The sequence below is a fragment of the Vulpes vulpes genome, chromosome 7 (assembly GCF_048418805.1).
Source record: "Vulpes vulpes isolate BD-2025 chromosome 7, VulVul3, whole genome shotgun sequence".
Taxonomy (NCBI): Eukaryota; Metazoa; Chordata; class Mammalia; order Carnivora; family Canidae; genus Vulpes; species Vulpes vulpes.
In genome coordinates, this window is record NC_132786.1 from 37254127 (window position 1) to 37398305 (window position 144179).

General features: G+C 37.2%; 1 long non-coding RNA gene across 1 annotated transcript; it reads left to right on the forward strand.

Moving 5' to 3' along the window:
• The first annotated feature begins 24353 nt into the window (after positions 1 to 24353).
• Positions 24354 to 74280, forward strand: LOC140599491 (uncharacterized). The gene is made up of 3 exons (XR_012002378.1): positions 24354 to 24507; positions 29219 to 29262; positions 73550 to 74280. It is a non-coding gene; the product is annotated as an uncharacterized lncRNA (long non-coding RNA).
• The last annotated feature ends 69899 nt before the right edge of the window (positions 74281 to 144179 follow it).

The window sequence follows — 144179 nt, forward strand, 5'->3', positions numbered from 1 at the left end:
TATTCACACAAAAACTTGTACATGTATATACATAGCAGCCAAAAAAAGGGAAACAATCAAGGGTCCCTCAAAGGATGAATGAAAAATAAAATGTGATACACATTGATACAATGGAATATTTTTCATCAATAAGAAGGAATACTGATATATACTACAACATGGGCAAATGTTGAAAGTATTATCCTAAATTAAAGGGACCAGGTACAAAGACCCCATATTTTTATATGGTTCTATTTATATGAAGCATCCCGAACAACCAAATCTATAGAGACAGAAAGAGTAGGGTTGTGTGGGGCTGGGAGCATTGGAGATCAGGGAAATGGGAGTGGCTGCTAATGCGTATCAAGGTTTCTGGGGGTACAAAAATGTTCTAAAATATATTGTGGTGATGGTTATACAACTGTGAATATACTAAAAAACCATTGCATTGTACACTTCAAATGGGTGAATTGTATGTTATGTGAATTATCTCTCAAAAAAGCATTTTTTAGGGATAAAAATAATATACATATGGTCCAAAGAACAACTAGTTTAAGAAGCCAAATATTTCTGGGATGCCTGGGTGGCACAGTTGGTTGAGCAACCGACTCTTAGTTTTGGCTTAGGTCACAATCTTAGGGTCGTGAGATAGAGCCCTCATTGAGCAGGCATCAAGCCTCATATGGAGCTTGGTACCTCGCGTCAGGCTCTGCACTGAGCATGGAGTCTGCTTGAGTTTCTCTCCCCTTCTTCCCGTATGTTTCAACTCCCCTCACTCTGCTCTCTCTCTTCTCCCTCTCAAATAAATAAATCATTTAAAAAAAGAAGCCTAATGTTTCTGCCATTTCTTCTGCTTCTTCCCTAGTCTTTTTCTATTGAAAGGTAGCAATTATTCATATATTCTGGGTATTAATCCTTTGTTAGTTACAAGCATTACAAACGTCTTTTTCTAATTTGACACTGATCTTTTATATATTATTTAAAGTCTCTTTGGATGAACAGAAAGTCTTAAGTCTATTGAGTATAATGTATCCTCCTTTTCAGTTGAGATTATGCCATGTGGTTGCTGCAGAAATTCTCCTCTTTGTCTACAATATTCTTAGATATACACACTCTAAAAATTTTAGTTTTGTTTGTCATATTTAAATTCTAATTATTTCTAGAATTGAATTTTATATATGATATGAGGTGGATATTCAATTATATATATTTTCTATATAAATAATGAATTGTCCCAAGTGACTTAATAGTTATTTTCTCACAAGGAGAAAAATGAGTGGGAAATATCAGAAAGGGAGACAGAACATGAAAGTCTCCTAACTCTGGGAAACAAACTAGGGGTGGTGGAAGGGGAGGTGGGTGGAGGGTGAGGGTGACTGGGTGACGGGCACTGAGGTTGGCACTTGATGGGATGAGCACTGGGTGTTATTCTATATGTTGGCAAGTTGAACACCAATAAAAAATAAATTTATAAAAATAAAAAAATAGTTATTTTCTCACAAATCTGCAATGCCACCTCCCCTAAATGTATCATTTTCCTAAATGAGTCAATTTCTGAACTTTATATTCTGTTCCACTGATCTATATTCCCATCCATTTTTAATTACTGTGGTGTTTTTTTTTTTTTTTTTTTTTTTTTTTTATTTATGATAGTCACAGAGAGAGAGAGAGAGAGGCAGAGACACAGGCGGAGGGAGAAGCAGGCTCCACGCACCGGGAGCCCGATGTGGGATTCGATCCCGGGTCTCCAGGATCACGCCCTGGGCCAAAGGCAGGCGCCAAACCGCTGCGCCACCCAGGGATCCCAATTACTGTGGTGTTATAAGAAGTCCTTTTATTTTGTTTCCTTGGTTGCACCTTGACTGTTACTGTCCCTTTATTCTTCCACATACATTTAGAATCATATGGTCTAATTGTCTGAAAATTAACATTTGAAATTGTTATAGAATTGCATTGAAAAATATATCTATACAAAGAATTAAGACATTTATATTATTGAGTCTTCTTACCAATAAACATGATCTATCTCTTTTATTTAGTCTTCTTTAACATGATCTAATTAAGTTTTCTAGATTTTCTTCATCAAAGTACTGTATATCTTTATTTGATTTGTTACTCAGACTTTAATCATTATTATTGCTCTTGTAAATGGTATCTTTTTTCATATTTTCTAATTATTTGTCCTTGTGTGTAGATATGTCAGGTTTAAATATTGTTCTTATATCCAATATTGCAATATGATTGCTAAACCTTTTTAACTCTAATAATTTGCATGTTATTGCATGTTTGTAATAACTTGTATATTATTAGGGATTTTCCATGTAATTACTTATATCATCTGTAAATAACAGAAAAAATATATATGTCTTATTTTCATATTCCAATATTTTTTTCTGTTTTCTTGTCTTCTTGGGCAATCTCAGACCTCCAATACAATATGGAAATAGAGAGAGAGACTTGGAGATCCAGAAAGACAGAAAGAGAAAAAAAAAAAGAAGGAAAAGGAGAAATAGGAGGGAGGAAGAGGAAAAGGGAAATAAGGAAGAGAAAAAAGAAAAATGCATATGGTAGGCATCCGTGTCTTGTTTTGATTTTAGTTTATTTGGGTTTTTGTTTTGTTTTGCTTTTGTTTTGATTTTAAAAGAAGTGTTAATACTATTTACTCTTTAATCATAATATGTGCTGTATGTTTTCAGTAAAGTCTTTTTCAGGTTAAGGAAGTTTCCTTCTAAGCTTTGAATTTGCTTAGAATTAATGGAGAAGTCCTCCATCTACTAAGATAATTTATTTTTCTTCTTTAATTTTTAAGTGACAGATTTGATGCTTTATCAACTCTAATGTTTTCATGATTTTATACTTTTATGGGAATTCTAGCAGTATATATATATGCCCATGTGCACTAGTAGTTTTTCAATATCTATTGCAATCCCATGAAACTTAGTAGAAAACTCAAAGACCTCAACAAACTATAGAAATAGACTAATTTTTAAGTGAACACCAATTTTTAATAACCCCCAATGATTTCCTTAAGAAATAATCCTAAGGATATTACTCAGCCATTAAAAAGAATGGTATCTTGCCACTTGCAACAATGTGGATGGAACTAGAATGTATTATGCTAAGCATAATAAGTCAGAGAAAAGACAGATACTATATGATTTCACTTATATGTGGAATTTAGGAAACAAAACAGATGAACATAGGGGAAGGGAAGGAAAAATAAAAACAGAGAGAAAGGCAAACCATTAAGTGACTCTTAACTCCAGGAAACAAAGTGAGGGTTGCTGGAGGGTTGGTGGGTGGGGGGATGGGATAACTGGGTGATGGGCATTAAGGAGGTCACTTGTGATGAGCACTGGATATTATATTCAACTAAAGGATCACTAAATTCTACCCCTGAAACTAATAATATATGTAACTAACTTGAATTTAAATTTTAAAAAACAACATCCTATGGAGTTTGGTTGTGTTACAAGAATAATGTGAGTTTAAAAATATAAAATAGTTTGACCAGGAAAATTTGACAACTTTTATTTATTTCTGCATCTGTTCAAGATCCCTCAGAAGTGCCTGCACCTCTCTCTTGTAGCCATGAGAATCACAACTCTGATCACCATATATATCCTACCAACCATAATCTATAAATACATACCTATTTACCCCTCCTTACTAGAACAAAGTCGGTGCTTTTCAAATTTTTATTTACTGTACTCTATATTTCCTGATATTCTCTCTTTGGAAAGCTATTTTATTTTCTTCCTTCAAATTACCAATTCGAATATTTCATGAAGTCTTTCTTCTCTGAATACTCCGCCTGATTCAATTCTTCTAGTCTTTTCACTAAACTATTATGCTTCAGCTACTGACTATTTCCAGTCCTTGGTAATGTATTACATTTTGATAATGATTATGTGAAATATATAAGTAGCATAATGCCTAACACATAAATTGCATTTGATATTTGATATTATCTAGTTAAATTCTTCCATTAAATCCCTTCATTAAATTCAAGCTAGTAACATGCTATTTACAACACCAACACCTCCATATACTAAACAATATATTGTTTTGCATACAATTAATGTTCTATGATATGTCCAAAAGCTATTTCTCTCCCCTCTCCACCACCATGAATATATTATACTCTGCTCTTTTAGGATGCCCTGTTTTACAGACTACTTTTTCTTTTCTATTCATTACTGCAATCTCCATTCCTTCATTAACCTCTTTCTTACACTTGATAAGATCCCAACTGGATGGACTACAAGTCCTTTATAATCAGAGCCAAGCCTTAAGATGAGATAAGGAATAATTATTATTTTTGCCCAATAAATTTACATTTAAAGTTGCCAATGAATAGGGAATTTGGTGCCCGGTTTTTCTGGAGTCATTCTACATTCTATAAATCTTTGACCAAACTGATACATAATAAAGTTAGCATTTGAAATGCTATACAGTAATACATTTCTTTAGACATTAAAATCAAAGTTAATAAAACAAAAAAGAGTATGACCAATTAAAGCACTTATTAAAAAGTCAGAATAAGAATTCTGAAAGAGACAGTTCAAAATTGTGAACATTAGCTGAAATAAAAGTGATCTCAAAACCGAATTGTCAAATTCAGAGTAAAACTACAGGGCAAATGAATCCTTTGGTCATTTCCTGTGCAGTGTGTACTAATAAAAATAGTTTAGAAAAAAAGAGTAGCATGTGAGCTCATCAGGGAAAAAACATATTTTTTAAAGAAAAAGTTAAAAGAGTACTCATAAATTTTCACCTAAAGTTTGGCTTTCCTACCTTCCTTTTGATCTCCTATTTTTCCTCTCATGAGCCTCAGCCTATGTGGTATGCTTTGGGTGAATTTCTATTAAATATACTCCCACTGATTAGAGTCAGCTTTCTCTACTTAAATTTTATTAAATTACTATTATTCTTGTCTTACTTACCACAAACTCAAATTATATTTTGATAAAGACCATTAGCAGGAGTAAGTAAAGTGGGAAGCACAAAAGCACCAAAATTAAGTATATCTATAAAAATCAGCCAAAAGAGTCACAAAATGGAAGGATATAACATATGAAACTATATACCTAAAATGTGGGGGGAGAGAAGCAAAAATTTAATGCTTTTAGAATGGTTCATACATAAGCGACCATCAACTTAATATAGGCTGCTATTCACTAAGATATTACTTATACACCTAATGATAGCCACAAATCAAAAACTGGTAATATATATACAGGAAACAAAGAGAAAGGAATACAAATATATCTATCACTAAAGGAAGCCAACAAACCATGAGCATAGAGGAAAAAGGAAGAAAGAATCAGAAGAACTACAAATACAACCACAAAACAAATAACAAAATGGCAATAAATACATATCTATCAATAATTACTAAATGGATCAAATACTCTCAAAAGACATATGGTGATTGAACAGATGAAAAGAACATGACTCATCCATATGCTGCCCACAGGACACTGACCAAAAGACACCTGCAGATTGACAGTGAGGGGATGGAGAAACATTTATCATGCAAATGGATGTGAAAATAAAGTCAGGGTAGCAATACTTATATCAGACAAAACAGACTTTAAAACAAAGACTGTAACAAGACACAAAGCAGGACACTACATAATCAAAAGGGCACAATCTAACAATTGTAAATACTTATGCACCCAACATAGGAGCACCCAAATGAAGAGTTAATAACAAGCATAAAGGAACTAATCAAGAATAATATAAAAATAGCAGGGGACTTTAACACCCCACCTACATCAATGGACAGATAATCCAAACAGAAAACCAACAAAGAAACAGTGGTTCTGAATGACACACTGGACAAGACAGATTTAAAATATATTCAGAACATTTGATCCTAAAACAGCAGAATATACATTCATTTCAAGTGCACACAGAATATTCTCCAGAATATATAACATATTAGCTCACAAAATCAGCCTCAATAAATTCAAAAAGACTAAAGTCATACCATGCATCTTCTTCAACCACAACACTATGAACCTAAAAGTCAATCACAAGAAAGAATCTGGAAAATACATGAAGATTAAATAATATGCTACTAAACAATGAATAAGTCACCAAGAAATCAAAGAGGAAATAAAAAAATACATGGAGACAAATGAAAATGAAAACACAATGGCCCAAAAGCTTTGGGATACAGCAAAAGCAGTTCTAAGAGGGAAATTTATAGCATAACAGGCCTACTTCAGGAAGAAAGACAAATCTCAAATAATCTTATACCAAAAGGAGCTAGAAAAAGAAAAAAATAAAGCCTATAGCCAGCAGAAGGCAAACTAGAGCAGAAATAAATGATATATAAACAAACAAACAGTGGATCGTCTTTCCTCCTTTGGTGAATATTAGTTGACCATAAAGTTGAGGGTCCACTTCTGGATTCTCTATTCTGTTCCATTGATCTATGTGTCTGTTTTTGTGCCAGTACCACACTGTCGTGATGACCACAGCTTTGTGGCACAACCTGAAATCCGGCATTGTGCTGCCCCCAGCTATGGTTTTCTTTTTTAATATTCCCCTGGCTATTCGGGGTCTTTTCTGATTCCACACAAATCTTAAAATAATTTGTTCCAACTCTCTGAAGAAAGTCCATGGTATTTTGATAGGGATTGCATTAAATGTGTAAATTTCCCTGGGTAATATTGACATTTTCACAAAAGTAATTCTCCCAATCCATGAGCATGAAATATTTTTTCCATCTCTCTCTTTGTGTCTTCCTCAATTTCTGTCAGAAGTGTTCTGTAGTTTTTAGGGTATAGATCCTTTACCTCTTTCTTTGGGTTTATTCCTAGGTATCTTGTGCTTTTGGGTGCAATTGTAAATGGGATTGACTCCTTAATTTCTCTTTCTTCAGTCTCATTGTTAGTGTATAGAAATGCCACTGACTTCTGGGCATTGATTTTGTATCCTGCCACGCTACCAAATTGCTGTATGAGTTCTAGCAATCTTGGGGTGGAGGCTTTTGGGTTTTCTATGTAGAGTATCATGTCATCTGCGGAGAGAGAGAGTTTGACTTCTTTGCCAATTTGAATGCCTTTTATTTCTTTTTGTTGTCTGATTGCTGAGGATAGGACTTCTAGTACTATGTTGAATGGCAGTGGTGAGAGTGGACATCCCTGTCTTATTCCTGATCTTAGGGGAAAGGCTCCCAGTGTTTCCCCATTGAGAATGGTATCTGCTGTGGGCTTTTCGTAGATGGCTTTTAAGACGTTGAGGAATGTTCCCTTTATCCCTACACACTGAAGAGTTTTGATCAGGAATGGATGCTGTATTTTGTCAAATGCTTTCTCTGCATCTATTGAGAGGATCATATGTTTCTTGTTTTTTCTCTTGCTGATATGATGAATCACATTGATTGTTGTGGAATCAGAGAAGACCCCAAATAGCCAGGGGAATATTAAAAAAGAAACTTGATCAATGGAACAGAATAGAGAATCCAGAAGTGGACCCTGAACTTTATGGTCAACTAATATTTGATAAAGGAGGAAAGACTATCCACTAGAAAAAAGACAGTCTCTTCAATAAATGGTGCTGGGAAAATTGGACAGCCACATGCAGAAGAATGAAACTAGACCACTCTCTTGCACCATTCACAAAGATAAACTCAAAATGGATGAAAGATCTAAATGTGAGACAAGATTCCATCAAAATCCTAGAGGAGAACATAGGCAACACCCTTTTTGAACTTGGCCACAGCAACTTCTTGCAAGATACATCCATGAAGGCAAGAGAAACAAAAGCAAAAATGAACTATTGGGACTTCATCAAGACAAGAAGCTTTTGCACAGCAAAAGATACAGTCAGTAAAACTAAAAGACAACCTACAGAATGGGAGAAGATATTTGCAAATGACGTGCAGATAAAGGGCTAATATCCAAGATCTATAAAGAACTTATTAAACTCAACAGCAAAGAAACAAACAATCCAATCATGAAATGGGCAAAAGACATGAACAAAAATCTCACAGAGGAAGACATAGACATGGCCAACAAGCACATGAGAAAATGCTTTGCATCACTTGCCATCAGGGAGATACAAATCAAAACTATAATGAGATACCACCTCACACCAGTGAGAATGGGGAAAATTAACAAGACAGGAAACCACAAGTGTTGGAGAGGATGTGGAGAAAGGGAAACCCTCCTGCACTGTTGGTGGGAATGTGAACTGGTGCAGCCACTCTGGAAAACTGTGTGGTGGTTCCTCAAAGAGTTAAAAATAGATCTTCCCTATGACCCAGCAGTTGCACTCCTAGGGATTTACCCCAAAGATACAGATGCAATGAAATGCCGGGACACCTACACCCCAATGTTTATAGCAGCAATGTCCACAATAGCAAAACTGTAGAAGGAGCCCTGGTGTCCATTGAAAGATGAATGGGTAAAAAAGATATGGTTTATGTATACAATGGAATATTACTCAGCCATTAGAAATGACAAACACACACCATTTGCTTCGACGTGGATAGAACTGGAGGGTATTATGCTGAGTGAAATAAGTCAGTTGGAGAAGGACAAACATTATATGGCCTCATTCATTTGGGGAATATAAAAAATAGTGACAGAGAATAAAGGGGAAAGGAGAAAAAATGAGTGGGAAATATCATAAAGGGAGACAGAACATGGGAGACTCCTAACTCTGGGAAATGAACTAGGGGTGAGGGAAGGGGAGGTGGGCGGGGGGTGAGGGTGACTGGGTGACGGGCACTGAGGGGGGCACTTGATGGGATGAGCACTGGGTTTTATTCTATATGTTGGCAAATTGAACACCAATAAAAAATAAATTTACAAAAAAAATGTAAAAAGAAACAAACAAACAAAAAACCCCAGTAGAAAAGATCAATGAAACCAGGAGCTATTTCTTTGAAAAGATAAACAAAACTGATAAAGCTTTAGCCAGAATCACAAGAAAGAGAAGAAGAAGAAGAAGAAGAAGAAGAAGAAGAAGAAGAAGAAGAAGAAGAAGAAAGAAAGAACTCAAAATAAACAAAATAAAAAATGAAAAATAACCAACACAACAGAAATACAAAGGATTATAAGAGAACATTATGAAAAATTATATGCCAACAAATTGGACAACTTAGAAGAAATGGATAAATTCCTAGAAACAGAATTTCTCAAAACAAAACCAGGAAGAAAAAGGAAAAAAATGAAAAGACTGACTACCAGTAATAAAATTGAATCATTAATAAAAAAGCTCCCCACAAACAAAAGTCCAGGAGAATTAATATCTCTTCTTCTCAAACTATTCCAAAAAATTGAACAGGAAGGAAAACTTCCAAATTCATTCTATGAGGCCAGCATTACCTAGATACTAAAACCAGATACACTCCAGAAAAAAAAAAAAAAGAGAAAGAAAGAAACTACAGGCCAATATCTCTTTTTAAAAATATATTACCAGAAATTTTAGTTGTTGAAAATGTGCCACAATGAGAAAGGCTGAGTACCCTTTGCTTCACACCTTTCTGTAGACAATTATATACATTTTTATGGGTTAACAACCACCTATAAATGCTGATGACTGAACCTATTTCCTAAGCTACATTAACACAGATATACTAATTGGGCACCTACAACTTAAGATGCCCAAAGTTCAATTCACCATCTTCTGCCCTCTACTCTTTTATCTCAGTTAATGACAAAGCTATAAACATATTTACCAAATTATGGTAACTTGTTATTCCTCTGGAATGCTCCTTTCTCATTCTCCATATACTACCAACTTCTGTCATTTAATTCCTAAATACTTCTCAATGCTAGCTACTCCTCTTCATTCCCACTACAACATTTAAGCTCTCATTCCCTCAACAATGAATTAGCACATTATTTTCTCTGCTTGCAGTCTGGTCTTCCACTTCACCTTTTCACCAATACTAAGTACACCTTGTGTCAGATGTCATGTGTCAGAGATAAACTATACATAAGAAAGACAAAATCCCTGACCTTACTACATTTGCAATCTTTAGGGAAGAAGATAAAAACATAAGGATAAATGAGTAAACATACAAATGAATAATGGAATTTCAGTAGATCATTAGTACAATGAAGAAAAATGAAGCAGGGCTGGATGGCATTTAATGAAGAGGAGGGGCTCTACTTGAGATGGGACTATTGGAGAAGGCCACTTTGGGAGGTAATACACCAGTCATAGCCAAAGGTGATAGCTGGTGTAAAAGTTGAGCCAGGAACTACTTTAACAAAACAGAGAACAGCAAAAAGGACTGGAGTGAGCCAATGAGACAGTATAGGAGATGAGGTCAGAGGCTGTCAAAGTCAGATCGTGTAGGCCTTTGCAATAAGTGTTTGAATTTTAGTTTAGTTTATAAGAAAAACCACTCATTCATTTGTTCATGCATTCATTCAACTCAACAAATATTTATTGCATACCTATTTTTACTGAGCAGTGTAGTATGCACTGGAGATACAAAAATGAGCAAAAAATGAAAAAAATCCCTTTCCTCACTGAGCTTCCATTCTATGGAAGAGAAGAAGAAAACAAATGATAAAGTAAATTACATAATATGTTGAAAGGTGATTAAGTCTCAAGGAAATAAATAGGGGTAAAGTACTGGAAAAAAGTTTGAGTGAGGAATATCTGTGATCTTAAATAGGGTGGTCAGGGTAGGCCTTACCAAGAAGGTGATATTTGACATAACTAGGAGGAGTTGAGGGAATCAGCCATGATGGTATCTGGATAAAGAGTCTTCCAGACCAAGAGAAAAGTACATATAAGGCCACATAAGGATGTGTGGCATGTCTAAGGAACAGCAAAAAGACCCATATAGCTATGGAGGACTTCTCCATCGCTACTATGAAAAAGAACAAAGGCTTGGAGCAGGCTTGAGGGGGAGGAGGGACGAGTGAGAGTTCAGATGAGTCTGTTAGACATCCAAATGGAGAGTTTTGGTATGCAGATGGATAGAGAAATCTAGACTTTGAGAGAGTCTTGGACAAGAGAAATAGAGTTTTGAGGTGATGTAGTCTAGCTTTTATTTCATCATTATAACCCAAACTCTGAAGTCTAACTAGATTCTGAGAAGGGAAAGGAAATATGGAATCCAAAGAATTGTATCAAATGAAAAGTACAATAAACAATATCAAGAAGCTCTACTCAGCTGCTAAATGGAATAGTTTTGTGAGTTAACACTGAAAACAAAATCAAATTGATCAGACTTGCCCACCTTCAGCAATGGTAATCTTTCTGGTTTTGCCTTCCCTAGACCAAACCTGATATCTTGCCGAAGACCATGTCCTTGCTTTTCAACCAATCATCTTAAAAACACAAATGAAAAGGCTGGGTGCTCAAAGCTATAGCATGGACAAGACACCAAGGCCTAGTCTCTAAAATAAGGCCACATTAGCAAATTTCTCCCTGGAGATGGCCTTGCCACAATGGCTATTATGGTATTTGAAGACACCATTCCATTCTGGGACATAATTCCTTCTAATTAAATAAATTATGTTAAAAACATTGTCACTTTTCTACAAATTGTTCTTTGATAAGATTCTATATAAGCCCAAGTTCTAACCACTCCTTTGAGTTTCTCATCAGTGGGTTCACCCACATGGATGCACAATGCACATGTTGATAGATTTCAGCTCAAGTGTAATTAGTTCTGGTAAGCATTCCTGGAGGCCCCAACTATGCCCCAATGACTTTGTGCTCTTCTAGCTCCCTAAGAAAGTGTCCAATGTCACTTTTCACAACTCATTGACACGATCCCTTTCCAGGTCCTTCCCACTCACAGCCTGGTGCTCCTTAGCAAAGCCCGTGGTGTTTCAGCCCCAGCACAGTGCTGGTACATAGGAGACTCTCAATGGGATGAAATTGAAGAAAGAAGGCAGATATAAAAAAAGCAAATAATAAAAGAAAAGGTGTCACCATTTCCTGGGGATCTCATTTGGATAGAAACCACATGGCATTTCTATCTTGAAGAAGCAGAAATGATGAAAATTAAATGTATAAAAACTAAACAGAGAAGAAAATACAGGAACACCTGGGGAAAAAAAAATGTCCTACTTTGGTACCAGGCAGCCTTCAAATTCAATTTCAGAACATCAGCCTTCAAAGAAACATACACTTTAAAATATCTCACCAAAATATTACTCAAACATAAGTGTGGTTTTCAGCAAACGATTTTGGATCATTTTTCAATATCATGTTTATTTTGAGAGATTCAAAAACACTGCTATCTTGTCATCTGTTCTCCAGATTTTTTTCCCTAGACATTTCTTTGCCTTTCCTATCACCTTAATTTAAAAGCAATCAAATGTGCTGTCACAGACACTAGATTATAACTTTAGGTACAAAACAAATAATGAGCAACTCTTTTAAGAAAGGGAGGGCATAACCACTGACTGCAAACAATATAACTAAGGAGACAAGGCAGGCTAGAATTTTCTCTGATAACCTCCCTTCATATGAAATTGGTGCTTCAATCTTCAAGAAATTCCAGGCTCTGTACTTAATAAACAATCCTAGGTATATACTGCTTCTCCTAAGAGGGATGAAGAACTCTGAGCCCAGAGAACTTGCTTCCTTCAGATCCCTCCCAAGGCAGACAGCAGGCCTCAAACTTGGCACAAAGAGTATGGAATTGTGCATCTAACTCTGGTGCTCCTTGGAAGGCCCTGAATAATTAATTTTCCACTTCCCCTACTGTCTCCCCCCAACATCCCCATCTGATTCTTATCTAAGAGCCCGGCACTAAATACTACTCCTTACCATTTCCGAAGTCAGGATTCTTCTATTCCAGTGTCTCCCAGATATGCCTTATCATGTGAGGTACCTAGTGTGCTTTGACATACAGATTGTCCCTAGACTTTCCTTTGGAGACAGATTCAGTAGGTCCCAGATGGAGCCCAGGCTGCTCTATTGCAATGCAAATGTCTCAAAGGAGAGATAACAGACTAAGCTTTTGTTTTATTCGTTTGATTTGTTTATAAGTGACCTATTTCAGGGAAACATTTAAGATGCCTAGCCACATGCTGGACTAAAAGAGACTTCAGTGATTTGCAGTGTGAGGAGAAGCTTCCGGAGCTGTCACTGCTCTGCTGGGTAATGAACGGATCTGTTGCGCACCCAGTACGCACCTGCTTGGCATTAACAGATAACTATAAAGGACTCTTCACAAAAGAAACTGAGGGTTGCTGGAGTGGAGGTGGATTGGGGGGATGAGGTAACTTGGGTGATGGGCATGAGAGAGGGCACGTGATGTGATGAGTGCTGGGTGTTGTATCCAACTGATGAACTATTGAACCCTACATCTGGAACTAATTATGTTCTATATGTTGGCTAATTGAATTTAAATTTTTAAAAAAGACGATAGGCTAGGAGTCAAGCAATGGTGGACTCCACTCAGGCTTTTACCACAAGTTGTGTTAATTCTGCAACTTATTTAAGACTCTGAGCTAACACATTTCTCAACTAGGAAGTGTTGGGTTTCACGATCTGAGAAGGTAGCTGCCTATCTTGCAGGTAAAACAGGCCATCCATCCTGACCTCTCAGGCTCTAGGGCAAATTGCTAAATATGATGGATAACTATCCCACAGCCCTCAGGGGTCCTTCTCTGAGCAAATACAAAACTGAAACATTCCTGTTTGCTATTTGTTACAGGTTGAATTATATCTCCACCCCCCAAAAAATATGTTGAAGTCCTAACTCCTACTATCTTAGAATGTGACTTTATTTGGAAACAGGATGCTAGCAGATGTGATCAAGCGAAGATGGGCATCCTGGATTCAGATGTGTCCCAAACCAATGCCCAGTGTCCTTATATAAAGAGGGAAATTTGGACATACAGACACAGATGAAAGCTATGTGAGAATGGAGGCAAGACTGAGTGATGCCTCTATAAACCAAGAACACCAAAGATTGCCGGCAGCCACTGGAAGCTAGAAAGAAGCAAAAAAGGATTCTCCCCTAGAGCCTTCAGAAAGAGTATGGCCCTGTCTTCTGAGTACAGACTTCTGGCCTCCAAACCTGTGAGAGGATAAATTTCTATTGTTTTAAGCTACCCAACTAGTGATACCTCATTACATCAACCCTTGGAAACTAATTCACCATTTACCTGATAAAACACAACCATAGAATCACGGTTATTAGAATTATATTAATAATCATACACTAATCATCATTTTTTAAAAGATTTTATTTATTTATTTGGTAGAAAGAAAGAGCACAAGAAGGGAGAGTGCCAGAGGGAGAAGGAGAAGCAGGCTCTTTGCTGAGCTGGGGCTTGATCCCATGATCCTGGGATAATGACCCGAGCCAAAGGCAGATGCTCAACCAACTGAGCCACCCAGGCACCCCTTTTATTTATTTTTTTTTAAAGAGAGAGAAGGGTAGCATGCAAGTGGTGGGGAGGAGCAGAGGGAGAGGGAAAGGGAGAAAGAAACTTAAGCAGGCTCCACACTCAGCGCAGACCTGATGCGGGGCTCCATCTCATGAGCCAGAACTGAGCCAAAATCAAGAGTCAGACACTTAACCAACTGAGCAACTCAGGTGCCCCACTTATCCATCTCTTTAAAAAGAATTTTAAAAAGGAAAAGGTGGAATTTAAAAGAGTGTACAGAAAGCAATCTCTCCCCCACCCCTGCCTCCTACCATCCCTACTTCCCCTCCATGGGACACTGAAATCCAATGTTGTTAACACACCTCCCCAGCAGTTTACAAATAGTGGAAAAGGAAGGAAACGGAGTATGTAGGAAGGGAAACATTTGGCATGCTAATCAACTGCAAAAATAGCTTTATCAGACTGGAATGAGATTGGGGTTTTGCCGATGTGCCTGCCAGACAAAAATATTTAATGTTCTAGGACACAGAGAGAAATGCTCTGGAGTTTTGCTATAATGTTACCCATTATAATTCAGAATTCGATGTAAGGGTTCATCCTGGATGCTATCCAAATTGGGCTTATTATGGAAGATCCTCAGGGAGTCTTCTTTTAACAACTCACACACCTAAAACCTGAAACAAAGAATGCCTCCAAGCAGTCAAGCTCCTATGGAACCAGCCTCATTTTGGTCACTGTGGAAGCACTAAAATATTATAAATAGACCAGGAAAATGGGGGAAATGCAGTCTTCCAAACTGAACTTTACTATACATCATTTGTTTCCTCTCTACAAGGATTGGCTGCTGGCCATCGAATTTTCCAAAGGCAAAGAGATGTGAACTATTGCCTCTGCTTCCTGTACTATTGGACAACTCACTCAACTCACTGAGGAATAAATGCTCCTGGATGTCCAGTCTCCCAAATAAAATCTATAAGACTTTCCTCTAGGAAACATACAAATAAAAATAAAGGCAGGTGGGATAAAAGAGGTCTGGCAGAGGGCAGCATGATAATGAGGAGCTTGCCGGAATATTTTTGGGACACTCGGTGACTCTGTTAATTTTGTGCATAATTCCTAAAAAAGATCTCATCCCTGTTTTGTTTGTTTATCTTCGTAAAGTGGTACAGGGAATAATTTCAATCTGCAAGAAGTTTCTTCTAATTGGCCCTTATGAAAAATTTGAAGAATAATATTTCCATGAAATGGTTCTGGTAAATTTACCCAGGTCACCAAAAAATAAGCCACGGACTTGACTGGAATTGACTCTAATTTCTGTCTCCAGATTTGGCAAAATAATCCTATAGCTGGAATTCAGATCTAGCAAAAATCACTGCATGAGTACAAGTCATAATTAGGCAATTATGGGTTCTAATGATGTGATTGTTCATATTTATACTGATAACGTAATTAGTCCTAATCGGATTACAGGCTCAAATAGACTAAAGATTTCTTTTTTTTTTTTTTTTTTAAGTGTTCCTCATACCAAAATCATTCTAAGGGAATTACGTTGTTATTACCTACAAGATAAAATATGCTGGCAGTCTTCTCCATATTTCTTAAAACATAGAATAGGGTAAAATAAAATATTCCACAAACATAAAGCTTTCTTCTTGAGTTCCCAACACTGTTTAACAGATACACACACACACACACACATACACACTCCAGGGGTATTAATGGCTTTTCCATTTGACTCCCCCTTCAGTGTACACATGTGTTATTTTTATCACAGAGCACTGGAACCTTGAAGTACACAAGAAATAAACATTAGGTATGTATTTTTTTGCATTCATCCATGTAGTAGCCAATAGTCATAATCTCTCTAGATTGACTAGTTCTTTCTAGAGCATATTATGGGATCTTTCTCTTCCTTGATAGTTCAACACCTTCCTATATCCCAACCTTGAGCTGAATTCTCAATCTTATTCCTTAGGCTTCAGAAGCGTAAAACATCTCATACGTAGGAAACACAGGCCCACCGGGCAAATTAAAGGTCAAACTTTTGCCTCAAAGACTTTAGAATCTTAACTCCAGAATTTCCTTGTCTTGAATATTGTGTCCATTTTACACTTCCACTCCAGACATATTACAAATCTGATTACCATGTTATGCTCAAAACTCTCAAACATTTTTGTGAACCTATTCTTACTCCCATTCTCTCTTCAAGAACTACACAATCACTATAAAATAATTCTTCATGTAACTTAGACTTACATCATGTGATATAACATTTCTAATAATAGAGAAGCAAAATCAGACAGTAGATGTGACAAGCGCTCTGTATCAGACTGCTCTGAATTCAATATCAACTCTGTCAAGTACTATCTGTGTGACCTAGGGTGCTTTACTTAACTAATCTGTTTCTCAGTTTCATCATCTGTAAGACAAGAATAATTTATATATGTTTTTCGTAGGCTCATTATGAGGATTTACTGAGGGATAAGATTTTTTATAATAAACAATTAGAAAGATTCAAGAAACTGGGGCACCTGGGTGGCTCAGTCAGTTAAGCATCAGCCTTTGGCTCAGGGCATCATCCCAGAGTTCTGGGATTGAGCCTCATGTAGGGCTTCCTGCTCTGGGAGAAGTCTGCTTCTCCCTTTCCCTCTGCCCCCGCCCCCTCCCCCCACACTCATGCACTTTCTCACACACGTGCACACTCTCTCTCGAATAAATAAAATCTTTTTTTTTTAAGAGAAATATTCAAGAAAACTAAACATGAAATAGAAATAATTAAATCCACATGGAGGGCAGTGAAGAAAGAAGAGATGGAGAAATTCAAATTAAAGCTGTGAAAGGAGTGCCTGGGTGGCTCAGTCAGTAAAGCATTCAACTCTTGATTTTGGCTTAAGTCATGATCTCAGGGTCATGAGATGGAGCCCCCCTTTGGGTGTGGAGCCTGCTTCAGATTCTCCCTCTCCCCCTAGCCTCCCCACTGGCACACGTGGGTGTGCACTTGCACTCTCTCTCAAAATAAAATACAAATGTGAAAGCCAAACTCAAAAATACATGTCAGCATGAAAAAAAAAAACCTATAAACAGATTAAAATAATTGTAGAGAATATGGAAAATTAAGAGAAAAGAAACATCATATAGTATTTCGAATGAGTAGTTGTTTCTGGAGAAGAACCCAGAAGAAATGTACTCGTAAACAAGCCAGTTGAAGAAAACCCTTCTAAACATAAGGAAATTTAATGTATACAAATCAAAAGGGGCTACTATTTTCCAAGAAACATCAAAGAAATGTTACACCTAACAACCTTGTGATAGCATTCTCAAATGCCAATAACAGATGCGGACAAAATTCTTCACTTAGCCACTTCTTATCTCTACCCACCTCCCAAATAGTTACTACAGAAAAATAAAAACCAGCCTGACCTCTAACTTCTCTTCTGCAATATTAAATGTCAGAACCAACCTGAGCAAAGTTCAAGCTATCATTGAAGTTCAAAGTATAAAGCAGTTCGGCCACGCAAAGGCTCAGAAAACACATTTCTCTTTAAAGAAATTCCTTGAAGCACTTCAACTGACCAAAAGAACAGAGCTAAGAGGGTCCTTGAAGGCCAGTTAAAAATAGATATTAAGTCTAAGAATAAATTTTATGTCTGGTTATAAAGTTGAATACGAAGCAAAATATGTTTTCTAAAGAGAAGATACAGGATATAAAAATAATAATGTGAGTACAATCACTAGGGTGTGAAACACAGGAAGATCAGTGTAAAAGACTCAGAACTAGGAGAGGGTAGTGGATTCTGTGCTACTGGAGAAAGTAAAGGTGTCCTAGATTTCATCTGTCAAAGAAGAGGACCCAAAAGAAAGCCCTTCAAGTATCAGCTACTAAACACGGTTTGAGAAAACTTTTGAATTTCACGGAATGGAAACAAGATATACATTTCCCAAAATATTTGACGATATAACAGTAAGGAAGATAAACAGAAAATGAAAGAAACACTAGGGTGGCATTTCTATTAAAGTATCAAACCACAAACAGAATTAATAGCAACTATAGCAAATCTGTCAGCTATGACCTTGATATTACATAAATGGACATTGTATGAGTTGCCCGATAAAAAGACAAATAGTCTCCTCTTTGGTTACAAAACTAGAGGGATCGGATTCTTAAATATAAAATAGAAGGAACTAAAACATACTGATATAAGATGATTTTTTTAATGAAGAATGGACAGAGGATTTTGTCCAAAAAATAGTTATGGTCAAATATTAAAAGCAGATAAAAAGTAATTCTAAGTAAATATAACATGAGATAAAATCAAATACAGAATAATTATAGCAGGTAAAATAATACAACTACCAAATACTACTATTAAGTATAATAACTACTAGTAAAAATACAACTCCTGTAAGTGTTAAGCACCAAAATAACATTGTGCCATTTTACATAAGGTAAAAACTATTATAAGTTTAAGGAAGGTATTAAAAAATAATATTATCAAGAGCCTTTAGCATATCTCTGAAGGCTCTAGGAGGGTATTCTGCTTCTCCTTTTCCTGGCTTCTGGGGGTTGCCAGCATTTGTGGCATTCCTTGGCATTGCCTAGCCATTAGTTACATCATTCCATTCTCTGCCTCTGTCTTCACCTGGCCTTCTTATGTATGTGTCTCTGTGGGTTTGCCAGTCTGCTTAAAAGAGACCAGTCACTGGATTTTGGGCCTACCTTAATCTGAGTTCATCTTAATTAGTCACATCTGCCAGACCCTCGTTTCAAATAAGGTAACATTTGATGTCCCTAATGGACATGAATTTTGAGAGGACACTACTCATATTAGTTTATTATGCTACAGAGAAAATCCTAAGAAATCTCCAACTTTGGAAATATTACAGATCACTTTCTCTGACTATGACAAATTAAAGCAGAAAAAAAATTGCCTTGACATTTTAGAATTTTCTCCTAAAGTACTCTCAATACTGAGGAAGAAATGAGATCAATACACAATTTAAAAATAACGATGAAAACTACACTTACAGAAATGTAAAGAATACTGTTAAAATGCACTCAGAGGAAAATTTATATTTTAAAAGTATTTCTTATTAAAAATGAAATGATTAAATAAGCTAAGCATTCAACTCAAGATTCGAGGGAAAGAATAAAATGAAGTAGGAAGAAGACATAACAAAGACAAAAGAAGATACTAAAGATACAGCATCTAGTAAAATTGACAAATAAATCTAAATGACAGTTTTTCAAAAATACTGATAAACAAATCTCTTAGCAGAATAAGCAGGAGATGGGGAGGGAGGGAGAAAAAGAGAGAGAATGGATGAAAAGACAACAAAACATTGAATGGTTAATGGGATACAATGACAGTAAACATGACAGGAAACAGGGTGGTTCTTAAACAGTAGAAATAATGCAGCAGTTCTAACTATCAATCAGTGTAGAATCCAAGAAGAGATCCCCTTTGGGAGTGGAGCACCCATCTCACCTGCTGCCAGGAACGTGAATGCATATGGACGCCCTCTCCAGGAATGGGAATTGTGCAAGGCCCACGGGAGCCCTCTCACTCAAAGTCACACTTCTCTCCTTGGGGGCAGTGCACACATAATGAGTGGCCAACTGGTCAAATGGGAAAACTCTACAGAGCCATCCCAACCCCAGAACTCCCTACATTATCAGCTGCCCAATATTGCTACCCTCAACATTCAACATTCACAGTGTATTATGTACACAAATATCAAACGTTCCAAGTCCATCTCCCAGGGACCAGAACTGCAATGGGACCTCTATTTCTGCATCATCTCTGTCTTCCTTTGTTCTTTCCACTGTTCTGATCACAAATAGTGTCTGATACAAAATAGGTAATTAATATTGCTAAAAGAACCAATGAATAAAGTGGGGGTAAAGGAAAATATAAATTAAAAAACCAACTCCAAAAGATACTAAAGTCTGAAAATACTATCTGCAGAAGAAACTGAAGGATGTGAAAAAAAAAGTATAAAATTGTCGCCTAACCTATCCTTCCAAAGATATCTGACCTAAGTCAAAGAAGAAAAATTACATAAGCATCTCCAAATATACTAGAAAGGCATGGAGCAAAGTTATCTCTATTCCCAACAAAATTCTCGAAAACTAAGAATAGATTAGTACCTCAGTGATATGAAGAAGAATATCCATCCAAAACATCAAGCCATCAAAATTCTTCTCAAAAGTCAATAATTTTAGATGAATGGTTGCCAAACACTGGGATGGAGGAGGGTTTTGTAAGTACTACTACATATGTATTTCAGTTTTTGTTTGCCTTTAGGTAATTATAAAAACTACTTTAAAAATCTGAGACAATCCAAGTTATAACAAACTGAGGAAATATGTATTACAGACAACTATATTTATCTCTGATAAATAAAGGATTGTTACAAAATTAATAAGAACAAGTTGAACACTCAATAGAAAAATGGGTCAGAAATACAAATAGGCAATTCACAAAAGCAGAAATAAAAACAGCCAATAAATATTTGAAAACAAAAAATATATTCAATTTTAGAACTATGAAGTTGTAAATTAACACACCAGTGAAGAATCATGATGTTATATAGATCTCAAATATAGATGTTGGGAGTGTAAATTGTTCCTACCTTTCTCAAGAGCAGTTTGGTAACAAGTATCAAAAGCCTTAATATTTTGGACTCCTGTGTCGCTCAGCAGTTGAGCATCTGCCTTTGGCCCAGGGCATGATCCCGGGATCCAGGACGGAGTCTCACATTGGGCTTCCTGCATGGAGCCTGCTTCTCCTTCTGCCTGTGTCTCTGCCTCTCTCTCTCTCTCTCTCTCTCTCTCTCTCTCTTTCTGTCTGTCTGTCTCTCATGAATAAATTAACAAGATCTTTAAAAAAAAACACCTTAATATTTATAGATTCTGAATCAAGTAAGTCTGCATGTAGGAGTCTTCATAATGTCACAAAATGTATGCATAAAAACGCTTAGTTTTTTTAAGATTTTATTTCTTCATTTGAGAGAGAGAGCATAGGAGGCAGAGGGAGAGGGAGAAATAGACTCCCCACTGAGTAGGGAGCCCAATGCAGGGCTCCATCCCAAGGACCTGGAGATCTTGACCTGAGCTGAAGGCAGACCCTTAAACATCTAAGCCATCCATGAGACTCAGCAATTTTTTTATAATATAAAAATAAAAGCAATCTAAATATCCAGAATTAGAAAATAGTTACATAAATTAAGATCTAGCCATATAGTGGAATTATTTACTACCTCTAAAAATAAAATTTTCTAAAAATTTTTAATAACAGGAAAAATAATGATACATGATACAAAGTTACAAAAGCAAGATACGAAATAGTTTGTAGTGTATGATTCCTTACACAAGACAAAATGATTTAAAGCTTAAAAATAGCTAAAATTTGTAATTCTTCAATTATTTATCATCCCCAAACTATTTGGCACAGTTTTGCTGATATAGAGGTGAACAAGCAAATTCCCTGCCCTATGGAATTTATCATTTACTGCTTAGTAAGCCAATCAGTGGAAAAGCACACCCTCCCAGTCTTCTTTGGGGAGCTTACACATTAAAGGTGCCCAATATGGGGCTCCTGGGTGGTTGAATCAGGTAAGCATCTGCCTTCCTCTCAGGTCATGATCCCATGCTCAGCAGAGAGACTGCTTCTCCCTCTCCCTCTGCTGTTCCCCCTGCTTGTCCACTCTGGTGCTCAGGCATTCTCTCTCTCTCTCTCTCTCTCTCTCTGTTAAATAAGTAAAATCTTAAAAAAAAAAAAAAAAAAAGACTCATTGGTCTATTAACCATACAGTCTCCTTGGCATCTAAGTGAGGCATCACTAGTGACAAAAGGTTGGTTTCTGAACCTTGTGGAATAGTATGTGGACAGAAAAAAAAAAAAAAAAACCTTGAGAGTACAGACTGTTAATTTCTAGGGCTCCCAAAAATCCACGCATGTCAGCATTTAATTTGTGCAAATTAATCCCTTTAAGGCAAGAGCCTTCCATAGCCTACTTTGCCATTTTCCGCTTAGAATACTGGGACCAGACAGAATTAGGTTAAACAGAACTTTGTAGATAATTCTGAAAGGAAAAAAATGGAAGGAAGAGGAGAAGAAGGAGAAGCATTGGGTGGCAAGGGAGGGAGGGAAGAGGGAAAGTCAAAAAAGGCCTGGGAGGAAGTCAGCCCTGCAGTGTTTTCATTCCTGCTACTTACATATACAAGACTTCAGTCTGAAGAGACAATAACTTGCTCTGTGCCCTACAAGACCCAAATGTGCCCACTGTCAACCTCATTCTACAGAAGAGGAATCTTTCAAATGAATCAACACAATAGCTCATCTAACCTTTACTTGGTCAATAATCAAGGTGGGGAGAGAAGCCAAGATTCTGATCTCTTGTCTTATATCAATTTTAAAGTAGTGTCTCATTGTTATTAAAGGCTTCTATTGTGCTAAAGTGCAGGAAACTAATTGGACTCATTCTGGCTTTCGTGACTCATAAACTTAATGCTCTTTTAGCATCATTTTGGCTGAGCAGATTTCCTAACCACAGTTTAATAGCAAAAGACATTTAAAATAACAATCTCAAAAGTCTTTCCAACCTCTCCAATTAGAGTAAAATAAATTGGCTCTTAGAATTAGAGGCTGTGCCTTCACAGTCTATGGAATATCTCACTGGTTTCATGTATCTTAACTATGAAGGAAAATGACAATTACTGATACTTCATTTTCATCTTGTTCCTAGCTACCAAATATTTCTACCAGCACTGAAGCCACCTGCTTTGTCATGCACTTTTAACTTGAATCATCTTCTCATGGTTTGGCATGGCTTTCATTCATTTTCTTTATTGGTTATTTTAGCTTTCATTGGGTCTCTGGGTAAGGCTATGAGGTTTGGTATGTGGAGCAATCAAAAGGATTTTCATGTTATCGTTATCAGTTAATATTTATTGAGTTCCAGGCTTTGTTATACCAAACCACAGACAAGTCTCCTCGACATCTTTGTATTTAAAGAACAACAGATAATCACTTTTGCTGCATCATGTCTCTGTGATCTTTTTGTCCTTATCATTTACTAGGTGGAAATAGTTCCTGATCCTAAACCAATTCTCAGTGAAGATATCTGATTGGCAGCCCACCAGCTTTAAGGATTGATCCTGGGGACCTTATCTTAATATGTCAGTCTGTTTATTCCAAGTTTACCCAAGTCAACCTTTACTTCTGGTTTGAAAGTACATGAATAGAGTTTATTTCTGAGACTTTAGAGACAAAATAACTAGTTAAGAAAAACCAAAATAAAAGTGATCTAATGTTTTACTTGGACATAACGATTTTATACACACACACATTCATATAATATAATGTATACATATTCAGGATATGAATCGCTAATATCTTACCCACAACATTCCTCTGGAGCCCTTTGCTGCCTTAGGATCTCCAGGTGTAGAACCTCAGTGTGTGGATGGACTAGGAATTAAAAGTCATTTGGAGGGGCACCTGGGTGGCACAGTCAGTTGAGTGTTTACTTAGCTTCTACTCTGCCTCCTATTCTGTGGAGTTGGCCACAGCCTGCTTTTCATTCTTGGCTTGGCTCAAGCGCTCAAGCTCCCACTATTTGGATGCAGACTTTTATTTCTGGCCTAGCCACATCCAGGCACTCCCCTCCTGCACTTCTGAATGCGTGGATGCTCTAACAGAAGGCTAGGGACAACCTCAACCATGCTCCCCATCCCCAGTATTTTTCTTTGTATCAGCATTTCCTGATCCTTTTCCATCTTTTAGGTTCCTCACAGGTAGATTGCACTATACAATTTCACACTATACAATTTCCAGATATAACATGAGCTACATATACACATTTATAAGGTTATACATATATGCATTTGCTTGTGTGTACATAAGGCTTTGGCTCTTCTCCAAAGTCAGTAAGTTCTTCTTTCTGCTTCCTTTTTCTCAGTCTCTTCCTTTTCTTTCACTTTACAGGTATAATTTTCAGAATATCAAAATCTGTCTGACAATTAAGCAGGATATTTTCACTGAGAAGAACCAGTTACCTTTTCTTTGAACTGAGGTTTGTCTGTGATACTGTAGACTATAACTTTAGCCTCTTCACTACACTCCTGCCACGTCCTAGGAATAAAAGTAGAATTCACTCTGAGGACACACAACAAATGTCGCTTTATAAGGGTAAGTGTATTAGCAGAGCCTAACATTCTATATAACCTCCCTCATTTAGAAGGAAGCAACTCACAGAGAACTCAGACTGCACACAAGTGCCTTCCTCAAATTTGGAGGAGCTAAAGGGTTCTACTTGCATATTTTATTAATATATGCATAGGCTCACAAAGACAAGAGTCATGAAACACCACCACCATGGTTCTAAGGCAGGCCCTCCATGCCTGGATATATTACCAGCACTGGAGCAAATGCCAATGGGCAGGCAGTATAGTCTGCACACAGTATCTGTGTTATATGTGGATTAATTCACACAAGCTTTACTTTTATTATACCCTAGCTGCTAATCCAAGACCAACCAGGAGAAGGCAGTACAGGCTAAACAACAGAAACTACATTTTCTTTAAAGTCTCCACTTTAAAGAGAATAATCTGATGGGGATTATCTCTCTGTCCATGTTGGGGAACAAAAGAACCTCTTCTGATGCTACCATCATCTGCACAGCCTGGCTCCCCCTCACCTTTTCAGCACTCTTCATGTTCCCCTACCAACACCTCCATTCCTCCTTAAATATTAAAATACAATGTAGACACTAGAAAAAATCTCAATTATAAAGTTGCCCAATCCATCTTTAAATTCCCAAGCATCTTTCTCTAGCATTACCATTTAAGACCAAGTTTAGTTTTTAGATAGCATTTTTTAAGAGCTCATGATGCTTTTATTTGACAAGATATACTGATCATGAGCCCTCAAGACCACTCTGCTTCACACCCACAAAAATACAAGACCACTTGTTTCAAATACAAAAACATTTCATACATGTAAAAGAGGGCAATTTCTTGCTGAATATGGAACATTATTCCCCGATGGCACTGGGAAGTGAATGAAGACTGCTCACCAAAAGCCTTCTAGAAAGAGGATTCTAATTAGAACTTCAGCCTTTGACACTGGGAATCCATTCACCCCACTAGCTGCCTGGAGGTACAGAGTAGGATCCCCTCTCTGTTCTGCAGGACCCTGGAGATAAAAGATCAAGCTGCCATCAGGACATTTAGGCAAGTCCAATTCTTCTACTGATCAAAGGAGCATGGGCTTCATTAACCATTAAGCCTCACTCCCAATTATTTTTGTTTGAGTGGTTGGATTTTCTAGGATAGGTTTTTTTTTTTTTTTTTTCTAGGATAGTTTTTACCAGATTACCCCAAGCAAAAGTATGAAGTTGCTTCAAGTCTTTCTCTTCAGCAATTCTTTCATTAATGCCACCTTTATTTTCCTTCCCAAGTGCACAGGGCATCTACACTGACCCCCACACTGGCCAGGGATCTCCTCAGAAGCCACCCCACTGAGACATTCCTTGTCTTTCCCTTGTCTGTACTAATCTTTCATTCTCTCCCCAACAGATACTTATTCTTAGTTAGACCTCTCCACATGAACAGTATCAGGGTTTCTGAATCTTAACACATGATCTTATTGTACTACTTAAAACCACACTAGATATATGAGGGATCTTTGAGTACTTTTAATTGCTAGCTGGCACTTTGACCTCAATTTTCTTATTTTTCTTTTTTTTTTTTTTTTGGCCCACCCAATGGACCCCTAAATCTTCTCACAGCCATTTCAAGAAAAAGTGAGCAAGGGGCACCTGGGTGGCTCAGTCCATTAAGCATCTGACTCAGGTTTCAGCTCAGGTCATGGATTGTAAGATCCAAGCCTAGGTCTGGCTCCCCACTCAGTGGGGAGTTGGCTTGAGATTCTCTCCCTTTGCCCCTCCCCCCACTCGCATGCATGCTCTCTCTAAATAAATAAATCTTTTTTAAAAAGGAAAAAGTGAGCAAGAACATAGAAAAGAGAGCCTTCTTTTCTCTTAAAAAAAGGATTTGTGAAATACATTAAACATGCAGATAAGAATATAATGAACTCCTATGTACTTAATACCCTGCTTTATCAAATATTAACATTATTCTACATTTGCTTCAGGATTACCACTTTTAGAAAATATTACAGAAAGAATTAAGCCCCGCCCCTTTGATCCCTCCTCATTCTTCTATTTACTTTCCTCCAAAATAAATCTCATCATGAATGGTTCTATATATTTGTTCCATATTTATAACCATAGACATTATTTAATAATGCTTTATGATTAAATCTTCCTACAAGCAGAATCATATTGTATACATCATTCCACAAAGAGTATTCTTACTCAGTGTCATGTATTTTAAATTTATCCATGCTTACAGATGTACCTCTAATTTACTCATCTTAGTTGTGGTATAGCATTCACTCAGATTCACTAAACCATAACTTATTTATTCTTTCTCCACTTGGGAAACATTTAGACTGAAATGTTACAAAGGACATTCTATATGTTTCTGTTTTCGTACACATATAAGATTTTTTCTGCCATATACAGAGAAGCAGACTTGCTGAGTCAGAGAGTGCTCCTCTCTAATTTTCATAGATATATTGCTAAATTAATGTCCACGGTGGTTATATCAGTTCACACTCCCACCAGACTTTCAAGTTATCACTGCTCTGTACCCTTTTCATAGCATATAAGATTATACTATTTTTATTATGCTAATCTTTTCTGATGAGCATAAAATAGTATCTCATAGTATTTTTGAATCATGCTTCTTACGGAAAGTGATTGTGACTATCCCAGCACAACTGTGTGACATATAAAAATTCTGTTTTTTTTAACCACATCTTACATATGTGTGTGTGTGTGTGTATATATATATATATATATATATATATATATATATATATATAAAGTAATATGTACTTTGAGGGAAAAAGAAGTAAATTATTTTAAATGGAGTGTGTACTCAAAATTCAGGATGCAGGGATCCCTGTGTGGTGCAGCGGTTTGGCGCCTGCCTTTGGCCCAGGGCGCGATCCTGGAGACCCAGGATCGAATCCCACATCGGGCTCCCGGTGCATGGAGCCTGCTTCTCCCTCTGCCTGTGTCTCTGCCTCTCTCTCTCTCTGTGTGACTATCATAAATAAATAAAGATTAAAAAAAATGTTTAAAAAAAAATTCAGGATGCATGTTTGCATACACATGTGCCATTCTGTAAAAACTGACCACCTAGAAGGAATAAATAAATTGATGTTCATCGACTCACAGTATGAGTTTATCCAAGCAGATGCTAACATAAAAATAACACCTGAAAAGTCTTTGAGAATTAGCTATCATGATCTGTAGACTCTTAATGGCAACATCAGATTAAGTCAGCTTCTCTGACACCTACATTTTGGGCATTAAGTCTAATTTCGGAGTTGGGACTTGGTTTCCTACTTACTGAAGTAAAAGCATGGCCAGGATAAGAGGCAGGTGCTTTTTTTCTTCTTTTTCTTATCACATCACAGGACCTTAAAAATATTTCACTTATCCTGGGCATCATTGCAAGCACTTCATCTGAATTATTTCTCTTAATCTTGATAACTATAATAGGGTACTATTACTGTCCCCATTCTAGAATTAAAGAAACTGAGAGTTTGAAAGATTAGGTGAAATCACAGAACTTAAAAATGACATGCATCTGGTTCTTCCTAATTGAAAAGTCTTAGATATCTACAACCACACAGAACACAAAGCAATCCAATTCAAAATTCAGATACCTATATAACTATTTTTGAAAAAGTACTTCTTAATGTTAGAAATGCAAGCATTTTCTCTATATCTGTTCTACTTCTAACTACAAAGGCAAAACAACCCTATGCCCATTATAAGACAGCTCTCATATTTCCTGGAACTTTCTCTTCCCCAAGTAAAACACTCTTACATCTTTCCACTGTTTTTTTCTTTCTGTTTCCCACCTCTATATCCTGACTACTCTCCCCTGGGTGAGCTTCAGATATGGTCCCCTCTGAAAGTATGATGCTCAGAACATATTGCAACAGCATATGTCCAAGGAATATTCACTACTATGGATTCATCAGCTGCCTTATTCCATACCTTTTACTCAACTAAATGCTGCCCTAAATCATACTGGCCTTTTTGGCAGCCATATCACACCACTGACTCATTCTAATTTCATGCCAACAATAATTCCCAAGTGATTTTTTAAACATGTATTTCTGTTAAGCCATGTCTTTCTTAGCCTGTATTTTAACAGTTTTCATTTTATCCAAACGTAGGATATTACATTTGTACCCATTAAGCTTTATTTGTTGCAGTTTGCTGAAATTATTTAGGTTCTTGATTCTTTCACTTTACTGGAATTCACTCTGAGTGTACATGATGTGTGTATTATCTTTGTCTTCATCAAATTCATTGATTAAAATCTACCCAGTGGTTTGTGCTGTAGTCACAAAAACATTTCTTCAAACTCCCACTGATCTCTTCAAAAAGTCATCCAGTGTCACAGGGTTTGATCCTTTGACTATGTAAATCTATCTAAATGTATTAGTATCAACTTCACATTTCTTCATCTTGATAACAAAGATACCATTAAAACTTTGTGAAGTGTCTTTCTAAATGTCAGATAAATTGTATCTATTTTTCCTGTAACCTTGACAAAGAAACAAAAAAGAAATGGAGCTATTTAGTTATAATATATTCTCAATGACCCTATATTAGATTTATTTTACAATGTCCCCTTTATAATAACACTTTCACCTGCCTTATAAATAATAAGTTCTAGAATTTTGCTTGGTATCTAAAATAATCTTACTGGCTAATAGATTTGGAACTCACTTCTCTTTTTCTCTTTGACAGAAAATGAACTTCACTTCCAGGAAAGATGCAGTAAGTTGCAGCAGGTCAGTGATTCTCCTTACAACTAAGGGAGAAAAACCAAATAAATTACAAAAAATTGTATGTTTAAAAATATCAGAAAAGTATGGAGCCAATGAGGACTAGAACTAAAATTTCAGAATTCAAAGAGTTTTTCCTAAGACAATTGAAAATCACCAGCCATTTTCTTTCTTTGGGTCAATTAACAATTCCAAAATAGGCATGAGTATCGAGGCTGGCGTGAGGAAAAAAGAAAGAAGTTGTGAATTTAGAGGCTTCACAGATACTGACCTGTATTGGAAACTAGAGAAGCCCTGGATACACAGTTTTTTCCAAGGGTCAGTTCTTGAGTTCTGAAGCAGCATGTATAAATGGAGGGGGTAAGTTGGAAAGGCAGCGTAAAACCTTTCACAATTTCTTGGTTCTTTGTATGAAAAATACCATAAAAACCTAAAGAGTTATGCTCAAAACCTCCAGTGGTCAGAACTGAATCCTCCTAACAGGTTAACATCAAGAAGACAGAGAACCACAAATAACTTAACCAGGGATAAACCAGAAGTTAACTAGATCTCAGGAAAACTCTAATTCCTAACACAGATCATCCATGATTAGACTGAAGAGATGTGCCCTTCAAACTATTTACCTAACACAATAAGGTGAGAACCTTCTTTATTGGGAAACAGCATCATCTACAATCTCCATGGTTCCTTTATTCCCATTGGCATACTATAAATATTTGCTAGGTATATAAGGAGTTAGAAAAATATAACTTCCAGTCAAAAGAAAAAACAGAATATAATTCAGATATTAACCACAATAAACAAAACCTAAAAATAATTCTATGACACAATCAACAAAATGTAAAGGTGACCTACACAGTGGGACAAAGTATTTTCAAACCACATTTCTGATAAGAGATCAATATGCAAAACATATAAAGGGCTCATATAATTTAATAACAAGAAAGCAATCCAATTTAAAAATTGGCAGAGGAACCAAATATATATTTTTTCCAAAGACATATGAATGGCCAACAGGTAAATGGGAAGATGTCTGACATCACTGATCATTAGCAAAATGAAAATCAAAACCACAACGTGACACCACCCCACACTTGTTAGAAATGCTGTCATCAAGAAGACAGAAGATAACAAGTGTTGACAAGGATGAGGAGAAAAAAGAATCCTAGTGCACTGCTGAAGGGAATGCAAATTGACATAGCCACTATGGAACACAGTTTGGAAGGTCCTCAAAAATTTAAAAATAGAACTACCATATGCTCCAGAAATCCCACCTCTGGGTATATATCCAATGGAAATGAAAGCAGAATCTCAAAGAAATATACGCACTCCATGTTTTTTGCAGCATTTTTCACAGTAGTTGAGATATTGAAACAAGGTGACTGTCAATGCATGAATGGTTAAAAAAATGTAAGATACACACACACCTACATACACACACATAGGAATACTATTCAGCAATGAGAAAAAAAGGAAATCTTGCCATTTGTGACAATATGGATGGACAGTGAAGGCATTATACTAAGTGAAACAAGCCAAACAGAGAAAGTTACATAGTGTATGATCTCACTGACACGTGGAATCTAAAAATAACGAACTTACAGAAATAGAATGGTGGTTAACCAGTGGCTAGGGGGACGGGAAAGGATGGAGAGGTGTTTGTCAATCAGTACAAACTTCCAATTAGACAAATAAGTTCTGGGAATGTAATGCATAGCATTACAATTATAGTGAACAATAATGTATAATATACTTGAAAGTTAAGAGAGTAAATCTTAAATGTTTTTATCACAGAAAATAATGGTAATTATATAATGTGATAGAGGTATTAGCTAGTGCTGAGGTGGTAACCATTTTGCAAAATATAAATATATCAAATCAACATGTGTTACATCTTAAACATACAAAATTTTATGTCAATTATATCCCAATAAAGCTGGAAAAAAAATTTAATCTTTTATGGAAATGTGAAAGAATATAAAGAAGAGATAGATAAAACTGAGAAAATATGAAGAATTTGAATCTATAAAAAAAAACTAGACAATTTTTTCTAGAACTAAAAAATACACTAGCTGATATTTAAATCTCATTGTTGGTACTGAATAGCACATGAATTACAAGACAAATCAATAGGAAAAATCCAAACTGAAGAAGAAAGAAGAAAATAGCAGAGAGAAAAGGGGGAAGAGGAACATAAGAGTAAAAGTGGGAATCACTTAAAAAAGAGAGAGAGAGAGAGCATCCCAGAAAGAAAGGAGAGCAAGAATGAAGCAGGAAAAAAAAAAAAAGTTGTAAATATTGAAAACTGATGAAAAATACCACCCACAGATTCAAAAAACAAACAAAACAAAAAAAAAGGCGCTCTCAGTGGGGCTGGTGAAAGGCAGCATTGACGAGGTGGATAAGCGGGTTCACATGACCTGGGTGCAGCCCGGTGTGCTGGATCTGCAGCAGATCAAGGGGATGAAGGACCACCTGGAGTTCTGGTGCACCGACCTGAGGAGCATGGAGATGCTGGTGGAGCACCAGGCCCACGACATCCTCACCTAGTGCCCCTGCCTCACCGTCTGTGGCAGCTGGGAAGACCTGTGTTCCTTAGGGAGTAGAGGGTGGGATTGTGTTTGTGGAGTGGGGACTGTTCTCCCTGCTATGAAATCAGGACGTCACTCATGGGGGGCCCGCCTGCAGAGAGAAGCCTCCTTTGTGGGGGTGTCCTGTAGCTCTCAGTAGGGGAGGGGTCACGGGTCTCCAGTGAGGAGGAGGCAGGCAAGAGTGTGCGCCCCGAGGAACGAGGAGTAGCCCTCAAGTGTGTGGGGACGCCACTCAGGCTCATCTCCACCATCTACCTGTGTGAACATCTCTGCTGTTGTTCAAGAATGTTCCTGTAATAAACGCCTTTGTTTTGTCTTAAAAAAAAAAAAAAACTAAATCCAAACTAAACAAACTAAATCAAACTAAAAACTAAAACAAACTAAATCCAAAGCAGGATAAATGCTTTAAATATCCATAATTAGACACAACTGGATTAAATTGCCAAAAATCAAAGACAAAGAAAAATTGTAAAAGCAGGTAAAGAATTGATCAATAAATTCAATGATATCCCCATTAAAACTGCAGTGGAATTTTTTGTGGAAATTAACAGTCTGGTACTAAATTTTCTATGAAGATAAAAGACATAAAATAAACAGATAAGTTTTTTTAAAGGATAAAGTTTGAGGACTTACACTACCCAATTTTAAAGCTTACAATTAAAGCTATATTAAGACAGTGTGGCACTAGCATAAAGAGAGACATACAGACCAATGGAACAGAACTGAGTATTCAAAAATAAATACATATTTATGGCTAACTGATTTTCAACAATTTAATAGGAAAAGAAAAATATTTTCAACAATGACACTAGGATAATTGGATATTCATATGCAAAAATACTAAAAGGAACTTAGACCTTAGGCATTTACATAGAAAGAAGAAAATATAGGAAGAAATATAATACTAGTGATCTTATGGTAGGCAACAAATTTTTTGATATGACACCAAAACATGAGCCAAAGGGATCCCTTGGTGGCGCAGCGGTTTAGCGCCTGCCTTTGGCCCAGGGCCCGATCCTGGAGACCCGGGATCGAATCCCACGTAGGGCTCCCGGTGCATGGAGCCTGCTTCTCCCTCTGCCTGTGTCTCTGCCTCTCTCTCTCTCTCTCTCTCTGTGACTATCATAAATAAATAAAAATTTAATAAAAAACATGAGCCAAAAAGAAAAAACTGATAAACTTGATTTCATTAAAGTCAAAAAAATTCTGCACTTCAAAGAATACCATCAATAAAATGAAACTATCAACCACAGACTCAGAAGAAATATTTCTAAATTATGTATCTGATAAACAACCAGATTATAGAAAAATATGAAGAACATCTGTAAATAAATAATAAGACATACAATCTAATTTTAAAAGGAGCAAACCTGTGAATTACCATTTAACCAAGAGAGGCATACAAATGACTAGTAGTAATATGATAATGTGTTCAATATCATTAGTTATTAGGAAAATTCAAACTACAACCACTGATCATTTAAAGACAATAGTAATAGTTTTATGCCAATTTTACACACATGCAGAAATAAAATATATGAGAACAATAGCAAAAAGTATAAGAAGAGAATAGAGAAAAACTAATGTTGCATCTTTCATGGTTTGAGATACAAGTTACTATAATAGGCAAGAAAGCATATGGGAATTGCTAAGGTAGCCACTAAAAAATACAAAGAATCTAAAGCTAATAAACTAATAGAGATAAAAAATCAAATGATAAAAATAGTAGTTGATTAATACGAAAGAAGGTAGAATAAAAGGATAAAGAACATATGGCAAAAATAGAAATCAAATATCAAGATGATGGTCCTAAACACACCTTACCAGTAATTACTATAGGAAATGGAATAAATAAACTAAGTTTAAAAAACAAAAAATAGGGGATCTCTGGGTGGCTCAGTGATTTAGCGCCTGCCTTGGGCACAGAGTGTGATCCTGGAGCCCCAGGATCGAGCCCCAGGATCAAGTCCCACATCAGGCTCCCTGCATGGAGCCTGCTTCTCCCTCTGCCTGTGTCTCTGCCTCTCTCTTTGTCTCTCATGAATAAATAAATAAAATTTTTTTTAAAAAGACAAAAAATAAAATAACATTCGAAAACATGTTGTTATCAAGAGACACACTTAAAACATAAGGGTACAATTACGTTGAAAGAATAGAAACAAAATAAACCCAAAAGCACCAATCAGAAGGAAGCTGGTTGGGCTCTTAAAATAGACTTTAAGAAAAAAGTAACACTTTGTTACTTTATATGAAAATTTTTTAAATCTTTTAAGCTTGTTCTTTGTATATAGCAGTTGTCTATGGATTTTTTGAATTAGGGGTCAGATGGTAAATGTTTTTAGCTTTGGGAGCCACATGGACTCTGCTGCAACCCACTTAACTCTGCTGTAAAACAGCCACAGAGACCTAGAGACCATAGGTAAACAATAAAACTTGACTGGCAAAAATTGTGGCAGGCCAGGTTTGGCCAATCTGTAGGCTACAGATTGTTGATCCCTGGTACATAAGAAGGCTATGGGTTTTGGTTCAGTAAAGTTACATTTTTTGTCAGTCAAAAAAGAAGGAAAGAAAGAAGCAATGCTACAGAAAAAGGGTGACCTTCATGATACAAGATAATTTTAAAAGGGAGCATAATCATGAATTCATACATAGGTAATAACACAGCTTAAGTGAAAATTATTTAGCTTCAAAACACATGAAGACAAAAATTTCAGCAAGAACATATAAGATTTAAACAACATAATTACCCTATTTGATCTAAGATAATAGATAACCTAACAATTAAAGAATGAATACTCTCACTTTTCAAGTGATATCATCAAGGTGGTACAGACTCTGGCCTCCAGCCCCCCACAAAGATCACCAATTAAACAATCAATAATTAGCAAAAACAGAGCCTTGTACTTCACTCAAGAAACTTAAGAGAACACAGTTAAATGAAAAATCTGAGAACAATCACACAAAAACAGGAGAACAGATTCATTTTGCCTGCATCATCACTTCTTCCAAGGTAGCATTGCTTAGCACCAAAAAAAATAAATAAATAAAATAAATAAAAATAAATTTTAAAAAAGTTCCTCTAACTGGGAAAGGAAGAATAAAATGAACAAGGAGCTTCCCCAGCCTTTTGAGGCACCAAGCTTCAGTTTCACCCACTCAGACCAGAAAACCAGACATGGTGTATAAAAATGTCTAAGAACAAGGAAGAAAGCAGGGACTACCAGTAGTAGCCATGTAGCAAGAACAATCAAAGTTCACAGTGGCCTGCTCTATAACCAAATATAGCAACTTTTGCCACTGAAAACCAACTGCCAGCACAGCTACTACAGACCCCCTGCAGATCTCACCAGCCAGGTATTCTCTTTTGCTGATGTCAGCCTTCCTTATCCCTTCCCATTCCCTCCCTTCAGCCCCCACTGTAAATTCAGAACTGCTCCAGCAGCCAGCCCAAGTTCCTGTGGCTTCATAAGTACAAGACATCATCCTAGACCCCTGCAGCTAACCCCCATCACTGTGCAAACACTCAGCACCAACTGGCTGTGCATTTGCATGTCACTCTCCTGAACTCCTCACAGTGCTCATGCCCAGGGGGCAAATGACACCCCCCTACCCCGCCCGCATAGCTATCAGTGCATCCATAGTTGGCCCTGTCCCCTGCCTCTACACAAGCACCTTGGCCTACACAGCAAAGTATGTGCTTATCACAGGGTCTGGCCACCACTGCTACCTGTTCTGGTCCCTACCTACTGAACCTGAAGGCACCGCTAAGGCACCTGTAGCCATGGCAGACACCAGAGAGCACTCACAAAGAACTACAGAGCTACTGATGCTGTAGACCCCAGTGGACTGAGCTAAAGAGACATCATGGCTCCCAGGCCCAGTGCCACCCCACACCGCCACACTGAATGCCCTGAACCACTAGACCCAGTATCACTACATGATCCCACATGCTTCCACCCATAAGTGAAAATCTTCTCCTTACCTAAGTGAGTCTTTGAAGTCTGGAAGACATGACTGCTTTTTCAAATGTGTAAAACACCTAAGCAAGGCAGTAGGAATTATTAAGAATCAGAGAAGTATGACTTCACCAAAGGATAAGAGTTAACTTGCAGTAGCTGACCCCAAAGAAATGAAGCTGCAGGAACTGCCTGGCAAAAAATTCAAAATAAATATTCTGTGGATGCTCAAAGAGCTACAAGTAAACAATTTAATGGTATCAGGAAAATAATATAAGAAAAAAATGAGAAGTTCAACAAAGATATAGAAAATATTGAAAAAAAAAAAGCAGAAATCTTGGAGCTAAAGGATACAATGACTGATCAGAAGAATCCTGTAGAGAGCATCAAAATCAGACTTGAACAAGCAGAGGAAAAACAAGTGATCTCAAAGACAGATCAATTAAAATTATCTAATCAGAATAACAAAAACATAAAAGGATGAAAAAGAGTGAAGAAAGCCTATGTGATCTATGGGATACCACCAAAACAAACATGCACATATTATTGGACTTCAAGAAGGAAGAACAGGGAAAAAGGGGGCAGAAAGACTATTTAAAGAAAGGCTATAGTCTTTAAAGGCTATTTAAAGAAATATGACTGAGAACTTCCCAAAACTGGAAAAGGCACTTACTTGACAGTACTAATCATCAGGGAAAAGCAAATCAAAACTGCAGTGAGAAATCACCTCATGCCTGTTGGAATAGCTATCAACAAAAAGACAAGAAATAAGGAGTACCTGGGTGGCTCAGCTGGTTAAGCATCTCACTCTTGATTTCGCCTCAGGTGGTGACCTCAGAGTCCTGGGATCAAGCTCCCCATGGGGCTCCTCACTCAGCAGAGAGTCTGCTCATCTCCCTCTCCTTCAGCATGCGCCCATGCACTATCTCTCTAAATAAATAGATAAATAAAAACTGTTTTTAAAGGACAAGAAATAAAACAAAAAAAGAAAAAGAAAAATAGATAAATAAAAAGACAAGAACTAACAAGTGCCTGAGAGGATGTAGACAAAAGAAAACCACTGTGAACTGTTAATGGGAATGTATAAATTCATATAGCCACTATGGAAAACAGTATAGAGGTTCCTCAAAATTTTAAAAATAGAACTACCATAAGACCCAGCAATCCCATTTCTAAGCATATAGCCAAAGAAAATCAAAACACAGTTTTGGGGGCACCTGGGTGGCTCAGTCAGTTAAATGTCTGCCTTCAGCTCAGGTCATGATCCCCAGGGTCTGGGATGGAGTCCCGCATTGGGCTCCCTCCTCAGTGGGGAGTCTGCTTCTGCCCTTCACCCTGCTTGTGCTCTCTCTCAAATATAAACATATGTATTTATGTATGTATGTACATATGTATACATACATACATAACTAAATCTTTAAAAAAAAAAAGCCCACAGTCTTAAAGAGGTATCAGTATCCCATGTTCACTACAACATTATTCATAATGGCCAAGAAAGATATCAAAACAACTTGTATCTATCAACAGATAAATGGATAAAGAAGATATAGTATATACACAATGGAATATTAGTCAACCACGAGAAAGAATAAATTCTGCCATTTGTGACAAGGATGGCCTTGAGGGCATTATGCCAAGTAAAAGAATTTAGACAAAAAAAGGCAAATATTGCATGATATAACTCATATGTGGAATCTAAAAAAGCCAAACTCATAGAAACAGATAATAGAATGGTGGTTACCAGGAGCTGTGGTGTGGTGGAAATGGGGAGATGAAAGGGCTGTCAGAGGGTTCAAACTTCTAGTTATAAGATGAGTAAATTCTGGGGATCTAATGTATAGCATGGTGATTATAGCTAATAATACTATATTATATACTTGAAAGTTGCTAAGAGACCAGATCTTGAATGTTCTCACTACAAAAAGGAAGTGGTAATTATGTGACGTGATGGCTGCATTAGCTAACACTATGCAGTATACAAGTGTAACAAGTCAGCAAGTTGGACACGTTAATTTACACAATGTTATATGTCAGTTATATGTCTCAACAAAGCTGGGTAAGAAAGGAATGCTTTTCAAATGCACATGAACATTTCCCAAAATAGATCGTGGGTCCTAAAGTAAGTCTTTGACAAATTTTCAAAAAACTGAAATCATATCAAATATATTCTCTCAGTACACTGGAATTAAACGATTAAAATGAAGTAGGGGCAAGTAGCATGTGCCATACATCTAAAGCAATACTTATGGGAAAATTTTTGTCTTTAAATGGACATTTTAGGGAAAAATTTGAGAATAAATGATCTAAGCATCTAACTCAAGAATCTGGCTAAAGGTGGGATGTGTGGGTACCTCAGCGGTTGAGCATCTGCCTTCAGCTCAGGGCATGATCCTGGAGTTCCCAGGATCAAGTTCCATATCGGGCTCCCTGCAGGAATCCTGCTTCTCCCTCTGCCTATGTCTCTACCTTCTCTTTATGTCTCTCCAGAATAAATAAATAAAATCTTAAAAAAAAAAAGAATCTGGCTAAAGAACATCAGTATTAAATCTAAGGAAGCAGAGGGAAGCAAATAGTAAAAACAAAAAACAAAAACAAAACAAAGCAAGAAACAACCAGCAAAAATCAGTAAGTAGAAAGTAGACATACAACAGAGAAATTCAACAAAGCCAGAAGTTGCTTCTTTGTAAAGATTAAAAGTGATAAATACCTAACAAGGTCAGTCTAGGAAAAAGAGAGACTACAAATCACCAGTATAATTAAAGGGACTTCACAACAAATATCAGATATTAAAAGTATAATAAGGAAATACTGGGAGCAACCTTATGCTAATAAATTTGACAACATAGATTAAATGGGAAAATTCTTTGAAAAAACAATATTTACCAAAACTTCTATAAATAATAAGAACTCCATTAGTTTGATATTTATTAACAAAATTAAATTAGTAATCAAAAGTACTCCCACAAAGAAAATCCGGGCCCATATGGCATCACTGATGAATTCCAAAATACATTTAAGAAAGAAATATTACTATTTCTATACATGCTTTCCAAAACCAGGAGGAAAAACTTCCTAATTCATTTCATGAAACCAGCTTAACCTGGACAAGAAAAGGAAATTACAAACTAATATCCCTCAGGACTATCAATGAAATATACTCTATAAATTATTAGCAAAGTGAATCCAGCAACAGACAAAATGGACAATACATCAGGATCAAGGGGGGCCCCCAAATTGTAGCCCTCTCTACATGTTCTAGACTCTGGTTTGCTTCACTCTTTCCTGCCAACCTTAGAGTTTCCAATTTCTATTTCTAGATTATTTCAATATTACATTTTTTTGTTTCTTTAGAATTCTAATGCCTGGGAAGCCAATCATCTATGCTAAGGATACTCTCTTTAAAATACTCATTATTGCCTGTTTCCTAACTAAATCCTGACAGATGTACTTTCTTTTGTCTTTGACACTTGGCATATAATTCTCCCTCTACCTCAAATACCACCCACTCCCTGTGTTCACCAGCCTCCTCATACACAGAGCTCATCAGCTAATACCTACATGTCCCTTTGAACTCAGCTCCAATAGCACGTCCCCAGGAGTCCTTCCTTCCTATATTCCACAGCACCATGCGTGTGCCCCTGTCATAACACTTACCATACTGAATTACTATTACTTATCAACTTGTTAATATAGAGTCTGTCTATCTATAAATAGATACGAGATGGATACATATTTATAGATATGGGCAACTCTATATATAATATCCATTATATACAACATATAAAACTTAATATAATAATGTACATGTACATTACATATATTTACATACATATTATACAGACATTGTACATATATAGAGAGAAAGATCATGTATGTAACATAATTATATACATAATACTATAAGCCAGGATACCTCAAAGTCCTTCAAGTACCCTGGCATTTAGTAAGGCACATGCCATTGAATAAATAAATGTGTAGCAGGAAGAAAGGAAGATTTGTTCCCAATGCTAATCCTCAGCCCAGTGGACACAGGATTCCCAAGCTTTAATACTGAATACCTAGATTAATGAGTTATATGCCTTCTATGGCTAATTCTAACAGCTGACTTCTGGAGACACAGAATTATTAATTCATTAACTACTGTATGTTAGCATTTGAAATGTGCCTGTTCATTTCATGGAATTTTGTAAAATGTTAAAATACCTACAAATACAAATTCTTTTTCTTAATTTAAGTTCAATTAGCCAACATAGAGTACATCATTAGTTTCAGATGTAGTGCAAATATAAATTCTTAAACATAAAGTCCACAGTCACCATGATTTCACAAGCAATAAAGTGAATGAGGTCAAAATTAATTTCTCCTCACCCAGCACACATTGTTAATCAGTCTGGACAAATGGAGAGGTGCTGGCTATTTCCCAGGCTGAGCTAATCCTCTCCTGTAGCACATGCAGTGACTTACCACTGTGAAATGTGATTAAGTGTATTACATTGCCATGCACCTGCCAGGGATCATCAGATGAGTTCTCTGGCAGTGACCAGTAGTCAGGCCACCCTTAACAGCACATTTGCCTTGCCACATGGGAGAGAAAAGAATATACACAACTAGAAGGGTTCTGGACTTGGCGGCTGCTGGTTCAAAACATGAAGCTGGGTACAAAAAAAATTTATTGGCCCAGCCCAAGTCCTTCTCTCCATGAAGTCCTCCTTAGCCACCTCAACTCACTGACCTCACATATCCTTGCCATCTGTACTGTTCCCTTGATGTGCGGATGCCCTCGGATTGTTATTTTCTTGCTGGGTGCCTATTTCCTGCTCCCAAAACCTCCCCATTCATCTCACCTTCCTCAGAGAAGAATCTACTAAGTGACTAAAGACAAAAACTGATGAAAGAGCATGAAAGGGCCCCCATAGAAGTGCTTCACAGAGATGACAACAAAGGCTTAAAGAAACAAGTTGGGGAAAAGCCCCAAACCAGAAGACATTGTCTCTCCAACCCATCCTGCCCACACATTTCAGACTCAGTATTTGTATCTTGGGTGTAGAAAACAATGCCTATGAATCTTATGCCCAATATAAATCAAGTCTTATCCCTATTCTTTTTCACAGAAATCTCATAATACTTACTGGAGCCAATTATTGTGTAATGAGTTCTGTGTCTGCCTCTGCAATAGCTTTCTACTAAACTTGGAGTTTCATGAAGGCAGACTTTGTTGGTACTACACTCCGCAGAGCCTGGCACTTAGCAGGTCTGCTCTATTTCCTGACTATATGAATGGATGCATGTGGGGCGGGGAGGGGGGTGGATTCTAAATGAGAGTACTGTAAAATCTAAAGGGCCTTTGCAGCACAAAGTCTTAGTAGGGCTTTTGATGAGGAGTTCTGAGAGGCTCTTTAGGGCAGAGATGTGTTGGAGGGTCACGCTGAGGGAGACAGTTTTCCTAGCAACAAGAGTGTCCAGGTTAAGAATGAGAGGAGATAAGTCAAACATCTAGCTGCTCAAGGATTTTTCCCAGACTTGAGACACATAAGGACTTAAAGCAGGGATATTTAAATTTCCTTCTAGTTTATACAGCTCAGTTAACAGTATAGGGAAAAAAGATAAGGATTCAGGGCAGAAGCTAAAGTCAGGAATAAAGAAAGTGCATGTGGTTAGAACAGTCCTGTATATTTTAAGATTCTACATTTTGAGCATGGAATATAGGAAACTTTACTATCTGAATACATTTTAAGTTTCTTCATGGCAGGAACTCTGTTTTACACTATATGACCTTCCTTCAATCATTTTGTTTCAATTCACTTCTTATTCCCATAAAGTTACCTATCTATATAACATATGTATTATAATACGTTATATATGTGTATCTGTGTGTATATACATATATACACGTGTGTGTGTATATGTATATATACACACATATATATATATACTAATTTAAACATAGCTTAAATACTTCAACAATCTATATCTCAAAATATCTCTCCAGGCTCAGAAGTCACTTGTGCCTAAATTACCAAAGACTCTAGAGGAAGAAGTTAGCCAGCACTCAGACAGGAGCTCCCCCATTTTATTAGAAGCGCCTGACAATTCAGGGGCTGCCTGCCACTGCTGTTCCCATGGAAACAGACCCTGGATCTCAGAAACTCAGAGTGTGGGAGCCTAAACTAATCATTGTGGCAAAAAAAATTAAAAAATAATGGCCTATTTTATTTTCGCAGTGTGGAAATGGTGATTAGGTTAATAGACCCTGTTCCTTTTTCCTGTGGATATGTTTTTATAGAAATAAAGATAGTAGTCCATCCTATTAAAACTTTTTCTGCACCTGTTCATTCCAAGCTGCATCAATACCATTTCCCCATCACCACTTCAAAATTCAATAGGATCTCAATCCAAGAGTTAAGTAAAATTTAGAATATCAAGCCACACAGTCTGGATATATATTAATTTATATTGTATCACTTCACTAGACGCACTGTTCAAAAGCGAAGTCTGGTATCTAATGAGCCAAGTCTTTAGGCTGTTTGCATTCAGCAAATCAAAACTCTTTTGGAATGTTCATTTTTATAAAGCACATAGAATCTCTCTATATCTCTACATGCTTCAACCAAGTCATTAAGATACAGATAAAACTCTGATCAGACTAAAAATCACAACTACTCTAGATTTAATGCATATTAAGAGTTTGTATTTATTAGTTTTTTACTCTACATAGAATATGCTAGAGTTTGTGGATAAAATATGATTTATAAGCAAGCTTAACCAGCCAACATCTGCACTGCATAAAATGAAAGGCTAGGCATTCGTTTCTGTTAATGCTACTTGTGTAATGAGTAAAATAAGTCATGCTGACCACCTGGCTGACCCTAATTTCACAGGGAGAACAAGGGAGAAATCATAAATGTGTATCTCAATCAAGGGAATAGAACTCTCCAGAATAAAGATACTGCAAATTTAAGGATTATTCTTCAATGAATTGTGGAAAATAGACCAACTTCTGGTGTCTTGAGTGAACAAGAGAAAACTAAACACAAAGTTTCTAAAATTTAGATAAGAAGAAAACTCATATATTTACTGCTTTACTCACCTCATGTCCAGTTCATTCACATGTCACATCCCTTAACCACCAGCAACCAACTTTCACTAGCAGACTTTGAGTGACTATGGATGGTCTCCATCTCTCTTTACCACTCAACCTCATCCAGACAGCCATTCAACTGACAATTATATAGTTTGTAAAAAAATTGCCTTGTTGGTTTCCATTTTATCAAGTATTATTTTCAATCCTATGTATCCTTAACATATTTATTTGATTTACATTATAGTACATGCTCTTTGCAATATAGAAGAAAGAATTTATTTTTATCCAAAACTATATAGCATTGTCTCAAAAAAACATACAAATATACCCACATATGATTTTATCAAGTATTCAATAGGTACTTAGTGCTTTAAATACTTTAAAATGCTGGTCTATTTCTCAATAGTTGTTTGAGAATATTTTAGTAATATTTGAGTAACTGCTTAGGGCTTTTCTACAGGATAAGAATATGTTATTACTTTCCCATTTAAAACAATGAGATGTGTGCCCCTGGCATTCAAAAATTTACTATCTAAACCATTTTTAAGAAAGATAAATATTCCAAGATACTCACAATGATAATATATGTTATCAGATTATAAATAATTTTTGTTCCTTGTGACTTTTCTATTTTACAACTCTTCCAAACTAAATATTCATTTCCTTTAGAATTGGAAAAATAGAATTTTTAAATGTATAGAACAAAAGTTCTTAAATAATTTTCACTTTTCATACTGTTGACAGTACATATGGCATTTTTATTCTGAAAATATTGTGTGTATAAGGGAAAGGAGTTGGAAATGTGAGTTTAACACATTTGTGTAAAAACTCTAGCCCTGAATTTAAATTTGAAGCATGAGTAGAAACGCTAGTCTGTTCATGAAAAGGCCTAGAAACAAAGATAAGCAGGGAGATATGAGTGCCCATAGGGCCAATATTGCAGTCTCCAAATATTCCAATAAATCAATTAGAAAAATACAACCCACAAATACAAATAGTTCCAAGATGTGAACAGGAAACTTGCACAAGCCATATAGACATGAACAGGAAACTTGCACAAACCCAATTGGCTAATAAACACAAAAAGATGCTCAACCTTAATAACAATCAGGAATGTACAAAATTATCATATACAAGTTTTGGGGGGGGGCATATTTTCATTTGTTATGCATATATCCAGAGGTGGAATTGGCTAAGTATCTCTATGTTTAATCACTTGAGGAAGTATCACACTAATTACAAAGAGGCTGCAATGTTTTATATCCTTACCAGCAATATAAGTATTCCAATTTGTCCACATCCTTGTTAACACCTATGATCTGACTTTTTGATTCTAGCCATCCTAATGCATGTAAAGTGGTATCTCATTGTGTTGGTTTGTATTTCCCTGATGACTGTTGATGTTGACCACTTTTTCACATGTTTACTGGCCACTTGTATATTTCCTTTAGAGAAATGTCTGTTCATACCCTTTATCCATTTTCAATTAGGCTATTTTTCTTTTAATTATGAAGTGGTAAAAGCCCTTTCTGTATTCTACATAGAAGTCCCTTACCAGATATATGATTTCCAAATATTTTCTCCCATTCTATGTATTTTCCTTTTGCTCTTGCTATTTTGAAGCACAAGTTTTTGATGAGATCCAATTTATCTAATTTTTCTTTGGATGCTCATGATTTTGGCCATATCTAAAACTCCTTTGCTAAATCCAACATTATGGAGATATACTACTATGCTTTCTTCTAAGAGTTTTATAGTTTTACATTTAGGTCTTTGATCCAATTTGAGTTCATTTTTATATATGATGTGAAATAAGGGTCCAATTTCATTATTTTACATGTTTATGCAGTTGCTCCAACACCATTTGTTGAAAAGACCCTTCCTTCCCAGGGACCCCTGGGTGGCTCAGCGGTTTGGCGCCTGCCTTTGGCCCAGGGCGCGATCCTGGAGTCCTGGAATCGAGTCCCGCCTCAGGCTCCTGGTGTGGAGCCTGCTTCTCCGTCCTCCTGTGTCTCTGCCTCTTTCTTTCTCTCTCTACATCTATCATTAATTAATTAATTAATTAATTAATTAATTTTAAAAAAAGACTCTTCTTTCCCCATTGAATGATCCTGACACCTTTTTCTTAAATCAGATGACCATAGATGTATGGGTTTATTTTTTGCACTCTCAATTGTCTTCCACTGATCTCTTTAACTAGCCTTGTTCCAATACCAATTCTATTACATTGATCTATATTTCTATACTTATGTCAGTACCATACTCTCTTGATTCCTATTGCTTTGTAATAAGTTTTGAAATCAGGAAGTATGAGTCCTTCTACTTTGTTCTTTTTCAGAATTGTTTTGGCTATTCTGATTCCCTTGTAACTTGTATGAATTTTAAAATTAGCTTATCAATTTCTGCCCAAAAAGTCAGCTAAAATTCTGATAGGATTGCAATAAATCTCTAAGATCAGTTTGGAGTATATTACCATCTTACCAATGTTAAGTCCTCTGATCCATGAACATGAGATGTTTTTCCATTTATTTAGATCATCTTTAACTGCCTTCAATAATGCTTTAAAGTTTTCAGAGTATCCATTTTGTACTTCTCTTATTAAATTTATTTCTCATTATTTTATTATTTTTGATGTTACTGTGAATTGGAATTGTTTTCATAATTTTACTTCAGTTTTTTCACTGCATGTGTATAAAAGTATAATTGATATTTTTATGTTGATCTTCTATCCTGCAATATTGCTGACTCATTTATACTGTTAATATTTTTTTAGTGGATCCTTTAGGATTTTCTATATGTGACATCATGTCATCTACATTTTGAGCGAAAAAAGCACTTATGATGCACATACTATATGATGAGAACTCACTTCAGAGATCTCAGCATCTACTAATGATAATATTTAGCCGGCTAAAATTCAGCATATAGACTAATACTTAAGAGTAAGGCTTAATTATAAAAATAAATACTTGGGACTACATTAAAATAAAAAGCTCCTGCACAGCAAAGAAAACACTACGATGAGCACTGCATAATGTACAGAACTATTGAATCACCACTGTATTGTATACCTGAAATTAATATTATAGTAGAATTAAAATAAAAATTCACACACACACATACACACACACACAAAGAGAGTAATGCTTGATCATTTCAACTACTGTTCGGAAGATGAAAACTCAGTGAACAATTGTTAGTTGGAACTCTTCATTGCTGAGGCAATGTAGTAACAAATCATTTAAAATGAAGAGATTTATTTGTGTTTTTTTTTTCTCAGAAAAGATCAGAGTCCCTATCACTGACACACAATTTCTTTTGCTCAGACCTTTTCATAGGTTTACTTCTGACCAGGTTTTCTATTGGTTAAATTAATATTGCCAGGTTCCTATGTAGATATTGAGAGATTAAATCATTATTGCAATTTGTCATTTTAGCTGATTGGCTTTTGAGTCTCTCAGCTGTAGTGATGATGGGTAACTGGATTTCTGCATTCTACATTCATAGAACTTTTCTTTGGGTTGTAGTTGAAATCTCTGAGCTGGCACCAATAAATACCCCCTCTTCTTCCTAAACTAGGCTCTGAACAATTTGGAAAATAAAAATAAAAGACTACAGATGGAAATGAAAATATCAACCTTTATAGGGAAACAGCTGGCTAGGAAAGACATGCTCACTGAATCCTAGCATCAGACACACATTTGACTGCATCCCAGTCAGAAATGGACAACAGGGTAGACATATCCCAGTGGAAAGAAAGAACAGAAGGGAACTTTTGCCCTATCAGTACAGCCTCCCTCCTAAGAGGAAGATGAGCTGGAAAGAGTATACACAAAATAATCTAGTTACTAATTACAATTAATCTAATTTGCTAATCACATGCTATTCTACATACTACCAGGACAGAATGAGGGAAGGGGCAAAGTTAACCTAACTGCACTTTATCAAAAAAACAAACAAACAAAGCAAAACAAAAAACTTCAGAATGAGAGAAGAGGCACTCCCCTCTACGAGCTACTAACAGGAAGAGTGAGAAAAGTCCCGTGCTACAAAAGCTACCTCTCAGAAAATAAACACACACACACTGAGACCTTGATTTTTCTCTGCCTACTTGCAAACATGATTCAATATATCTAATAAGATAAATCAAACATAGAGCAGCAAGCAGAAATATGTTCTGTGTCTTGTTACTTGTCACTTGCTTTAACCCAAAAGTGTGAGAGTGAATCCCACTGTGATCCAGGACCTCCTCCCCACACCTGCACAGACCCTCCACTCCAGGGCTTTCCATTTCTTCTCATGAGTTTTAAATGCTCAGTAATAAAAAGGAGGCATCCTCTTGACTGCATTCAGCAAAAATCTGAAAGCTATGAGTTTTGGCAATCTCTACACAGCCAAATAAAGCGCTGAAGGGATTGCCATACATTTTCAAAAACACTCACAAGGGAATGTCCTATTTGCAGCTGAATTGTGACAAATAAATCCTTTTCTAAATGTCACAAGCCTAGACTTAATGGAGTGAAACACATGCAAAATGGGTAGCGTAAACGACCAATTCTGCAGCCCTCCAAACCAGTACTTTTCCCTCAACAATTGAAACAAACATTTGGAAACTTTGTGGTATAAATAAATGCTTTGGAAAGATGATTTAGAAAGCTCAGATGCACACAGATAAAATGTGGTTTGTCATGCAAAGTGCTCTTTGGCAAACTTGATGCTGGGTAACACAAAACAGCCAGAAGTTGTTGTATGGTTGAACAGTCAGTGATTCATCACAAAAGACAGACCAAAAATTGCCCGCCATGAAATATACTAAATTTAATTCTGAGGGAAGGGTCCAAATTGGCAATGTAGGAAGATCCTCAACTTAACTTCTCCCATGGACACACGAAATTAACAGCTACCTATGGAACAATTCCTTCTAGAAAAGACCCTGAGAGCCACTTGAACAGCTCCTCCACAACAAAGGACCAAAGGGCCACAGTGAGATGGACAGAAAAGTCAAAGTTGCAGTCTGGCCAACATCCCCATCCCCAGTGCAGGGACCCACAGCTGGGAGGGGTCTCACAAAGTGGGAGCTTCTTCCAGAGGAACAATAAACTTATGACACCAACCCGGCACCCCAATCCTTGGGATCTGCACCAGGAAAATGAATCCCCAATACATTTACCTTTGAAAAAACAATGGTGCTCACATCCAGGAAGCCAAAAGTACAAAGTACGGTAGGGAAATGACAGACCTCTCTTAAAGGGCATACATGCAGACTCACTTGCCATGACTTGGGGCTCAGAACAAAGCAGTAGTTTTAAAAGTACCTAGCCTATTTGTGAAAGAGATCCATCTGCTAATCTTAAAGTGCTGCCAGAGGGGCAAGGGCCTATTGGGACTCTCTAGAATGGAGGCATGGTTGACATTATTTCTGCACTCCTTCTGTACCTTATTGGCACAAGCATGTACACAAAATTCATGCACCCCCCCCCATTGATCTGCTAAATCTGGAGGGTGAAAACAGTGCCTGCACTCTCCATCCTCCTCACTAAAGCCTGTAGGTGTGCACAGACCACAAAAGGGACTCTCCTAAAACACCTGGCTCTGGTGGTCAGGGAGGCTTTTATTCCTGCATCCCACAGGACTGTAACAGAGAGATGGTTCTTGGCAGGTTACTACCTTCAGGGCACTATGCAAATAGCAGACTACACACACCCTGTTTTCTGGGAAAAATGCCTACTTACAAGGCCCTTATCCTGAGAAGCAGGCTTCAAGTTTGCCTTGCCTTCAAGAAGCTATGGAGGTTCAGGCCAGGGTACACCATTTTCGTACTTTTCCTTGGCCTCACTACAGCTTGCTGATACCTCCCAGAAAGGAACTTACACACTCCTCTGGAGCCCTGATTTTTATAACTGTCACTTAGGAGACAACTTCAGATAACCTGGTCTGGTGGCCAACAGGGTTTATGGTTACAGTCCTACAGGGATATATATATTGGCATACTTTGAAAGCTGCAACCTATCCAATCAGGCTGAAAATAGGTACTGCCTAAGACCCTCCCTTTGAAACATTGACAGGTCTTGGAACACTTGCAACACCTAGGACTGATCAAAAATAAACCAGGCTGCTTAGACAATTACAAAGGTTCAAGAGACAATCAAAACTGTTGAACAACAAGCTTCACCTCCCATACAAAGCTACTCCCTCCACACTAGGAGAGGTAGGTGTTTCACTTAATACATAGAAACAAACACAGAGAGTCAAGCAAAATGAGGAAACAGAGGAATATGTTCCAAGTGAAAGAGTAAGATTAAAAACTCATGAAACAAAAAAAAAAAACTCAGGAAACAAACTTAATGAAACAGATAATTTACCTGATAAAGAATTCAAAGTAATGGTCATAAAGATGCTCACCAAACTTGGGAGAAAAATGAATACAGTGAGAATCTCAACAAAGAGAAAATATAAGAAAGTATCAAAGAGAAATCATACAAACTGAAAGTGAAATGATGTTCCAGAAATGAAAAAGATGTTGCATGAAAATGCAAACCAAAACTGATGTAGCTACACTTATATAAGACAAAACAGACTTTAAAACAAAGATGGCAATAAAAGACAAGGAAAGGTATTGCATATGTATAAAGGTGTTAACCCAATAAGACGATATAACATTTCTAAATATTTATACATCCAACAGAAGAGCACCTAACTATAAAAACCAAATATGAACAGAGCAAAAGTGAGAAACTGACAACAATACAATTATAGTAGGGGATTATAATACCCACTTACATCAATGAATAGGTCATCTAGACAGAAAATCAACAAGAAAACATTGGCCTTATAGGACACATTAAGCCATATGGACTTAATAGATATATACAGAATATTCCATCCAGAAGCAGAATACACATACTTCTAAAGTGCACATGGAAAACTCTCCAGAATAGATCATATGTTAGGCCACAAAATAAGTCTCAATAAATTTAAGAAGACTGAAATCACATCAAGCACTTTCAACAACAACCACAATGATATAAAACTAGAAATCAATTATGAAAGAAACCACAATTAGATAACACTTTATACCTATAAGAATGGCCGGAAATCAAAATATAAAAAATAACAAGTGTTGATGAGGATATGGAGAAAAATGAACCCTCACACACTGTTGATGGGAATGCATACTGGTACAGCCACTATAGAAAATAGTATAAAGTTTCCTCAAACAACCAGAAACAGAATTACCATATGACCCAGTAATTTCACTATTGGGTATTTACCCAAAGAGTATGAAAACATTAACTCAAAAAGATATATGTACCCCTATGTTTACTGCAGCATTATTTACAATAGCCAAGATATGGAAGCAACCTAAGTGGCCTTCCATAGATGAATGAAGATGTGGTATGTGTGCTGTGTGTGTGTGTATACACACACATATTGGAATATATATATATATATATATATATATATATATATATATATATCACAATGGAATATTAATCAGCCATAAAAAAAGAATATCTTGCCATTCGCAAAACCATGTATGGCCCTAGAGGGTATAATGCTAAGTGAAATAAGTCAGTCACAGAAAGACAGATACCATATGATTTCACTCATATGTGGAATTTAAGAAAAAACATAAGGAAAAAGAAACAAAAAATTTTTTAACGATTATCATTTATTTTATTTGAAAGAGCATGCACACCTATGTGAGTGGGAGGAGGGACAGAGGGAAAGGAGAAAGACCAGCTGACTCCCCTCTAACCACAGAGCCCAATGTGGGGCTCAATATCACAACCCAGGGATCATGACCTGAGCCAAAATCAAGAGTTAGATGTTTAAATGACTTAACCACCCAGGCATCCCCCAAAACAGACTCTTAAATACAAAGAACGAGCCAGTGGTTGCTAGAGGGGAAGTGGAGGGAGGGAGATGCTGGATTAGATAAAGCAGATTAAAAGAAGTACACTTACCATGATGAGCACTGAGAAATGTATAGAACTGTTGAATCATTATTTTGTACACCTGAAACTACTACAGCACACTATATTAATATACTTCAATTAAAAAACTGGAAAAATCACAAATATGTAGAAATTAAACAACCTGCTACTGAAGAACCAATCAATGTAGAAATAAAAAAAATACCATGAGATAAAAGAAAATGGAAATGCAACATACCAAAATCTATAGAATGCAGCAAAAGTATTTCTAAAGGGAAGTTTGTAATAATAAATGCCTACCTCAAGAAACAAGAGTCTCAGTTTAACTTTACACCTCAAGGAACTACAAAAAGAAGAAAAATGAAGCTCACTGTTAGTAGAAGGAAGAAAATAAAGATCAGAGTAGGAAAAAAATAGAAATTGAGATTAAAAAATATAGAAAAAAATGAATAAAATTAAGAACTGGCTTTTTGAATAGATGAACAAAATTAACAAACCTTTAGCTAGACTCACAAAAAAGAAAGAAAAAAGAAAGAAAGAAAGAAAGAAAGAAAGAAAGAAAGAAAGAAGAAAGAAAGAAAGAAAGAAAGAAGAAAGAAAGAAAAGAAAAGAAAGAAGAAAAGAAAAGAAAAGAAAAGAAAAGAAAAGAAAAGAAAAGAAAAGAAAAGAAAAGACAGGACTCAAAGAAAATTGAAATTAAAGACAAGTAACATCTGACAGCATGAAATCTTTAAAAAAAAAAAAAAGACAAGAAATAACAAGTGTTGCAGGGTTGTGGAAAAGAGGAAACCTCATCCACTATTGGTAGGAATGTAAATTGGTGCAGCCAGCCACTACAGAAAACAGTTTAGCAGTTCCTCAAAAAATTAAAAACAGAAATATCATATGACCTACCAATTCCACTCCTAGATATTTATCTGAAGAAAATAAAAACTGTAATTAGAAAAGACATATGAACATCTATGTTCACTGCAGCAGTATTTACAATAGCCAAGATATGGAGGCCCCAAGCTACGGTTGTTTTTGTGACTGTGATACTTCATAGAAGATTCAGCAAAAGTTCTAAGAAAGCAAGACCTGTATCTGTCTTCTACATTTTGTATTTCCACAACTGCGTACCAAATGTGGTACAAAATAGGGGCTCAAAAAATATATTCCTCCAACCATTTCCTTTTCCATTTAAAGCCCTACACCATCTGTCCCCGGCCATTCTCTCCCCAACACCTCCTCCTTTGTCCTCTCTGCTTCTGCCACATTACCAACCTGCTGCTGCTCAAGCACACAAAGCACAATCCCATCTCATGGTCTCTACATTCACTCTGCTTTTAGATAACCGCATGCTTATTCTCTCAATCCATTCAGATCCCATTTTCTCATAGAGGCATCCCTGAACAGCCCATCTGAAAGGTCAGGGCCCTCCCATCCACTAAATACTCTATATCCCTTTATTCTGTGTTATGCTGCGTAGTACTTATCACTCTCTAACATATTATATGGCTTCTTTGTTTATTGTCAATACCCCCCCACTATAGCATGAACTGCATGAGGGCAGGGACTTTGATTTTCTCACTAAAAGTCTTTAGAAACTATCTGGCACAAACATCAGCTCAATAAATTAGTGGATAAACCTTTCTCTATCACTTTACTTCAGGGGTACTCTTTAAACGGCATGTAGTTGGATTGCATTATTTTATCTAACCAAAGAATCTCTTCTTCTTTATAGCAGGTTTAATAATAAACATTGTGTTGTTATTGATATACATGAATTTATTTCTACCATATTATTTTATTTTTTAACTACACAATTTATTTATTTACCCTTTTCTCCTTTTCTAAATTTTTGGATGTACTGAACTTAAAAATTTTCTTTCTTCTACTTAATTTGGATGCTTAAAGTCTCTGGCTTATTTTTTCTTTCTAAATTTTATTCTTTCAAAGTTGGTCTTTGACAACATATGATTATGTAATTAAATAATATAATATAATACCAAGATGAGGAAGTGAGCAGATTTCTAAAATAACTCGCAGACTCCCACCTCTTGGTGTATATGCCCTGTGTGATCCCTTCATCTTGAGTGTGGGCAAGAACTGTGAATATGATGGGACAGTTACTCCTTAGATTACATTTATTGAATGATGAAGGTAATTGGATAGTCACTACAGTAATTATGTGACATTATATTAAAGTCCATCTTAGCAGACTGGAAAATATCAAGCAGGGGGCTCCAAGAAGTAAGTTGCCATTTTGTACAAAGGCCACATGGTTAGGACCTGAGAAAAGCTAAAGAGCTAAGAGTGAGTAAACTACAGCAAATGTCCAACAAGAAAATAGGGACTTCAGTTCTATAATCACAAGTAACTAAATTCTGCCAACCACCTGAATGAGCTTGGGAGAAAACTCCAAGCTCTGGATGAGAATGTAGCTTGATTTTGGCCTTGTGAGACTCTGAGGAAAGAGTCTATATATACCATGCCCAGATGTCTGATCTACAGAATTGTGAACTAATGAAAGGGTCTTGTTTTAATTCAGTAAGACTGTGGTGATTTGTTATGCAGCAATAATAAACATACAGACTTCTATAAGGCTTTTGGCCTGACCAACTGGAAGGATAGAGCTGTGCTGGACCAAGATGGGGAAGACTGCAGGAGATGTCATGGTGTACATCTTCTTATCTAGTAGGAGAGATTAGTGGGCAACCCTAAGAGAGATGACATAAAATCCTCACAGAACTAAAAGATACAATAGAAACAAATGGGTCTCTCCTAGAGAATTCTACCCATAAAAGCTTTCAGAAATACACTTGGCTATCTGTTCCTTCACTGTTCACTCAAAAAGTTGATTCCTAGCTAAATAATGGAGGCGTTTTCTCAAACAAATGGAAATATATTAAGGGCAATGTAAAATTGATATTACTTTTTTCTTAATCCTTAAGCAAATATACTACTCTGTCCACAGAATTAATTTACTCTAATGTGCTCTCAGACAGGTTTCTTTTATTGTCTTATAAATAATGTATGTATGTTGTATGCTTTTGATGCTTAATGGCAACCACCCTCATACTGGCCAAAGGATAAATGCTTCCTGTTGGTTGTCTCAAAACTACCTACAGATCCAAACAGCAGTTGGTTCATCTTAACATACACACAAACCACAGTCCTGTCACCTTCCTGAAATGAAAGATCACTACTCCTACCCAAAAGACATGGGAAGCATCCTTCACTATCCATTAAAGTACTTGAAAAGGTAGCTGTTAAATTTGGTATCATGTAGTAAAAAATTTAACCTTGCCCAATGAGAGGTCTTGCCTTTGCCCTTAACTCCTGGGAAGCAACTTCTAAACCCTTGGCATGTCCTCTCTGATAAGAGTGTCTGTGTTTATCCAGGGCCCTGGGACACTGCCAATAGGCCAGCACTGTGACTTATGGTATGGGCTTTGGGTCATGTGGTATCAGCTCAAACTCCACAGGAGCTGAAGACTGATGTTACCCAAACACATTATATAACCAAGCCCCAATGAAAACCCTAGACACTTAGGCTCAATGTTGTAGATCAATGTGTAACAATATGCACATAGTTGACAATACTATATGTGCATTTTTACACATCATCCCAGGTGGTATTAATGCTGCCCATAAGTCCATTGGGAGAGGACAATGAGCAGCTCCACATTGTGAGCTCTCCTGTACTCTGCCCCATGTGTCTCGTCCCTTTGCTGATGTTTCTTTTTGCTGTGATAAACTCTGAGTATAATAGCTTTCAGTAAGCTCTGTGAATCCTTCTAACAAATTATCAAACCTGTAGATGCTCCTGCATTCCCCTAAACTTACAGTTGATGTCAGAAGTGAGGGTAATTTTGTAGACAATTTTGCCAATTCTGCAGGCATGTACATGTAAACCACAAATTATAAGTAGAGAAAACATTTAGTCTTTATAAGGAACAGGAAATGAAAATACTCCCTTGGCAAAAGTTAAAAACAGAGACCTCTTGGAGTAGAGTGCCTGAGTGGTTCATTTGGTTAAGTGTCTGGCTCTTGGTTTTGACTCAGGATCCTGGGATCAAGCCCTGCCTCAGGCTCCATGCTCAGCAGGAAGTCTGCTTTAGGATTCTCTCCCTCTTCCTTACCCCCTCTAAAATAAACATATAAATCTTTAAAAAAAAGAAAAAAACCACAGACCTCTTGCTTTTTTAATTTAGAACTTAACCTGTAAAGATATCACACTTTGGCTAGTTTTGAATCAGTGTTTATAATGCAAATTCTTATAACAGTTTTTTATTTCTAAAAACATTAAATATATATAATAGAAATAAATAGTAGACATGACTGGGATATAAACAATACCTTCTGAAGCTACATATTTGACTAAACCATCTCAATTTTTAAAGTTCATCAATTTGGGGCACCTGGGTGGCTCAGTGGTTGAGCATCTGCCTTTGGCTCAGGTCGTGATCCTGGGGTCCTGGGATTGAATTTCATACCAGGGTCTCTACAGGAGCCTGCTTCTCCCTCTGCCTATGTCTCTGCCTCTCTCTGTGTGTCTCTCTCTCCCTCTGCCTATGTCTCTGCCTCTCTCTGTGTGTCTCTCATGGATAAATGGATAAAATCTTTTAAAAGAAAGGAAAGAAAGAAAGAGAGAGAGAGAGAGAGAGAGAAAGAAAGAAAGAAAGAAAGAAAGAAAGAAAGAGAAAGAAAGAAAGAAAGAAAGAAAGAAAGAAAGAAAGAAAGAAAGAAAGAAGAAAGAAAGAAAGAAAAGGAAGGAAGAAAGGAAGAAAGAAAGAAAGAAAGAAAGAAAGAAAGTTCAACTATTTGAGACACAGAGCTATTTTTTGACTAGCTTACTTCTTAACCTTAATAAGTAAATAATCTTAGACACAATCTAATAGTGCAAAAGCACAATATGACTAGATCTTTCCACTATTCATTTACATTTTCCCAGTATGATTTACATTCCTACACATTATATACCCAGAAAACTGTGTTCAGAATGTTTTCAAGAAGTGGAATAAAATCCCCCAAGAAAAGACACTTTCTGGGATTTTCTTGATTCCAAAGATGAATCCAAAGTCACTCAATAACCATCGTCTAAGACTCAGGCAGGGATGAAATGTTATGATCAGTACAGACAAAATGAAGGGCATTGCTGAACTAAATTCACATGCTTGCTGTGACGTTCAGTCCTTCAATATTGTCAGCGTACACTTAGATCTGAAACTCACATGATAAAAGGCTTTGATGTTGCCTTTTAAGTTTCAAAACAGTGAGAAGCCTAGAGCAAGAAAGAGTGCCTTGCATAAATAGGGACAAGAGATACGAAAAATGCAAAGAAAACAATCTAAAAAGACAGGTAGGGAAAAAGGCAAAATCAATATTAACTTTGTAGTTACCTTCACTTATGTTGGTTCTACTGCACCCTAAAGCTTCCCTTCTAACAGCTGAAAATAAAGATGAAAATATTGTCTTAGTAATTCATAAACAGTTTGGGAGAAAATTGTTAGTTTAAGTAAGAACCAATATTGTGATCACAGGTATTAGTTTTTAATACTGTTAACTGAGCCACCTTCACCCTTAGTATGAAAGAGAAGTCCTTACATGGCAATGTATCTGTAAAAATGTCATGAAATATCAGTAAAAAATCTCTTAACTCAAACCATGCTATTATTCTTAATAATAATATAAACTATATTGAATTGTTAAGCTACTTCTCTTTATGAACATGGGTTTAAATGTCACTTTGATATCTAGGCTTAAGAAAAATAAGAAGAAAACAGGAAAGTAATTAATGAGATCTAAGTAAGTTGCCAAAGTAAGTGATTCCAGCCCTAAAATATTTTTTTACATTCTAATATCATTTTCAACCATGATATTTAAGTAATTACTTCACTCATTAATGGCCCTGTCAAGTGAAAATCTTAGTAAGGTCTCATGGACTCAGGAACAAAACAAAAATAAAAACAAAACAAAACAAAAACTTAAACACATGGCAATTCACAAAATAATTCTTTAAAACTCAAAATACATGTTAAAAATATTTAATGACTTCTATAGTACGTCAAGGAAGAAAGGACATGTCATTTTGAGAAATAAAGTAAGTAGAGACAGTAAATCCATATGAAAGATTAATTAAAGGAACTCCTACTTTAAATAGCAATGCTTCCCAAACTTCATTGCTAAAATACCAAAGAATCTACACTTCTAGTAAAAATAAAAATTGGTAAATATTTTCTGGAGTACAACTTTGTGATTTTTCCATTTCAACTAAAAATACACTGGCCATTAGTCCAAAGTTTTTGCTTCTAGGAATTTTCTAAAGAAATAATTATAGAAATTTTTCTAAAATAATACTAATGATGTGGTGGCAGGTCATTATTCGAAAGAAAAAATAGAAACAAATTAATGCACAAAATGGGGATGATGATTAAATACAGAATAATATCCAAATGGCTGAATTTGTTGGAGCAATTGGTAATACTGTTGTGACAGGATATTTTAATACACAAGAATATATATGCAATATAGTGAACCAATGAAAGCAAGCATTTCGTAGAATGGTGCTGTGGTTAAAAGTTCAGCCTTTGGAACCAGAGAGCCTATGTTCAAATCCTGACTCCACACTTACTGGCAATGTGACTTTGGGAAAGCTCAGTTTCCTAATCTATAAAATGGGGATAATAGTAGTACTTACTTCATCAGGTTATTTTGACAACTGAGTTATTTAAAGCATGTATAGTGGTCAGAAAAGTACCTGATACATAATAAAGGATAGTAAATTTTAGATGCCATTCTTATCAATCTAGTGAAATATTTTAAAAGGATGGCATAGTTGATTAAGCATCCAACTCTTGGTTATAGCTCAGGTCATGAGCTCAGGATAATGAGTTCGAGCCCAGCATTGGGCTCCATGCTCAGCACAGAATTTGCTTGAGTTTCTCTCTCACTCACCCCCTGTCCCTCTCTGCTGTGCTTCTCTCTCTCCGTAAAATAAGTAAATCTTAAAAAACAAAAACAAAAACCAGTCAGGCGAGAATTTGATTAGAAGAGGAGTGGGGAATTAGCAATGGTATAAACTGTGACATGAGCATGTAACCCAACTAAATATTCTGTATATTATGATACCTTTGTTTGCAAGTGTCCAACAAAACACCATGTGCCAGTTACCAATCCCAGGAGAGGACTCCAAACACTTCTGCACACTGTATCTGGTATCAGACTTCCCAAGGAAGACACAATGCAGCCAAGCATTGGATGGAACAATGCTTACTTACGTAGAGAAGAGACAGAGCAATACTGGGTTTAATTGTAGGTCTCTTACAGTAGCTAATACATACATGCATTCCTCTTGAGCTGCAACATAAGGACCTCACCCTTTCCCTGTGGAGTCTGAAATACTGAAGGAATCTGAGGGCATGACTGAAGGCCACTGACATACATCCTGAAGCAGAACAAAGGAGCAAACACTGAACTGGAAATGGAAAGATATTCCCACACAAGGCTCAAGGCCCGCACAGGCTGTATGGGCTCTTTATCTCTTGGTAGGGAAATGTCTCAAGCTCAAGGCCCATTCTTGTATGGCCAAGTGTTGAAAGACTGCATGCAGAAGACTGCCTTTCCCGATAGCAAAGTAACAGAAAATTTGAAATGTTTTAAACAGTAAAGTAGGAAAATGACTACTGTAACTTCAAAAATCCCAAGAGAGGATGCATTTCAGGGTTAGTTTGAGTCATCAGTGCAATGGTTTGACTGGATGGAATGTAACCTCAATGGTTTTTTTTCTATAAGAGTCTGATGCATATAGTAGGTACAAAACAAAGATTTTTGTATGAATTAAAATAGGATCCCATTTTCTACTATCTCTATCATCATTCTACCTACTATCATCATTCCATATTTGCTGAAGCAATATGAGGTGTAACATCTTCAGACATTAGCCAGAAAGGGAAAGTCTTACTTCATAGCTCTCTAAGAAAAGCAATGAAATTTCCCTCTGTATAAAAAGAGGATGATCCCTGACTGCAGAACATACTGGGCCACAGTGTTTCATACAAGATTTATTCAGAATGCCAAAGTTCTAGATCCGTGGTTTATAACATTTCAGTAGTCAAGCTCAGCAATATTAGCTGTGAAACAAGGAATCACTGAGACCTTCAGTAAGAATTTTGAAGTCCATTTGCTGTGTAACTATATATATGAGAAGTGGTTTCAACCATTCTTCAAAAGAACAAAGAGTAGTACCACGGGAAACCACTTGCCTAGACTCTTAAACACACACACACACACACACACACACACACAGTGGAAATGAATCATTTCTTCTCATTTTAAAAATAATTAAATAAAAATTTTATCTTTAAAATAGTTCCTGAAAATACTACAGTAAGACTTCGCTTCCAGACATGATGAAGTAGTGGTACCAGGCTAGGTTTCCAATAGATGTCTGGACATGTGTGACAACTATTTTCAGACATTGGCTAACAAGCATCAAAGGACTGTGATCTCTGGAGGAAGGGAAATAAACCAGGTATGCCCTGACTCTGTAGTTTTCTATCTGGAGACATTTTTTGGACCTTAGAAATGGGAGAAGAAAACCAGGCAGAGATGAGCTGGCTCTCTGAGTTGAGGAAATGGAGATCAGAGGTGAAGGAGACTGGGACAGCTCATACCCAATGGTGTGGAGCAGTGAAAAGGAAGGAATTATACAGGCTGGGAACTGTAGAACTCCACAGAAAAGCTTCCCTGAATCTTTGACTTCACAATGACCTAACATGTACAAGGAGGATACCAGGAAACTTTTCCAGGAGAAAACAACTACTGGGAAGCAGAGCTGAACAATGGGAACATTCACAGAGACTCCACAAAGTCCATACCCCGGGTAAAGCTAAAAACAGCCCCAGAGGAAAGGTTATTCTGCAACTACACTAAAGAAACTTAGAAACACATTTTAAAAGTAGGAAGATGATCTAGAAAGTAAATTAACCTCCTGACATAGGAAAACTCTAAAATCTTTAAAGAAAGGCCCAGGGGGTGGGGTGTCCAGACACTTGGGGGGTGTCCAGACACTTGGCAATGTCCAACACCCAAATGAAAATTATGCCACATGCAAAACAGCAGAAAAATGTCACCATATCCAAGAGAAAAATCAGTTCACAGAAATGGAAAAAGAAAAGACAGAAATGACTGTATAAGCAGCCAGGGACTTTTAACAGTGATTATAAATACTTGCAAGGACTTAAAAAGTAAACATGAACAAAAGGAGGCTGATATATGAATGCTTGTAGCAATTTTATTCCTAACGGCTGCAAATTGGAAACAACTCAAGCATTCATCAACAGGAGAAATGTCTTAGTCTGCTGAGGCTGCTATAACATAATAGCATAGACCAGGTTGCCTAAACAACAGACATTTATTTCTCAGCATTCTGGAGACTGAGAGGTCCGAATCCAGAACGCTAGCATTGTCCAGTTCTTGGTGAGGACCTTCTTACTCGCTTACAGATAGCAACTTTCTTGCTGTATCCTCACATGATAAAGAGAGGGCTCTGGTCTCTACCTCTTCTTACATCAGAGGAGCCCCACTCTAACAACCTCATCTCAACCTAAATACCTGCCACAGGCCCACCTCCAAATACCACCAAATTGGAGTAAAGGGCTTCAACACATGAATTTGGAGGGGGAACATGAACACTCTATCTGTAGCAAGAATGGATAAACATATTGTATTACACGCATTCAGTGAATAATCAGTGATAAAAAGAAGCAAACTACTGATACGTGTGACAATATGAATGAATTTTTTTAAATGTTAGGCTGGGCTAAAGTAGCTAGGAAGAAAAGCACATAGGAGATTATTCCATTTTTATGAAATTCTTGAATACACAAAGCTAATCTATAGTGACAGAAGTTATATCAGTGATTGCATAAGACAGATGTTGAGGGTACTGACTACAAAAAAAAAATACAGAGAACTTTTTAGGGAAGTATAAGTATTCATTTCTTAATTGTGGTGTTGGATATATAGATGTCTACAACAAAGACATGGAAGGTCATTTAAAATGAATACATTCTAACAAATGTAAATTATATCTTTATAAAGTTTATTTTTAACATACTGCAAAGTAAAGATCACCCAAAAAATACAAGAATAACAAATTTCTAAAAACGATTTGCTAAAAAAAGAGAAAAAAATTTTAATGTCAGTTTGTCACAGTGAGTAAAATGCATGACTTCTATGAAATAGCAGCATTGAAAGCCAAGATAAAGAAAAAAAAAAGCTAAGAATAAAAAGCTAAGTAGAAAAAAAAGAAACACAAAAAGTGGGGTAATATAAAGGAAGATAAAATCATAATATTAGGATTTAAATGCAAATTGATTCAATGAAGCTTAGGATTAAACTTGGAAAAATCAAGTCAAATAGAAATAATAAATTTTTCAAAATACAGAACAAAAAAAATGTTGATGGAGGATAGTAGATAATAATAAAAGAAATAGGGATTGAAGATAAAAGTTGCAGGAATTCTTAGGAAGACACCACAACAACCACAGCAACTAGAAAGAGAAAAAAAAAAACCAAAATTCTAAAGCTTAATTGAAAGACACCCTCTCAACTAGCAAGGGAACTTAGTGTAAAGAGCTTATCACAAACTGTTCAAAAGTTGAAAAGAAAAGTCTGAAAAGAGACTCACATAAAGAGACATCTTAAAAATATATATATTATTTTCACTAAGATAAAAAATCTTTAAAAAGATTTTTGTAATGGGTTTATTCACAAAAGGAATAAAAATTAGATTCTCATCAAACTCTAAATGCCAAAAAGGTAACAAAATGAGATTATATTTATGGTTTCAAAGATATTATGTCCCCAAAATTCTGAAATCAGCTACATTGCAACTCATGCATGAATAAACAGAAAGATATTCTAAAATATGTACTATATAAAGACTCTTTCGCTTCCATTTGTCCAAAGACGTGTGCTCCCATCTAGAGCTAGAAAAGCCAGATGGAACACAAAAACTATATTTTGAAAGCAGAAGAGAGTTTCTGAGGCAACAAGATCTAAATGAACTAATATTTTAGAAAGAAAGAAAGAGAGAGAGAGAGAGAGAGAGAGAGAGAGGTTTACTGGCTTCTGCAGTTGCTTTTACCCTGGGCATACTGATGGATTTAAATATGGGCAAGAAGATGAAGATCTAGGACAGATTCCAGGACAACACCTGGAGGAGGGCTGTTCAGAGGAAGAAGAAATCGGAAGAGTTTTTAGTGGAAACTGGGCAAGTTTAATGGAAACTGGGCAAGTTTCAGGCATTTAACAGGCTTTTCCCCAAAAACAGGTATTAAATAAGCATTATAAGGCAGGAGACAAAAACACAAGTGGAAAGCCTCTGGAGAGCAAAACAGAGCTGTCAGTCTCATCACATAAAGATTAGAATCTGAGACCCACAAAACAGAGTGCCCCCTCATAAAAGTACCAGAATTCTAGATGGAAAATGGAAGATCAGGCTTGAGCTAGAGGTAATCTATCCCTCACAAAGCCACGACTCCTCACAGTTCCTTATTGACCACCACTCTGTCTAAAGAAGTGAAAATGAGCTTCTCTAAGAATCTGAAGCCTCTACACTTTTTTTCTTTCTATAAACAATGGCTGACATTCATTCAAATATCCCTTCACTTGTCAAAGAATAATGAGAAAAAAAGTGACCTATAGAAACACACCTATAAGTGATCCCAATTTTAGAGTCAGGCAACAAGGACTTTAAAATGACTATGATTAATATGTTCAAAGAACCCAGAAGAACACATAGAGGTTTAAAAAATAGATGCAATTCATCAATACATTTAAACTATAAAGCTGGATCAAATAGAAATTCTAGAACTAAAAAACATATATAAAAATTAAAACATGAAAAAAGGATATCTAAAATTAAGAACTTATTAGTGAGTTCAAGAACACACTAGATAATGCAAAATTTAACATCTACCACATGGAAAACACATCAATAGGAAAAAATCTAACTGGAGCAAAAACAGTGGGGAGGGAGGTTGCAGGGAGCGGAAGAATGGAAAACACAGAAAAGAGCATCGACACAGATGAGACTTAAGAAGATCTAATAAATACATAAGTAAAACCCCAGAAGAAAGAGAAATGGGTTAAATATGTAAGTGAAGCCCCAGATGAGAAAATGGGTTTAAACAGACATTAGTAAAAAAAAAAAAAAAAAAAAAAAAAAAAAAAAAAATCTCAAAACCAATGAAACACTTTTGATAATTTATTATTTCCTGATAGATTGAGCCTTTCATCACTGTAAAATCTCGCACTTCACCTCTAGTAACATTTTTTTTTGTTTTAAAGTCTATCTAATATTAGTATAGCTATTCTACCTTTCTTATGGCTGCTATTTGCAATAATATATCTTTTTCTATCCATTTACTTTCAATCTCTTTATATCTTTGAGTCTAAAGTGTGTTTCCTTTATAGTACATAGTTGGGTCTTAGTTTGTATACATTCTTATATTTTTATTGGAGTATTTATTCCATTCACATGTAATGTTATTATATAGTCAGATTTATACCATTGTTTTACTTTTTGTTTTCAATGAGTCTACTGGTTTTTTGTTCCTCTCATTTTCCTTTACTGATTTCTCTTCATTAATCAAGTATTTTCTAATGATGCATTTAGTTTTTTTCACTATATTTTAAAGTTATTTCTGGGGCACCTGGGTGGCACAATAAGTTGAGCATCCATCCAACTCTTGATTTTGACTCAGATCATGACCTCAGGGTCATGAGATCAAGCCCCACTTGGACTCATGCTCAGCGGAGATGTGTACTTGAGATTCTCTCCTGCTCTGTCTGTTTCCCCCACACATGTGGGCAAGCTTGCTCTCTCTCTCTCTCTCTCTCTCTCTCTCTCTCTAAAATAAATAAATAAATCTTTTTTAAAAAATAAAGTTATTTCTTTAGTGATTGCTGTAGAGATTACCATACATATAAGAGAAACAGCTTTAGATTTATACTAATTGAATTTCAGTATAGAAATGCTACTCTTATACAGGTCTTTCCATTTTCCATTTTCCCACCTTTTGTTGTATTATTGTTATATACATTACATCCGTCAATATTATAAACTCAACAATACGATGTTATAATAATTACATGATTTAGGGTTTTTTAAAAGAGCTGAGAGAAGAAACGAAAGCAAACCTATATTTTTAGTCTTATTACATTAACCTTCCTGTTTGTCATTTCTTGTTTTATTCAGTGTATTTTGGTTTCAAGTTATCATCTGGAATCATGTCCCTAGCCTAAAAGGTCTTTGTTCCCACTCACTTCTTTTGTGCTATTACTGATAAATATATCACATTTCTTTATGTTACAGGTCCAACGATACATTATACACATATTATTTCATACAATTGCTTTTTAAAGAGAAGAAATATTCATTTACACCATATAATTACCTATCCACCTGAACTCATGCTCTTTGTTTTTACATGTGAATTCAAATTACAATCTAGAGTCACCTGCTTTAACCCTAAAGAAATTCCTTTAGTGTATCTCGTGAGTTTGTTAGCATCAATTTCTCTCAGGTATTTGTTTATCTAAGAATGTATTTACCTCACAGGCTGTTACCTTTCACTGAATTTACCATTCTCTTGCCAACTGCCTTTCACCACAACCTCCACTGTTTTTGAGAGTTCCCTTAGGCTCTGACTTCTCCATGTTTTACTTCAAATGAAATTAATTCCTTTTGGAAAAGACAAAAAGATACCTGTTTTATGACCTTTTCTCTCTTCAGGCAAAATCTTTGAGACAGGGACCTCAGACTGGGGGTGGGGTGAATGGTGTGCTTCTCCCTGAGCACCTCAACTTTAGGAGCTGAGAATTTGGCAGGTACGCTCTGCAAGACCACACAGTAGGTTGATCTTCTCAGCTTACCCTCTGAGCCAAGGACCCACTGCCTTACACAAAGACCTGGGAAAATCAGGGCCCCAGTGCTTTCAATGGTGCCTCATTTATGATAGAGTCTCTGTTCTAAAAGTGAGGGCGAGCAGAAGAAAGAAGCCTCCATTTCTCTGCCACACTCACTGAGAACTTACTTTCCACAACAGATAGCTAGAGGCATGGTGAGAAATGCTAACATTCTGCTCCTCACAGGAAAAAGGCCCTCTTACCGGATGCTTGGGAAAAAGAAAGCCCTATGTTCTTGGCTGCACCAGTCCAGAGTGGACTTTTCCTTTCACTGAGCTAGGAGGGAGAGGAAGAGAGGAAACTTGGTCCAAATACAGCAGACGTTCACCTTTCTTACTGCGTGTTTATAGATTTTATTGAATGGATATTTCTTCATTTGCTGTATTGTCCTTAGGATCAACATCTAAATGGTTGGTTGTTTGATTTTTTTTTTTTTAATAATCTTCACCAGTTTCACTTGGGAGTAGGTCCATGAAGCTTCTCATGATATTCGTCAAAAGTTGATCTTCCTGATAAAACCCTTTTTAACCCACATCAAAATCTATCAAACCATAAACAGAATAATGTCCAAGAGCACAGAAAATATACTACCCAATGTGATCATTTTATGGTTATGTAGGACAATTTCATTTCTCAGGAGATACATACTTAAGTATTTAGGCATGAAGTATCATCATAACCCAATTTACTTTCAAATGGCTCAGAAAAAATAAATGTGTGTACATGCACATACTCACAAAGAAAGAAATAATGCAAATATGGTAATTTGGTGAATCCAGAAGAAATGTATTTATTCATTGGAGTACGCTTTCAGTATATCTGTGTGATTAAAATTTCCAAAAAATAGGGGTGCCTGGGTGGCTCAGATGGTTAAGCATCTGTCTTAGACTCAGGTCATGATCCCAGGGGTCCTGGTATGGAGCCCCATGTTAGGCTCCCTACTCAGCTGGGGATCTTGCTTCTCTCTCCCTTTCCTGCTTATGCTCTCTCTCACTAACTCTTGTCACTGTCTCTCTCTCTCTCCCTCAAATAAATAAATAAAATATTTTTTAAAAATTTTTCAAAAAATAGAAGTTGGAAAAGTAATGTTTTTAAAAATAATTGCTTGAAGATCTATCTGTATTGACTGAAAGGTTAATTAAATGTACTGCTTGAGAAAAAAAGCTGTATAATGAAATAATCACTGTATGCTTTGAAACCAAACAATCAGAAACTCTGAAAATTGTTTTTAAAATTAATAGAAATATCCAAATATATCCTTAAAGGAAATTAGTATTTTAAAAAAATAACAACTCAATAATAACAGTTTTTATTTTAAACCAGATTTAGGAAATGAGGAGACAAAATAAAGAACAGTAATAACTCATGTCTTTCATGTTTTGCAGGGGAGACCAGAAATATTGTTTTGTTCCTAACTTTCATAAAATAAAAGTAGTTGAATTTTTTAGATTTCCCAACAACTGAGCCATTTCTCCTGTACTTAGGAAATCCATAGGTGGGAAGAAGAGGTCCTACTTCCCACTGTGGAAGATGTGAAGGGGAGCTGTCTGCTCTAACATGTAGCAGCTGCATTTTGCACATGTTGTCCAAACTGAGTCAATCATTTGCTCCTTCTCAGAACATATTATAAAGTAGGCTCCATGCCCAGCATGGAGATCAAGAAGACCTTAGCCAAAATCAAGAGTCACATGCTTAATCAACTGAGCCACCCAAGGTCCCTCCTTCCCAGAACTTTAAATCTGCAGATACTAGTACAAAGAAGAAAGGACAGTTTAAAATGTCTTATGACACCTTCTGCGTTCAAGAAAGAGATTGATAATCTTTAACTTGTTGGATTAAGACCCTTATGACTGTGTTAAAAGAATCTCTTATTTCCTATGGCTGTGATACTGATGTAGTAAAACACAAAATACATTTTGTACCCAAAAGCTGTAATTATAGTTATCAGTTGAATTCTTAGTTTTACTATCTTTTATTTAAAAATTAAATCATTGGCACAAAGTCATGCAGTCTCAAGAACTCTAATGGTGATGTGTAAAATAAATATTTTCAAATAGGTGAACTCTATACTCTGAACCCTCCACTTCAGCAACCCTTCTTTGCCAGTCAAAAAAAACCCCAACTTTCTGGCTTAATCTAGCTCTGCATATATTACTTGAAAAATGGCATAGTTCCCTTGCCTTAGTTTCCCCAAGCCTTTAATAAAAATCATACCTAAGAATGTCCTTGGGATCCAATTACAAAGTCAAAATCAAGCTGAGGAGGAATTTGTTTGCTTACACACACATCCACACATATGCACATGTGCTCACACACACACACACACCCACTGCAGTGTGTATGTACCTATTTAAATTGATTTTTTTTAATTAGGAATATATGTGGGAATGGATTCAGACAGTATTTGGACAAAGAAGGAAAAAGACATTGGATAAGGCTGTATTTATTAATATAGTTATCATTACTGGAATTCTGTATTCTTTGTAATAGCTTGAGCTCTAACTAGTTTTATAATTATTTGTCAAGTGTGTCAACTAAATTCTAGGTTCACATATACCCTCAACAAATGAATTCTAAGGCCTCAAAAATTCCTCGGTATGATATAGAAGAAATCTGAGGACTTCAAAGGTGGGGTGCTAAAATGCCTTTATAATGGGCAACCTGCCTTTTCATTGCTTCATTATATCTACTGAGATCTCTGAGAAGACACCCTCTTTAACTCTGAAAGTTAGAGTCCATCCTTAGGATTTTATGAATGTTGTTTCTTCCAGAGCCAGAATGAAGGTCCAGAATGGGTGGCAGGGGTTGTGATACCGCCAAGAATTATATATAATAATATGTTTGCAAAAACTTTACACATTCTCATCTGTTATCCACAAGTGTTGAAGATTTGTTTGCAAGGAAGAAGATAATCATCCTGTTAAATTGCCTTCAGGCTATTTGTCCTCCCTACACTGAATAAGTAGGTAAAATAAGGTGTTAAAGTATTGCCTGGTAATGGACACTATGATACAAAGCAAATAAGGATGCTCTTTCTCCATAAGGGGAGAAAAGAATACAGTTGTATCCTTTCCCAACATGTTCAATGGTCAGTTCTAAGTGGATGACTACTAAGGCTCTATGTAGACAAGATTAGCCAACTTTCAGGGTTATTCTGAAACTGGGCAAAAAACTGGACTGGGACAGAGCCCAATTAATTCACTTGAGTATAGCTAAAGGGAAAAGAAACATAATTTTATTTACAGATTTGCTGTAATACTGTAGCCCTCGGTCATGTATGGCTTTAATTCTCAAAGTAAACAAATTAGAATTAAATATAATTAAAATATTAGTTTCTCAGCTCTACTAGCCACATTTCAAGTATTCCCAGACTACATATAGCTAATGGCTCCTGTATTCCACAGAACAGATACAGAGCATTTCTGCTGTTACAGAAACTTAAATTGGACAGTGCTGAGCTACAGCCATATGACCAACTAAAGAAATGAAAAATCATAACCTCTATCCATACTTCCTTGCTATGAATATATTTTAACCAAGTCCTTTTTCTTTTTCTCTCTCTTTACCCCTGTATTGCATGTAGTGTTTATCAGTGGTAATTAACTTTTTAGTTTAGTCATCATTTATAAAATGTTGAGATTATGCTAAGACTAGAGAGAACTACCCCAGACATCTGGAACATGGTGACTGGTGGAAACAGGACCTTGCGCCACTACTGAGCAGAAAAAGCCAGAACTTTTCCCTCTCAAACATCTTTCAGCTCTGTGATAGGCCAGAGACTTAAGCTCAGCCCATTGTGTGTTCCCGTTGGGGACATTAATGACAAGCAAACGATGCCCGGAAGCAGAGGCCGCCCAGAAATTACCTGCCAGAAGCAGCTGTAGAGTCCAGTGTCCAGAGGGCAGTAGAACGGGGAACCAAGGAAGTGTGTGGTGGCAGAGTCCAGGAAGCACAGCATACCTTCTGGCAGCAGAGGCCTTCAGAGAGCTGCTGGTCCTGGGGTGTGGCCTGTCCTGTGGGCTGGCTGCCAATGGATTCTCTCTGTGGGCCTGCCCTCTTTCCTATCAGTTCTGTGAACACCTCCTTTTCCTTCTGAAAAAAATTCCTTTTCTGCCTAATTAAACCAGAGTCAGTTTCAATTGTTCACAAATAAGAACTCTGACTGAAACAAAAATTATTAATAATAGGTTAAGTATCATTTTCCAAAAACCAATGGACAAAAATTTTAAGAAGGATGTTGATCTTTCAGAACACTGGAAAAAGGTGAAAGCAAACAAAGCATAATACTCAAAATAGAAGCCATAAATCCAGAAAAAAATGAGAAAGAATAAAATGTAAAATTATAAAACAAGATGACAGAGGCCAGGCCAAATGTACAAGTTATGATAATAAATTTAAATTATTTAAATTCCCCATTAAAAAAGATTTTTAAAAAAGGATTTTTAAAATCTAGTCACATGTTGTTTAAGCTTAAAGAAACACATTAAGGTGACAAGAAATGTTTTTAAAGGATAAACAAAGGCTTATCAGATAAATGAAATAAAAAAAGAGCAAGTATGGCCCTTTTTATTTCAAACAAAATTTAATATAAGGCAAAAAGGTTTCCATGGAAAAGAGGGTCATTTTATATTCATAAAAGGCAAAATCTACATAAAATCTGTAATAGCCATGAACCTTTATGCTTCATATAAAAGCATCAAATTATATAAAACAAAAATAGAATCACTGTGTAAGATTGTAAAAATATCTTTCTTCATTTTATAGATCTATTAAGGGGAAAAGACAAAGGGAGAATGAGACTGGAAGATGGAGTACATCTGATAGAATTATGAGCACAGATCTGTCCATCCAGTCCTCTTCAAATCCACCAAAATAGAAAAATAAGTAATTTTTAAATAATTTACAATGGTCCTGAAAAACACATAATACAGTGTTAAATCAGTGGACCAGAAATTTTGAATAATCTTGAGAAATGGAGCATCACTGATAGCAGAGTACGAGAAAAAGGATAGAGAAACTCCAGCTCAAAACAACTAAGAAAAAATAAAAACTATGGACAGAACGCAATTCTAAATACCTTAAGTTAGGTTAAAGCCAACAGAAACAAAAAAAGAAGGGACTGTGGGACAAAGATGATTAATTAGAGATGTGTCATAAAGTGCTGTGCAGGCAGCCTCCTTTCTATCTGCTTCTCAATGAGCAACAGATAAAAAAGGCTTTTGCCCAGGGCACCTGTGTGGCTCAGTCTGTTGAATGTCTGACTCTTGATCTTGGCTCAGGGCTTGATCTCAGGGTTGTGAGTTCAAGCCCCACACCGGACTCCATGCTGGGCATGGAGCCTACTTTTAAAAAAGATAAAAAGGTTTCTACCCCAAGATAAGCATTAAGAATTTTTCCTACACTTATGTGGAAGATCTGCAGGACACCATTTCCTAACACTGTGGCTACCAATCTTGGCTGTAAATTAGAATCAGTTGGGGAACTTTAAGACCATCCCAACACCCATGCTGCTCCCCAGACCAAATAAATCAAGATCTCTGGGGGTAGGACAAAGTCTTCAGTAGTTTATAAAGCTACACAGGGGATTCCAGTGTGCAACCAAGGTTGAGAATCACAGTCTGAGTAAAAATGTTGGAAATTAAGAACAGAAGACCAAAATAATGCTAAGCTTCCACATAGACAACGATGGGAGAAGAAAATGGAAAGGAAGCAGATGGGTCTGGTTTAAGTAAAAGCAGTGAGCACGGTTCACTGGGAGATTTGGACCTCAGAATTCACAATTGGCTCAGTCGGTAAGTACTACCCCACCCCACCATAACTCTCAATTCCTGAGTGATGACACCCAGAAGATTATGGTCTCACACAACTTACCTGGCCACACACTCCATCTCCCTCCAAAACACCTGAATACAGGTTTCTGTTCTCAAAATCACTAATGGGGGGGGGGGGACACGGAGAAACCCAAACCACCAAGAGAATCTCAAAAATACAAGCAACCAAATAAGAATCCCTGAATATTTGAGGAAAAATAATATCCATGAAAGAAAAAAGCCAAACTCAACAAATAGTCTAAAACACAAAGAAAAAGAAAAACAAATTTTTTAAAGATTTTATTTATTTATTTATGAGAGACACAGAGAAAGAGAGACAGATACATAGGCAGAGGGAGAAGCAGGCTCCACACAGGGAGCCCAATGTGGGACTCGATCCCAGGACTCCAGGATCACACCCTGGGCCGAAGGCAGCCACTAAACTGCTGAGCTACCCAGGCATTCCGAAAAAGAAAATTTTAAAATAAAGACAGTTAATATCCTCAGAGAAATAAGAAAAGGCTTCTATGAAACCATAACAAATGGAAATCCTCAAAATTAAAAAGATTATACTTTAATACTCAATACATAGGCAAAATAGCATAATTAAGATCAAATTGAACCAAATAATTCTTTCCATAAAGCATTAAAAAATAAACACAACCAAAAGAAGTGAAAAATATGAAATAAGGCTTGAGTTGCATGAAAAACAGATCTACAAGTTCTACAACAGCAGGTAGGAAATAAATTTATATAAAATATACAAAATTTTATAGGCATGTGGAAGGAGGTATGTATTATATTTACATACATAGAAAGAAAATGATACATGTATATACTATTATATGTGTTGTGTTATGTATTTACATAAAGAGAATGCTATATATGTGTGTGTGCTATCTTATCTGTGTGTATACACACAGAAAACTTCCAGAACTGAAAAAAGACCCAAGTCTTCAGAATGAAATTCTTACTAAGTACCAAATGGGAAGAAAGAACAAGACTTCTATCTATAAAAAAAATTCTGTGCAATTCAGAACTCTACAGATAAAGAAAAAATCTAAAAGCTACTAGAGGGCAAAAGAAGGTTACCTACAAAGGAATAAAAATCATCTTGACTTGTTCACTAAAAATGAAAAGACAATGAAATAATGCCTTCAAATTTTGAAGAAATAATATTCTAACAGAGGGTGACATGCCATAAATAATACACATAAGTGAGTAAAGTGTATAGTATGTTATAAGGAGAGAAGTAGAGGATCCTTGGGGTGGCTCAGCAGTTTAGCACCTGCCTTTGGCCCAGGGCATGATCCCGGGATCCGGGATGGAGTCTCACATTGGGCTCCTTGCATGGAGCCTACTTCTCCCTCTGCCTGTGTCTTTGCCTCTCTCTCTCTCTCTCTCTCTCTCTCTGTGTGTGTGTGTGTGTGTGTGTGTGTGTCTATCATGAATAAATAAATAAAATCTTTTAAAAAATGTTTAAAAAAGGAGAGAAGTGCTAGGGAAATAAAATAGAGTACAATTAAGGAGATTTAGAAATGCATGGGGATAAAGATGGAGGGCAGGTTACATTACCAGAAAATGAGGTCCTGGAAGGACTCACTGACAAGGAGAGTTTAAGGCAGAAGGAAAGGAAGCATGAGAGGATTACCCAGTGGACATGCAAAGAGGAGAATTGCAAAGAATACACTGTTTAAAAATGAACACTAAAATAAAAATAATGGCAGAGAAATGCGGTGAGTTTGAGGATTTGGGAGCTGATTACAGCAAAAATAGGACCACAAGATGCAGTGCTGCACAACACAACAAGCTTTATTAGTTAGTTCTTGGACCAGATAACAGAAGAGAGAAAGTTTCTCTCAGCAGGAAACCTTCCAAAGTCAGTGGAGTGGGGTCAATTCCCAGAAAGGTAAGAGGGTAACAGAAACGCCAAGAGAGGGGGGAATCCAAGAGGGGCAGATGTGATTAAGTGATGCCACCCAGCAGCAAGGTGGGAGGTCTCTGGGTTAGAAGAGCTCAAAAGGGCATCAGCAGTTTGGGCTCTTTTAAAACTACATGGTTAGTCTTTTCTGTGGCTAGCAGACTCAGTGTAGTTTTACAGGATGTACAAAGTTGGCAGGTTGTAAATGGCTGAAAATATGCTTATTTATTTGGGCTACTTTAAAGCACTTAGATACATAAAAATTTTGAGTTGGCTTTGAATTAATAGTTCAAACCCACTGTGAAGAAGCAAACTATATGGAGGCCAATACACAAGGGCCATCATGGACTCATTTCTAAAGAACAAATATTCCCTCAGAGTCTTGCATTATCAAACCTTAAGTATAATATAGTACTCAATAAACTAAAATTGAAAGAAATGCACCATACTCAAATATGAGAAAAATACATTATCATAGAATAGAAAAGCTTTACCACAAAATAGCTTTTTATATTCCTAATTTGATATACATCAAATTAGTTTTTACCTCTCTGCATTTTAAACCATAGCATTTGTTTATACATCCACATCCCCTACTGGCCTGTAAGCCACTGAAAAGCAGCAACCATTTCTAGCTCATCTCAGTACAGTAAGTATCCAAAACAAATTTCTGGCACATAATGTATACCCTATCAATATTTTTGAATGGTAGACAAAGAAATGTAAAGAAGAGAATTATAACATTCCAAGTCCACAAAAGAACCAAAAGTAAATCTATTATATGCCATATTTCTTTCAAGGCTGTATACTCATTGTTTGGCTTTACTGTCCTAAAACATAAAAACACCAGTATTTTCCTACATGTCAAATATTTTAATCAACTATCAACTCAAACTTAGGAAACTAGTTTGAAATAAACTATCAACTCAAAATTAGAAATTTATAAAGGTCAGGGATTCCAGTTTAGCTAACTTGCCCCTCAACGTGTCTGGGTTTCAATTTGGCTTCTGTATAATTTTTTTTGGTTTTTTCTTTCAGAAGTGCAAGATATCATGTCATGATACAACAGCATCCAATGGCAGAAAAGAAAAGTGGAATTTCTCCATGGATCTCTTTCTTTGTCAGGAAGAAATCTCTCTCCCAGAAGACTCGAGCAGATGCCCCACCTTAGGTCTCCGTGTATAGATCCTGGTGCTGTATCACACTTCAATCATCAGCAAAATGAAACTGACTTCTTGGGTTCTAAAAAAAAAAAAAAGGGCAGGATTAGTGGTTCCAATTCCACTGAGATGGAATAAGAACATTCCACTCTATCTCACAAATTATAGTAAAGATCCTTGGGCAGGATACATAAGCAAGCATCCTGGGACTATGACGACTAAATAATAGCAGGAATATTTAGGAGGGAATCAACTCCTGAAGGTGAATCCAGATGGCAGCAAATTTCCTGGCTTTTTTAAAATTTATTTATTTGAGACAGAGAGAGAGGCAGAGACAGAGGCAGAGGGGAAGCAGGCTCCTCACAGGGCTCCCGAGGCGGACTCCATCTCAGGACAGCATCACGCCCTGAGACAAAGGCAGATGCTCAACCACTGAGCCACCCAGGTGTCTCTTTTTTTTTTCCCCTGGTTTTTTCTAATCCATATCCCCCAGCTCAGACACTAGGGCAACCTGAATCCACTACCTGCACAGCAAGTGTGAAAGAAAAAGCTCCAAGAGAAACCCTCTCTCTCTGACTAGAAGACTGAGAAGAGGACCGCCTCTGGGATAATGTGAGAATACCCAATTTTTTTCCTCTTTTTATTCTCCCTACCCTGAATTAAAGCAAGCCCCACCAGTCTGGAAACCACACTCTCGGTACAGACTGGCCATGGCAGCAACGGTGTCTGAAAGAAAATACTTCCCTTAGACCAGGAGAACAGGGATAAGGGGGTCCTGTGGTCCCACGTTTTCTTCTAAAAGTTTATAGTTTTAAGTTTTACTTTTAGATCTACGATCCACTTGACTTAATTCTGGTGTAAAATTTCCTTTTCTTGCATATGAATGACAAATGGTTCCAACACTATTTGTTCAAAAGACCATCCTTTCTCCACTGAATCACTTTTACACTTTCACCAAAATCAAATGGCCATATTTGTGTAGGTATGTTTCCAGGTCTGTAGTCTGTTTCATTATTTATGTGTCTATCCCTTCACCAATTCCATGTCATTTTTATTATTCGCTTTATAAGAAGTCTTAAAATCTGGTCATGAGATTTCTCTAATTTTTAGCTATTCCACATCCACTGCCTTTGCATAAGAATCAGCTTGTCTACATTTACACACACACACACACACACAAAGTCTTTCTAGGATTGATTGGTATTTCATTAAATCTACAGATCATTTGAGGGAGAGCGGACATCTTTCTATGTTGAGTCTTTCGATGATGGTCACAGTATGCCCATTAAGGTTTTCTTTGATTTCTTCCATCAGTGTTTTACTGGCTTCAACAATAGGTTTTATACATGTTTTCTTAGATTTACACCTAGGTATTTCATATTTTGGAGCTTTAGTAAGAGATACCATTTTTATTTCTTTTTGGTTTTTTCTTCCAAATTTTTATTTAAATCCAGATGGTTAATACACAATGAAATATTAGTTTTGGGTGTGATTAGTGATTCATCGTCTACACATATCTGATGCTCATAACAAGTGTCCTCCTTAATACCCATCACCTGTTTAACCCATTCCCCCCAACACTGCCCACTCCTCTCCAGGAACACTCAGTTTCATTTTCTATACTTGAGTGTTTCTTGGTTTGCCCCCCTCTCTCTCTTTTTTCCCCTTTGCTTATTTGTTTTATTTCTTAAATTCCACATATGAGTGCAATCACGTGGTATTTGTCTTTCTCTGACTGACTTATTTCAGTTAGCGTAATGCTCTCTAGCTCCATCCACATCTTAGCAAATGGCAAGATTTCATTCATTTTATGGCTGAATAGTATTCCATTGTGTGTGTATACACCAAAACTTTTTTATTCATTCATCAATCAACAGACATTTGGGCTCTTTGAATAACTTGGCTATTCTCTGACTGACATTTCACTTAGCGTAATACTCTCTAGCTCTATCCACATCTTAGCAAATGGCAAGATTTCATTCATTTTATGGCTGAATAGTATTCCATTGTGTGTGTATACACCAAAATTTTTTTATTCATTCATCAATCAACAGACATTTGGGCTCTTTGAATAACTTGGCTATTGTTGATAATGCTGCTATAAATATCAGGGTGCATATATTCCTTCAAATTAGTATTTTTATATCCTTTGGGTAAATACCTAGTAGTACAGTTGCTCAATTTTAGGGTAGTTCTATTTTTAACTTTTTGAGGAAACTCCATACTGTTTTCACAACGGCTGTACCAGTTTGCATTCACACCAAGAGAGTTCCCCTTTCTCTGCATCCTTGCCAACACCTTTTGTTTCTTGTATTGTTAATTTGAGCCATTCTGACTTGTGTGAAGTGATATATTATTATAGTTTCGATTTGTAATTTCCCTGATGATGAATGATGTTGAGCATCTTTTCATGTGTTTGTTAGCCATCTGGATGTCTTCTTTGGAAAAATGTCTATTCATATCTTCCACCCATTTTTAATTGGCTTATTTGTTTTTCGGTTGTTAAATTCTTTATAGATTTTGGATACCAACCCTTTATTAGATATGTCACTTGGAAATATCTTCTCCCACTCCGTAGGCTGCCTTTTAGTTTTGTTGATTGTTTCCTTTGCTGTGCAGAAGCTTTTTATTTTGATGTAGTCCCAATAGTTCATTTTTGCTTTTGTTTCCCTTGCCTCGGGAGACATATCTAGTAAGAAGTTGCTAAAGCCAATATCAAACAGATTACTGCCTGTGTTCCCCTCTAGGATTTTAATGGTTTCCTGTCTCACATTTAGGCCTTTAATTCATTTTGAATTTATTTTTGTGTATGATGTAAGAAAGTGGTACAGTTTTATTCTTTTGCATGTTGCTGTCCAGTTTTCCCAACATAATTGTTGAAGAGACTGTCTTTTTTCCATTGGATAATCTTTCCTGCTTTGTCAGAGATTAATTGACCATACAATTGTGGGTTTATTTCTGGGCTTTCTATTCTGTTCCATTGATCTGTGTCTGTTTTTGTGCCAGTACATACTGTCTTGAAGGTGATATCATTTTTAAACTATGGTTCCTAATTAATTGCTGCTAGTGTACAAAAATATAGTTAATTTTTGTATGTTGACTTTGTATCCTGCAATTTTTATAAATTTATTAGTTCTAGGAGCCTTTTTGCAAATTCCTTTAGATTTTATAAATAAGCATGTTATCTGCAAACAGGGACAAGATTTCTTTCTTCCTTCAGTCTATATAACTTTTATTTCTTTAAAAGAATTGCTTTATAATAATACTGGCTATGACATCTAGCACTATGAATTACAGGAGTGGTGAGACTGACATTTTTGCTTTGTTCTTGATTTTACAGATTAAGAACTCAGTCTTTCATCATCAATAATGTTAGCTATAGGCTTTTTATACAAGCATTTTTACCTATTACTAGCTTGCTGAGACTTTTTATCAAGAACAGATGAATTTTGTCAAATATTTTTTCTGCATCTATGGATATAATCATTGTGTTCTTCTTTAAATCACTAATACAGTGATTTAAAGTTGCGTAGATTGATTTTTGTTTTCAGTATTGAACCAGTATTGCATGCCCAGGATAAACCCCAATTGATTATCCAGTATCATTGTTTTAAATATTGCACATTCCATTTGCTAATATTTTGGTGAGGGTAATTACATCTATACTCATGAGGGTTTTAGTATAAAGCTCTTTTCTTGTAATATCTTTGTTTGGATTTGATATTAAGGTAATGAAGGACCCATAAAAATGAGTTTTATGTAATTGTTGAAATGGTTGGATTCAAGTCTACCATCTTGCAAACAATTTTAATCTGTTCCATCTGTTCTTTAGTTTCTCTCTCCTTTTTAGCTTTATCTTTTATTAATTAAGTATATTTTATTATTCCATTTATCCCCATTATTTTTGAGGGATTGTCCTAAGTTTTAGAATAAATATCTTTCTAAGATTTTTTCATTTGAAAGACAGAGAGTATGAGTGGTGAGGAGAATCAGCAGGAAGAGAGAGACTCTCAAGCAGACTCCTCACAGAGCACAGAGTTCAACACGGGGCTCGATCTCACAACCCTGATCATGACCTAAGCCAAAACCAAGATTCAGATGCTCAACCAACCAAGCCACCCAGGTGCCCCTAAAATATACATCTTTAATTAATAAGACTCTACCTTGAAATAATACTATTTCCTGCATAGCATAAGAACATTATAATACTATAGTCCCATCCTTTTCACTATTTGTGCTATTGCTATTGTACCTTCTACACTTACATATGCTATAATCACAGAGTACATTGTCACTATTTTTGCCTCAGACAAATTATCTTTCAGAACAAGGTTTTATCCACCTCAGCAACATTAACATCTCAGACTGGATAATTGTTGTGTGAGGCTTTCCTGTGTGCTATAGAATATTAAGCAGTATTCCTGACCTCTACTCACTAAGTAGCAGTAGCACCACCCCAGTGTCACAACCAAAAATGTCTCCAGGTATTGCCAGTCTCTGAGGGAAAAAAAAGAAGGGGATTCCTCCCAATTGAAAACCACTGTGTTAGAGAAATTTTTAAATTTTTAAATAATAAATTTAAGTTTATCATCATTATTTCCACTTTCAATACTCATTTCTTAGCATAAGTCCAAGTTGCAGTCCTCTCTCATACTCTTTCTGCATAAAGAATATCTGTTACTACTTCTTATAGTGTAGGTCATCTGGAAATGAATTTCCTCTTGTCTGAAAAAGAAACTTTGTTTTTCCTTTATTTTTTGAAATACATTTTCAGGGGTACAAAATTAAGAACTTTTTTCAACACTTTAAAGATTTCCTCCATTATTTTCTGGCTAGCATAGTTGCTGACAAAAAGTTCACTGTAATTCTTTGTTCTTTATATCTTTGTTCTTTTGTGTGTGATGTTCCTGAGACTCTTGGATCTGTGGTTTAGTTTCAATCATTCATTTTGGAAAATTCTCAGCCATTATTTCTTCAGCCATTTTTTTCTGGCCTATCTCTCTTTTCTCCTTCTTATGTGGATTCCAATTCCACATATGTTAGAATACTTGATATTGTCCAACAGCTCTTTAATGCAACAGGAAAAATTGTGATGTTCCAGATACAAATTATATAGCCCTCTCCCCAACACACACACACACACACATTCACTTAGGGAAATTCTTTCACATCATAAGAAATATTAGTTACTTAGAAATACAAAGTAAGAGAAGAGCATGATTTTGAGGAAGGAAGGACTTCTCTCTTTATGTCATTGGATTAGAGCCAGAAAATATTAAAAGAAAAAGAGTTCAGGTAAGGATCCCAGGATGAGTAAAGCTTTAGGGTAGTCAATATTTTAATTTTTAGAAAGCAGAGCCTGAAAAAAGAATTAAAAGGCTGATCCTTTAGTTGGGAAATGAAAAACCAGAATAGTGAGAGCAAAAGGAGAAAAAGCAGTACACCGGTGAGGCAGCAGTCATGTTTGCCCAAACACACTGAACTTCTCAAGAAAATACACAAACAGAAATGTCATCCTAAAGCAATCCTTAGAGGAAAGGAGGCAGGGAGAAATCCTACCTCCCATTTCTTTCTGTTCAAGTTTACATGCTGGAAGCTGACTACCCTCTTCACACACACTTCTGGGTTATGTCATCCAATCCTCCAGAGCCTCTTAAAAAACCAGGTCCCACACTCCAGAATGTATCTTCCATTCACATCTAGAAGTAGACAGGCTACTTAGCACAGGTGTGACACCAAACCATAAAGAGAAAGGAGGATGGGAGGCAATCTGAAAAGTGGACAAGGTTTATATCTAACAGGGTCTATCTGCTTGATACTTGCATTGGCTCCAGATAGAGGGTATCCAATTCCTGGCTTGACAGACCTGTTTGGTTACTATTGTATTCTCCTTACCTTTCAATACAAGCTAGTCCTTCCAAATAATATTCCCCCAACCCCAAACCCTACCATGAGGTTGCCTTGTGCCAGCCTCCAGTTATAAACAACATATCACCAGTTACTTTCCTCTTCAAGGCACTTAAAGTTTTTTCCTCTAGCCAAACAAAGTTTCTAGGAGTAAAAGCTCCTGTGTTCAGGCCAGACAAAAGAACCCAAATTCTTTTTTTTAATATTTTATTTATTTATTCATGAGAGATACAGAGAGAGAGGCAGAGACACAGGCTGAGGGAGAAGCAGACTTTCTGTGGTGAACCCAATGTGGGACTCGATCGCAGGACTCCAGGATCCTGACCCGAGCCAAAGGCAGATGCTCAATCACTGAGCCACCTATGAGTCCCCCAAATTCATATTCTGAATATTCAGATTATATATTTAATTTGACAAACATTCATTGAGCATCTACTCTATGCCAGGAACTACTCTGCATTCTAAAGAATGCAAAAGAAACAGATTTATCTTTCTCATTTCTGCTGCTTCCATTTGGTCTATTTCACCACTTCTTAGCAGACCCAAAAGAGGGGGAAATGAAAAAGATTTATTTCAAAGTAATAAGACAGCTTCTAAGAGAGTTCTGAAAAAAGGTTGCAACTTTTGGTTAAAATGAGTGTCTTATTATCGCTATTTCATTGACCCCATCTCCCTTCACCAATGGGTAATTGAAAGTAAACTGCTATACATTGATAGGAAATTATTTGTGTTAATGATCTAAAGACATTTCATCTTCACTTCAGTGTAGAAATGACTTCAGATCTAGGACTGAAGAAGAAAATAATCTTTTGAATTACCTTTAGAGAAAGAAGGGTTTAAAATACAGCTGGTTATTATTTGTTCATCCACATTACTTGCCCTAATGGAGTAATTATCAAACTACTTAGAAGAGTGAGCTATATAGTTATTTCCCAGAGTCCCTAGCTATGGAAAATATAACCCAATGCTGAAAGGGTTGTTTTACTTGATTTTGACCAAGTCACATGTACAAAGCATGTCTTGATTGTTTTAAGCCTGGTTGTCTAAATTCCTTTCAGTCAGAGACCCAAATAACAACAGTGATTCACTTGTAAAAGTGCTTTGAAGTACAGGAGCTTGAAAGCAGTGAGACCAGATGTCAAATTAGGATAGCAGGTGGCTCACAGTTCCTGACTTTCCTGCTTACAAGTTGCTGATGAAAGTTTAAAAAAATAAAAGTCACTAAATCACAACAGCATTGGAAACTAAGAATATCAAACAATATTCTGAGAAAGAATTATGTGTGGACTTCTAAGTGAGCAGAGACCAGCAAAACAAATAGTCATCTTGGTGACTAATGATGAATAATGTGAATATTTAAAAATTTAGAGACCACAAATCTTCCAGTAGGTAAATGACTTATTGCCTTTACTATGAGCAGGTCAAAATTCCACAAGACTCACTAGGGGTAACGAACTATCAGTTGAGATTCTAAAACTATAGAATTGAAAAGGAATTTCTTACCAGCTCTCTGGACAATGGAAAAAATTGAGAAGCACAATCTGTGGCTCACCTGTCCTATGCCACTAGAAACTAAGGAGGCTAGTTGCATGGTCTATAGGCAACCTCTTCATGGGGTAAGTGGGGACCAGTCTTACGGAACTGGTTAGACTTACATATCAGAATCCAGCATTTGGGTGAGCACATTTTTTACTTGATAACATCTAGCATTGGTGGGTTGTCAATATTCTAAATCCTCTCTTCCTCTATAATCTATTTCTCAGATGCAGCTAAGAGAATGCCATGCTACCCAAAGGTGACAAGAACTAGACCCTTCTGGAAATAAGAAAGAGAAGGTCCTGCTCCATCAGAGTAGCAACCTTTTCCAGGGACTGGGGGCTTTAGGTAAAGGAACATTAAAGTTCTGAAGAAGATGTAAGTCACCTCTTACAAGGCCCACGGGGGCATGCTCTTTGAGACATACAAAGAGTAAAACCAGTGATAAGGAGACTTTGCGAGTGTGCTGGTCTGAAGACATACAGAAATGAGAGGAAAGCTTGGAGCTGGGAAATGCAAGGTCATGACAAATGTGGGGTACTTTGCCACCTATGAGAGAGTCAAAATCTGTATTGCTGGAAAGAGCCCACAATTAACTGAAGACTGGGAATATGGGAACACAGGAGTTAATAGAGTTGGGGAAAAAATGAGTAGGGAAGTTGTAAATATATGAGGTGGTCAATAGTAGAAGGAAGAGCTCCTCAGAAAAGTCCTTATGATTGTAGTTGCCTATCACGAATTCCAAGAGAGAAGGCAATTTGTATGGCAGGTGAATAAATGTTTTTCCAACACATGGAAATATTAGTATCACAGTTAACCTATTGATGGAAGAGTTCTCTCTATGAAGTTTAAAGGAGGTAGAACCAGAACAACATGGATTGCCTAGTAATGCTAGCCAAACCGATACCTTAAATTTTCTTTTTCTTTTTTGGTTGGCTCTTTTTTCTGCCCATTCCCTTCTCCAGACAATAGGAAGTCTTGGCTATGGTTTCTGACTGGTAACAGTAGAAAGGTTCCAAATCAGTAGTTCCCAACTTTGTTGTTTTTGTGGCACATTTTTTGAATTAGATCATTTTGGCATTTAAAAAACACCAACACTAAGAAGCCAGGAATAATTATAACATAAATACTACTAGAGAATAATATCTCATACTCTTTGAAAGCATCTAGTTAGTGCACTGTTCACATAGTCACACTTCAATACTAGGTAACTTTTTAAAAATAATCCTCTTTACAGCCAGGACCACACTGTCAGAAGGCAAAGTCCTCACATGTTCCACTAAATGCCTACTCCTACTCTGACATCAACCTGACAAGGGGCTAACATTCACGCCCCTAACTTCCAGCATGTAGCCCTATTCAAAAGCCCAGTATATGATCTGTTTAGCTCAGTGATTCACCCAATGAACAGCATCCTTTCAAGATATATCTGCAGTTGTAGCTGAAATAAGTCAATGGCTCATAATGTAACAGTTAATGCAGCACATGACTTGAGAATCTCCATCCTAAATTCACATATTGACTTGCTCAAGCAGAAGAAGATAAAGAACTAAGCAGAAAAGAAAGAGGCTTGAGATGGTCGACAGAGATCAAGAGCCCTAGGCATTAAGGAGAAATGTTCACTCACTTGATGTACCTCCTAAAGGATTCATCTTTCTATGGTATTGGCCTGGAATCAGAAGAGGACTTCTCCAGATATGGCCATAAGACTGGACAAAATAGGGCCCCAGCTCCATGTAGCCTAGCCTAGGGCCAAGATTCTCCATAGGTATTAAAATCTAAAGCTTTAGAGTAATAATAGGGAGAGTTTCCCATGAGAACCTGCAAGAACACTAGGTAGAGGCTGATTGAGGATGATGGGATCCAGGATCCAAGCCAATCCTCCATATTTCTACCTTGTGGAAACAATTAGTATAATGTGGAAAAATTGCCAATTTAAATCTTCTGTGACAAAATGCATGGTTTACATGCTTAATAATTTCCTATGTCCATATATACATTTTTAAACCATAATCACAGCATCTAAAAGCCCTCAAAACCAAGGCTTTGTCATGAAGCAGCAGTGAAAGGAAGCATGTACTAAATTCATCTAATGTAGGTAGAACTAAAAATACAGTATTTCTTTCTTGACTTGGTAACAAGAAAAAGTTTTTTAATGCATTTAAAAATTAGTAGTTAATAACTGAAAAGATTAAAAGCAAATACATATCTTCCAAATAATACAATACATAAATGCAGATAATACATGATGCAGACAGTCAAAAACATTACACAGTGAGAAAGCAAAAAGTAGTTTTTAAGAGAAGGGGAAAGAGTCACTAAAGTAAAACATTAGGACAAAAAAAGTATAGTATGACTCAAAGTTTGTTCTTAAAAATGTTATTTATGGATGTATATATGTATATATTTATATAAACATACGTATTCAGAAGAAAATAAACCAACTATTAGTCTCTAGTTGGTGGGACTATAAGTTTTATTTTCTTTCATTTTCCTATTGTCTACTATAAGCATGCATTGCATTTATAATTCAAAAAATTATCGCAGAATTTTTTTAATGACAATGGTTATAAGGCGGTATTCCCAGGATTGGGTGAGGGGGTACTCAGCTATGTGGTAGACTAGAATGAAGACTGACTTGGTGTTACAGATGGAGTATTTTTATCTCCCCCAGATCCATATGCTGAAGCCCTCACCTCCATGGGTGTGGTAGTGTGTAAAGGTAGAGCCTCTGGGAGGTAAATAATTAGGTCTAGGTGAGGTCATGAGGGTGGAGCCCCCATGATGGGATTAGTGTGATTCTCTGGGGAGGAGGAGACCGGGGCCCTCTCTCTCTGCCAGGTGAGGACACAGCAATAAGGAGTCTGTAAGACAGGAGAGGGCCCTCACTGGAACCTGACTGTGCTGCTGTCCTGATCTCAGTCTTCCCAGCCTCCAGAACCATGAGAAATAAATACCTGTGCTTAAGCCACCCAGGCAGTGGAATCTTAGTATAGCAGCCTGAGCTAAGACACTTGGCACTAGACAATCTGATACAGAGCTCAAATCGCTGCTAACGAGCTGCATGACCTGCAGGTTTCACTTCCTCTGAAAAATGCAGCACTGGATCCCTGGTCTCTAAGCTCAGCCTGTCTCAACAGCTGAACTTTACGTTCTCCTGAAGCAAATGTGGTAAATGGCGTCCAGGGCCACGCTGTGAAGTAGATGAACCTGGTCTTCCAGAATGGCATCTGCCAGAACCACAGTTAGGCTAGAATCTTCTCCCGTGAGGAGGGCTAGTCCTCTCCTCTTTGGTGCTAGGCCCGCCGGAGGCAGAGCCACTGACGTTCACAATGTAGCTTAATGAGGAGACGGAGCTTCGTTCTCAAATGAAGACAGGGCACTATTTTAACAAGAATAGAGCTGTGTACCTAAAACTACACAAAACTTACTACAAAATGGCAAGTCATAGATGGGATAAAGCATCCTTGCAGTATGATTTTTTTTTTTTTTTTTATTTATGATGGTCACAGAGAGAGAGAGAGAGAGAGGCAGAGACACAGGCAGAGGGAGAAGCAGGCTCCATGCACCGGGAGCCCGACGTGGGATTCGATCCCAGGTCTCCAGGATCGCGCCCTGGGCCAAAGGCAGGCGCCAAACCGCTGCGCCACCCAGGGATCCCCCTTGCAGTATGATTATAATGCAATGAAACAGTTTTTGAGTAATTCAGCCCTTGGACCTGAAGAGAGCTGAGTGGTCCTTCCCCTGGGGCCCTCCATATAATCCAAACTCCAGAACACTGGGTCATTGTTCTATGCTTTGTTTGGTTTGGTTTAGTCTTCTAAGAAAAACTTTTTGGAAGTTTGGTAACTTGCAGAGCAAAAGGACTTATAGGAGAGGGACATGGGACAAGCTGAAGGAGGTCTGGCAGGCCAGAAGAGGGTGGCTGACAGCTGGTAACTGTGTGCTAGGGGTGGGGATGCACAAGGGGGCAAAGAAAAGGCAGGATCCACCCCAGGGAAATGAGAAAAAGTGGTGCTCCGAATCACCCTGAAGTGGGTGTTGTGTTTCCAACATAAGAAGTTTGCTCCCTTCCATTTGCTCCACAAGTGTGTTATCTGAAGGCTGCCTAGAACTATCTGGAAGCTCTTTATCAGAAAAGTGACACGTGAAGGCAGGAAGTTGTGCCCTGCTCCTTGAGGCACCTGAGTCAGTCCATCCCAGATTGAGAATCTGGTCACCTCCAAGGATCACAGGCTAGGCCCAGCTCTCCTCTGCTCTGACCCAGTAGATCTGGGACCACTTCCACCCTCAGGCAGTAGGGCTGGTCTAGAGCCACCCACCTGGCCCAGGCGGGACCATGGTTCAGGCCTTGGGCTGATCTTGACTTGTAACTTTGAAACATTTAGACATATGGGGAATGAGACTGCACTTAGAGTCTTGCCCGCAGGCCCCACAAATCAGTGGACCTGATTTTATGTACAGCTTATATAGAAACAAGTCTAATGTCTTTGTAATTGCATCACAAGGGCTCTGCAGTGTGGTGATAAGAGTTTGTGCTTTATAAGCCTACAAGCTCCATCTTAAATCACACCCCTGGGAAAGTGTCTGCTCCCCACAATTACAAGACCCCAATGCCAGGGTGACACACCTCAGCGCATGTTCTGGGACAGTGTCCTTCCAAGATCTACGTCACTGAAGAAGAGCAGCCTGGGGGAGTTTCTTTCCTCCATTTTTTTCTCCAGCCTGTGATTAAGTATTCTCTGTCAATCTATCCTCATATTTATCTCATGGATATATAGTTCCTTTTGGCAAAGGAGCCTTTAAAAGCACCCATAGAAAAAATAAAATAACATAAAATAAAAGCCCCAATAAAAGAGAACTTGCTAGAGTTGGATGGATATTTCTTTATGGCTTTACACCGAATTATGCATTATCTGGGCTTCTAAATTAGGATTAGTATGACGGCCTCTGTGCTGAGAGGCAGGTGGTCCTTGTGCTGGTATTGGCCATGTGACCTTGTGCTGGCTGAGTGATCTGTACTGCTACTTACTCAAACTTTCCTGGCCTCAGTTTTCTCTTCAAATAATACTACGTTCTCTGACTGCATCAAAAGGCAGAAATGGGAGTTAAATAATGTAATGAAAGTGAGAATATTAAAATTAATATAAAGTACTTAAATACTTGTGAAGCCTTATTATTATTACTATATACACCAGTGCTGTCCAAAAGAACTTTGTCTCTATACGTGCCGTCCAATAGAAGCCACTAGCCACAGGGTATTTGAATATTTGAAATGTGTCCAATACAAAGGAGGAACTGAATTTTTAATTTTCTCTACTTTTACTCAACTTTAAGTTAAATTTAAATAGCCACATATAGCTAGTGGGTAGTGCAGACACAGACTGTAGTGGAATCTATTATCTGGATCCTCTCAGCATCTATTTCATATTTCTCTAGTGACAGTATTGACAGTACTATGTATCAACCTGACTGGATTAAGGGATGTCCAGATAGCTGATTAAACAGTATTATTGAGTGTATCTGTGGAGGATGTTTCTGGAAGAGCATTGGAACTGGTGAACTGCGTAAGAAGAAGACCCATACCAGTGTAGGTGGGCACCATCTAATCCATTGAAGTCCCAAACAGGATAAAAAGGAAGGGTAAATTTTCTCTCTCTGCTTGAGCTGTCCCTCCATCTTCTCTTGCCTTCAGACATCATTGTTCCTGGTTCTCAGGCCTTCAGATCAAACCTGGACTCATACTATCAGCCCCCTAATTATCCCCCTAATTGCATTGCTAGTTATTCTTGTTCTTTAGCTTACAGATAGCAGATTGTGGAACTTCTTGACCTCCATAACCAGGAACCAATTCATAGAATAAATCTCCTCCTACAGATCTACTTATCTCTAACTGTGTCTATCCTACTGGCTCTGTTTCTTTAGAGAACACTAAGTGTCCAGGTATCCTTTGCACAGATTACCGTTCATTCACTGGGTGTGGTCAATCATCCTGTCTTGCTCTAGACAACTGCACATGGCCCAAATGAAGCCAGAGATCATCGGTCAGGACTCAGAATTTTGAGGGAAGTTTTGCAAATATGGGGAGAAAAACAAAAGGGATTAGAGTTGATTCAACCGAGTAGCAGTGGTACCTCTGAGACCCTTAATTCACTCCTACTACCTTGTTCTCCTGGACTTCCCACTGCCTTCAAAGGACAATTCTTCAACTACTGCTTCTCTGTGGGCCACCCCAGATTGTGCCAATTAAGTTAGCTCCCATTGCTTACAACCTAACCAATATGTATGACAACATAATTTTGAAGTATTGATTTCTTTTTTTTTAAGATTTTATTTATTTATTTATTTATTTATTCATGAGAGACACAGAGAGAGAGGCAGAGACACAGGCAGAGGGAGAAGAGGCTCCATGCAGGGAGCCCAATGTGGGACTTGATCCCAGGACTCCAGGATCACACCCTGGGCTGAAGGCAGGCACTCAACCGCTGAGCCACCCAGGCTTCCCTGAAGTATTGATTTCTAAGCAAATATCAGGCGAATTCAAAGAGCATGTTTCATAGCTCTTCCAAGATTCTTTGAAGGTGAGGAATCTCTAGATTTATTCCACTGCATCCAAATAACTATTTATGATGTTTGTTTTGACTTTTAATATGAAAAATGCCTCTTAGAGTAAAAATGTATAGAGAAGATGGTAGGAAAAGTCTACACCCAGGTATCTTTGGGTCTTCTATCCAGGCAAGAAGCAGGTGTGCCTCAAGCCCTGTATAAAATGTTCCCTCAAGGAGAGGGGTGTAAAGAGGCCAAGACAGGAGGTGCTAACAAATGGGGCCATGTCCACATTATCATTTGTCATTTCTCTGTGAGGGCCAATGATTTTCTGCCCTTTTCCTCCCTTTCCTTCTTTAATCCCATCATATCTTTGTTCAAAACCTTCCAATGGCATCCCATCATACTCAGAGTAAAAATGTAAGTTCTTAAAAAGGCATAGAAGGCCCTATGGGTTTGACCTGGCTTACCATATATATTCTAAGATTCCTCTCTGACTCCAGCCCCTTTTATTCTAACTCTCGCTCAGCTACTTTAGCCACATGCACCTCCTTTGCTACCCATCTAACATGATGGTAGGATCTCAGGATATGCCACCCCCAGAATATGCTGCACTGGCATATTGAGCTGTAGGCACCTGAAAAACAGTGAATGCAGGAAAAGACTTTCTCTGAACTTAGCTTATGTGCCTAGAGACAGAGCTTCCAAAAGGAACTCACTTATCAAAAATCATCTCCTGAGGAGTCTCATCACAGGTGAGGAGACTACACGTCAACACTACACCTAGATAAGTTTTGTCACAAACTCTCATACCTCCCACCCATTTTCTTCCAGGACCCCATTCATCTTCCTAAATATCACTGACTCTCCCCTAAAAGATCTATATTCTCTCCCATCCCCTTCCCTATTAAGATGATATTTAAGCCTGAATTCTCAAGTCACCTCTTTGGTTACTCATTTTTCCTGGGTTCTGCTTGTTTTTCTCTTGCTATTCTGTTTTATTATAGACGTTTCAGCCAAGAACTCAGAAGGGTAGTGGGAAAATTATTTCCCCCTCCCCCCAAAGGCATGTTCCTGCCTCAGGGACTTGTATCTGCTGCTCCTCTACCTGGAATGTTTCCCCCTAGATACCTTCCCTCGCCCACTTAGGTCACCTTCTTGGTGAGCCCACCTTGCCCAGCCTTTTTAAAACAGGAACCCTTCCCCAGGCCCACACCTCTTAGTCCCCCTCTGTGCCATATTGTTCTCCATAGTACTCACGATCATCAAGCACACTGTAAACTTATGTATCCTATGAGTAGTCTCCCTGCCATTAGAATAGAAACTTCAGGGATCCCTGGGTGGCGCAGTGGTTTGGCGCTTGCCTTTGGCCCAGGGCGCGATCCTGGAGACCCGGGATCGAATCCCACATCAGGCTCCCGGTGCATGGAGCCTGCTTCTCCCTCTGCCTATGTCTCTGCCTCTCTCTCTCTCTCTCTGTGTGACTATCATAATTAAAAAAAAAAAAAAAAATTAAAAAAAAAAAGAATAGAAACTTCATGAAGGCATAGAAGTTTGTGATGTTTACACATTGCAACTCAGAGCAGTGCCTGGAACATAATAAATGCTCAATAAATATATTTGGAATGAACAAATCTTTTCAACCTATAGCAATACACTTTCTGTTCTTATTTTCCTCTTTCTCTATTTCTTCTGTTCAACAACTTCTGTCTGGGGCAGCCCGGGTGGCTCAGTTTAGTGCTGCCTTCAACCCAGAGCAAATCCTGGAGACCCGGGATTGACTCCCATGTCAGGCTCCCTGCATAGAGCCTGCTTCTCCCTCTGCTTGTGTCTCTGCCTCTCTCTCTCTCTCTCTCTTTCTCATGAATAAATAAATAAAATCTTTTTAAAAAAATGAAACTTCTGTCCAATCAACTGATCACCCTGTTTTAAACTGCTTTAGTCAGGATCCCTGGGTGGCGCAGTGGTTTAGCGCCTGCCTTTGGCCCAGGGTGTGATCCTGGAGACCCAGGATTGAATCCCCACGCTGGGCTCCCGGTGCATGGAGCTTGCTTCTCCCTCTGCCTGTGTCTCTGCTTCTCTGTGTGTGTGTGTGACTATCATAAATAAATAAATAAATAAATAAATAAATAAATAAACTGCTTTAGTCTACATTAAAATAAAATACCTTTATGTTGTTTAACATAATAAATATTTCTTGATTTCCCTACTATTTAATAATAGTATTAGGTCCTTTTCTAGGGACAAAGCTGTAGCAGCCACAGTTAGTGCCTCAGCCCATAACCAATGTATCAGCCCACAGTTAGTGCCTTGACCCAGACGAGTTCAGCTACAGATGTGGGCCAATGACTCCTCACCTGCTGACAGCTTCCAATCTCTATTTAGCTCCTGGGTCTCCTCAGCCAAATGGCTTTCTCTGACTTCAAGATAACTTACCCTAATCCAGTCAACCAGAAGTGTGGGATCATCATGGCTGGAAGCAACCTTCACCCAACGGTAGGCTGAAATGAACAGATCAATGTTCCAGGCTCCAATTCAAGGGACACACAATTTGAGGGCCCCAGAGGGACTGAGACCCAACTACCTACAGTAGAAATACACCTATTACTATGCCTTTAATGGACAGTCTGTCTTTTCTACCTCACTCTGTCATTTCCTCACTTGTGTTTTTTGAGGTTCATCTTCAAACTCAACTACCTGCACATAAGACCTGGTCTTAGGCTCTCAGGAGTAGAGAAGGGGAAGGTAAAACCTGGTCATTTACTGTCTTCAGTTAAACTAGAAGATCCATAGGTCCTAAGAAGTACCCAGGCCCCTTTTGCTAAGCAGGAGACTCATGTTTCCTGCACTAGAAAGCCACTTAGGACCTGAGAAGCAGCTGAACATCAGTCCTGGGGAGGTTTCCTGGGTAGCCCTGCAGCAAATTTGCCAAACACTTAGTGTATTTATCGTTTTAGCTGAATGGAAAATTCTAGGCCAGAGAGAAGAATTCAAAGTACCTAATTGTAGCTATTCTTATCAAATGCTGTGGCTCCAGACATGCCTGACATCCCACCATGGCCTTCTCCTCCTCCTCCTTCACACTGTCAGTTTCTCCTTTGCTTGTTCTCACACTTTCATTCTTCCCTTAGAAAAGTAGGGTCAGGAGCGATGCACAGACTGAGAATATTTCCTTAACTTCTCATGGCTGCAGAGGAGGATGATCCCCAAAAGCACTGGTGGCTTGATCATGGTTTATGCCTGAGGTGGACCGCATGTCAGCTTAGCAAAGAGAACAACAACAAAATCATTCAAAGCACATCCAAGTAGAATTTGCCAGAAATGACACAATACTGGGTGACGTCAAGCCCAGCACCCATAAGTGCAGTGGCTTCCATTTACAAAATGCAGCTAAGACTGATCAATCATCCTACCACAGATCATAAATCCAAATTGTAATTAACATGCAAAAGAGAAGAAGCTATCTTACCAGTAATCTCAACAAAAAAACTGCTTTTACTTAGGGTTTATTCTTTTATCTTTTTTGGTCCACTGCCATTCTGAGTAGATAAAAACATAGGTTTGAGTTGTGCTTTTTGGTTTGTTTTGGGTACTTTGACATTTGCTTTTTTTCTCTTTATTTTTTAGCTTCATCCAGTACAACTTGGAGGTAAAAAGGGGGAGAGTTAAAAGGCTCAATGCATCAGAAATCCAAGATCTGACTCAAAAAAGTCATTCTATGAGTAGTTTTCAAACAATGGTCCAGGAGTCCTAGGGCTCTGACAAGGCATCTCATGGCCACTGCAAACCAGAAAGGGAAGAATCTGGACCCCCTGCCTGCTCTACCAGACCATTTCTATTTGATGCATCAGAACTCTGGAAAGGATTCTGTTTGAGAAAGAAAAAAAAATCCCACTGCTAACATTAAATTTGAAAAAGTAATCTTATATTTTTATACCACCCTTATATTTTCATTGAGTGATAATTAAGGAAAAATTGCTTCTCCGTTTGCTGTACTGGGGAATCTAAGCTTTTCAAATGTATCCTGGTTTGCATTTTTGGCAGTTTTCATTGTTTGCTAGTTAGTTGGCTTTCCTTACGAAGATATCTCCTCCTCCCGTTTTCAGGAAATTCTCCCACTCCATTGCACGCAGAATTAGTTGGTAGGACAAAGTGCCCTGATTTCCCTCAATGAAAGCTAAAGGAAGGAATCTTCCTTCTTCCCCCACCCCTGGTGACCACATGTGACATGGGTTCACCCAGTTAGGTGCAGAGATAGTTTCTGTTGCTCACAATCAAGAACCAAGCTGAAGCATTCTAGGTATAAAAATAAAGACACTTATGTTTGGTTTTCCCTATTATAAAAACTTAATTTAGATGACAATATTATATAGTATTTATAACATATAATATAATCAACCAATAACCATATGTTTCATTCTTGCTAAATTTAATTATAAATACTAAACCTGTAAGTCATGCTTCATGGTCAATAGGCTTTGTTTCTGAAATGCATGAGAGAGACAATTTTGTAGAATTTACAGGAACAAACTTTGGATGCAAAGTAAATAGCTGCTTAACTTCTTCAGTGCAATAACCTTCCACTAGGAATTTTGAATCTGTATAACTCTTCTGAAGTTTCTAAAATTTACTTGTAACAATATGACCATAAAATTCCCCAAACACTCCTATCTTGACAAAAGTACAATGAATGACAAATGTTTTTGACTAGAAACAACTTAGCCATGGCATTTCCAGTGATAAGCTTGTGAGAAAAATTAATAGCAGAGATACGAGTGATATATATTAGTTAGGACAGGCTATATCACACTAATGTAACAAACAAAACCCAAAACCTCAGTGGCCTAACACAACACTTATTTATTTCTTACTCATGCAGTTCTGAAGTAGGATGGGTAACTCTCCAAAGCAGCTGTCTCTGTCTTTCTGTCTGCCCTTCAAGAAACACCCTTCTCATTACTGCTTGTCAAGTCCTTGTGGCCAAGCAGCACCATGTGATCCAAAATTCTTATAAGTCTCCTCAGTTATTTTGTTTAAATTCTTTAAATAAGAGGCTGAGCAGCATGAATACCAGCTGCTGCAGTGCTATTGTTTTATATTATTTATGAGTGCTATTATTATTATGAAAATTTATAGCAATCATTAGGCAACAGCCACTCTGACATGCTCAGCCAGCAATCTGTCACTCTTCTCCTTGGTTGAAGGGAGTAGAAAGGATGTGAGCAGTTACAGAATATCCAAAGCTCTGGGTCGTCTGGTAAGGATGATGCAATCCTCCTCCCAGAGAGCTGATGAGCCCTTGATAATGGAGAATGAGAGAGCACGAGTACATGTGTGTGCACAGAGAGAGAGAAATAGGAACTAATGAAGGAGATCTGGCACCCTGTCAGAATTCTAGAAGCCAAAACATCAAAGATGAAAGGGAGCCAGATACAGCAGAGCCAGGGTCGTTGCAGAGAGGTTCGTTGCACCTTGAGCAGCCATAAAGGGTGCCTTCGTTCACAATAAACAGCAAAAATAGACATCCTAGAAAGGTTCTTTTTTCAAGGCCAGAAGCAACTCCAGCTCCTTGATCCTGATTTAGCATTCACAGTACAACACCCATGCTTGCCCTGTGACTCATAAACTAATAAAAGGAAGACCTCATCTGGTCAAGAACATAACTGCATAAAGCTGAAAGCCATCCATGTCAGACACCGTAATTAACTTCGCAGGTTAATTTTAATGACTGTCAATTTATGGGAAACATTCTTTAGGAATACAAATGCTCTAATCTTACCTGAATCACTTACATCTTCCTCTTATCCCAAATGCCATGAATAAAAAATGCAGAAGTTAATTGCCATCCTGGGGTTGCAACAACACTGATATCGATATTAGTACAACCCCTTACATTTGAAGAGTGATTTTTCATCTTTTTCAAAGCGCTTATAATCCATTATCTCATTTGATCTTTATGAGAACTCCCTACAATAAGACATTACGTTTCATTTTCAGGACCATGAGCTAGCTCTCTGAGAATAAGGATGTCTTAGGTAGGCTACAAATCTCTAGCCCTAGCACAGTGGCTGGCACAAGGCAAGCACTCAAAAAATATTGATGGAAATAATTAATAAATAAATAAGTGAATTGTGAAAGTTATTTCTATTTGAATAACGAGTTAACTAAAGTCCACAGAAAGTGTTACTTGCTTAGGATCATAATGCTATTTGGTGGCAGCACCCAGGTACTGTGCCTCCTAGCTTTGTGTTGTCACTATTGCAAATCTAAGTGTAGAAACAGTGCATTTTATATATGACTTCAAATAAGAAAACCTGATCCAAAGTACATACAGCAGAGACAAACTAATCTCCTAATGTAAAACATCATTCTATTTTGTTAGCCCTATTTCCCATCAGCTGATATGAGCTAAGCTAACCATAAGCTAACTTTACTTTTCATAGTTGAAACCAACATTTTTTTTTAATTTTTATTTATTTATGATAGGCACACAGTGAGAGAGAGAGAGGCAGAGACATAGGCAGAGGGAGAAGCGGGCTCCATGCACTGGGAGCCCGATGTGGGACTCGATCCCGGGTCTCCAGGATCGCGCCCTGGGCCAAAGGCAGGCACCAAACTGCTGTGCCACCCAGGGATCCCCGAAACCAACATTTTAATATGCCCATAGGAAACTGATGAACAAACTGCCATGGACAGATTCCCAGAACTATTCTTAGCCTTTTGAAGAAGCTGCCTTTAGTTAAAGGAGTGTAGAGGAATTAGGCTGACATAGAGAGAAGAGAGATGAGGTGGAGGGGGTGGGAGATGGATGGATGGATGAATGGGTGGATAATGGGTGGATGCAAGAAAGGAAGGAAGCCAACAGGCTCTTGTGGGCTTGCACCTGCAGCATGAAGTGACCATGAACATTTGAGACACCCAGTGGTGTTCACTCCCTGCAAGTTTCAGTGGGACCTCTCCATGGACACCTCTTCCTAATAAACTAGAGGACCACTTCCTAGTGCACCACTCTCATGGGGTGCTTTCCAGCAGGCTCCAGGGTATAGAACCTCACTGAGTGTATCTTCTCCAGGTATACCAGAGTGTGGTTTCTCACAAATATTACCAGTATATCATCTCCCCACAAAGGGCCTTTCCCAGGGCCATACAGGGCAGCTTCCCAGGAACTTCTGCCAATATGGCATCTGAGAAAGTTTTTCTGCCTCTCAGTAAGCCATATTCACACCTTCTCCTATGATCTCAGCCTAGGAAAGAGGGTGTGTTTCAAATGTTTTTCTTTCCTCAGATGCTCTAATTCAGCCCGAGGGTAGTAGCTGTTCCCTATATATACTGTACCTATATTCCTCAGAGTGCCTTTTTATCCGTTTGTAGGTAATCTCTCGTTGTAATTAATAATCATTTATATTTAACTTTCCCTGTTATGGTTTCTGTGTTTCCTGATGGGACACTAACAGACACAGTCCCAGGAGACAGACCTTTAAAGCTGGAATTTGGTCATTAGTTTGGGGATATCCTTGAGCTTAAGCACAGTGCTGAGAAGCTTGCCAAAGGGAAACAAGATATTGGTAATCTGAAGCATGCAGTGGCATCACAATTAGTCACATTATCACCTGTGGTTGACTGTGATGTGTCAACTAAAGCAGTGGCTATGGCACTTGACTGTTATTGACTGCTACAGTCACGATGACTGCCATACCTGTGGTGTGGGATAGACTGTTAACTCCTGAGTGGACTGCAGTGATCACATAAATCACTTAGCAGAAAAATAGCCAAGAAGTCCCTAACCTTTAACACTGTCACTATTATCTGCTGGCAAAGACACAGTATCATCTGCATCCTTTCTATAAGTCCCTTCACTTTCTCTCGCAACCCTTCTCCATTTGCTGTTAGTATTGTAGTTCCAAAAAATTAACATATGAAAAAAATTTTGTCCAAATTTTTCACAAATGCACCATATCTCTCTTTTTACCAAAGGAAATTGACAAAAGAATTATTTATTACTGGATAACTGATACAGACATTATAAGAAAAGGAAACAACTATCACCATGCATCAAATACCTTTCAAGTTCAAGTAATAAGCTATCACATAAAATATCTCATAGGACAGAAGGAAACAGAGAGATTTTAAAGTCCAAACTATTGCTAAAGGCTAAAGCTGCTCTTCTTCTGGCAACAGTTATCCCACAACTTTTAGATGTTTCAGACTCTTGAGGAATGGTTAAAGTTAAACTTCTCCATCTTTAACTTTGCCTCTTGCTTTTCTACAGTATAAAACATTGTTATCCTAATATTTTATAATTATATAGAATGGGAAGAGTGAACATTCAAGTGGGTAAACAGTTTGCTAAACATCATCTAACTAGTGAGTGTCATTCTAGGTATTTCCATTGCCCTCGAAATCCATTCTCCACTCTTCTCCATCTTGCTGTGCATTTGGGGCAACTGACCTCCATGGACCATATACACATTGTCTTTGTCCTCTGGATTCCAGTTGCATTGAGTCAATGGGAGATTTAAAAAAAAAAAAGACGAAGAAGAAGAAATTACATGTCAGGAGAAACAGGTTATTCCCTGGCTCTCTTACTGCTATACCAGAGATTGACAATAGCTGCTTTTCCTCTACTGAAGTTCAGAAGTGAAGGTCCCAAATTCCTGTCATGAAGCACTTTCCTTTGGTCACAGCTAGACCACAGCTTTTTCTGGTTTCTCATAACCATTCCCTTTCCTTACTCCTTCATATGTAGTACTGATAATGCTCTATGCTATTGCTCACCTCAGGATTTTTTTACCGTCTCTAACTAGTATACTTCAACCATTCCTGTAATTGCCAGGACCTTCAGAGATTTAAAGGGAGAATGAGATTTGAATCCAGGAGGTTGGTTTGTTTGTTTTTTAAGCCAGGAGGTTTAATAGTACTTAGACCAATGCTCTTTCTACTGAACCACACTGTTTCCACATGCATCCTCCACTCTAGAAGGACTACAAGTAGGTGCCGTATACTTTCACACTGCATTTATTCATAGTAATTCCCTTTTACATTCTCTATTCACTGCTCCTACCTATCCAAATTATTTACAACCTCAAAGATTGTCCTCAATTTTTACCTTCACCATAAGGTTTTCTTCACCCCTTCATGCTTTATGGGTCTATCTTTACTGATAATCACAGCTTGTAATACTTAGCTTGACATCTAGTTATGTTTATCTTGAAGAGTTTCTATTCATTCAAGTATGTCAAACTCATACCCAGCTACTTTATATGCTACGTGAATATGTATTTCAAATGAATTCACTATTACCCTCAATTTGCCTAGCCAAATCAAGAACACATAGGATGTAGTGAAAAAAAAAAAAAAGTAATTGAGAGGTCACTTCTGGAATGGTGACATAAGGAGTCCACAGACCAACTTTCCAGTGAAACAACCATACCTGGTGCCCAAAAAATCTTTAAAAATAATAAACATTTAAAGTCTTTTGAAATTGCTCTAAAGCAATAAAAATCTGAGGCATTTGCACTGCTCCATCCCTCCCTCTGTGCCAGTTTAGCTTGCTAGCTTAATGATGGGTATAGTATGGCTAAAAAGACAAACTCCTTCTATCCTCATTTTCCAATAAAGAAATATGATATTGGGATGCCTGGTGGCTCAGCAGTTGGGCGCCTGCCTTCGACTCAGGTCGTGATCCCAGGATCCAGGATCAAGTCCCACATCAGGCTCCCTGCATGGAGCCTGCTTCTCTCTGCCTCTCTCTCTCTCAGTCTGTGTCTCTCATGAATAAATAAATAAATCTTTTTAAAAAAAGAAATATGATATCTCATTAGGAGGAGCATTTCTCAACACCTCCAACTCCAAGCTGCAATGGCTAAATTCCTTATCTGTTCTAAGGGCTTCCTTCCTCCATCCAGCCCTTACTCACACTCACAGACCAGGCAGGTTCAAAATACTGTGTCCCAAGTCACCCTTAGCCCAGCTCATTCATAGAGCAGAGGCCAGCAAAGAAGGCCAGAGGCTAATATCCCAACCAGCACCCTGCTCATATGTGGGCGATACACCACTGCCCCTCTCCCCTGCTCTGGGACACTGACTTAGAGATCTTTCCCAAAGACAAAGGCAATCAACAAGAACAGGAAGCTCTGAAGCTGTCCCCAAAGTAACTGATTTTATTTGAAGCAGAGTGGGGTATTCAAACCTAAGGGTCTCAAAAACCACCGATTTCTGGTAATAAGCAATTAAGAGAAAGCTTACAGCTCTATGTGAGCAACAAATGAAACTGTAGGTCCAGCTAGTTTACCAGAGAGAACCAGAAAAAGAAGAGCCACAATGGGAACAGAACCAACTTCAAATTTGGCCTCAAAAAATACCCCAACCCACACTTAATTGGATCAGATCATAAAGCAATTTATGCCCCAGAGCACTAACACAATAAAGAAATAAGCCATAAGTCAATGGAAACTAAAAGCTGCTTGTGATACCAACTGAGACAGATAAATTAACAAAGAAATCAGAAGAGAAAGTCAGAGAGAGTCCCAACCATTACAAATATGTTCTAAGAACTAACAGAAACCATGCTTGAAGTAATAGAAGCTATGATAACAATGTATTATTAAATACAGGCTATCAATAAGTAAAAAAAATTATTTTAAAGAGAACCTATGGACCCTCCACTCTATGGTAAACTTATCTTTGACACAGCAGGAAAGAATACCCAATGGAAAAAAATATCCTCAACAAATGGTGTTGGGAAAATTGGACAGCCACATGCAGAAGAATGAAACTGGACCATTTTCTTACACCATACACAAAAATAAACTCAAAATGGATGAAAGACCTAAATGTGAGACAGGAATCTATCAAAATCCCAGAAGAGAACATAGGCAGCAAACTGTGACCTCAGCTGCAGCAACTTCTTGCTAAACAAGTTTCTAAAGGTAAGGGAGGAAAACAAAGGCCAAAATGAACTACAGGGACTTCATCAAGATAAAAAGCTTTTGCACAGGAAACAATTGCTAAAACCAAAAGACAACTGACAGAATGGGAAAAGATATTTACAAATGTCTTATCAGATAAAGGGCTAGTATCCAAAATCTATAAAGAACTTCTCAAACTCAACACCCAGAGAATAATCCAGTCAGAAGACATGAACAGAATTTCTCCAAAGACATACAAATGGCTAAGAGACACATGAAAAAATGCTCAATATCACTCAGCATCAGGGAAATACAAATTAAAACTACAACAAGATACCACCTCCTGCTGGTCAGAATTAACAAGTCACAAAACAACAAATGTCAAGCATGTGGAGAAAAGGGAACCTTCTTACACCACTGGTGGGAATGCAAGCTGGTATAGCTGCTACTCTGGAAAACAATATGGAGGTTCCTCAAAAAGTTGAAAATAGAGCTACTCTATGACCCACCAATTGCACTATTAGATACCCCCAAAGATACAAATGTAGTAATCCGAAGGGGCACTTGCACCCCAATGTGTATAGTAGCCATGTCCACAATAGCCAAACTATGGAAAGAGCCCAGATGTCCATCAACAGATGAATAGGTAAAGAAGATGTGGGAGATATATATACACACATACACACATAATAGCCATTAAAAAATGAAATTTTGCCATTTCCACATGTATGGAACTAGAGGGTATTATGCTAAGCGAAATAAGATAATCAGAGAAAGAATTATCATATTGTTTCACTCATATGTGGAATTTAAGAAACAAAACAAAGGAGCACAGAGGAAAAGAGGGAAAAATAAAACAAGATGAAATCAGTGAAGGAAACAAACCATAAGAGACTCTTAATTATAGGAAACAAACAGAGTTGCTGGAGGGAAGGGGGTAGGGGAATGGGGTAACTGGGTGATGGACATTAAGGAGGGCATGTAATGTAATGAGCACCGGGTATTATATACAACTGATGAATCACTGAACTCTACCTCTGAAACTAATAATACACTGTATGTTAATTAATTGACTTTAAATTTTAAAATATAAGAAAAAAAGAAGAACTAAACAGAAATTCTGGATTGAAAAAAATATAATTGAGATTTTAAAAAATCAATAGAGTGCAACAATATACTTGAACTGGCAGAAGGAAGAATCTGCAAACTTGAAGGTAATAGAAATAATCCCTCCAAATAAAGAAAGGAAAAAAGAATAAAGACAAATGAACAGAGTTGCAAAGAAATGTAAAGCACCATTAAGCATGTTAATATACACCTAATAGGAATACTAGAGAAAAGAGAAAGAAACGAGAAAAAATTAGAAATAATCACTGAAAAATCCTAAATTTGATGGTAAACATTAATCTATACATCCAAGAAGATCAACTCCAAGTAGCATAATCACAAAGAGAGCCACACCTGGACACATTAGAAAAATACTGATTCCATTATATACAAACACACACCCCACATCTTCTATATTCATTTTTTATCTGGATATTTGGGTTGTTTCCATATCTTGGCTATTGTAAATAACACTTCAATAAACATACAGGTGTATATATCTTTTCCAATTAGTGTTTTTATGTTCTTTGTGTAAATACCCAGTATTGGAATCCTGGATCATATAGTAATTCTATCTTTAATTTTTTGAGGAACCTCCATACTGTTTCCCACAGTGGCTGTACCAATTTTCATTCTCCCAACAATGCATGAAGGTCATGGATAAAAAAGATATGGTGTGAGTGTGAGTGTGTGTGAGTGTGAGTGTGTGTGTGTGTGTGTGTGTGTGCATGTGTGTATTACTCAGCCAAAATAAAAAATGAGATCTTGCCATTGACAACAACATGGGTGGACCTAGAGAGTATAATGATAAATGAAATAAGTCATCAGAAAGACAAATATCATATTATTTCAGTCATATGTGGGATTCAAGAAACAAAACAAATGAAAAAGATAAAAAAAAGAGAGACAAACAAAAAACCCAGACTCAAAGACACAAAACAGACTTATGGTTTCCAGAGGTGAGAGGGGATGGATGAAATCAATAAAGAGTTAGATTAAGATTACATTTACGATAAACACAGAATAGTGTGTAGAATTACTGAGTCATTATAATGTACAACTGAAACTAATATAACACTGTATGTTAATTGTACTCCAAGAAAACAAAAAGAAATAAACTTAAAAACAAAGAATGTTTGAAAGCAAGGGAAAATGACTCATCACATAATTACATACAAAGGAGCCCTCAAAATATTAACAGCTGACAACATCAGAGCAACAGAGGCCAGAGGAAGTAGAATAACATTCAAAGTGCTCAAAGAAAAAGAAGAATCTTATATCTAGCAAAAGTATCTTTCAAAAATGAAGGTGACTTTTGAAAGTTTCTTGTTGGGATAATGAAAATGTTCTAAAATTGATCGTGGTAAGGGCTACACAACTCTGCATATACTAAAAACCATTAAATATACATTGGGAGGTATATTGTATGTATGTGAAATTATATCTCAATAAAACTGTTACAAAAATACTTAATGATCCATGAGATCAGATACCCAGTAGTGTCTATGATACAGTCTTTTAGATAAAGGCCTATTTAAAATATACCTGAAGAGTTCCGGCTCCATCATAAGAGTAAAAGACCACTATCACTCACCCCTTCTGATAATTACAATTAAAAATTCTTGACAAAATATGAACAACTACTTAATGACTCTAAAAAGTACATAAGGAAAAATAAGAAAATAGCAGAGAAGAGTCAAAACCTGAGGAAACAACCTTCATGTGAGTACATTTCTTTTTTCTTTTTCTTTTTTTTTTTTTTTTTTTTTGCTTGTTTGCTCTAATAACTTTGCCTTGAAAAGTAGATTCCTGTTACCGACTGGCACAATGACAATAGTGGTAGCAGCATGGGTGGCTTATACTCTGAGAGAAACTCCAGCTTTCCAGCAAGAACCAGAAAAAAGAAGCCCCCAAAGACCACATAATGTTGAGTAAATTTCAAAAGGGAGAGCCAGAATAAAGAATCCCTTAATTCTGGGTATGTACTCACCCAATCAGGGCCTTGCATGTGAAATAAGCATACAAAACAAAGATACAAATTAAAATGGAATCCTAAAAATGAAGTTGATACAGAAAAAGTACAAGAAAAGCAGAGGAACATTAAGAAAAAAAACTTAAAGAACAACCAACCAAATCATATCAATGATTATATTAGATGTTTATAGGCTAAGCAACCCCAAATAAAAGACATTGATAGAATGAATAAAAATCAACACCCAGCATATGCGTCCTACAGACATACTTTTTACATTATAAGAAATAGATCAATTAAACATAAGTTGATTTTTTAAAATAATACTAAGAACACAGCATAAGAAAGGTGTTATGATTATTTTAATAATGTCTTGAAGATAGATTTCAAGACAAAGGGATCCCTGGGTGGCGCAGCGGTTTGGCGCCTGCCTTTGGCCCAGGGCGTGATCCTGGAGACCCGGGATCGAATCCCACATCAGGCTCCCGGTGCATGGAGCCTGCTTCTCCCTCTGCCTGTGTCTCTGCCTCTCTCTTTCTCTCTGTATGACTATCATAAATAATAAAATAAAATTAAAAAAAAAAAGATTTCAAGACAAAGAGTATTGCCAGGTATATAAACATTTCATAATGATAAGAAGGTAGACTTTATCAAAAAGACATGACAATTATCAATGTGTATTCAACTAATAATAGTGTCTTAAAATAACACGAAGCAAAAATTGGCAGCATCAAGGGAAAAAAAATCCAAAATCATAGTAGTAAATTTTGACAGCCTTTCTCAGCAACTGATACAAGAACTATTCCAAAAAAAAATCATGAAAGAGTAGAAGAGCTAAACAATATGATCAGCCACCATGATATAATTGGCAATTATAAAAACATTACATCTAATAACTGCATAAGGCACATTATCACAAGGGTAGATTCACATTTGCATAATAGATCATATTCTGGGCCATAAAATAATTCTTGATAAATTTTAAAAGATCAAAATAATACAGAGTGTATTTTGTGACCAAAGTGGGTTGAAATTAGAAAAGCATACCAGTGCTAAGAATATCCTATATATCTGTAAATTAAAAAACACACACACACTTCTAAATAACCAATGAAAACATGAAATCACTAAAGAAATCAGAAAAGGAATTTAACCCAATGATATCAAAACATATCAAAATTAGTGAGGTGTGGCTAAAGATATAATTTATAGCTTTATATGCTTATATTAGAAAAGAAGAAATCTAAAATCAATTATCTAAGTATCCACCTTAAAGAGCTAAGAAAAGAAGAGCAAGGTAAACTAAATGTAAATAGAAGGAAGAAAATAATTTTTTAAAAAACATAAATCAATGAAAAACAAAGATAGAGCAACCTAGCCAAACCTAAAGCTGTTTCTTTGGAAGGATCAACAAAATTAACAACCCCATAGCCAGAGTAATAGGAAATAAAAGAGAGAGCAAAAATCACAAATACCAGAACTATTTTATCACCACAGATCCTATAAATGTTAAAAGGATAACAGAATTTTATGGATAGGCCAACAAATTTGACAATTTACATGAAATGGACAAATTTTCTGAAAAATACGTATCACAAAATTGGCATATGATGAAACAGAAATACTGAATATATTTATAGGCATTAGAGAGATTGAATTTGCTATCAAAAGCATTCCCAAAAAAGAAAACCACAAAACCAGATGATTTATTTATTCAAGAAATAAATAATATCAACCTTACAGAAACATATTCAGATATAAAAGAAGGACCACTGCCCAGCAAATTTTGTGAGACTAGCATATTCCTAATACAAAAGTCAAACCAAGCCATTACCAATACCTTTCATGAATATAGATGCAAACATCCTTTGCAAAATATTGGTTAATCAAATCCAACACTATATGAAAATAATGCATCATTATCGATTAGGTTTTATCTAAGAGTGGAAAGTTGGTTTAACAGTCAAAAATTAATGGATGTAATTAATCAAATTGATATAAATGGAAAATCCATTTATATCCATATATAAAATCCATATAATCATTTTAATAGATGCTACCTACAATTAGGCAAACACAAGGTCTAGGGTGCAGTCTTCCAAACTAGCAAGTCTTCTCAAGACTTCTAACACCACCTGCAATAAGTTTGGCAAACTGCAAAGTCTGAGAAGGCAATCCCTACAAGACCGCCCTCACTTTAGAGACCAGGCACAAATACTGGCATCTCCAGGGTTGCTTTCACTTCAGACTATCCAGATACAAATTTGAGGGTCCCCTTGGACCCCCTCAGGTTTCATAATTCACTAGAATGGCTCACCAAACTCAGTAAAGCACTATATTTAATATTACAACTTCATTACAGCAAAAGGAAACAAATTAGAACCAGGCCAAAAAAAAAAAAAAAAAAAAGAGATGCATAGGACAAAGTCCAAGAGTTTCCAAATGCAGAACTTCTAGCACCCTCAAGGATACATTACACTCTCAACATTGATGTATAGTAATAAGAATGAAAATATTGTCAACCTTTCCTGAGCTTCAGGAAGCTCACCTGAACTTTGGTGTCCAAAATTTTTACTGAGGTTTCATTACCTGGGTATAATTGATTAAATCATTGCCCATTGGGTTGATGGACAATGCTGCCCTCCCTTCCCCAGAGGTTGGGTTGATATCACATGGCTCAAAATCCCAGCCTTCTAATTACCTGGTTGGTCTTTCAGGTCAGCCCCCATCCTGAGTCACCTCATTAGCATAAATTATGCTAACAAAGACATTCCAATCACTCTGAACACTTCAAGGACTTGAAGGCTACTTTCCAGGAGCTGGGACAAAGGACAGATCTCTCTTAAGATAAAGCAAAACACCTTAATAAACAGCTATAGAAAAACCATTTGGAAAAAATTCAACACTCATTCATGAAGATATCTCTCTGTAAACTTAGAATGACAGAAATTTTCAAGTTGCTAAAGGACATCTACAAAAATCTACAGCCAACATCACATTTAATAGTAAAAGATTGAATTATTTCCCCTATGAGATTAAGAACAAGGCTGGGATACTTGTTTTGTCACATCTATTCTACATTGTACTAGAAGTCCTAGCCATTGCAACTAACCAAGAAAGAATAATAAGAGGTATACATCTCTGAAAGGAGGACATAAAATTTTCCCTATTTGTATATGATACAATTATTTGTGGAGAAAATACCAGGAAACCTACAAAACAACTGCATAAATAATTTGAACAGTCATTTTACAAAAGAAAATATACAAATGGCCAATAAACACATGAAAGAATGTTAAATATCATTAATAAGCAGACAAATGCAAATTAAAATCACATTATACCACAAAATATATATATATCACATATATCACAAAATACCACCACATACCCATTAGATTAGCTAAAATTAAGAAGCCAGACGATATCAAGTATTAGTGAGGATGTGGAAAAACTGAACTCTCATACACTACTGATGGGAAAGTAAAATTCTACAATACTTTGGAAAATAACTTATCAGTTTGTTAACATGTTAAACATACACTCCCCAAGATATTTATTCTGGAGAAGCAAAAACATATGTCCACAAAAGCAGTTTTATTCATAATAGCCAAAAACTAGAAACAATCCAAATGTCCATTAACAATATATAAACAAACTATGATATATCCATACGGTGCCATATTATTAAGCAATACAAAATGAAGGAACTAAGGTACACACAATAGTGTGAATGAATCTCAAAATCATTGTTCTCAGCTAAAAAAAAAATCAGGCAAAAAACGTACAAGCACTATCATTCTGTTTATAAAAATGCTAACAACACAAACTTATCTATAATGACACCAATCAAATCTGTGTTTGGTAATGCAAGTGGAGGGAGAGATTTATTACAAAGGGCCCCAAGGAAGCTTTGAGGGATGATGGAAATGTTTATCATTTTTATTATATTAATAATTTCTGCAGTCAAATGACATATGATTTCTCCAGCCAATAGACATATGATGATTTCAAATGTCAAAACTAATCAGATTTAGACTTTAAATATATGCACTTCAATTACACATCAATAAATTTGGAAGAATAGGACAAAAAATACATAAAACTTATTTTGTCAGATCTGTCAATATTTTCTTATATATAATCTTTTGTTTTCAAACTAAAGTATTTCTTTGCCATCCAGAAGTGTGATGGTTGTGCTTTGTTTTGTTTTTTGCATTTTACAAAATATTTAACTCTTTACTCCTTTTAGAATTTAAATGAGGACTTAAATGAAAATAAACTAGCACAGTGGGAAAATACAGGGACTACTGGGTTGGACTCATTTTTACCCAGCATTTGGAAATAAAATTCCTAGCAAGCTAAAAATGATTAATGAAAGAATATACTCCTAAACACCTAATTAAAAACACAATGAACATGTTTCACCCTCAAAATGAGAGAGAAGTGTCTCAATTGCCCTGCAAGTGCTTTGAGTATGCCACAATTGAGGACATGATTTTGGTGTTTGATTAGTCAGGCAGTCAGTATGAAAGAGAATGCTAGCCTCAAAAATCCAAATCTAGAATTTCTATAAGTTAGTTTTAGTTTTCATGTTTAAATAAAGGAAAGAAATACAGATATTGGGAAAGGTATATATTTCTAGTCACCAATCACATTTGGTTTAGGAAACTTTTGAGTTAGGAACAAAAATCATAGATTTGGAATCTTCTTTATTTCAGATATTCTGTTCTATTTCACAAACCATCAAAACTTTTCCACATTTTAAATTCTTTCCCCCAACTTTTTCTAGCACCAAAAAGGGCACAAAAATATAAGTGAAAAGAGATAACATTAGGGGTGCCTGGGTAGCTCAGCAGTTGAGCATCTGTCTTCAGCTCAGGGTGTGATCCTAGGGTCCTACAATCAAGTCCCACATCAGGCTCCCTCCAGGGAGCCTGCTTCTCCCTCTGCCTGTGTCTCAGCCTCTCTTTCTGTGTCTCATGAATAAATTAATAAAATCTTTTTTAAAAAAAAGATAACACTAAATGTAATTCCCATGTTAAAAAAAATAATGGTGACTATTAGACAAAACAGTTCTAAGTTCTGTTAGAAAACTCCTTAACAACAATCTATTACCTGACATTTCTTAAAGCTATGATGTTTCCAATCTTATCACTGGTCATTGTTCCTGGTGATAGCATTGGATCTTGAAATACTGAAATTAGAGGTAGTTTGAACTTTCTATGATAAATTCAGTCTCCCACTCACTTGCACTATCAGAAAAAAATGGAACCTAAGAAGACCCACGACAAACCATAATGGGAACATTTTAGGATTTGGCATTAGACAAAACAATTAAGTTCACAATTAAGTCCTTTGTCTTTCAAAATAAATGTAATTGTTCAATTCTCAGAACTACAATTTACTTGTCATGAAATGGATATAGAAATGTCTGTTTTGAAGTATAAGCATTCAAACTATGATAGTTGTCCATCAATGAAGGTTTACTATATTGAATTTCATGGACAGATACCACAGCTTTGTATGTTGCACATCATCCAGCATTTGGGGATCACTGACTACTTTGCTATTTAAAAAAAGAAAAAAATGGCTCAAGATCCTATCCTATGTACATACAGAAAGCCCAGACCCATATCAAATATTTCTGAAAATTCCCTACAGGGAAGCAAGGGCTTCCATTACCCCTGTTGCTGCCTACAGTCATTCATTTGAGTTCCCACTCCCAGCTTCCTCTTGACTACTTCCCTCTTTCTCACTTCCTACAGTTAATGTCCTTTCCCTCCAGCCTTTCCCTTTCATCCAAGCATGGAAACACCCCCTTCTCACTCACTGCCACTAAGATGCTGACACGGTTGTATGTCAATAAACTTTCAAGTTTTAAGTTTTCAAGTATTAAGTTGTTAATCTTATTAATATAATTCTCATTTGCAAATACCATTAGCTGCTAATTCATAATCATCATTGGAAAAATACTCCTGGTTGTTATTGACCTTGAACTAGCATTTTTTCCCAAAGACAATTATAATAGATTAATTTTCACCCCATGCCTGCTCTATTGTGTTACTTTGGTAGCGTTTACCCCATTCCCGTTTATAATGAGGAACAGAAAAATTCTAAGACATAAGCCCAAGTCATAAAAATCCGCTTTGCAGTAAAAATAATAACCCAGTTCATGGTTCCCTCCACTAGATGAACTTCAGTGCAACTATGCTATTCATTTATACAACAAATTTATTAAGGGCCTACAATGTACTGGGTACTATGCTAGGTTTTCGAAATAATGGCTAACGAAAGTCGTGATTCCTCCCTCATAGAGAGGAATCTAGTGAATATAGTCATAGAAAAATAAAACTGGAAAGGGCCTTGGAAATCATACGACAAAAGCCCTTCTTTTTGCCAATAAAGCCCACAGAAATGAAATTACTTGCTGAAGGCCAGACAAATTGGTGGCTAAACCCAGATTTCATTATGAAGGACTTACTTCTTCTTTGATGTTGTAAAACTGCATTTATATGACCTCCAAGTTACATAAAGTGATCTTTCTAGAACTCTTTCATGCATATACATGATATATTAACAAAAAAGCCGGGGGTGGTGGTGGGGGTGGGGGTGGTGGCAGTACTAGTAGTAGCAGCAGCAATAGTAGTAAAAACAGCAGACAATGGCATGTACTAAGAGTTTGCTGAGTTCTGAGCACTTTTATTGCATTAGCTCATTCAATCACCACAACTTTTCAAGGTAGATATTATTACCATCCGCACTTACAAAGAAACTGAGGTTCAGAGAGGTAAAGTAACTTGCCAAGGCGCAAACTCAAAGATAGTAGTTCTCAGAGGTCTCACGCAAACCTACTCAGGTCTTCCTTATGACAAAATCAATGCTCCAACCTCTACACAAACATTATACAAAAAATAAGTGAATTAAAGATTTCTCTGAACTTCTGGTCAGGTTGCAGAAAATGTATAGTGTAATTGAAAAGAAAAGAGACACCATAGATGATATAATAGAACAAGCTTTGTAAAAGCTCCCAAACTCTTGGGGAGGTTGAAAATCATGATATTTCTGTAGGTATTTGAGTAGTTCTGGACTCTGAAAAATACATATTGGCACTCATAATTTTTTTGTACTTTGTCAATTACTATATCATTAGACCAGCTGAAAGTAAATTTCAATGGTTTTAGTTCTTCAGAATGAGCACAAAGGTCTACACTACTCCTTCATAAATGATTCATTCTACAAATTTTTATTGAGCGCCTACTATGTATTAGGCAGTGCCTGTAATGCTTGGAAATGTACTGGTGAATAAAATCAACATGATCTCTATTTGCAAGATTATGCTTGAGCAGGGAGTAATGATTTAGTCTTTCCTTCTAGTGAAAGCCCTATTGGCTCCTTCTCTTTTGTCTACAGAGTCTGGTCTTCCTCAGCCTGAAATGGCTACTTTTCTTACGCTATCTATTCACTACCCACCCCCAAAAATGGTTTTCTGGAGATCTCCAACTCAACTTCAAACTTCTTCCCACTTCTGCCTCCAAACATTCTGTTGAGCTGGGCCCTCAATGACCTTTTGGTTGCAAGAGTAAACCAAGCAAAGGAGGATATGGTAGGCTGAATAAGATCCCCCCTAAAAACATCCAGGTGCTAATCCCTAACACCTGTGATTGCTACCCTACATGGTAACAAGAACTTTGCAGATGTGATTAAAGGATCTTGAGATAGGGTAATTATCTTGGATTATCCAGGTCAGCCCTAAACATAAGTACCAGGATTATTATAAGAGGGAAACAGAAGGAGATCTGAAGATGAGAAGGCAATGTGAAAATGTAGCAAAAAGAAAGATTTGAAGACACCACACCACTGACCTTGAAAATAGAGGCAGGGGCCATGAGCCAAGGAATGCAGTTCTAGAAGCTGAAAAGAAAGAGAGAAACAGATCTCCTCCTTGAGCCTCTAGAGGGAACATGGCCATGCTGACACCTTGTTTCTGATTTCCAGAACAGTAAGAGAATAAATGTGTGTTCTTTTAAGAGGACAAATCTGTGGGTTGTTTTTGTTTTGTTTTGTTTTGTTTTTTTGTTTTGTTTTTTGTTTTTACAGCAGCACAGGAAACTAACACAGAGGGTAGGTTTCCAAGATTCTTAACTATGGTCTCTTGGTCTTCCTTGTCACACAGCTGGATGATGCTTCTCAAGATCCCTTGCAGTTTCTCTTCCTCTGCTTTGTTAATACTCTCTACAGACCTTAATAAAGATGTCACATATCTTGAAATTCACTCTCTTGTGGATTCCTTGATTCTTCACTACTCTGTGTATTCACTTAGCTCTAGAATGACATGATTTCTGCCTTCTCTGACAGGGTCCTCATCCCTTCCTTTCTGCATGGTTTCTGCTCCATTCTTTGCACATCTCTTCCCTGACAATCTCACTCTCCCTGAAAGTTTTACCTATAACAATGACACACATACTAGCCAACTCTATGGACCTAGCCCTAGACTTCTGCTTTTCCAACTAACCTGTCTGACTCTACACCTATCTTACTGACAGATATTCACATTTATATTTGTGAAAAAATTTAACTCTCTCCTTCTTCCCTATGTTTGTACCTGGCACCATTCTCTCAGTCAGCTGGAATCAAGACTTAGAGTCTTCTTTGTCGAAGAAGGAAGCTTTGCATTCATTTTTGATACAGTATGTTATAGTCATTCAATATAGTTATTAAATCAATATTTACTGAATGTTTACCATATTCCAGGTACTCTATTAGGCTATGGATACACTGATGTACCAAATAAAGTCATTTGCCCTTGCAGAAGTTACACTCTAGTAAAGAGGGTACACAATAAACAAAGTAAACAAACAAGTAAATATAAGTACCTCAGAGAGATATAAGCAAGGAAAGAGGATATGGCAGAGAATGCTAGCTGTTTCCCTGTATCAATATTCCAGAATAACATTTCCCAGCCTCCCTTGTGGTTAGATTTACCCATGTGACTAAATGCTAGTAAATGGATATGAACAGAAGTGGAATGTGTCATTTTTAGGCCAAAGATTTTAAAAACAGATGTACTCTTATGTTTGCTGCAGGTTTTCTATATATAAATACTCTTGAAGGAATCCAGAATATACCACTGTGCATAAGGATTATTTTGAGCTGATGACATTTTAGAATCAACAGATGCAGGAAGAATTTTTTTCTGTGCTCCTCTTAACAGCCTAAAAGCAAAGTCTCCTGAATGAAGTCAACTGTCATAAAGCCCTTCCCCAGGAATTTTGCAACCAGGGGTGTTTAACTCCTATCACCAGATAAGAAATCAGCAATGAGATAAGAAATTGCCGAAATACACAATTATCACAAAACTATCACATCTCCCATCTGTTCTCCTAAAGGCCTATTTATCTTTCCTAAACGTCATTTGTTTTCCCATGCCCTTCCCCTTCTCCTATCAAGATGGTATATAAGCCCCAAATTCTTACTGTCATTTTGAGCAGTATTTTCTATGAGCTTCCATGCATGGATAAACTTTGTTTTTTCTCTTGTTTATCTATCCTTCCTCAGTTTAATTTGCAGGCCCTCAAGTACATAAACTAAGAGTGTAAAAGAAAAATTTCTCCTCCTCAACACTATCAAGATTCTTGGTGCTGTTTGTTACTGAATATATCATATACCTGTGTTAAATTTTATTGGGTACATTTTCTACATCTATTGAGACAATCACATGTAATTTATTATGTAATTTGCTCTATTTTATGAGACTTTTCTATGTAGATCATTTACTTAGTGGGTATTTATCTATCTCCATGTTTTTAGAATGAAACCTACTTGGTCATTATGTGAAAAGCTGCTAATTATCCACCAAAATTTATTTCTTAATCTCCCACCCACTGTAATAGAGTTAAAATTGAATGTGGTGACTGAATTATAAACAGTAGAGTCTGGTGAATGTTTAACAACTGCTCTTTGCACTGGGGGAGCTCTGATTTGCAGTTTCTATGCTGTATTTACACAATAGCAATTTCAAGCTACCAGTGTGCTATCACCAAGTACAAAATTAGAAGTGATTTTTCCAGTACCCCATTGTCTAGAGACTACATTTTCCAGACCAACATGCAGTTAGATGTAATCAGGAGACTAGGTTCTTACCAGTAAAATAAGAAGGAAATTGATATGTGCAATTCCTTTTACCTTAGGATAGTAATCGGACATATTCATATTCTTTATTTTTACATTTTCTGTGACCTGGAACCCATGGTTACCCAGCTTGTAAACACATAGATGAAAATAATTTCAGTAAAAATATGATCCCAGGTTAGTAGCATCATAATCACCTGGGAATTTTTTTTAAGAGGCAAATTCTCAGGCCCCACTCATAATCTACTAAATCAGAAAGTCTGAGGGGAGGACTCAGCAGGCTGAATTTTTTTTTAACTCTCAAGGGGATTCCAATTTGCAGTAGGAGATAATGAACCAACATCATTGATGAAACACTGATCGAACACATGATGCGGCCAGCTAAAGCAGAGCACCCACCTGGCAACATTCACATAAAAGAGTAAATCCCAACGCTCTCTAAATCACTGAGGCCTTTTATGTGTAACAGTTTTAATTTCACTTTAATTAATACAGCTCTAGTTTTTTATTAGCACTGAATTTGATTTAATAATAGTTTATTTAGGATTTAATTTACTAAGATTTCACTTTGGATTTTTCATTTACATTCATAATTGAGGCTGATGTATATTTTTCCTTTTTACCTATCCTAGTCCAGTTTTCATGTTAAGGTTATACTGGCCTTTATAGGTTCATTTTTTTTCTTCTCACTCTCCAGGCATTTCACTCCCTGTACAGGACACTTCCTGTGACTGTCTCCACCTCCAAGTCTTACCTCAGTGGGAAGGGGTCTTTGCTCTCTGACTATATGTGAATTGGACAGACCTCTTCCCCTGCCAGTGGTCAATTTCGTTCAGTTGCTGGTGATGGGACCAGGCCACAAGTCTCCCAGGTCCGCTGCCTGCCCTAAGCTGACAGTAGCCAGCAGCACTTTTCTTGAGAGAAACATTTTAATAATGTTAAAGTGAGTGATCAAAATTCCCTATAGTAGCCATGATTTAGAAATGTAAGTTAGTTAATGTAAATAGTACATGTGTGTATACACACACACACACCTGATTCTCCTTAACTATCATCAAACTTACTTTTTTTTTCTTTTTTTTTTTTTTTTTTGAGAGAGAGAGAGAGAGAGAAGAAAGGGGGAGTAAAAGGCCAGAGGGAGAGGGAAAGAGAAAATCTCAAGCAGGCTCCATGCCCAGTGTGGAGCCTGACATAGGGCTTCATCTCACAACCCTGAGATCATGACCTGAGCTGAAATCAAGAGTCAGATGTCTTTAACCAACTGAGCCACCTGGGTGCCCCAAACTCAGAGACTTTTACACCAAGCGAAATACACTTAGTTTAATTTTGAGATGTTTGCCCTAGCTGGCTCCTTCTTTATAGTACCTCTGTTTTGGGTTTTTTGTTTTTGTTTTTGTGTGTTTTTTTTTAACATTTTATTCCTTAACTGAGAAATGTTACGGCCAGTTCAGTATATTGGATTTCACAAAATTTTTACAAAATACGATGCATTCTTAATTATCCATATATATGGACAGACTGAGAAATCAAGGCTTATAAAGTTTTCTTCCTACATCTTGAGCCTATCCTCTGTCTCCCGTATTCAGGCATTTCCTTAGCTAGTCTCTTCCATAATCTGTCCATCATCTTTCACCTTCCCACTGCAAAACTTGTGATGATCTGCAAACAGGTGTTCTTTTTCCATTTTATTCTCTGCAAATGATGTTATATTCTGCTACACTAGTCACAATCATAATATTATGATCTAATAATATTAGAAAATGTCCCATTAACATATGCCTGAAGAACACATTCTTGGTGTCAGATCCAGGTCTCTCAAATGTCTAGAATGTCTTTTAAATCTTACCTAGATACATGGCAGCCCAAGAGGATACTCTCCCATTTCATACCTTTCACCCCCTGCCTGGCTGCTCACCTATAATATTCTTGCCCAGCACTCTTGGTATGTATCAAAGTCCTATCTGTCCTTTGAAACCCATGTCAAATCCTCTGCCTGACATGAGCCTTTTATAAATGTTCCAGCTGGCAGTTGTTTCAACTTCTTCTGAAATCCTCCAACATTTTCTCTCTCTTTTGGCAGTTTTTAATGTTTTACTTTGTATTTTGGCTCTGTGTCACTTCTGCTTTTGTACACCCAATTTGGGTCTCATTATTGTTTTCACCGTGCTTGCAGGAAGTGCTCGATAACTGAGTGTATAACTCATGTATATTTTTGGTTAAGATAGAGGAAAAAATCACCACAATCGCCACCTCTAACCAGCATGGTGGTTTGCTTAATCATATGGGGGACTCTGCCTAAGAATTTGATCCAGTATGTGTTTTTATGAAATTCAAATTTCATAGCTTCTGGCAGTTCTTTATACCACTAAAGGTATCTCAAGGTTAATAATCAATTTAGTTAAATTTAGCGTAGCACATCAGCGAGTTTTTAGACATGCAAATGATCGCTATTATTGAAAGAATATTTACCTAAGGCTGATTTTTAATGGATCTCTGTTACTCAAACCATTTCTGTCTTACTTTTACTGTTTTGGGGTCCAGGAGAGTAGACTTTTTCAAGCTTTCCAAGGTATTTGACTCCTGTGCTTTCTCCATTCCCAACGATCTCTCCTTCCAAACCCGCCATCTTTCCTGAGCTCATTTTTTTCATTGGCTAGTGGCAGCCAATTTCAACCATACTATTTCTCAGCCTTGTATCCTGGAGCTAGAGTCTAGTAGTCACAAGATCTGATGTCACGTTTTCTTAAGCTCAGGCTTTTACCAAAAATATTGTCACTGCATAAGATAGAACTCCAGTGTTTCTGTCTCTGATATTTAACTGCTAAGCCAATGTCACACATATTAAGTTTTTGTTACAATAGCACACCACTTGACGTTTAATACAGGAATTAGTACTGTGAAATCAATGCTAGCTATTCTCACCTATAAATTCCAAAATCTCACAAAAAATTCTTCTCACTCACATAAAACCCAGTTTTTGCCAGGAGGGAACTCCACTCCGTGTAGTCATGCAGGCACCCAGACCAACAGAGACTCTCTCACCTTCCAAACATCCAAACATGGCCTGCACAGCTTCTAAGGTGGCCGTGGATGTTGCTGTCCCCTGGAATATGGAGGAAGAAAATGCAGAGAACCACAGAGAAGATTTTATGGACCAGGCCTGCAAATTATGAATACACACACACACACACATACACACACACACACACACACACACACACACACACACACCTTCTCTCTATATAGTTTATCAACAAAAACTCTATTACCTGGCCATAACTAAGTCCTTGGCAAACTTAGAAATATATTGTTGCCATGGCCCAGAAGGAAGGGAAGCCAGATTTACTGAATCCATCACTCGTTTCATTCAATTGGTGATTTGTGGAGTTGTAAGAAAATGTATAACTTAATGACTGGAGAAGCAATGTCTTAAAATGGAAAGAGCTTGGTCTTTGACATGAGACAGATCAGGGTAAGATCAAGGCTCAGCCACTTATTCCATATGTAATCTTAACTGATTTTATTAACCTCTCTGAGACTGATTTCCTCACCTGTAAAATGGAGCTAAAGTACCTACTTCATACAGGAAGATGAAAAGCAAGTGAAGTAATATATTTAAGAACTTAGGGCAGCCCTGGTGGCTTAGTGGTTTAGCACCTGGAGACCCAGGATCGAGTCCCACGCTGGGCCACATTGGGCTCCCTGAGTGGAGCCCACTTCTCCCTCTGTCTGTGTCTCAGCCTCTCTGTCTCTAATAAATAAATAAAATCTTAAAAAAAAAAAAAAAAGCTCTTCTCTTAAAAAAAAAAAAAAGAACTTAAAGTAACTGCCAGAAATGTTTAGTATTTATATCAGAATAACTGAAATAATTTTGCTGAGAAATCAGAAGTATAACTTGATATTAGCTTTACTTTCCTTATTCAAACACACATACAAAAAACCAACTTAGAGCTGATATTTGTGAAACCTGTGTCAAATAACTCCTTCCCACTCTGAATAATTAAGCCTCCAAAAATCAGTTAAAAGGAATCTGAAAGAACTTATATAAATGTTGCTTCACAGATGTCCCCAATGGAACAAAACAAACCACTAAAAAACACTTGCATAGGGGTCAGACTTTGTAACTTTGCGATGGTGTACCTCAAAGGGAGCAAGACAGTTTCTTCTTGGGCAGGATAGGAATGGTTTGTTATCTTGCTTATGTCAAGACAAGATTGCTTTCAGAATCAAAAAGTAAAACATTTTCCACCTTCCATTTGCAAATAGAAAATTGCTCCCTAAGAGCAAGAATAAGTCCTGAAGCAATGAAGTCAGTCTGACTAAAGCTTTGGGTATCTTCATGAATCACAAAAAATGACCTCTGACCACATTTTGCCCAGGAATGTCACTGCCTCTTCACATCAAAGCAATAAGCCATCAATATTTTTCCTCATTTTGACACACTTAACCCCAAAATCCTCATTTTGTTAAACATATCCCAAAAAAACCAAAACTCCATAAAACTAGAAAAAATGTTAAAAAATGTTAAGCAATCAAATAAAATGTAATACACATGGGGGGCAGAAGGAAAAGACAGTAAGTGAACTTCCTGGAAAGTAAATCGAAATTATCAATTTAAAAGTATATTCATTTGTGAGGTGTCTGAGTGGCACAATCATTAAGTGTCCGACTCTCAATTTTGGCTCAGGTTGTGATCTCAGGGTTGTAAGGCCAAGCCCCTGTCAGGCTCCACACTCGGGGGATTCTGCTTGAGTTTCTCTCTCCTTCTCCCTCTGCCCCTCCCCCACCCCTCTCTTCTCTCTAAGATAAATGAATTAATTTTTGAAAAAAGAATAAAAGCATACTCATTTGGACTGTGGGATTACATGCATTCCAGATGTTGCTATGCATCAATTTTATTATTCATACTGAGATTTCAGAAAGATCGCTTTCCAGAACCCATTGTATCTCTTTCCTGCCTGTAGTCTGAGCCCACATTTAAGTCTTGATGCCCAGATGCTGGCTTTATTCCATTTGCAGAAGTAGATAGAGAAGGGTGGTTAGGCATAAGGGAGGCAGAAGATGTGGTACTATTTGCTTTCTTTCTCTGTTTTGGTGATGATGTTGATATGAGGTTACTAAATTTATGAAACTACTATTTTGGCTCATGAAAATCATAGTTTTATCCCGCCTCCTGCTTCCTTCCCATTGCTCTAAGAGTCAAAGTTTAAGGAATAATTAGGGTTATCTACTGACAATAACTGTCTTTGAATAATCTTCAATACCAAATGTCTACATGCAAAGTCAAGCACTGATATCTAAGCAGTGTTCTGGCCAGAGTGGGAAATGTGCCCCACGTGGAAGTGAACACAAATCATGACACAGCTGAGGAACAAGATATCATGTCATTCGTCCTCATTATGGGCATTTGGGTTTTTTGTTGTTGTTGTTGTTGTTGTTGTTGTTGTTGTTTTTGAAGACCTTTAGGAATCCCACACATTCAATTTGGCTCATTTCAACAAATATATAAGAAGAAATAGTCTTGCATCCTAACACGTAACCCAGTCAGGCACTGGTACACATGTAAGTATATTCAGAAGAGAGAAAATCTTAGGATATAATATTGTTTGTAAGCCATCTGCAGCAAATTGTTTTTTCCAGAGATGATCACAATAATATCTCCATACCAAATGCTCTTCTTCCCAGGTGTTATGGACTGAATGTTTGTGTCCCCCCAAAAAAAATCCCTAACCCCTTATTGCTATGGTATTAGGATATGGGAACTTTGGGAGCTAATTAGGTTTGGATGAAGTTATAAGGGTAGAGCCCCATGATGGGATTAGTGCCTTTATAAGAAGAGGAAAAGGGATCCCTGGGTGGTGCAGTGGTTAAGTGCCTGCCTTTGGCCCAGGGCGCAATTCTGGAGACTCGGGATCAAATCCCACATCGGGCTCCCGGTGCATGGAGCCTGCTTCTCCCTCTGCCTATGTCTCTGCCTCTCTCTCTCTCTCTCTCTCTCTCTGTGACTATCATTAAAAAAAAAAAAAAAAAAAAGGAAGAGGAAAAGACACCAGGGCTTCCCCTTTTTGCCATACGAGGACCCACAAGATGGTGGCCACCTGCAAGCCAGGAAGAGGACCACTACCATAACCTGCTGATATCTTAACCTTAAACTTCCCAACCTCCAAAACTGTGAGGAATAAATTTCTACTCTTTAAGCCACCCAGTCAATGATATTTTGTTATAGTAACTGAGATGATTAAGATACCATGTAACCTTAACAGTGCTCCTATCAATTGGCAGTCTGTAGGTTACCATTCCCTTGAATATGGGTAATACTTTGGCTTCTACCAATACATCTGACCAAAGCGAAGTTATATGGCTTTTGATGCTAGATCATAAAAACGCCATACACGTCTGCCTTGCTCTCCTGAGATGCTCACAAAAACCCAGCTTCCATGAGTTCCTGGAGGAGGAAGCCCAAACTATAGCAGAGAGACACTCAGTAAGAGGCCATGTATATGTATTCTGGTCAGACCAGCTGAGGGTTCAGCTAATAGTAAACATAAACTACAGATCTGAGCATGGGATGCCTCCAGATAATTCTAGCCTCCAGCTATTGAACCACTCCCAGCTTTGAGTTTTGCCAGCTTAGACCCCAGAAAGTGTGGAGCAGAGATAAGCTCTGTCCAATTTGCTAACCCACAAAATCCATCAATATAATGTTTTACACCAGAGAGTTTTGGGGTGGTTGTTACAGCACTTGTAGCAGGAACACTGACCCTAATGTGTGATTTGAAAATGGTTCCCCACCTTCACATCTCTGGCATGCACATACGTGGGTACGTGAATCGGGTGAGACAGTGCTTAGTAGAGACCAAACAAGCTTCTGTCAGACCTCACACAGAAGACTGTCCCCTGTATGATACCAGCATATCTTGTTGCTGCCCATAAGTCACATTGTGCATTATTATAACCAATGCGAGCAATCCCTTCCTCCCATTCTGGACTTTCCTCCATTTGATCAATAACCAAGGAAACCTTTGGTGTTCCCCAGAGCCATGACCTGGGAGCAGACCTTTTGAGTAAATGACTGCAGAAGCAGAATTTCTTCACACCCCAGGGGCAGTTGGATTCACTCATTATGTGCCAAATAACTAATGAATCTTGAGAATATGAGGGAAAAACATTGCCAGAGACAATTCTGAATCTTTTCCCTACAAAATGACATAATAACATGTAAACTATAAAAACATGTGTTAGACTGGGTTCCCTAGATATAGAATCTGAGATAGAAATATGCACACAGGTTTATTGGGAAATGAGCTCAAGAGAGATGCCAAAGGCAGGCAAGAACGGGCCAAGAGAGAAGATGAGCCATATTGTGAATGCAACTAATGCCTTAGCTGATCTTACACAGACAAGTGGACCTAGGATGGCCTTACAGATGTGTCCCAAATAGAAGCAAAGAACCTAAAAAAAAATAAAAATTAAAAAATTAAAAAAAAAAAAGAAGCAAAGAACCTGGTCTTTTGTCACCCTGCAACTACCACTAATTTCTTGCTCTACACTCATAGGGAGCATAAACCTTAATGAGGCAGTTCCTTGCAGATGAGAACAACTCCCAGTGACAGAGGAGCTGTGAGTTGTCAGCAGCTGCCATCTCCAGCATCTGAAGAATGTCTCAGTCCCAAAGAGGGAATGCACACAGCATATTACAGTATCCACCAGAGTGCACACTTTATACCACCCTCATCCCCTTCTTCTTGTGTAAGTCTGCCTCATCTGGGAATGCCATCGCCAGGGCTCTGGTAGGTCTTCACTATTGGGGAAGACTACAAGAGAAGGTTTACTGTGACAAACTAATGCTGCAGTTGATCTTGAAGCCACAACCAACAGTCATCATTCCTCTCCTCTTTCATCCAGTTTAGGCTCCCCTCACCTTTAGCCAGCAGAACAGTTGGTCAAGGCAGCTTGGTGAGAGCCTGGTGAGATCGCCCGGGCTCTCTGTCCTGAGGGGTCTGAGAACCTGGTTTATGAGGCAGTTCTCTGGCCATGGTTACTCTACTAATCCATTTACTATTAAAATTGGGCACAGGAGCTTCAAGAGATGACCTAATGGATCATCTGCATGATAATGAGCCTTGCCTTCTGCTAATCATAAGGGTCCAGTCAGAAGACAGTAAAACAGGAGTACTAAAAAAAAAAAAAAAAAAAAAGTTTAACATAATTATCAAATACTAGTGTGGAATTGGAGCAACAGAATTGGCTTATAAGGTCTAAAAAGAGCTTCAAAGAATGCAGAAATAGCAGATATAGTGAGTAGCCACTACCTCTAGGACTGAGGCAGACCATCCAAAAAATGAAAAAATTAGGAAAGTGATGCCCTACCCCCAAGGCAGAGACTGAGAGGGCCCTGGAGTTGGTACGGCTCTAGCTCATGAGATGGGGTGAAATTCACTGAGGTGCTGTAGGCTAACACTACCAAGCAGGAACCTCCTACTAGTGTGTTAGCAATGATACTTGCCAGAAAGCTGCATAACCGGAGTGCCATTGAACTCACTGGAAAGCCAGTGTGAGAACCAAGAGAATTTACCAATAAGCTGCCTCTGGGGAGAATCTCAGGTGGGATGTCGAGAAAACTTTCCCAGGAACAGGCTGTTGCTTTCCCAGAAAATCACCCCCCAGTGAGTTCCACTGGGTGCCCACCAGGAGAGCGTGGGTCACAGGTCAGGATCAAGACGAAAGGGAAATTACATAGTTACATAGGAACTGGGGCTGTGGTGGGGGGTGGGGAAGAGGTTTCCTTCCATAGGGTTCCTCTAGCACCCTTTATTGACAAACTTGGCCAGCAAAGGAGAAATATTTACTGTCCACCTCCACTATAATAAAGCAGGGTAAGAAAGGCTGGATTTGGTGCTAAGAAGAAATAAATTGATAACTAGTACAGTCGATACTAGTACAGTCACCATATGGTGACTCTTATCCTTGCTTAATGGTCTCCAGGCATAAGGAACACACACACACACACACACACATAGCTTAGACACCAGTGGAAATCTTACTGCGTGCCCCTTGGTAGTAAGCATTCCTCTTCTGAGACCATGATCTCTAGGAGTACCTGGCTTGACTCAGTTGGTAGAGCATTCAACTCTTGATCTCAGGGTTGTGAGTTCCAGCCTAACACTGGATATAGAGAGTACTTTAAAAAAAAAATCTCTGTACCTGCACAGCCTATAATTGTGGAGGCAGGAAATGCAAATTTTCCAAGTGCATTTGGGATAGTAAGTGACACCACTCCTACTTCTACTCTACGATTCTGACTCATGTATTTGGGGCATGGTACCAGATAATTGTCTTTATTTAGGGTATATGCCATATCCTGGAAAATGGTGCCCTGTCCCCTAAAGGAGTCATCTCCAAGCAGGCACCTCAACTGTGTCCCTAAGAGATCATCCTCGGACTCTATTAGGTAAATTAGCTTCTAGGTGACACAGCATGTGATATGGCCAGTGGATTCTATGGTCATAAGTCCACTTCCATACCTCCTTCACTCTAAAGTTGTCCTCTTAGTCTAAGGCAGTCTCATGTGGATCCCATGTCAGTGGATTAAATACTCTCCTGGATGGAGAGCAGGGTTGTCTGGAGCTCTCATCAAGGAAAGGCAAATATATACTCAAAATGTGTGTTAATCCCAATTGAGATAAATCACTAACCCTTCCAAGATAGAAATCCAAAGCAGTGAACTTGCAACCTAACGCCTGATTAGTTTTCTTAAGGGTTGTTACCATAGAACAGCCATGTCTCTATTGCCGGCAGGCTGGGCATTTGACAACAGCAGTCAACCTCGGGAGCCAGGAGCCCATGCTGTTGGGCCCATGCATAGCCCCCATCTCTTCCACAGTGGAGACTCTACTAATGTATCCAATTTGCCAGTACCAGTGGAGCTAATGACAGAGGCTGACTGACTTTAAATGATCAAAGCATCCTGTCTACTTGGTTACCTACTTAAGTGCCAGGTCTGTGGTTGATGCTCTGTGGTAAGCAAAAAACAAGTTTGCACACTTTATGACTATTTCAATCAATCCATTCACATCCTTCCTCCTCAGCCCTCCTTGTCCCCGACCCTCTCAATACTTTTTCCTTTCAGGATCATGACCAACTAGCAAGACAATTTGTTTCTGTCCATTAGTCCTTAGTCTTGTGTTATCTCCTTTAACACAAAGTGAATGACCACCTGCACAACGTGAGGCTTTCCCCACTGGGAAGATTTTCCTCACTGATACCCATCAAAGGCACTCCTCAATGGGGTTGTAGAGTAACATCAGTCCATTTCCAGCTCATACTGACACACAGAGCTGACCCAAAAGTAAACCAAGCTCAGTCTCCAGTATCATCTATGATTGCTTCCAAAGGTACATACCAAGTAGCTGTGGGTCTGAGCCGAAGGAGAGGCATCAGTACAACGGTAGCAGATGGCATTCAGTGGTCTAGGCCACTTATCCGTGAGGCTAACTCATGTCTACTAGCTCTACTCACACCCAGACAGGGATGGATGACTTCCACCATCTTACAATAGAGTGCTACTGACCCCACTCCAATTTATGACTCCATAGATGAGAAACCCCAGCTCATGAAGATTCGTTCTGGCCACACATCACTTACCGCCCATGGTCAGATACTCTAGCTCTCTACCAGGTCCAACCAGCATCCAGGAACTGCTTTCTGAACAGATCTGTGCTGCAGATGAAATGGACTTGCTCTAGAACTGCATTGTCCAATACGATAGCCACTGACCACATGTGGCTCCTTAAACTTGAATTTAAATTAATTAAGATTAAGTAAAACGAGCCCGCACCCTCCATGCTGATCTTCCCTGCTCACCGCGGGTCCCAGGAGACCACGCACAGGAGGTCCGGGAAGATGGCCGACACGGTTGCCGAGGAGACAAGAGCAGGGAGCAGCGGCGCAGGTTCCAGGTTCCACATCCGGGTCATCACAAAGAGCTTCCTCCCAGGTGTTCACCATTGACCAGGAGTCCTGCGTGCGGACGCCCAAGTCTACCCAACTCTTCGTTCAGTATCTAGCCACCTATTCTTAGATGGCAGTGGAAAAGAAAAGCACTCAATGATTTGTCAAATACTGCCGAAAAATCAGAAACCTTTTAGTTTCTTGCAGATTACCCAAGACAATTTTAGCTAGTAATTATCTGAAAAGGCTTAAAGAGGGGAGAAGACAAGGCAGAGAATGACCACAATGATGAAAGTGATGGGGATGAAGCAGAATCCTAAACCAAAAAGGAGGTACTTTAAAAATCAGCCTGCTGAGGACCCTCCTGGACTGGCACCATCGCTTTGAAGAAAGCACAGCACGGGGTGACTTTAGACTCCTCACTTTTCAGAAACTTGAAATAATATCGTGTTCCTTCCTGGCTGAGAGCAAGCACCGGACACGTCCGCACCATAAATGGCCAGAAGGAAAGTAACTAGACCGCAGCCCCTCTCTGAGGAGCCCATGCTGCAGTTGGCCTAGCAAGGACGCTGCCTCCACAGTCAGGCACTGCCAGGTGACCTGCTGCAGCTGCAAGCTGTAAAGGCAAAGACAATGTTGCTTAACTTTTTAATTTACAGATAGATTTTGAAGAGCTGCTAAGTATCAATGTGTAAATTCATAAATTTATATTTGGAAATTAGTTCTTGTTAAACAACCAGCTCTGGTTGAGCTAAATGTGTAGCTTATGGGTAGTATGTTACATTTTAGTTTTCCTCTTTCAAGAAAACGTGGCTATTTTGCCCAGATACTGCATATTTATAACCATAAAGAAGTAAATTTTTCTTTTTTATTACAAGCGGTACATGTTTTTGCAGTAAATGCTTTACGGAGCTAGTTTTACAGCCCTCTTTTGTTCTAACGCCTTGTTTGTTACCTGAAACTTGTGAGATTTTAAAATAAGCATTTCTAAAATTTTTATTCCCAGAAAAGAACAACAAGTTAATTAAATCAAATATAAAAAGAAGTATTACCTCTAAATGAGCATATTTCTCTTTAAAATATTTTTTAAATTTTGTATATGGAAGATCTCACATTTTACTATTTCTTTATTTATGCCCAAAGTAATTGTTTTTACTGCTCATGAGAGAAAACCTATATTGTTTCCTCATAGAGTAAATTTTTGGTTCATTAGTCTCTTTTTTTAAAAAAAATGAGTTATAATTTACATCTAATAAAATCATCTTTTATGTCTGATCTGTTGGTTGTGTAAGCCATCAACATATAGGACAGTTCCATCACCCCAAATATTCCCCTGGATCCTCTGGAGCCCCTTTCCTTAGCCCCAGAAAACCACTAATGTTTTCTGTTCTTTTTTTAAATCCCCCAAAATAAAATTGAGTAAAGATTAGATGATAGATAGATAGATGAAGTAACACTAGCTACACTTCAAGTATATGGGAATATATGTGGCTGGCAGCCATGATATTGCATAGAACATTTCAACAATGCAGTAAATTCTATTACATAGTGCTGTTCTAGAACCCTAGAGTTCCACATAGTAACTCCTCTTTGGAGCTTGCTATAAACTCTATGCAGTGTCCTTACCCATTACAGATACCTTTAGTACTATAGGATCTGCCAGGTTGTATGGTCTAGGTGCAGGACTGTTTACTTCATAGCGGACACCTGCTTCAGACTCTCCTGATTAAAGCTGCCAGTTTATGATCTTTATTTAGGGCATTGGAGCAGTATTATCAAATATGGAATGTATTGCCTCCAGAAGTCAAAGAGGGTATCCTTAGTAGTGGGAGGTGTGAGAATATGTCTTATTTTGAATTAGAGGTTATGGTATGCCCCCAAACTCCAGATCCCTACAGATTTCACTGAGAGTCCCTGGATTTTCATACGTTTATCACCTACCCTCTGGAGCACGTGTCTTAGGTACTTGTCATTTCTTGCTTCTGGTTCAGTTACCACATCATCAATATAGTAGAAGAATGTGATATTCTACAGATATCCAAATGATGTGAGTTCCTTCAGACTATATCATGACCGAAGGTGGAAGAGTGAACATTGACCCAGGGAAAGATCCTAATTAAATATATAGTCTTAAATATATCTTCTCTGTCTCCTGGGAATGCAAACTGCCTCCTGTCTAAGAGGTATGGAAAATAATACATTTGCTAGATAAATGGCTGTGTGCCACAGCCAGAGGTTGTGTCATTTTGCAGAAAAGAAAGAAGGAGAGGGGGAGGCAAGGAAGGAAGGAAGGAGGGAGAGAAGGAAGGAAGAAAGGAGAGAAGGAGGGAAGGAAGAAACAAATTACATCCAGCGGAGCAGCTGAGGCTAGTACTTGATTGTTTACAGTATTTGCCCGGCATTCGGTATGAAACCTCTACTTTCTGAAGGGGTCAGACTAGTGAACTAAATGGGGATTTGGGAAGGATCATCATCCCTGCAAAGTATTTGAAAGAATGGCATTAATCTTCCCCACAGGACATGGTATTTATTTTGCTTTACTATCTGGGTTAGGGATAGGAAGTTGGGAGGAAGGGCAAGATTTAGAGTCTTCAAATTGAACTTCCTTTAAAAAAATAAAAAAAAAGATTTATCTATTTCAGAGAAAGAGGTAGAGCACGAGTGGGTGGGGCAGGGAGAGAGAGAGAGAGAGGGAGACAATCTAAAGTAGACTCCACACTGAGCACAGAGCCCAAGGTGGGACTCTAGATCTTATGACCCTGAGATCATGACCTGGGATGAAACCAAGAGTCAGATGCTTAACTGACTGAGCTATCAGGTGCCCCTGACCTTCCCTTTCTGAGATCTCTGACCTCACAGATCCAGAAACCAATGTGATGAGGGTTCTCCAACTACCAAATCTATCCCTTCCAATTATATATTGGAAATAACATCGATGTAGACTCATGGACAAGGTGGTAAGCCAGTCCTGAGGCAAGACTGCTTTTACCATCCACTGGGAATCATGGGGCACTTTGGGTCCCCAGGTACCAATGAAAATCAGTCTCTGTGCTGAGCAATCCTCAAAAATCTGGCTGTTCTCCTTTTTCCCAGTGCAAGATATCCTAGTAAATGTCTTTATATCCATTTGGGCAAAGACATAGAGAACTGCTACTGATTAAATGTAGCATGGTGTTCCAGGGTCCTTCCTCATAGGGCCCTGGCCTTTCCTTCAATCAGTGGGTCTAGAGTCCGAGAACTAGCATAGGTCCAAAGACTAAGCAGTGGATCATACCTTTTGTTGGGGCTATTGCCCTTAGCTTCCTGATCACCTGTCCTTGGTTTATTTAGATTGTGTAAGTTAAGTAGTATCCTTAGTATCCTTATTGACTGCCCATCTGTCTCGCCTCTAGGAATACTGTACCCCATTCAGCATCTCCATAGCTCTCTGCAGGCAGAGGCCCTTGGCTGCCACTCTGATGTCACCTATTGTGATAATTGTCTGTAACTTTCCCCTGGTGGTTAAACTGTTGGCCATCTAGATTCCAATGTTTTAGGTTTCCACCACCCCCTTTGCTACCAGGAGCTCAATTCTATATAAGCATCTTCCTTAGCCTCTCTGTACTTCTCAGTGATCCTGGTGCCCCCTCCTACCAGCATGTTCATTATCACCTGGGAAAATAGTCTTCCATTCTCTCTCACAAAATACTATCAGGTGTTAGGGTTCCTGGCCCACTATTACATTCGTACTTCTCGGAACCTTTTGACCCTTTCCTCCACCATCTGCCAGTAAGTCTTAACTTTTATTATCATTAAGCAACTCAACATATCTTCTAATTCCCATTAGGAATTGAGATGAGAGGACAAAGAAATAAAGGCAAGTACATTGGAAGATAAGCTGATAGTATTGGGAGACACAATTAAATTTCCCTAAGAGAACTTAGTTTCTCTTTCAACTCACATTGCTTGTCCTTTTATCTACAATTTGAGGAAGATGCCTACCCTCCCTGAAATCATGAAAATCAGATTTAATATAAACAAAGTGGTAAAAAATCTTCAGGTCCTCAGAGAGCAAGAATATATCTTGGAAGTTCTACCAAATGGGTCCTTTATATTGGGAAATTGGGTCATTATATACTAATGTCACAATTATAACCTAATAGAACTCCACCTGCCATCTAGAGATTCCAATAATCAGAGACTTTATAGATATGCAGCTAATGTTAGAAATTTACTGTAAAAACTGGGAATATTGTGGAATATCACCTCTAGTCTGCAAAATCAATGAAATAAATGTTTGTTTTTATCCTGGAGCAAAACTGGATAATTTACCTCCTTGTCTCCATTGAATCTACTACCAAAATGGGACCTGATCTCACCCTCATGATTGACCCACTGCATTCTGGCACTTGATTAGATATTGCCCAGCAAATTCCATTTTTAATCTTCATGGGCTATCAGTCTACAATGTACACAGAGCAGTCTACCACAACCACAACCCCCTTAGCCTAAATAGAGAATATCCAAAATTGTAAATGTTTCATTCTGCTTTAACCAAGCGGAAAAATGGACTCTCATAGGAATATGCTGCTTAGGCATGTAAATCAGATTTTAAAATTCGGCCATTGTTAACTTTTCTTGAAAAGTAGGCTAGTGAAAGATGGATTGAGAGAAACGTTGGTCTAAAAAGGCTGCATCCTCCATGACCAGATTTGAAAATTTTTCGATACTTAACATCCATTTTTTTAGCACATTTAACACAAATTTCATGGAATAATAGGCCATTTGCTGACTTCCTTCCCTAGGGAAATAAACTATGTATCTAGATTAAAGTACTTTTCCTGCCAAAAATGTAGAATCATCTCTCTTAATGTAGTAGCATCTAACCTTCAGGTTAAAAAAAAAAAAGACAAAAAATGTGTATTCTCTTTTACTGTTTAGTCTGTTTTGCTGACGAGTCATCAAAGCTGAATCCAGCTGTCTGATATAAATGGAAAGACACTCTTATCTATTCTCACAGATTCTGCAATCGTTTTGGCTTAATTTTGGCAGGGACTGGTAAGAGCAGAACCAGACACAAGAGAAGCACTGATCATTTCCTGTGAGGTCCTCAGTGTAGTTAAGAGATGGAGGGAACCCTTTGGAAAAACAGGGTAAACAGATTTTTTTTAAATTACTAGCCTGGTGGACTCCATGGAAATATGAACCTCAGGAAGGCAAAGGAGAATCTTTCAAAGGATTGTGTGTTTCCCAAATTACTTTTCTCTCCCTTTAAGCTTCAAGAAAATGACATTCTGATTTCTGGCAAGGTTCAAGTGAATTCTATTTGGGGTTAGTTTGCAATACTCAAATTGCTTCAGGGCTTGCTCTGAATGAAATTCTGTTTCCTCAGTAGCACTGCAATAAAATACCTATTCCCTTAAAATAGTTATGATCAGAGAATGAGGACTTTGCCATCTAGCCAGCACTACGGGGGAGGGGGGGGTTGTATAAGTATCTTAGTCCTCTTCTACCACTCTCACTAACACAAGATAATCTGGGGTATTTTGACTGCTAGGGGAAAAAAAAGACATCTTTGGGTAGTCTGTTTATCTCCTATGCCAAGACATCCAAGTGGGTCTTTGGAGAGGGCTTAATTAGTAACTGTGGAACCTCAGCTCCATATGTATCCTGATGACATTCAGATTTATCTTTTCCCTCCCTTAAGACATTAGTGGAGAAGATGAAAAATGAACAGACCTTGCCAAATGCACAGTCCTTAGAGTTCTCAGAAAATAAATGCTGTATTTCCAAAATAAGAACTCCTTCTGATGAAAGGATATAAACCTGTTGCTTTCCCCCACTACCTGAATCATCATTCTATTCACACTTTCCTTTTGTGTTTCTGCATTTGCATATAGTACCCATGAATGAGAAATATTAAAATGATTGACTTGCCGTCACCAAAGGACAGTAAGCTGCATGCCAAAAAGAGTTTGATTCCCAGGCCTAGCACAAATGACTAATCTAAAATTTTTTTAAAAAAGAAAACGCATGCTGTATATTGGGAATGATTTTAGCTGCAAGTAACAAAACCAACTATAAGACACTACAACAAATAGAGCTATAATTTGTTCTCAGATTAGCTGACTGCTGATATAGATCAGTGGAGCCTATACTGGTAGAGTTTAGTCTCTGAGATATTCTTGGCCTTTCACTCAAGTTTCAAGGTGACTCTTGCAATTCCAGGTATTATGTCCACACTCATAATAGGAAGAAGAGAAAAAGCCAGTACCAATAGCTTTTTGAACTTTCCCAGGAAGTTCTCATTGACCCAAACTGTGTAACATGGCCAATCCTGGCTGTAAACGTGAATATTTCACTTTCCTGGACTCTGTAATGAAAGATGATAAAAGAGAATATGGTTGAGAATGACTGTTTCACACACCAATCAATACTGTGCCACATCCACTATTGATGTTTTACCCAACAGCTCAGCCATAAGAAGAATGCCAAATAGTTATCTTTCAAGATACTTTCCAGAGTAAAAGAGGCTATTAACAGCTATGCCAAGAAAACAGCAGCTAACTAGGACTCTCTTGAGAAACTTGTAATATGTTATTCACTCTAGTCATAGACAAAGTACTCTGAGAAATCAGCCTCACTTCCTTCAACAGTTTGACCAGGGAACTGAAAATCTGCTTCTCAGGTGAATAGAATCTTCCAGGCTAGGCGCAGGGTCTTTTCTGTTTATGCCACACCTGCCTCACTTTGGAGTAGACCAGACCCCTTTTCTATGGGAGGCTTTGTTAAGATCATTTGGAAATAATACTCAAAGGCCCTTTCTTCTCTTATTTCTGTGCAAAGTCTTTTTAGAGTACTTGTTATCCATGTCTTTCTCTCACCAGCCATCCTGCCTGTGTGAATGCCATCTTTAAGTCAAGGAGAGTCTCAGAAATCAGACAGTACTATTTACAGAGGGTCAGGATAGTATCCTCCTGCCATCAAGATAAAAAAGAAGTTTACCAGCAGTATAAATTGAAACCTGTCCAAGAATTTGACTTTTCTATCCTGACTTTATACTTTTATACATCCAAAAGGACAACAAAATTACCTAGGAGCAAAATTTGGGCCTGGCACCGTGATTATAAGATAGTATAAGGTTATTTCTAATTATAAGATTAGAAATGTTTTTTGATGCCAAAGTATGTTACTGGAACACTAATAAGTGTATGACTCTACTGCCTTGAATTCTAGTTGTTTGTATGTCATATCTTCCCAACTTAAGATTTCTGTTTCCTTCTCTGGAACTTCCAGCTTTCCAAACTTTCTACTATAAACAAAACACAACATATTACTTTTATTTTAAATTAGTACGTGTCTTTTCCTTGATTTTGAGGGAATACATACTTGTTGGGAAAAAATCAAACACCACAGAAATAAAAGTATAAAAAGCACATCTTCAATCATAAATCTCCACCACCACCCTTGTCAACTCTCAGAGAAAGGCACTATTAACATTTTGATGTCTGTATATGTATTTATATTTTTTATTCCATGAATTAAAATATACATAAAATTAGTGAGCATACATATAACATTTTTTTTCATGTAAAAGTCTATTGGTATATTTCACTACATCATTCTTTTCAGGCTGTATTATGTGCCATAATATCTAATTGTGTGAGAAATGCTTAAGAAATATGGAAGCCACTGTGGATTGTGGCAGGTCTTTTGGATAGAAACAAAATAGACAAACTATATATAGCTATACTGGAAAAACATCAGAAAACCATACTATGATGTAAAGTATAAAATAGGCAGCAGTATTCTCACATGAAATATTATGAACTAAGATTTTTCTAATCATATCTTCTATTTTCAGAGTAAGAGTAAAGATAACTTTGTATGAATGTCACACTCCATGGCTTGGGGAAGTTCTAAAAATAAATTTAATTGACTGTTTTAATAGGGTGGATGTCACTTCAAGGATATTTTCTTTAAAAAAAAAAACAAAAAAAAATGACCATTTTTGAAGCCTAGACTCAATACAAACAAAATAAGTCATTCTTTTAAAAGAATTTCAACATTCTCCTCATATTTGACATTTTTTCTAATGAACACACTGCTATATTGGCATACTCTCATAATGTGTTATTAATAGCCTTCTTTTTTGCCAACATTGTGAATGTCGACCAGCATACACTAATTTAACCGGCATACACTAGTTAATGAGCATAAGTTAATCTTCTTTTCCCTCCAAATCTTAACTATTCATCCAAATCCTTCTAGTTCATTCTTAAGATTAAGACATCATAGAATTTAGGACATTTTTTTCCTTCACTGCACTCTTATTATTTACCTACTTATTTTTTTAAGTTTTTATTTAAATTCCAGTTATTTAATACATAGGGCAATATTAGCATCCAAAGTACAATATTCAGCACTTCTATACAACACCCCATGATCATCACAAGTACACTCCTTAAGCCTCATGACCTCCTTACCCCATTCCCCACCCACCTCCCTTCTGGTAACCATCCATTTGTTCTCTATAGTTAAGAGGCTGTTTTTTGATTTACCTCTCTTTCTTTCCCTTTGCTCATTTGTATTATTTTTTAAATTCCATATATGGGGACACCTGGGTGGCTCAGTTGGTTAAGCATCTGCCTTCAGCTCAGGTCATGATCTCAGGGTCCTGAGATCAAGCTCCCTTTTGGGTTCCCCACTCAGCAGGGAGTCTCCTTCTCCCCGTCCCTCTGCCCCTCCCTTATGCTCATTCTCTCTGTCTATCTCTGTCTCAGATAAATAAAATCTTTTAAAAGCATTCTACATGAGTGAAATCATATGGTATTTGTCTTTCTCTGACTTACTTCACTTAGCATAATACTCTCTAACTCATTCCATATCATTGCAAATGGGAAGATTTCATCCTTTTCTACGGCTAAGTAATATTTCATTGTATATATACATTACATATTCTTTATCCATTTCTCAATCAATAGATACTTGGGCTGTTTCCATAATTTGGCTATTATACATAATACTGCTATAAATTTCAGGGTGCATGTATCCCTTTGAATTAATATTTTTGTATCTTTGGGTAAATATATGTAGTGCCACTGCTGGATCATAGGGTAGTTTTATTTTTAACTTTTTGAAGAACCTCCATAATGTTTTCCACAGTGGCTGCACGAGTTCACAGTTCCCCCCGCCCCTTTCTCCACATCCTTGCCAACATCTGTTGTTTCTTGTGTGTTGATTTTAACCATTCTGACAATGTGAGGACATATCTCGTTGTAATTTTGATTTCCCTGATGCTGAGTAATGTTGAGCATCTTTTCAGGTGTCTGTTGGCCAACTGTATGTCTTCTTTGGAAAAATATCTATTCATGTTTTCTACCCATTTTTAATTGGGTTATTTGTTTTTCGGATATTGAGCTTTATAAGTTCCTTATATATTTCGGATACTTACCCTTTATCAGGTATGTCATTTGTAAATACTTTCTCCCATTCCATACGTTGCCTTTTAATTTTGTTGACTATTTCCTTCAACGTGCAGAAGTTTTTTGTTTTTTTTTTGAAATGGTTCTAATACATTATTTTTTCCTTTTATTTCCCTTGCCTCTAGAAGAAGCAGATAGATCGAAGACCTATCTAGAAAGAAGTTGCTATGGCTGATTTCAAAGAGATTACTGCCTGTGTTCTCTTCTAGGATTTTCACAGTTTCAAGTCTCATGTTTAGGTCCTTAATTTTGAGTTTTTGTGTATGGTGTAAAATAAATGGTCTATTTTCATTCTTTTACATGTTGTTGTCTGGTTTTCCCAACATTATTTGTTGAAGAGACATTCTTTTATCAATTTCATATCCCCTCTTCCTTTGTCAAAGATTAACTGACCAGCAATTGTGAGTTCATTTCTGAGTTTTCTATCCTATTCCACTGATCTCTGTGTCTATTTTTGTACCAGTACCATATTGTCTTGATCACTACAGCTTTATAATATAACTTGAAGTCCAGAATTGTGAAGTCTCTAGCTTTGCTTTTCTTTCTCAAGATTGTTTTGGCTATTTGTGTGGTTCCATACAAACTTTATGTTTGTTTGTTTGTTCCAGCTCTGTGAAAAATTCTGGTGGTATTTTGATTGAGATTGCATTAAATGTATAGATTGCTTTGGGCTATATAGACATTTTAATGATACCTGTTCTTGCAATCCATGAGCATGGCATGTCTTTCCATTTCTTTGTGTCATCTTCAACTTCTTTCATATCAGTGTTTTATAGTTTTTAGAGTATAGGTCTTTCCCCTCTTTGGTTAGGGTTATTCCTAGGTATCTTATTGGTTTTGGTGCAATTATAAATGGGATTGATTCCTTGATTTCTCTTTCTGCTGCTTCATTATTGATGTATAGAAATGCAACAGATTTCTGTACATTGATTTTGTATCCTGCAACTTTACTGAATTTGTTATCAGTTCTAGCAGTTTGGAATGAAGTCATTTGGGTTTTCTATATAGAATACCCTGTCATCTGCACATAGTGAAGGTTTTATTTTTTCCTTACTAATTGTTATGCCTTGTATTTCTTTATGTTGTTTGATTGCTGTGACTAGGACTTCCAGTACTATGTTGAATAAAAGTGGTGATTGTGGACATGTCTGTCGTGTTCCCGATTGTATAGGAAAAGCTTTCAGTTTTCCCCCATTGAGAATGATATTAGCTGTGGGTTTTTCATAGATGGTACTTATTATGTTGAGGTATATTCCCTCTAAACCTACTTTCCTGGGGGTTTTTTATGATGAATGGATGTTGTACTTTGTCAAATGCTTTTTCTGCATCTATTTACATGATCATATGGTTCTTATTCTTTCTTTTATTAATGTGGTGTATCAAATTGAGTAATTTGTGATTATTGAAGACCCTGGCAATCCAGGAATAAATTCCACTTGATCACGGTGAATGAGTTTTTTTAACATATTGTTGCGTTCAGTCTGCTAGTATTTATTGAGGATTTTGGCATCTATGTTCATGGGAGGTATTGGCCTGTAGTTCTCTTTTTTGTGGCGTCTTTATCTGGGTAATGCTGGCCTCATAGAATGAATTTGAAAGTTTTCTTTCCTTTTCTATTTTTTGGAATAGGATGAGAAAAATAAGTATTAACTCTTTTTTAAACGTTTGGTAGAAATCCCCTGTGAAGCCATCTGGCCCTGGATTTTTGTTTGTGGAGAGGGTTTTTTTTTTTTTTATTATTAGATTCAATTTCTTTGCTGGTTATAGGTCTGTTCAAGTATTCTACTTCCTCCTGTTTCAGTTTTGGTGATTTATATGTGTCTAGGAATTTATCCGTTTCTTCCATATTGTGCAATTTGCTGGCATATAATTTTTCATAATATTCTTTATGTTTGTATTTTTGTGGTATTGGTTGTTACTTCTCCTCTCTCATTTGTGATTTTATTTATCTGGGTCCTTTCCCTTGATATATCAGGCTAGAGGTTTAACAATTGTATTAATTTTTTCAAAGAACCTGCTCTATTGTTTTTTTAACTTTCTATATCATTTATTTCTGCTCTAATATTTATGATCTCCTTCTTCTGCTAGCTTTAGACTTCATTTGTTGTTCTTTTTCTAGCTCCTATAGGTGTAAGCTTATGTTGTTTACTTGAACTATTTCTTGCTTCTTGAGGTAAGCCTATATTCTTATTTACTTCCTTCTTAGGACCACTTTTGCTGCATCCCAAAGGTTTTGGACTCTGTGTTTCCATTTTCATTTGTTTCCATGTAATTTTTTATTTCTTCTTTTACTTCCTGGTTGACCCTTTCATTGCCTAGTATGATGTTCTTTAACCTCCATGTATTTGTGGTCTTTCCAGGCTTTTTCTTTTGGTTGACTACTATTTTCATAGCATTGTGGTCAAAAAAGGTGCATGGTATGATTTCAATCTTCTTGTATTTGTTGAAGCCTGTTTTGTGGTCTAATGTGTGACTATTCTGGAGAATGTTCCATATGCACTTGAGAAGAATGTGTATTCTGCTGTTTTAGGATGGAATGTTCTGAATATATCTGTTAAGCCTACTGGTCCAGTGTGTCATTCAAAATCATTATTTCCTTGTTTATTTTTTGTTTAGATGATCTGTTCATTGATGTTAAGTAGGGTGTTAAAGTCTCCTGCTATTATTGCATTACTATTGATTAGTTCCTTTTTGTTTGTTATTGTTTTATATATTTTTTGGTGCTCCCGTGTTAGGTGAATAAATATTTATAATTGCTATATGTTACTGTTGGATGTCCCCTTTATTACTATATAGTGTCCTTCTGTATTTGTTACTGTCTTTGTTTTAAAGTCTAGTTTGTGACAGGATGAGCACTGGGTGTTATGCTATATGTTGGCAAATCGAACTCCAATAAAAACAATATACAAAAAAAAAAGTCTAGTTTGTCTGATGATCCATGAGAGACTCTTAATTATAGGAAATAAAATGAAGGTTGCTGGAGGAGATGTGGGTGGGCAAATAGGGTAACTGGGCGATGGGCATTAAGGAGGGCATGTGATGGGATTTTTATTTATTTATTTTTTATTGGTGTTCAATTTGCCAACATATAGAATAACACCTAGTGCTCATCCCATCAAGTGCCCTCCTCAGTGTCATGATGGATTTTATATGCAACTGATGAATTACTGAACTCTACATCTGAAACTAATGATGTACTATATGTTGACTAGTTGAATTTAAATTTAAAAAGATTTATGCACATAAAAAATCAATGGAAGTAAAGTCTGGTTTGTCCAATAATAAGTATTGCTACCCTGTCATTCTTTTGACATTCATTTGCATGCAAAGTGTTTCTCCATCACCTCACTTTCATTCTCCAGGTGTCTTTAGGCCTAAATTGAGTGTCCTGTAGGCAGTATACAGATAGGTATTTTTCAACCATTCTGCCTCCCTATGTCTTTTGATTGAAGAATTCAGTTCATTTACATTCAAAGTACTTATTTTAGATATATATTTGTTGCCATTAATTATTTGTTTTGTGGTTGTTTCTGGAATTTTTTCTGATCATTTCTTGTCTTTCTCATGTTTTGTTGGTGATATATTTGGATTTCTTTCTCTTTATTCTTTGCATGTTTATGAGTGGTTTTGATATATGGTTATATAAGGTTTGTATATAACCTCTTCTATATTAAGTTGATGATCATTTAATTTTGAACCCATTCTTTTCTCCTTTCCAACCCAAATTTTAGGCATATGTTATTATAATTTACATTGTTTTTTGTGTTTCTTGATTGTTTTTTTTTTTTACAGAAATATTCATTTTTTACTGCTTTTGTGTTTTCTGCCTTTATACGGTCACTTTTGATCTCTTGTTTCCACTCGAAGAGTCCCATTTAATATTTTTTGCAGGGTTGTTTAGTGGTCATGAGCTCCTTTAGTTTCTGTTTGTCTGGGAAATTCCTTATCTCTCCTTCTATTTAGAATGATAGCTTTGCTGGATATTCTTGACTGCAGATTTTTCCCATTCAGGACTCTGAATTTATCCTGCCATTCCCTTCTGGCTTGCAAAGTTCCTGTTGGAAAATCTCCTGCTAGACTTATGGGTCTTCTTTTGTAAGTTAAGGACTACTTTTGTCTTGCTGCTAAGATTTTTTTTCTTTATCATTAGATTTTTTTCTTATTTAATTATAATGGGTCTTGGTATGGGTCTGTTTCTGTTGACTTTGTTGGAAGGCCTATGTGCCTCCTTGATCTGGATGTCTATTTTCTTCCCCAGATTAGGGAAGTTTTCTGCTATTATTTCTTCAAATAAATTTTCTGCTCCCTTTTCTCTCTCTTCTTCTTCTGGGATTCCTATATACATATGTTATTATTTTTGATGGAGTTACTGAGTTCCCCAAGTCTATTCTCATTTCGCAGAATTCTTTCTCTCTTTTCTTCAGTTTCGTTGCTTTCTATTACTTTGTCTTCAAGGTCATTAATTCATTCTTCTGTTTCTTCCAGCCTACTGTTCATTGCATTAAGCATTTTTCTAATTTTATTTATCACACTCTTCATCTCTGATTGTTTCTTTTTAACTCTTATCTCTGTGGTAAGAGTCCCTCTCTGATGTCTTCTTTTCTAAAGTCCATTGGGTATCCTTATCATTGTTGCTTTAAAGACTACATCAGGTATGTTACTTATATCTGTTTCACATAGATCTCTGGCCATAGCCTAAACTTGTTCTCTCATTTGGATAAATTCCTTTGTCTTGGCATTTCTGTCTAAGCCTCTGTTTTCTTGTGTGTTAGAAAAGCCAGTTATCTCTCCTGCTTTTGGAACTAATGGCCTTATGAAGAAGAGTCATGTAGTACCCAGAACCTGAGGCTTCTGGAAGTATCTCCAGTGTGTGCTGCATGCACTCTGCTGTTGTGTTCTGTGTTATTCTTCAGTCCTGCAGAAGCTTTCCTTGCCTGCTGCTGTGGGCAGTGTTTGGTCTCTGGCCTGAATGAGGTGAGTTTTAACAAGGTGTGCTTCAGTCTGCTTGTGAAATGAGACCTGTCACCACCTCCATCAGAACTGAGGCCCTGTAGAACTGGTCAAGAGACACAGTATGGGCAAGGGTTTGTACTGGTCTTCTAGGGGATGGGCCCACCATCCTGGGACTGAGGTAAGTGTGTCTGAAAAAGGCAGTTCCACTGGGGTGAGGCTTAGTGTAATTTAGGCAGATACTGTCAGTGCTACACTGCTTCCTGCAGGTGGCTCTGTGTTAATGAGGAGAAGTGGACAAAGAAAACGGCGCTGGAAATCTCCTTTCTAGAGAGGCTTCTCCATGAACACTGTCATCTCAGGGTCATGCTCTCAGAGGAGCAAATACTCTCCCTGCTATGTGCCCCAGGCATTCTTCAAATCAGTTTCTATGCTGTATGCCACAGGGTTGTTTGCCAGCCTCCTCCCCAAGAGCAGTGCAGTGCCCTCTAGGTTTAATCCCAGCCAAGCCCATTAACCTTTAAAACTCCAGGCTTTAAGCCCCGCTTGCAGCAAGAACTTATGAAATTCAGCCCCTCCTGTTTTTCTACCCAATGGCTATTGGGTGTGCTCCTCTCTCTTACCCTTCTCCATGACCATGGATCGATCCCTCTGCTCCACAGTAGCCAGGATCTCTTTCTACCTTAAACCACATCTTCATATTTTCTATCTTCTTTGATAGAGCCTCTTTTCTCTCTTTAGTTGTGAAGTTTGTTCTGTCAGTCTTTAGGTCAATTTCTGGAGTATTTAGGATGATTTGATAGTTATCTAGTGTATTGGTGGGATGCCACCATCATCCTCCCTCCTAGACTCCCTATTTACCTACTTATTCTAATAATACACCTTTTCTAGTAATACTTTTATAGCACAAAGTCACATTTTCTGTAATTCTGTAGTTCTTTTTTTCTAACCTCCCAAAATATAAACTGTATGAATCTGAAATATATGTATTTGTTTGCAATTGATTCTAGTTATTTCATTGAGACATAATCTTTCTCCTAAGTTCAGGATGCCATATTCCTTAACCATGGAACACTTGACATGATTTTGACTTAAAATTACATGGTAAGAGTTTAGGGTAAAGATCAAAACAAAATCCTCAAGGAAGTCTAGTTAGCCTCTTAGCATCTCTTTTAACTTTTCAATAAAATGCTTTCAAAACAAGCCAGTGCTTTTTTAATCTCTTCACTTCTGCTATTCAATCCTTAGTAATTGAAAATGTGATAAAACACAAAAGCTTAAGGACCAGTGTACTAAAACCTATTCTTAGCCTGTAGAGTAGCAGTTCTCAAAGTGCAGCCCACAGAACTCTAGGTTCCCCAGGAAACTTTCATGGACTCTGTGAAATACTTTTAGAGAATCTACAGAGTCAAGACTATTTTCACAATAATACTAAGGCATTATTTGCCTTTCCTATTGTGTTAATATTTGCATTAATGGCATAAAAGCAGGGGTAGATAACAGTGCTGGTGCTTGGCAATCAAAGCAATGAGTACCACCAAATGATACTAGCGTCATTGTATTGTACACCAACATGCATTTGTGTTAAAAAAAAAAAAAAAAAGAAAATGTCAATTCCGCTTAAGAATTTTCTTGTTGAAGCAATGCTCCTAATCTTTTAAATATCAATTCTTGAGTACATACTTTAATACTCTGTGAGCCAAAATGGGAGATACCTATAAAGCTCTTCTGCTGCATATCTAATTCACTGGTTGTCTTGAGGAAAAGCACATGTGCAACTGAATTGCAATCTAACTACTTCTTTCTGGAAACATATTTACTAGAAATAACTGACAAACAATGATTATTTAGACTTAAGAAGAGGATGCAGAGAAAGGGGAACCCTCTTGCCCTGTTGGTGGGAATGCAAACAGGTACAGCCTCTCTAGAAAACAGTATGGAGGCTCATCAAAAAGTTAAAAGTAGAACTACCCTACGATCCAACAATTCCACTACTAGGTATTTACCCAAAGGATACAAAAATACTGATTCAAAGGGAAACATGCACTCCCATGTTTATAGCAGCACTATCACAATAGCCAAATTATGGAAAGAGCCCAAATGTTCACTGAATGATTAATGGATAAAGAAGTTATGGTATATATATATATATATATATATATATATATATATATATATATATAATGGGATATTATTCATCCATAAAAAAGAATGAAATCTTGCCATTTGCAACAACATGGATGGAACTAGAGAGTATTATGCTAAGTGAAATAAGTCAATCAGAGAAAGACAAATACCATATGATTTCACTCATATGTGGAATTTAAGAAATAAAACAGATGAACATGGGGTGGGGGGAGAGAAACAAACCCTAAAACAAATTCTTAACTACAGAAAACAAACTAAGGATTGATGAAGGGGAGGTGGATGGAGGTGATAGGTTAAATAGGTGATGGGTATTGAGGAGGGCACCTGTGATGAGCACTGGGTGTTGTATGCAAGTGATGAATCACTAAAACCTAACCTGAATAATTATACTGTATGTTAACTAATTGGAATTTAAATAAAAACTTGGAAGAAAAAAAGTAGTTTGCAGATTTTTTTTCAAACATGAATAAAGTAAGCCTACCACTTTGAAGAAAACAGACTGTATTTATTGCTAATGATAAAATTTTAGCTTTCCAAAAAGAAAATGGAATTATGGAAAACATGTTCAGCATAATAACAACCTCCCAATACTTAAAGACTTTCCTGTTGATATTAATAAACATGACTTTTCATATTTTAGAATGAAACATGTCAATATTTTAAAGATCTGAATAACCTGATACCAATATTTTCCAAATGACCAAGATGTAAGGTTACAAAATTATATATAGATAAAAAAAGGTCTATTCAAAGTGCAATATAGACTAATGGATTTAATACAACAGAGTACAAAAAAGTCCACTGATACAGTTCTACAGTCTATTCTGCAACTAATTTTTAAGAAACTGCCACTTGTCAAACTTTGGTATAATATCAGAGGAGAATATCTACAACTATCTGAAAAAAACTGTTAAAATTCTTTTTTCCACCTTTGAGCTATGAAAAGTTGAATTTTCTTCACATACTTCAATCAAAGAACATATGGTAACAGATTGAATATATATATATGTGAGAATCTAGTTGTCTCCTACTATCAGACATTCAAAAGATTTGCAAAAATAAAATGATGGTGCTCTACCCACTACTTTTCTATTCTAGAAAGTATGGATTTTTCATAAAGAAAACGTTTTTTATATTAACATGTAATGGGTTTATTATTTTTAAATATATTAATAAAAAATATGTATATTATCAGTTTTAACTTCATACAGTAAATATTGATAAATACAACTTACCTAAACAAAAGTTCTTTGGGGCTCTCAATAACTTTGAAGAGTATAAAGAAGTCCTGAAATCAAAAGTATTAAGAAAACAATTTTACCAACCAATGCAAGAACCAAAGGTTAAGAAATCAAATCAATTTTTATTATATCTTGACATTGCTTAATCTAGATTAGATTAGGTTCTTTTGGTTTTAAAAAACCCTCTCAAGGGAAGGCCATACCAGTATGATCACCAGCCATTTCAACTCCAGCAACCATCAGCTGCTAACAACTTCCCTATGGATTAATTGGTTCAGATTTTTAAGAGATCAAGACTATTTGTCTCAGCTAACATTATATTATATTATATTATAATTATATTATATTATATTATATTAACATATAATAAGGTCATCTCTGAGAAGATCCCTCCAACTGAAAGTCGGCCGTAGGTCACTGGTCAGACTATGGATACCACTAAGTGGTTCAATCAGGGCCACTCCAGTTAGAGTGAACCTCCTAACACTGTTTTGGAAAGCAGAGGATGGATTTTGAGTGAGGCCAGTTAAAGGCAGAGGAAAAATCAAGTGCTAACAGGAAAATGAAGTAGAATGTCCAAAAACTCTATTTCACAGACTAATGCACTAGAGACATGACAAGTTACTGTGACTCAGACCAGGCCCACAGAATTAATCCTAGGACTGAGAATAGACTCCAACTCTCAACTTGCATTCCAGAACCTTTGCAATTAATTCATGTTTTTACTTTTTACTCATTTTTTCAGTCTTTAATGCATGAGGGGTCATCCTCCTACTACTGCCCACTATGGCATCTACCAGCCCTGCCATGTTTTGACCCTAAACCAATTACCTTAATCTACTTTGAATTATACTACTCTTTATCTTTATATAGAAGCAAGCCAGTGCTTTGCATTCCTCTCTCCATCATAACTGGGAGAAGGAAATTAAAGAAATACAGGGAATCTCAACTCGCCAAAGCTAAAAGATGCTGAGATTGTACAGAATAAAGCTCAAGACCTCATTGCAACTCCTTTCTTTGAGGGGCCATTTGATCTGCATCCTTCTGCTCCCTACTTTTATCTTCTTCATTTTTTTGTTTTTAATTTTATTTTTATTTATTTATGATAGACAGAGAGAGAGAGAGAGAGAGAGGCAGAGACACAGGCAGAGGAGAGGGAGAAGCGGGCTCCATGCCGGGAGCCCGACGCGGGACTGGATTCCGGGACTCCAGGATCGTGCCCTGGGCCAAAGGCAGGCGCGAAACCACTGAGCCACCCAGGGATCCCCCCTACTTCTATATACTTATAAATAACCTGGACTTCCCCTCAAGGGTGCTGAAGAGTAAACACATGTTGACAAATCAATACTGGCAAAGAAAAATGTATTAGTTAGTGAGATTGTTATCTCTTTTTTTCCAGAAAAAAAAAATCTTACTATATTCAAATTGTTTCCAAAGAGCTTTAATGGCACCATTAACTGGCAGCACAGAAAAATCTAGTCAAAGCAGAACTTTTCAAACATTCCATGATCGACAATCTACGTCATAGTTGTTAGGGGAGGGAGACTGAAGTGCTTGACCTTTAGAGTTTCCTCTCCTTTCATTCACTCCTTTCTTGAAACATAAAATTGTTTCAATTTGATGCTAAGGCTTACAAAGGCAAAAACAGAAAAAATAAAACAAAGGTCTTCTGAGGACTAAAAAATAACACCAAAGCTTTCCAAATGCACTTCAGAGTGGTGTATTAGCTCTGTTGTGACTACAAGTTCCTCTCCAGATTCTCTCACACTTTATTCTTACTGCAGCAGAAATTACTTATGTCAAGTGTAAATCCATTCTCAGTTTTTGCAGTGTTGTTGAGCTGAGGGGCCTCTCTTTCCCTGACCAGCACTTAGCCCAATGCCTGGATGTAGTGGATACATATGTGGATGATGTAAGAATTCAATGTATCACTCATTCTGATTTACCCTAGATTCTACTTACAAAAGAAATATTGAAACTATAAGACATAATTCTAAAGAAGAGGAGGTGAAGAAGTGCTGAAGAAGTTGTCTTGTGTTTGTGGAATCTCTCAAAAAGGACAGAAATAAATTTTTAATTAAAAATAAATCACTTTAGGGGTGCCTGGGTGGCTCAGTCAATTAAGCATACAACTCTTGATTTTGGCTCAGGTCATGATCTCAGGGTTGTGAGATCAAGCCCCATGTCAGGTCCCACACTGGGTGTGGAGACTTCTTAAGATTCTCCCTCTCTCTCCTCCTGCCCCTCCTCATGATGCATTTGCATGTGCTCTCTCCCTCTCTCTCTATTATATAAATAAATAATTTTTTAAAAAAGTAAATTACTATAATCTGTTAGAGCTCAGCATTCTTTCTTAGACAAGCTACCTACATCTTTGTACATATCAGCTTCTCTAGGCCAAAACCTGTCTCAGTACACACAAAAACCTCATGTCCGAGATTTTCTAGGGCTTTCCAAATTTCTTCTAATTGCATTCTTTTCTGCAAAGTCAATATACTTAATATATAAACAAGTTTTCATTTTTATCTTTCTTGGACCTTTATTTTAACTGAAAGCCCCTAAAAGTATCCTTCACTCTGTACATCTATCACTTTATCCTTTTTCTCTTCCAAAGTAACTAACACAGAGACCTGCATAAAACAAAAACTATGTTTACTGATTACTAAATTAATCAGTTAATCAATTAGTGGTTTAATTTGTTACAAAAGTGACCTCCCTAAAAACTCCTCCCTGACATGGAAAGCACAGAAATTCAATTTTTGTTTCATTTTAAAATATCCTTTAGGAAGATAGTACTGTAAAATGACTAAGAAGCTTAGCTCTTACCTAAGAATTTGAAAGAATATATTTCTTCTCTATGTGCCACCCTACCTAGCTGACAAAAAAACTCAACACTCATTTTCCTATACGTAATAAAATGTGGTTTCCAAAGAGCCCAAAGTAGAAGGAAGTAGAAGAAAAAGTCATTTTGAAATTTTGGCTTAAGCTTCTGCACAGCAAAGGAAAACAGTCAACAAAACTAAAAGACAACCTACAGAATAGGAGAACATGTTTGCAAATGACATATCAGATACACAGCTAGTATTCAAGATCTATAAAGAACTTATTAAACTCAACATCCAAAAAACAAGCAATCCAGTCATAAAATGGGTAGAATACATGAACAGAAATTTCTCCAAAGAAGATCTACACATGGGGGATCCCTGGATGGCTCAGCGGTTTGGCACATGCCTTCAGCCCGGGGTGTGATCCTGGAGTCCCAGGATCGAGTCCCACGTCAGGCTCCCTGCGTGGAGCCTGCTTTTCCCTCTGCCTGTGTCTCTGTCTCTCTCTCTCTCTGTGTGCCTCTCATGAATAAATAAAATCTTTAAAAAAAATTTTTTTAAAGATCTACACATGGCCAATAAGCACATGAAAAAATGTTCCACATCACTTGTCATCAGGGAAATACAAATCAAAACCACAGTGAGATACCACTTTACACAGGTGAGAATGGCTAAAATTACCAAGACAGGAAAGAACAAATGTTGGCCAGGATGTGGAAAGGGGAACCCTCTTGCTGTTAGTGGGAATGCAAGCTGGTGCAGCCACTCTGGAAAACAGTGTTAAAGTTCCTCAAGAAGTTAAAAATAGAGTTACCCTATGACCC